Source organism: Channa argus, chromosome 1, assembly GCF_033026475.1.
Source record: "Channa argus isolate prfri chromosome 1, Channa argus male v1.0, whole genome shotgun sequence".
NCBI lineage: Eukaryota > Metazoa > Chordata > Actinopteri > Anabantiformes > Channidae > Channa > Channa argus.
Window position 1 is genome coordinate 28,773,840 of NC_090197.1, and position 144,179 is coordinate 28,918,018.

At 39.8% G+C, this 144,179-nt stretch overlaps 8 protein-coding genes and 1 long non-coding RNA gene across 14 annotated transcripts; 3 read left to right on the top strand and 6 right to left on the bottom strand.

Moving 5' to 3' along the window:
• Window positions 1-3,427: 3,427 nt before the first annotated feature.
• On the bottom strand, window positions 3,428-18,175 carry slc22a15 (solute carrier family 22 member 15). The gene is made up of 13 exons (XM_067512129.1): window positions 17,992-18,175; window positions 16,926-17,072; window positions 16,670-16,802; window positions 15,166-15,330; window positions 14,863-14,992; window positions 14,622-14,682; window positions 12,055-12,221; window positions 9,910-10,050; window positions 9,402-9,487; window positions 7,984-8,092; window positions 7,809-7,881; window positions 5,863-6,021; window positions 3,428-5,494 (listed from the first exon to the last, which is right to left on the bottom strand). Exons 1-13 carry the CDS (start codon window positions 18,073-18,075, stop codon window positions 5,450-5,452), a joined length of 1,500 nt encoding a protein of 499 aa, XP_067368230.1. The 5' UTR covers window positions 18,076-18,175; the 3' UTR covers window positions 3,428-5,449.
• A 4,378-nt stretch (window positions 18,176-22,553) lies between these two features.
• On the bottom strand, window positions 22,554-25,181 carry LOC137131207 (uncharacterized). The gene has a single exon (XM_067512141.1). The coding sequence runs from the start codon at window positions 24,451-24,453 to the stop codon at window positions 23,632-23,634; it is 822 nt and encodes a 273-aa protein (XP_067368242.1). The 5' UTR covers window positions 24,454-25,181; the 3' UTR covers window positions 22,554-23,631.
• A 3,933-nt stretch (window positions 25,182-29,114) lies between these two features.
• On the bottom strand, window positions 29,115-42,891 carry kif11 (kinesin family member 11). 4 transcript variants are annotated; one of them, XM_067512116.1, is made up of 27 exons: window positions 42,711-42,891; window positions 42,360-42,468; window positions 40,414-40,543; window positions 39,973-40,070; window positions 39,733-39,811; window positions 38,952-39,137; window positions 38,510-38,634; window positions 38,284-38,374; window positions 37,993-38,138; window positions 37,459-37,555; window positions 37,245-37,340; window positions 37,027-37,115; window positions 36,316-36,403; window positions 35,549-35,622; window positions 35,106-35,220; window positions 34,720-34,791; window positions 34,131-34,266; window positions 33,685-33,857; window positions 33,378-33,503; window positions 33,036-33,191; window positions 31,853-31,992; window positions 31,318-31,478; window positions 30,800-30,918; window positions 30,429-30,651; window positions 30,045-30,205; window positions 29,539-29,649; window positions 29,115-29,391 (listed from the first exon to the last, which is right to left on the bottom strand). In XM_067512116.1, exons 2-27 carry the CDS (start codon window positions 42,431-42,433, stop codon window positions 29,284-29,286), a joined length of 3,174 nt encoding a protein of 1,057 aa, XP_067368217.1. In that variant the 5' UTR covers window positions 42,434-42,468; window positions 42,711-42,891; the 3' UTR covers window positions 29,115-29,283. The 4 variants fall into 4 exon arrangements, with proteins under 4 accessions (XP_067368217.1, XP_067368207.1, XP_067368199.1 ...); XM_067512106.1 differs by having other exon boundaries at window positions 29,115-29,394; window positions 42,711-42,890; XM_067512098.1 differs by having other exon boundaries at window positions 30,036-30,205; window positions 42,711-42,890.
• Window positions 33,117-34,019, top strand: LOC137131211 (uncharacterized). The gene is made up of 2 exons (XR_010914970.1): window positions 33,117-33,253; window positions 33,659-34,019. It is a non-coding gene; the product is annotated as an uncharacterized lncRNA (long non-coding RNA).
• A 7,394-nt stretch (window positions 42,892-50,285) lies between the features above and the next one.
• LOC137131216 (early growth response protein 2b-like) lies at window positions 50,286-53,788 on the top strand. The gene is made up of 2 exons (XM_067512165.1): window positions 50,286-51,702; window positions 51,841-53,788. Exons 1-2 carry the CDS (start codon window positions 51,558-51,560, stop codon window positions 52,905-52,907), a joined length of 1,212 nt encoding a protein of 403 aa, XP_067368266.1. The 5' UTR covers window positions 50,286-51,557; the 3' UTR covers window positions 52,908-53,788.
• An 829-nt stretch (window positions 53,789-54,617) lies between these two features.
• On the bottom strand, window positions 54,618-57,628 carry adob (2-aminoethanethiol (cysteamine) dioxygenase b). The gene has a single exon (XM_067512177.1). It carries the CDS (start codon window positions 57,161-57,163, stop codon window positions 56,420-56,422), a length of 744 nt encoding a protein of 247 aa, XP_067368278.1. The 5' UTR covers window positions 57,164-57,628; the 3' UTR covers window positions 54,618-56,419.
• Window positions 57,629-67,599: 9,971 nt separating this feature from the next.
• Window positions 67,600-76,646, bottom strand: znf365 (zinc finger protein 365). 3 transcript variants are annotated; one of them, XM_067512200.1, is made up of 6 exons: window positions 76,461-76,646; window positions 73,864-74,510; window positions 73,364-73,673; window positions 72,795-72,966; window positions 72,532-72,578; window positions 67,600-71,260 (listed from the first exon to the last, which is right to left on the bottom strand). In XM_067512200.1, the coding sequence occupies exons 2-6, from the start codon at window positions 74,498-74,500 to the stop codon at window positions 71,035-71,037; spliced, it is 1,392 nt and encodes a 463-aa protein (XP_067368301.1). In that variant the 5' UTR covers window positions 74,501-74,510; window positions 76,461-76,646; the 3' UTR covers window positions 67,600-71,034. The 3 variants fall into 3 exon arrangements, with proteins under 3 accessions (XP_067368301.1, XP_067368292.1, XP_067368311.1); XM_067512191.1 differs by having other exon boundaries at window positions 76,447-76,643; XM_067512210.1 differs by lacking the exon at window positions 76,461-76,646 and adding an exon at window positions 74,969-76,432.
• Window positions 76,647-77,597: 951 nt separating this feature from the next.
• Window positions 77,598-86,074, bottom strand: sult6b1 (sulfotransferase family, cytosolic, 6b, member 1). The gene is made up of 7 exons (XM_067512225.1): window positions 85,714-86,074; window positions 83,098-83,210; window positions 82,309-82,398; window positions 81,783-81,909; window positions 80,868-80,962; window positions 80,525-80,681; window positions 77,598-80,016 (listed from the first exon to the last, which is right to left on the bottom strand). The coding sequence occupies exons 1-7, from the start codon at window positions 86,030-86,032 to the stop codon at window positions 79,889-79,891; spliced, it is 1,029 nt and encodes a 342-aa protein (XP_067368326.1). The 5' UTR covers window positions 86,033-86,074; the 3' UTR covers window positions 77,598-79,888.
• A 6,293-nt stretch (window positions 86,075-92,367) lies between these two features.
• On the top strand, window positions 92,368-138,928 carry slc30a6 (solute carrier family 30 member 6). Its single transcript, XM_067512239.1, has 15 exons — window positions 92,368-92,576; window positions 93,863-93,909; window positions 95,136-95,222; window positions 101,891-101,975; window positions 114,213-114,255; window positions 114,964-115,029; window positions 116,534-116,614; window positions 119,131-119,166; window positions 121,348-121,442; window positions 126,058-126,106; window positions 131,402-131,521; window positions 132,626-132,728; window positions 132,828-132,875; window positions 133,160-133,228; window positions 136,614-138,928. The coding sequence occupies exons 1-15, from the start codon at window positions 92,399-92,401 to the stop codon at window positions 137,229-137,231; spliced, it is 1,725 nt and encodes a 574-aa protein (XP_067368340.1). The 5' UTR covers window positions 92,368-92,398; the 3' UTR covers window positions 137,232-138,928.
• Window positions 138,929-144,179: the final 5,251 nt, after the last annotated feature.

Here is a 144,179-nt window from a genome sequence, read left to right on the forward strand (position 1 = left end):
AGGCAGAGAGAGAAGAGGAAAGCTAAGAATGTAGGACTGACAGTAGGGACTTTGAATGTTGGGACTATGACAGGGAAGGCTAGAGGGTTGATTGACATGATGCAGAGAAGGAAGGTGGACATACTGTGTGTCCAGGAGACCAGGTGGAAAGGTAGCAAGGCTAGAAGCTTAGGATCAGGGTTCAAGTTGTTCTACCATGGGACAGATAGGGAGAGAAATGGAGTAGGAGTTATCCTGAAAGAGGAGTTTGTGAGGAACGTTCTAGAGGTAATTAGAGTATCAGACAGGTTGATGAGTCTGAAGCTGGAAATTGAAGGGGTGATGCTCAATGTTGTGAGTGGTTATGCTCCACGGGTAGTATGTGAGTTAGAAGAGAAGGAGAAATTCTGGAGTGAGTTAGATGAAGTGATGCAGAGCATCCCCAGAGGTGAGAGAGTGGTGATTGGGGCAGATTTCAATGGACATGTAGGTGAAGGGAACAGAGGTGATGAGAATGTGATGGGGAGGTTTGATCTTCAGGACAGGAACGCAAAAGGACAGATGGTGGTGGACTTTGCAAAGAGGATGGAAATGGCTGTAGTAAACACTTTCTTCCAGAAGAGGCAGGAACATAGGGTGACGTACAAGAGTGGAGGTAGAAGCACTCAAGTAGACTACATCTTGTGTAGACGTTGTAATCTGAAAGAGCTCAGTGACTGTAAAGCATTGGTAGGGGAGAGTGTAGCCAGACAACACAGGATGGTGCTGTGTAAAATGACGCTGGTGGTCAGGAAAATGAAGATGACAAAGCCAGAGCAGAGGACAAAGTGGTGGAAGTTGAAAAAAGGAAGAATGTCGAGTAGTTTTCAGGGAGGAGCTGAGACAGACTCTGGTTGGTTTGGAGGTGCTTCCAGATGACTGGACTACTACAGCTAATTTGATCAGGGAGACAGGTAGGAGGGTACTCTTTGTGTCATCGGGAAAGAGGAAAGTGGACAAGGAGACTTGGTGGTGGAACGAGGAAGTTCAGGAGGGTATACAGGGAAAGAGGTTAGCTAGGAAGAAGTGGGACACTGAGAGGACTAAAGAGAGTAGACAGGAGTACAGGGAGATGCAGCGTAAGGTGAAGGTAGAGGTGGCAAAGGCCAAACAAAGAGCATATGAGGACTAGTATGCTAGGTTGGACACTAAAGAGTGAGAGGTGGATTTGTACAGGTTGGCCAGACAAAGAGATAGAGATGGGAAGGATGTGCAGCAGGTGATTAAAGATAAGGATGGAAATGTATTGACAGGTGCCAGGAGTGTGATGGGAAGATGGAAGGAGAACTTTGAAGAGTTGATGAATGAGGAAAATGAAAGGGAATGAAGAGTAGAAGAGGTGACTGGTGTGGAGCAGGAAGTAACAAAGATTAGTAAGAGTGAAGTGAGGAGGACGTTGAAGAGGATGAAGAGTGGAAAGGCAGTTAGTCCTGATGACATACCTGTGGAGGTATGGAAGTGTCTAGGAGAGGTGGCAGTAGAGCTTCTGACTAGTTTGTTTAACAAGATCTTGGAAAGCGAGAAGATGCCTGAGGACTGGAGGAGAAGTGTACTGGTGCCAATTATTAAGAACAAGGGAGATGTGCAGAGCTGTGGCAACTACAGAGGAATAAAGCTGATGAGCCAAACAATGAAGTTGTGGGAAAGAGTAGTGGAAGCTAGGCTAAGGGCAGAGGTGAGCATTTGTGAATAGCAATATGGTTTCATGCCTAGAAAAAGTACAACAGATGCACTTTGAACTCCTCTGTCAGGTGTGACAGAGGAGTTCAAGGTGGAGGTGGGTCTGCATCAAGGATCGGCTCTGAGCCGCTTCTTGTTTGCTCTGGTGATGGACAGGCTGACAGATGAGGTTAGACAGGAATCTCCATGGACTATGATGTCTGCAGATGACATTGTGATTTGTAGTGAGAGCAGGGAGCAGGTGGAGGAAAATCTAGAGAGGTGGAGTTCTGCTCTGGAAAACAAAGGAATGAAGCTTAGCCACAGAAAAACATAATACGTGTGTAAATGAGAGGCACCCAGGTGGAACGGTGAGGTTACAGGGAGCAGAGGTGAAGAAGGTGCAGGACTTTAAGTACTTAGGGTCAACGGTTCAGAGCAACGGAGAGTGTGGAAAAAAGGTGAAGAGGCGAGTGCAAGCAGGTTGGAACGGGTGGAGAAAAGTGTCAGGTGTACTGTGTGATAAAAGAGTATCAGCAAGAATGAAAGGAAAGGTTCAAGACGGTGGCAGAGCTGGAGGTAGCAGAGCTTAAGATGTTGAGGTTCTCTTTGGGAGTGACGAGGATGGACAGGATCAGTAATAAGTACATCAGAGGGACAGCTCATGTTAGATGTGTCGGAGATAAAGTCAGAGGCCAGATTGAGGTGGTTTGGACATGTTCAGAGGAGAAACTGTTAATATATCGGTAGAAGGATGCTGAGGTTGGAGCTGCCAGGCAGGAGGTCTAGAGGAAGACCAAAGAGGAGATTTATGGATGTAGTGACAGAGAACATGAAGTTAGTTGTTGTGAGAGAAGAGAATGCAGATGACAGGGTTAGATGGAGGCACATGATTCACTGTGGCGTCTCCTGAAAGGTAACAACTGAAAGAAAAGAAGAATTTGTATCAATCTTTAAACACTCTATACTCTCACTGTACATAATGTTCTGTTCTTCACATTGCAGAAAGAAAGGCTTTGCTTTCTATTTTGTTTTTTGCACCTGAGTTAATCCAAGTAAACACAGTGGATAGTCGTAACCCCACTGAGCACTAGTGCATGTGACTGCTTCTTTCAGGCAGAGAGGACAAAAAAAAATGTCATCAGTCCATCAATCATATGAATGTGTCAATCAGCAAGGACCAGCTCTGTCCCGGTTCTCAGTGCAGGAACACAAAGAATGGGCTTTGCTCTGCTTTGCATCTGCCCATTCCAGAGCACATGGCACAGAGAGAAGCCCCAACAGGGGCACCACATGGTTACCAGAGGCATCCCCTGATCTGCCTCAGCCTGGGCACTGTAACGTGACATTTTGTCTTTGTACAAAGAGGGTAAAATACTTTGTACTTGTACTTTGTACTGTGTTGTAGAATTTCAAAACAGAAATCGGCCATTAGATGTTCTGACGTTCCCTCTCCTGCTTTTCTGGTTTCCAAATTAAATATGCTGGTAAAGAAAAAGGATTTGATTTTTGTGCTGATTTGCAACTAAATACAGTGAAAGGAAACAACCCTCTTTTTTGTGCTCTGGATTTTAGCAGGTTTTCCGAACCTCTAAGACGCCTCATTGGGATACTTTATCTTTAATGCTTCATGGGATAAAACTGCAAACTCTCTGGAAAAAAGATTTCAGCTTCCACTTTGTGGGCTGTCACAAATTCAGAATATAACAATTTAAGGTTGGGAATGACTTGTATATAAAGCTACAGAAAGCACATTGTTATAGTATCATTTTATTCACAATACAAAAACATCCCAGGTGACATTTGTTATCAAATATATTAATGCGCATATCAAACAATTCATAACCAAACTTCTTTTACATCATTAGAGTTTGAGGCTACACGAGAAGGCACAGTAACAACTGTCAAGTGTGTCCCGCTTACAATAAATCAGGTGTTTCTGTGGTTAACCTCTCTGATGCATTCACTATGATTAATAAGTGATTGATGAAGATTGTTGCTTGCAGTTACTCTTACAGGTCCGTGATGTGTAGTAGCTACTACAGATTTTTTTTTTTTAATCTTGGATTTACAAGAAGCTCTTGCAAAACTGCTTCCTCTTTCTCATAAAAGAGGAAGCCACATATGGCTCAATCACTGCACATTTGTGGGAGACAATTCATTTTAAAACATTCCATAAGTGTGTGAAATGACAGAACTGTGTTGGTCCCACTGTTACCAGCTTCTCGATTGTCGATCTGGACACAGAAATGAGATATACACGGAAGATCAAATTTTCCAACAGGCTCTGAAAACAGTTGAGTGGGTATTTGATTAGCTCCTGGTTGACAGACTGTAGTGTAGTGTAACTTTGCATGATATTTACCTTAGTTTTTTACAAGATTTTTCTTACCGACGTCCTACAGAAACACTTCCCCTCCCACTGATCATCTGACTCCATCCTCCACACTTTCGAAAAACAACTCAAAACTCACCTGTTTAATAAAATTTACCATCCCCAGTAACCCCCTCCTTGTTTTCCTTATCGGTTTTTCAGTGTATATTGTGTGTAACTATTGTAAAGCGTCTTTGCATCCTGAAAAGCGCTTTATAAATTGGATGTATTATTCTATTGATACAATGCATTGTGAAATGGTTCCATCCTAATTTAATCCTAATAATTGTGAGAAATTAGCCTCCTGTTCAAAAAAATAACGGAAGTATAGAAGTATTTGATTTTTAGATTTTCATGTCAACTTCTCTGATTAACTACAGTTTTGCTTCAAGTCGTGGTAGCTAATTTACAGGATTGGTCCCGCGACCCATTATTTGAATTAGTCATTGCGAATTCAGGTTTGTAGCAAACGTTTCATAACTTTAATGTTTTTATATCAACTAATGTGAGTTTCAGCTCCATACAATTGAGCACCAGCATCAAACTTAGAACAAAAGAGATCACTGAAATCCTTAAAAAAAACAGTAAAACACACTAAAAACAGGACTAAGTGTCATCATAATTTGTTTGCACAATCCCTTTAACCATCCTCCTCCATTACATCAACTGTTTTTCCTCAATAACCCACAGACCAACGGTTCACACCAGAGGCCTCGGCCACAGTTGAGCTAAAACTAAAAATGAGTGAAATTCTGCTGCATGATCAGCAGGCTACGATGCACAGCATCTAGTTTCAGTGTCATAAACGAAAACATTGCATCGACACGACCACAACACGTTCTAAACTGTTTACAAAATGCCAAGTGCTGCTGATCCTGACAGATCCAAGCTGAGTGCTGCTGGTTTTACCCTTGGGCAGTTAGAGCACTGTGGGAGGGAGCTGAGGTATTTATCAAAGACAAGAGCACCGGGCTCAGCTGTATTTAAAGGAATACAAACATAATTACACATGGCATCTGAGGTGTGTATCCAGCTGCAATGTAGTCAAGTAGTTGTGTTCTGGTACATGTAGTTGTTCTGTTACACCTTTTTAAGCAAGGTCCAACTGGAATGTAAGTCGAGTCTTATGGGCGTCCGTTTCATGTGTTTCCTGATTGTTTACCTCCAAGCAAGGCACAATAAATAAAGGCAGACGATGGACTGTCTGGGCTCTGTTTGATCAAATACAGAAGGAACCTTTGAGTCAATCCATAACGCTCTGTGCTGGTCAGCTTCTTGGCCCCCGCCCGGTTTGGAATGTCATAGTTCGTTTCAGTTATGCAGCATTTCCCATAAGTGATGATGTGTGGACACACACTATGCTGAGCTGCTCCAGTGATGAAGACAAGGCTGCCGGCTTCATTTGTGGTTGGATTTCCATTTGTAACCTTCATATAAAAGAGCCTGCAGACAAAAAGAAACATAAGACAATTGTTTGGACTGTAGCCTGTAGCATTGTTGCCACACTGATCAGTCTGTGTCCTGAAGAGTTGGTTGTCCTGTTAATGGTTTGGTTTTGTTAGCCTAGTCTCCTCTTTCTGGTTAGAGTTTTCATTATTTGCCTATCTGAAGCAAAAAGTGCTGTATGAACACACCACAAAAACTACAGCCAACAGCCGAATCACCCTGAAGTCTCAGTAAACCGTTTCTTTGGCCGTTTCAGGGAAGATTTGTCTTTCACATGTTGTGACTCCTTCACCCCTCTGCTCTACCTTAAATTAACCTCTACAGTTTGCTTGTTACACATGCAGTATGTGCTGATGTTGTGTCACCTTGCTCTCCAGCACTCGGCTGTGGGTTGGGCTAACGAGCTCCTCCAGAGTTTCTACTGCAGGTTTGTTGAGGGTTTCGGGCAGCAGGAGGCCCAGACAGCCTGCAGACAGACCGCTCAGAGAGAACACCGTGAAGGGCATGGAGGTGTGGACAGCCCGCTGCACCAAAAACACAAAAGACACACTTTATACTGACAATATCTTAATAAATGACAGTATGTTATTTTTGGTAAAGCCACTAAAATGTAACACATTCACAAAACATAACAAAATTTAAAATAACCAATAACTTCATATGAGCTCCAGACTGATGGAAAAACATTCATTATGTTTCAGTAGATCCTGATTAAACCAATGAAGCACATGTCACCTTAAGAGCCTCTACCTGAGGATCTGAACTGCATTGGAATCGAAGCCCTCCCCGTCAGACTCCAAATAAAACAGTGTATTTCTAAAACAGTTTCTGCTTAGTTTAAATCGACATTGTCTGGAAGTCACAAATGTGTTGCTACATCTAGAGATGCTCCTGTTCAAACTTGTATGAGTCACATTAAAACACCACTAGGTGTCACAGTATATCAAGTCTGAAGTCCCAGGGGAGGAGAGTAAGATCAACTTTTTACTATGAAGTCATTTCATCTGCCAAAGGAAGTCACTGGGTTTAACTTAAAGCCTCAAAAACACATCATCTTAGTATTTTCACTTAACTGCAGATTTTTCAGTGTGGTCCAGAAACTAAAGTCCAAAACTATAATTCAGTCAAGAAATGAGTGCACAAAGGTCAAAGTGAGGAAGGGACTGAATCCTTTCCCTTCAGCACTTCTGACATTTGCAGGCACTCTGCCTCCTATTTTTTGTGGAGCATAAGCAGTTCCTCCACTACACTATGGTTTCTTCCATCTTTGTTTTGTTTCAGAATGCATGTTCATTAATACAAAGAAAGACGTTTTTTCTTACACTACTTATTATTTGATATCTAAGGGTAGAGGGAACATAATCTAATGATCTGTTATGGGTGGTGCCCCTAAGAAACATGTTTGTAATGTTCTCTCTCTCTCTCTCTCTGATGAGATTGAACTGGTCAGTGATATAACAAATATGGCTGACTAAACAATCCAATTCCATTACAACAGAGGTTTTAGTTACACCAACTTTAGTTTAGTTCAGTTTAAACAGACACTTTCTACCCTGTGCTGTTATCAACTGCTTCAACAACAAACACAGATATTTTATGGAAAAAAGCAACAAGACTCCTTGACATTAGTATTTCTTGCCTACATTTTCAATTTTACCTTCATGTTTTTTGCATTCTGGTCCATTTAATGATAAAAGACCAAACACGAACTGCTAAAGGCTGAGTAATGTGGGTGTGGTGCCAGTGGGCCAGTTACACCCCTGGATATCACTTTTACAGAAACATGTTTCACATTTTTCTTAAATGATGCATTAACTGCAGCTGGGGTTCATGAAACAGTACAGTACAGAACGCCCTGTTGCGTTTATATACAGACTGTGGAGGTTAGACAGAAGCAGTGTGTTTTGTGTTTTAACCAGTTTCAGAAAGAATAGCATTTTAAAACTGAATAGCATCCACAAAGATGCTTTAGAACAGCAAACATTCACTCATTTATAGTCAGTATAAATGCATTCAGTTTTACCGTGCCACTGCTGTAACAGAGGGGGGTGTAACGCAGCTCACATACTGTACACATTCTCCAGACATTACCCAGAAGATCTGCATGTGAGAACTCAAATGTCCAAGATGACCTGAGCATTATCTGGACTTTATCCTGACTGTCCCCTACTGTAAAGTCTGGACAAGGTCCAAGTGAGCCCGTGTGTGAAGAGAACGGTGAATCTCCTGGAGAATTTATACTAAGTGGGTGGGAAGGTCTTAATGTAACTTGACACTGCTTTTTATTAAAACACACAAACACAGCTCTTACCATGGAAGGAACAAACGGTGCAAGGATTCCTCCAACTCTGCAGGACATGGAACATACCCCCAAGCCAGCATTTCTGGAATCACAAATTAAAAAAACAAACAAAAAAATCATTATTTAACCTTTAGAACACGCAACACTGATAAATAAACCTTTACAAGGAATCATTCCAGCTGACCTGATAACTGTTGGATAGAGTTCAGATGTGTAAACGTAGGCGATGTTGAACGCTGCACTGACCATCAGTTTCCCCACAAGTGCCAGCAACGTAACACTGAGCAAAGTCCCTGCAAACACAAAAAACAGGGTTTAACTTTCACTGTTAGCTTAACATGGAAACAACAACGGGAGAGGCTGATGGGGGCATGGCAAAGTCATAATTCAGAGCTTGGCTGGTTTCAGATGTGGTTGGATCAGTCAAAACTGTGCAAGGCTTCATAAAAAAATAAAAAATTGGATGAGAGAAATAGGAAGTGGGGAGGACTCCCACATTTACAGTACTGGATATATAAAACAGCCTCAAAGTTCAAGTCAAGTCAAAACATAAGGAAGAGAAAACAGAAAACATTTTAATGTAAGTCAACCAAAGACAAAACTGATGTTTCCAGGGTTCAAAAAAATTATAAATAAATTTAAAAAAAGTGTTTTCACAGCCAAAACCCCCAAGAAGTTTCTTGGAATTCTTCCAACATTACATGTGAGCACAAACAATTCAGCTAAGTCTTCTTCAGTGTGCAGTTGGGTAGAGCGAAACACACTGTAATGAAGCAGGTAGAGGGAGGGCTTGGCAGAGCAGATTGATTTTGAGGCTCATATTTTCAATATCTTAAGTAACATGAAACAACACATGGAAAGACTTGTGCAGACATGAATTCATGGAGTTCATTTGTGTAGTTCAAAACCAATGAGTAAAATCCTACAATCAGGGAAGTACCTAAATCTGCCTCTCTGAAAATCCCACAACACCTTTCAGCACATTTACACATACAAATATGCAGAATTCTATTTGCTTATGCTTCTGTGAATGTGTGGTTTTGGTGTAGCGCTTCATATTAAGAGATGGTTCTAATGTTTTGGCCAGCCAATTTAATTTGAATGAGGGAGCTAAACTTTACAACCATTTCTTGTTACAATGCACTCCACCACCAACTATGACCTCAATACATAACAGAAAGTGGAATTATCATCTCACTGACAGTTTCAACCTAAAAACTGAGAAATTATAACCTTGCAAAAGTAGAATCATGCCAGAGCCCCTGTATTGCATCACATTAGACTGCACAGTTGTACCTAAAGTTAAAAACCAAAGAGAAAAGTGGAAAACAATCATCTGTCTTCAAAATGTATTTTCTAAGCTGAGGAGGAAGTAACATGGCCATTCTCCAACTGATCCTCACAATAATTCTGTGAGGATCATTGTGAAGCAAGTAAAAAGCAGCAAGCGGAAACTGTGATTATGCACTGAGAGAGAACACTTCTGCTTCCTTCCTGTACTCTTGGGTGTGAATGAAAAGTTCAGGGCTATTTGGACCGATGACCCACCCTGAAGAATAACACAGTTCTGCCCAGATGTATTTGCAGGTGTCAGTGTCTCACCTGTGTTTTCCGGGACAAGCATGGTGCAGAGACAGGCAGAGCCAGCCAGAAACAGGAAGCTGGCCATGCTTTTTCTCCTCCCAGCCCTGTACAAAGCATAACACAGAGCACAGGTCAGTTGTGGAAACTTTAACAAAGACTACTTGCAGTACTTCCTGCCTCAGGCAGGATTATGTAACATTTTATACAAAAAAAGAGGATGAGTCAAACAACACCAAGTCAAGCTTAACAGAGATCATCAAAACATCTACATTTCAATGAAATTAGCAGATTATAAAAAAACAGCAAGTTAATAATGAAATGACACGTTTTTTTTCCATTCATAAATGCATGTGATAATATTGCAGTGCTTCATGTTAAATCATTAACCCTTAGCTGAATTAAATCTTTGACTGAAAGATGACAAAACGAGACATCAGGTGACGGCATTTAAAACACTAACACCTCCATGCAGAAACACTGCGGCATGTGCTGGTAGGAGGTGTCAGCGTTTGGTTTGTGTTCTCACCAGTTTTTGTTAATGAAGTATAAGCACAGTGGGTAGGCAGGCAGTTCCACCAGGCCGTACATGGCTACGTTAACGTAACGGTTTCCAGACGTCTCACTGGCCCCAAGAGTCAGACCGTAGTAAACCAGACTGCATGCATACCTGCAACACACAGTTGTTTTTTGGTCAGCAGCCTTTCATAGTAGCCCCTATTTTTTTTTTTTACCAAAGTCACTTTGCCACCTTAAAGTGTAGAAACATCTAGAGTACAATCAGATGAAAATGATTTACTACTCATTAAGGAAGAAAGAACTAAGTTTTACGAGTGTCAATTAGTTTGCAATATAACACCTTCCTGAGGTGCCGACCACACTGTGTTTTGTGGTCGGCACCTCAGGAAGGCGTTTTATTGCATTTTATTTCATTTGGTCAGACCATCAGTTCACTTCAACTTTCTTTATTTAGCTTTTATTAGAATATACCAGAGCAAAAACACTTATAATGCAGTCTACTCCCGCATACAGGCTAATGGATGGTAGTTGCCCTTGGTTAATTATTACGCTTTAATAGTTAAGACACTTGTGGTACTGTAATATGTCATCCCCAGAATAATGTGGGAACCATAAATGTCTAAACCAATCAACAATCCAAGCAGTTATGCTCAACTACAGAAAACTAAAGATGATTCCACTTCTTGAACCAACAGCAGAAAGTACCTTGGAATTTACAGGGTTCATACACCTTTTTAAAGTCCTCATTTAAGCACTTCTCAAGCACTTTCAAGGTCAACTTTTAAGCTTTTCCAGCACTTTAGAGCTGTGGCAAATAAGATATTTGCACAAATACAGAAAATGATTTAAAATCATATTTAAAAAGATAGCATTATGCTATAAACTTAATATCCACAGAAATTAAGATGCACACTCACATAACAAATAATGTTCAATAAATTTGATACTGAAAAATGTACAAATAAGAAAATTTGTCTATGTGCAAATCAAAGCAAAACTTGATCTGACAAACAAAAGAGCATTAACAACACAAACTAGTGCGAAGTAAGGCAAAAAGTATCATTATACACAGATTAGGCATAAAATTATCACCCCCTGTACAACCTAATACAGCAGCTCTGCCATTTATTCAACATTTACAAGATTAGAATTTCTTATTTTTATGTTGAAACTGTTATAAAGGTGATAATACTACTATGTGTTTATTACTGAGGTCATAGCTGGTGGAAGGGTCATACTGGAGTACATTAAGACATGGTTCTAATTCTATTCTATAGCTAGTTATGATGTGGGATAACGTTCATTGAACTTTTCATCGCCACACTAACACACAGCCTCCCTCAACTATTTAGCTCGGGAATACGCTGGCTAGCGGTTTGCACACACACATTAACATGTACATGTAATGTTGGTCTAACATTGCTCGAAGATTGTATAGTGCAACACATCTTTCGTGTGACCTGAAAGCACAGACGCTCCAATGGTGAAAAGATGTAGGTCTTGTCTGCAGAGGGCTCTCCGTGGATTTGGTCCTCTTTTTATCCATCCTTTATATTTTTCTTTTTCGAGCCAATGTTCATTACAACAACAACCTCGCGATTGTCTTGGAGGTGGCGTAGGGTCACACATGAAAACAGGCTGGCCCAATCATCAAACGCAGACCCAGCTGTAACAGTTTTCATTTTAGACTAGTTTATTTCTCCACCTACTAAGTGAACTAACTGCTCAGTCACACTGCTATTTATTCTGAAAAGACCTACACTTACTATTTCAAGCATTTTGATGCACATATACAAAATCCCAGCACATTTCAGACATTGAACATTTTCAAGGATGTCAAGCACCTGTACAAACCCTGAATTTATTTTAGGTAGCAGAATAATTTTAAGTAACTCAAACTGAAAAAGAAGACGTGGTAGGTTAATGGTTGCAGAGGTAGTTTTAGTGTTAGATGCAATTCCATTTGCAGCTTCTGCAGTGTTGTAGAAAAAAAGCTACAAATGACAGCAGTAGCCATATAACAAAGCAGTAGTAGTGGTTTTGAGGTTACACTAGGGTGGCAGCAGCATCAAAACTAGGTACCCCGGGCAGTTTTGGAGGCTTTGAGACACAGTTGAATGCATGTTTTGTTCTTCTTCTGTGGTGAAATACTCACCAGATATACATGAGCACCATGGTTCTCAGACGGAGCACAGGATGGATCACCAGCTGCAGGACACCCGCGCCCCTGTTGTCATGGTTACTGGCTTTAGCGCTTCCAACTCCCTGCAACATCAGGTGGTTGGCAGCGTTGCCATTCCTCAGTGCCATGTAGCGCAGAACCTAAAAAAAAAAAACAGAAAACAGATTCGGTTACTAATGACATAAGGAAGTTTCCATCACTTAGTCTACTTGAACTTTAGTAACCTATGTAACAGTAAATCCACAAAATTTTAAGAATTACTGTACCACCTGATTCCAAGTTGCAACAATAATGTTTCACAAGGTATTTCAAATCCTGACCCTACAAACTTCTCTCTTTTCATGAGTTCATAACATTTTTAACTGAATGGAGGAAAAGTCCAAACTTAACTGCTCTAATTCCTCCTAGGGCAGGAGGAAGTGGAATTATTTTTTTTTTTTAATAAAAATTGTACAAAGTATAAATATAACTATGTATCACACTGTGCAGAAGCCAGTACATTTAGTCACAATGTACGGAACTGAGAAGATCTGAAAGTAATCTTTACTAAATCTGATAAAAACTGCAAAGCATGAGTCACAAACAACATGTAGGGTTCAATAGAAAATATTTAAGATTGTAACTGGAGCACTGCTTGCTGTGTGTTTCAAACCAGGAATCAATGACACAGCTCCTTCCGGCTGATCCCCTACTTCAGCTGAGCTGGCAACTGTGAAGCTAACGACCGCAAAAGATTGGATCACATCTTGATCAATTAGGCCTTAGTTTCAATCTTGGCAGAACAAAAAGTATATTTGTTGTTTCCACAGTGTTTTCATCAAGAGTGAAACAACAGAATTACTGAAGCAGGCTGTGAATCAGGGCCACAGATACTGAGATGCAGTGGTTAGCACTGTCACATCTGGGTGCCAACTGGTCCTGACATTGTCTGGAGTTTCCCAGCCAACATTGGGAGATAGTCCGTGCGAGATGTGTTCTCACTTGTGAAGAATTACTCTATGTAATTGGGCAAGGGGTGGTGCTTGGGCATTTCGAGCAGGGGAAATGACACAAAACAAAGCTTCGGGAGTGACAGCGTTTTGTTTTGTAATCTGGTCGTATACCACAGAATCTAGTGCTGTTCATTGTATTTCTTTGAAGAAGTTCAAAACTTTCATTGTCCTTCCAGTTCGACATTGTTGTTGTGTTCGTATGAATGAATGAGTTCTTCACCTTTGGGTGTTTGTATTTGCCCGTTTTCACGGCAGTCGCAGGAAATGGATGTCAACAACACATCCACTCGCTCATGGTGACTGCTCTGGAGTGTTACCTCCTCTATTCACAAATGATCTCTGTTGGAGATAATCTGGACTTTGCACTAGGGAGCTGGCTGGGTAAAAACTCGAGTAATGTCAGGGCCAACAGACTCGTTTGCATTCACACATACACCCACCGCAGAGAAAGTTTGGAAAATGTCTGAATTCTAGTGCATGTCTAAAAGGAGCTTTAGGTTAATTGGTGACTGTAAATAGCCCCTAGGTGTGAATGTGAGTGTAAATGGTTGTCTGTCTGTGTATGTCCCTCTGTGTTGGTCCTAACATAGAGTGGCAACCTGTCCAGGGAGGACCCTGCCTATGTCAGCTGGGATAGCCTCCAGCACCCCCTCAACCCTGAACAAGAAAAAGCAGTTACAAATAATATATGGATGGAATATTATCACAGATGGACAGTGAAGTAACTCCTGAAGTTTTAGAATTTTTTTATATATATTTTACATGGCTCTTTTTTCATTCAAGAACTCTAACCTTAACCCTGGCATCAAAAATGTTTTGCGGCTAGTTTGTTGGACTGCATTTGGTTAGTCAGAGATCAAAGATTTACAGTTTATTTAGTATTTAAAGCCCCTCTGGGGACAGCTTCTGTTGGTGCACCACCCTGTGTAACTGTGGGTTAGTGGCTGAGGCTGTGGATGTGGTTAATACTCTCAGTGCAGCTGAATCTGTAATCTGTTAAATCAATGGCATTGAGAATATGGGTACAGTAGCTGTACTATGACCACGCTTTACCCCTTGCATTACATAAGAAGGAAACATTATATATCAGATATTAGAAACACAAGATTACCAATACAGTAGCTTCATCACAACCCTCAGCCAACTCTCAACATCTACAGGAGCTTTCATTAGACCCATGATAAACTGATTTGTGGAAATTAAAATAACTACAGCACATCAATGAAAAAAAAGTGCAATGACAAAGTGAAAATCTACTTTAGAAAACCTAAACATCTGTACAAACGTATTCACACTCATTGCTGTGACTTCATATTGTCTAAACTGCAATTCTTTCAATTTCAAACTAAATTTACCACCTAGTAATAAGTGCAAAAAGTAAAAAGGAAAAAAAAGGTGTGAATGCTTTCCAAAGCATCTGTAAACTTACTTAAACTACACCTAAATAAGCAGCAATATTGGGATTCAGTTTACTATAAACCTCAGTACTGCAGCTTTGTTGCAGATATTAAATGTACCCAGACAAAGTATTTGTATTGATATACTTACCTCTTCAGCTCGCCCTGTCTGACCCTGAGAATACAGCCAACGAGGAGATTCTGGAAGAGTCCTGTAGGACAGAAAGGTAGTGGAGAGATATGCACGTGTGGGGTTTTTTCCTCTTAAATATTGTGGTTTGTAAAACTAGAAGACTAAACATTTGTTTCATCTGTTCCAAGTGTTCCAGAGACCACCGGTTTGTTTTCTCTGGATCCAGGCACAGATTAATTGTTTTGAGATCTGTACTCACACTGACAACAAAAAGAACAGAACACCTGACGAGTTGGCCGCTATGGCAAGACTCCTCCATGGCTGGATCAAGTAGCCCAGAGCTCCAAACAGGGCGATACCGACTGCAAAAGTCATACTGGTCAATGTCCCTGAAAAAGGAAAAAGCACCAGGTCTTTCAATTTCAGTAGCTATATTCAAAAAATATTCAGCTGATAAACAACTAAAATTGTTTGCCTCAGGATATCAGCACAAATCCACCAGCAGGTCAAAACCAAAACATCACATAAACTGATGTAATGAATGACTGTTTTGCTCACGTACCAGTCATGGCCCAGTAAGACTTGCCCACGTACTCCTGAGTGAGAACGAAGCAGACCAGGCCGATTCCCCCATTCATCAGCCCCACCAGGAGACGAGACACTGCAAATACCTCATAGCTGGGGGCCAAAGCAGTCACATAACCAAAGACTACCTCAAAAAAGAAACCTGGGTGGGAGAGAATGACGGAAGAGGGGAGAAACAGGAATTGTGTTCAAATGCGCCATGAAGATGAGCTTGACTGCTGAATTAATACAGCAGTTACAATTGTAACTCTGAAAAGGGTCTTAATTGGCATCCAAGTGTTTCTCTAACTAAAAAAACCTTTAAACACTGATGACATATCACATGCTGCAACAACAGATGCAACACATTACATTTCTTATTATACACTTACAAGTGAGGAGCAAAGCAGCAAAAAAGCTCAGTCAGGGGAGAAGACAAGCTGCAGCAGAGTTCTGCCTTTAACAGTTTGTTGAATATGGGGAGTAAGGCTGCAGAGGTAGCTCGTTCCATCATCATAGGACTGAATATCAAGTAATTCTTCTGACAAATATTGTGCTTTAAAGCTATACTAATGGCTATTTTTATTTAATAAAAGGGTTTAAGTGATTTTTATTGCAATGTGGGGCTCATACTGACAAATCCACCAACAGCCTTTAAGCCTCATCTGTCTCATTTCTGGAAATTGAGTCACGTCAGCTGGACCTCCTAGTTGTTAGTCTAAAGTGTTTCACTGTTCGTCCACAATTCATCAGCCCGAGAAAGATTCATCTTTGTTTCATAGTTTTCATCTTTGAACACAGCACTGGCAGCACCCAGCTTTTTAAACCAAATATTTTCTAATAAAGCCACTGTGCACAAGCTACCCAGCAGCAAACAGCACAGAAAAAGCTGTTTTCTGACAGGTTTACAGCAGCAAATTTTCTAATATTGTAATTTAACAATATCCTACAGAGTACAGACCTAATTCAGGTACACTTTTTTCACAAACTCAAAATGTCAATGTCACTGCAAGGGATTTTTAAGGGTTACTGTGGCATTAAAAACTGAGTCTATGGTAAAATTGGACACAGTTTGACTTGATTTTGCTTGGCTTAATAAGGTCTGGTCCAGATTTACTGCCATGGCTTTCAGATGTGTGTGTCAGTATGTCCAATACTGTTCTTGGCTAAATGATGTTTTATTGGTGCAAACGTAGGGTGTCTCTTTTCTTATTTGTGAAAATAAGTTTAGTATAGGTCTTTTGTCATCAGCTTGCCATGACAGAAATAATGTAAGTGATAGTGGAAACATAATTATGACACTGTTGAAGAGAGTGAATGTAGTGCAGATTGGTCACATCATGGCCAATATTTCCAAGATTTCTTCCAAAGTTCTTCCTTTTCATGCTTAAAATCAGGCCCCATCTCAAATTCCCTTTGTCTAGCATCAAAACTAGACAAACAACCTAATGATTACTTCAACAGGAAAAATCTATATAGGCCTAATCTGTGGTCTTCATCACCTGCCAAATACACAGGTCGTCTCCCAATCTTGTCAGAGAGCGGCCCGAAGACCACGTTCCCAACCAGAAGTCCAGCAAAGAAGAGTGATCCAGCCAGACTGACTTTATAGGCCTGCTGCTTGATGAGGAGCCACTGAGGAGAGAGAAACAGGCGAAAGTCACTTTGATTCTCTCTGAGCTCTATTTGAGTATATACACAAGTAATGCAAATGAGCACACAGGCTGAGTCCGAAGCCTTGGCTGGGGACTCGCTCACCTCCGTCACTATGGAGTCGGTGTCTTCTGTGAAGATGACGTGATGGAGGACTTCCTGCTGGCCGAACGCCGTGCCCTGCTGCTCTATCCGGTACTCTGGTGTGTGTCCAACCAGAACAATCAGCATGGACTGACAGGCCATGTACACCTGATACACACAGACCAACCTACATTACTGTCACCGCTACTGCAACTGTCAGTCTGATCATCTAAATATCTAAATGTTTTATTAAAGGATACTTTTTTCCCCCAAACCTGGCATCCAATTTTAGCAGAAAATCTGGTGAACTGTCAGTCTGATCATCTAAATATCTAAATGTTTCATTAAAGGATACTTTTTTCCCCCAAACCTGGCATCCAATTTTAGCAGAAAATCTGGTGTTTGTGTTCTGTACCTTGATACTAAAACTGATTACAAATTCAATTTTACAATTGGATTTTGTGCATTGTCTCCAATTTCTGTATGTTAAATAAATAAATAATATGTAGGATATAATAGCCCTGATTAAATTTGCAATTATCATATGACAAGCTAATCTATGCTTTAAGGATACATTTACTTACATCACCATTAAAAATTACAATAATCGAATCTCGTAAACGTTAAATGTCAAATCTCTTAATGTAAATATTCTAATCACCTAGACATTTGTTATCTACCATGGTAAAGCTTAACCCATGACGTTAACTATTTATGCGGAATATGTAAAAAGTATTAAGTTATGCTTTGCCTGGTTTTTAAGCTTGAGAACAAACAAGGAAATTATAGTCTCCGTTTTTGGAGGAGGTTCTGTGTAAATGGGCCACATCATTAAATGCACTTGCTGTGCTGGTTAAATGCAGAGATTGTGGCGACAGCTCAAATTTTCAAATGTCAAACTATCGATAGCAGCAGGGTGTGAAATCAGTAACATTTTGAGTCCAAGTCAGACTATGTAAGACCCCCCTTCAAATCCTGAAAGCCACGTAGCGCTGTGAAGCTGTGAGGAGCAGCCGTACTGCACAAACCTATTCGGGTCTTTTTATTTGTCACGTTGAATTAACCCCCCAGTTTCACGTGTACCAACCTGTGTCAGAACGAGAACACAAACCGCCCGCTTCTGGAAGGGACCAAACTCGCCGACTATTTCAAAAGCTTCTTCTAAATCCATTCCAGGATAAACACGCAGTTAGCATCGCTGCAGAAAACGGAAGCAACGTTTTCTGAATCCGGGCTCACTTCCGGCTTCCTTTGCAGCGTCCATTTTGTTTGGTTTATCACTTAATGGTAATAACGACATTTATTTTTAAAGCCATTGGACAAAAAAGAGCAAACAAACAATTTAAACGCTATTGAAAATACATTTTAATTAAGGAGAAAAGGGGCATGGATAAAGACATTCCAATTCATAATGGCAAATGGTCTAAACACACTGCAACAAGAAATGCAACACATTACATTTCTTACTTACAAGTGAGGAGTGAAGCAGCAAAAAAGCTCAGTCAGGAAGAAGACAAGCTGCAGCAGAATTCTGCCCTTAACAGTTTGTTGAATATGGGGAGTAATCACTTAATGTTATAACAGGTCTGCAGAAATAATTACAGAAATACACATATATATAAATATATATATAAATATATATATATATATATATATATATATATATATATATATATATATATATATATATATATATATATATATATATATATATATATATATATATATATATATATATATATATATAAATACACATATATATAAATATATACATACACATATATATATATATATATATATATATATATATACACACACACACATATATATATATATATATATATATATATATATATATACACACACACACACACACACACACACACACAGATATATCTATAGATATATATATATATATATATATATATATATATATATATGGCAGATTTATAAACCGGACAAAACTGGACACAGGAAATGGACGTTTGGAAATCACAAAGATGACTGAAGGTGACGCAGGGCTGTATATAGTGGAGATCAACAACAGGGTTCTGAGTTGTGGCTATGATGCTAAAGTGCCCAACTATAGTATAGTATAGTATAAATATAAATGTGTATCACACTGTGCAGAAGCCAGTACATTTAGTCACAATGTACGGAACTAAGAAGATCTGAAAGTAATCTTTACTAAATCTGATAAAAACTGCACAGCATGAGTCACAAACAACATGTAGGGTTCAATAGAAAATATCTAAGATTGTAACTGGAGCACTGCTTGCTGTGTGTTTCAAACCAGGAATCAATGACACAGCTCCTTGTGGCTGATCCCCTACTTCAGCTGAGCTGGCAACTGTGAAGCTAACGACCGCAAAAGATTGGATCAAATCTTGATCAATTAGGCCTTAGTTTCAATCTCGGCAGAACAAAAAGTAAATTTAAAAGTATATATGCACTAGGGAGCTGGCTGGGTAAAAACTCGAGTAATGTCAGGGCCAACAGACTCGTTTGCATTCACACATACACCCACTGCAGAGAAAGTTTGGAAAATGTCTGAATTCTAATGTCTAAAAGGAGCTTTAAGTTAATTGGTGACTGTAAATAGCCATAGGTGTGAATGTGAGTGTAAATGGTTGTCTGTCTGTGTATGTCCCTCTGTGTTGGTCCTAAGATAGACTGGCAACCTGTCCAGGGAGGACCCTGCCTATGTCAGCTGGGATAGCCTCCAGCACCCCCTCAACCCTGAACAAGAAAAAGCAGTTACAAATAATATATGGATGGAATATTATCACAGACGGACAGTGAAGTAACTCCCGAAGTCTTAGAATTTTTTAATATATATTTTACATGGCTCTTCTTTCTTTCATTCAAGAACTCTAACCTTAAGCCTGGCATCAAAAATGTTTTGCAGCTACTTTGTTGCACTGCGTTTGGTTAGTCAGAGATCAAAGATTTACAGTTTATTTAGTATTTAAAGCCCCTCTGGGGACAGCTTCTGTTGGTGCACCACCCTATGTAACTGTGCGTTAGAGGCTGAGGCTGTGGATGTGGTTAATACTCTCAATGCAGCTGAATCTGTAATCTGTTAAATCAATGGCATTGAGAATATGAGTACAGTAGCTGTACTGTGACCACGCTTTACCCCCTGCATTACATAAGAACGAAATATTATATATCAGATATTAGAAACACAAGATTACCAATACAGTAGCTTCATCACAACCCTCAGCCAACTCTCAACATCTACAGGAGCTTTCATTACACCCATGATAAACTGATTTGTGGAAATTAAAATAACTACAGCACATCAATGAAACAAAAATGCAATGACAAAGTGAAAATCTACTTTAGAAAACTTAAACATCTGTACAAATGTATTCACACCCATTGCTGTGACTTCATATTGTCTAAACTGCAATTCTTTCAATTTCAAACTAAATTTACCCCATAGTAATAAGTGCAAAAAGGAAAAAAAAGGTGTGAATGCTTTCCAAAGCAACTGTAAACTTACAACTACACTCAAATATGCAGCAATATTGGGATTCAGTTTACTATAAACCTCAGTACTGCAGCTTTGTTGCAGATATTAAATGTACCCAGACAAAGTATTTGTATTGATATACTTACCTCTTCAGCTCGCTCTGTCTGACCCAGAGAATACAGCCAACGAGGACATTCTGGAAGAGTCCTGTAGGACAGAAAGGTAGTGGAGAGATATGCACGTGTGGGGTTTTTTTCCTCTTAAATATTGTGGTTTGTAAAACTAGAAGACTAAACATTTGTTTCATCTGTTCCAAGTGTTCCAGAGACCACCGGTTTGTTTTCTCTGGATGCAGGCACAGATTAATTGTTTTGAGATCTGTACTCACACTGACAACAAAAAGAACAGAACACCTGACGAGTTGGCCGCTATGGCAAGACTCCTCCATGGCTGGATCAAGTAGCCCAGAGCTCCAAACAGGGCGATACCGACTGCAAAAGTCATACTGGTCAATGTCCCTGAAAAAGGAAAAAGCACCAGGTCTTTCCATTTCAGTAGCTATATTCAGAAAACATTCAGCTGATAAACAACTAAAATTGTTTGCCTCAGGATATCAGCACAAATCCACCAGCAGGTCAAAACCAAAACATCACATAAACTGATGTAATGAATGACTGTTTTGCTCACGTACCAGTCATGGCCCAGTAAGACTTGCCCACGTACTCCTGAGTGGGAACGAAGCAGACCAGGCCGATTCCCCCATTCATCAGCCCCACCAGGAGACAAGACACTGCAAATACTTCATAGCTGGGGGCCAAAGCGGTCACATAACCAAAGACCACCTCAAAAAAGAAACCTGGGTGGGAGAGAATGACGGAAGAGGGGAGAAACAGGAATTGTGTTCAAATGCGCCATGAAGATGAGCTTGACTGCTGAATTACTACAGCAGTTGCATTTTTAACTTTGAAAAGGGACTTAAGTGGCATCCAAGTGTTTCTCTAACTAAAAGAACGTTTAAACACTGATGACATATCACATGCTGCAACAACAGATGCAACACATTACATTTCTTATTATACACTTACAAGTGAGGAGCAAAGCAGCAAAAAAGCTCAGTCAGGGAGAAGACAAGCTGCAGCAGAGTTCTGCCTTTAACAGTTTGTTGAATATGGGGAGTAAGGCTGCAGAGGTAGCTCGTTCCATCATCATAGGACTGAATATCAAGTAATTCTTCTGACAAATATTGTGCTTTAAAGCTACACTAATGGCTATTTTTATTTAATAAAAGGGTTTAAGTGATTTTTAGTCCAATGTGGGGCTCATACTGACAAATCCACCAACAGCCTTTAAGCCTCCTCTGTCTCATTTCTGGAAGTTGAGTCATGTCAGCTGGACCTCCTAGTTGTTAGTCTAAAGTGTTTCACTGTTCGTCCACAATTCATCAGCCCGAGAAAGATTCACCTTTGTTTCATAGTTTTCACTTTTGAACACAGCACTGGCAGCACCCAGCTCTTTACACCGAATAATTTCTAATAAAGCCACTGTGCACAAGCTACCCAGCAGCAAACAGCACACAGACACTGTTAGGAAAAAGAAAAATGAAGAAAAAGCTGTTTTCTGACAGGTTTACAGCAGCAAATTTTCTAATATTGTAATTTAACAATATCCTACAGAGTACAGACCTAATTCAGGTACACTCTTTTTCACAAACTCAAAATGTCAATGTCACTGCAAGGGATTTTTAAGGGTTACTGTGGCATTAAAAACTGAGTCTATGGTAAAATTGGACACAGTTTGACTTGATTTTGCTTGGCTTAATAAGGTCTGGTCCAGATTTACTGCCATGGCTTTCAGATGTGTGTGTCAGTATGTCCAATACTGTTCTTGGCTAAATGATGTTTTATTGGTGCAAACGTATTATTTGTGAAAATATGTTTAGTATAGGTCTTCTGTCATCAACTTGCCATGACAGAAATAATGTAAGTGATAGTGGAAACATAATTATGACACTGTTGAAAAGTGACTGTAGTGCAGATTGGTCACGTTATGGCCAACATTTCCAAGATTTCCTCCAAAGTTCTTCCTTTTTGTTGGGTTCAAACAACTACAACACCGCTGATTACACCTGGAGACATAGTTTAATAGCAGTGAAATAACACACAAGAGTCGACTTTGCATTTTTACTTGATCAAGGGGAGCCCGGCGGGGTCTTATTTACACTCTGCCAGGCTCTTCCTTGTTCATACCATTTATTGGAAAAAGAGATCAAAGCAGACACGGGTGTGCCTTCATATGATTGGAGACTGTATGCAGATCCAATACTTCTCGTTTAGATTAAAATAACTTGTTGCTAAGCAAATAGAGTTCTAAGTAGAAAAACAACTCCTTATAAGTATAGAACAATATGAAATGCAATTCATCACATAATGATAATATAGAATTGGATTGTTTCCTTGAGCAATAAACTTAAGCAAACTTAGGCAACCATCAAAGCTATATGGTGTCACTTATGACATAATCACTACATAGATGCATCACAAACACACATTACATAAACAATTACATTACTAACACAGGCAAACATTACATTTAATATTGGAAACAATTACTAAATTACTTTGAACAAACCCTAACAGCCCTCCCTGCTCTTTTCAACCATCAGCTATGCCCCATCACACTCTGCACATCCCTTCGCATCTTTATGAAAGTACAATAAATAAAAACCTATTGATTTGGAGCATGTTTTTACTAAAGAATTGTTGCTAAATTGCAGGAAGGTCCAAGTTACAGCAGCCTATCCAAGTTTAAAAGCACTTTTACTTACAAGAACATATCTACACTGTGGTATTGAGTAAAACCAGCCTTCCTTCAACCACTGTAATATTATGAATTGAAATAATGTCATAATTAAGTTATTCTGCTGCTGGAGAGGATGAACATTTTCCATTGTTGATTATCTATTAAGTATTTTGTTCTAAATGATTCAAACCCACTGGAATTCTATATGCAAATGTTGCTACTTAAAATCACGTTAATAATTTAACTATATTATGACTTAATAATATTGCTTAACCACAACATTATTATTGTCAATAAAATAAAATAAAAATTAAATTCCACTGGGGAGACAACAGTGAACTTGGCAACAGTGGTAACAGCGATGTATACAGCCGAGTGCTAGAATGGGCGTGTTTCATGAGCATGTGCGGTCCAGATCTGATCCCGTCTCCATGGGAGAGTCATCCAGCTTTAGCTATTTGTGGCAGTGTTCACCGCTTCGGTTTTAAGAGATTCTCTTGCGGCACCTTCAGACTGCGGTGCCTCAAAATACGTTATGATTGCGTCTCGTTTATAAAACACGAAACCACCCGCAATCACAAGGACGAGAAGAGAAATAGTCACACCCGCTACCACCCCACCTACGGAATTGGCCTTTTCCTCTTTGAAGAGCGGATTCTTGAAGGGTACGCTTTCATCCTCACTGACTGGGTTCTTCATCCGGCAGCTGAAAGTTTTAACACTTCGAACTTCGCCAGCTTCGGCGGTAAATGACTTTTCAATGGACTCCTTCCAGAGTCCGTCTCCTACCTTCCAGCTGTAGGTGACCGGTCCAGCCCCAATGGTGTCTCCCTCACAGGTCAGATTGCAGCTTTCACTGTCAGAGTTACATGTCAATGTTCTTAAAACAACTTCAGGTTTGGGCACTTTGTTGACCAGTGTAGCATCGTAGCCACCACTCTGAACCCTGTTGTTGATCTCCACTATATACGGCCCTGCGTCACCTTCAGTCATCTTTGTGATTTCCAAATGTCCATTTGCTATGTCCAGTTTTGTCCGGTGTTCAAATCTGCCGTAGTACTTCAAGGGGACTATCTTATCCACCCATTCAGCAACCAGGTTACCGTTGTGTTTCCACAGGATGCTAGTAAGGCCTCCTTTAGTTCCTTCGGGAGGTGCCAACTCCAGGCTACCGCCAACAGCAAAGTAAGTCGGGATGTTTTCGGCCCGAGCTGAGCTGAACACCAACAAAAACAGTGCTGCCCTGAAGTAGAAAAGTGCTAGTGTCTCCATGCCCACAGATCGGTAAACACTTCCCAGAATATCGACAGTCACACGGTGCTTAGACCTCTCATACCCAACGACGTTTAGCTGTTAGCCTGCTCGCTTGTTAGCCGCCTAGCTTCCTGTCCACGCCCTGCTTCTTCCACCTTCAACGCGGCTGTGCTGAATATGGAGCGGACGCTGATAGAACAAGAACCAACCAGAGTTTAGCTGTTCTCACTAGCGCTAGGCTGAAAGTAGATTACTTCTAAACTACAACTCACGGACTCAAACACACCGACTCCCACAGCTAGCTTTAGCTCTGCTTGTATTGTCGGAGCTCGGAGGTAATGGTCGCTGGAGCCTGAGCGGTCACTAGTTGACGTTATTCGGTTAGAAAGGAAGCGAGGCTCAGCGAAACCGAAAGTAACCGTGAGGTACTTTACATAATCCCATCAGATCAAGCGCCTTTGTGCTAAAACAGATCGTCCATAATTAATGCAGGCTGGCTACGAAAACACGTGGTAAACAGGCCGGAAATCCACCAAAGTAACCGATGCTGTAATTAACTTCTGATAAATCCCACGATAGTGATGGGCGGATCGATACCAAAATATCGATATTTCGATCTTGACGGCCAATTTTTAAATATCGATTCTCAAGTTAAAATATCGATATTTTTTGTTTATTTATTCATATTTTCTCTGCAGTCATATCCGAATGTTTTCTGCTCCTTCTATTTGTATATTATTTGTGATGCACCGCATAGGAACTACTTTTCCTTTCGCCGATCCGCCCCATGATCCACAATCTTCAACTAAACTTCTTCGACACTTGCTCGGCCGGCTGGTGGCTCCGCCTCCAAACACAGGCAGCATTTCGGAGTGAAATGTATCATTTTTATTCGCGGACTATTTCGCTACGAACGTTCTGTTTCAAGAGAATTGTAGAAATAGGCAAAGTGTGTCTAATCCATAATTGGTTTTAAACAAAGTGAAGGAAATACAGATGGGTATATAAGACATACATGTAGATGTTTGCGAGTCATGGATATCAAGTGACATTAACTGTTCACCTGATAAAGAAAGTGTCATGCTGTTGTCATGGAGATAAGTCAGAACGTTAATACGTTTTATTTAAAATAATGAAAATGTTAAAAATGCCAATAGGTTGAACAATGATTTTGCTGTCGTTTTAATGTTTTTAATTATTCCCTGTAAGGGCTCACGTTTTATATATTTTACACTAAATACTTTTAGTGGTCGAAAAGATCTATAGTCCATAGATCCATATTCACGCCTGAAAAAAAATGCCTGATTTCACAACCAGAATCAGCTATTATTTATTTAGATATTTAGCTTTATTTATTTATTTAGTATTTTAACACCAAGAATTTTAATCATCGGTAGCTTTCAAGGACATGATTTAGGACTAAACAATACAGATCAGCCACATCATTAATGCCACATGGTGGTTTTTAATTTAAATAAATTATAAGCTTTTCAAAAATGTTTATGAACTAGTAAATGCTGATGTATCAATATGGCTTTATGTTTAAAGTGTTTAAAAACCGCACCACCTTTACATAACACTGATCTTTGACTATTTTTTATTAATTACCTCACAAGTACCTGCCTACATACATACATGAATAACTTCTGTACATAACTACATTACTTTTGTACTTTAAGTAAAATGTAGATAATCTGCTTAGTACTTTTACATTAGTAAAATATTTGAAGTGGTATTTGCAATGAAGAATTTTTTTGGCCAAAACTTACTTTTAATTGAGTACTGAGTTTGTGTACTTCTACCACCTCTGCACAGGGCTCAGGGTGACCATGCTGACCCTGGTGCTCCATAACATAATTGTTAATGTTGTGGCTGATTGTTGTAACAATGACAATTACAGACAAAAAGTAAGATTAGCACACACTAAAAATAATAATAATGATAATAATAATAGTAGCAACAACAATGATAAGAGTAGTAATACTACAGACATACAACATAACCAAGAAGATAAAGTGTATTTGCCAGTTCCAACAAAATTCCATATATGTTTTTAGTGCAGTGTGTGTGGGGGGAGCATAAGTATGTGCAGTGTTTACAGCATGGAGGAGCAAGTACGAGGTCAGCTGCTTATGAGCGTGAGGGTCTGAGAGAGCTGAGAAGCTGAAAAGAGGTTGTGTCCAGGATAATAGGAGTCGGGGGTGATTTTCTTTGCCTGCTCCCTGGCTCTTGATGTGTACATCAATTGACTTTTTTCAAAAAAAGGTGAACCTCTCTTTTAAGGAACACTTTAAAATCTTGGGTCCAGGCCAACCTGACTCTTCTAAGTTCACCCGCCAACAACTTAAGCTCACTTACAAGCTGGATCTCATTTGGTTAATCTGTGCACAAATAAACACTAAGGAAAACAAACTCTGAGGATAAAGGGACATTGAGGAACACGCTGACAGTTTTCAGTATCACATCTGAAAGACATGCCCGCACAGTCACAGCACTAGATGATCCACCAACCTTCCACAGAGCAGCACTCACAGCTACAGCTTTAAAGGGCGACTTCACCAATTTTCAGCTTGTTCTCTCTGGGTTTATTTTGGGGTGTAAATGTACATCAATGCTTCAAACTTCCCTTTGTCTTCCCTATATTAAAATGAAATGCTTCTAGATAAAAAAATGCCTCCAGATCACATCACTTGGAGCAACTTTTAGTTCAGATTATGTTGTCTTGTTGCTCACACTGTAGAGTTCCTCCAGATGACATCCTCTGAACTCCTAACGATGTAAAACCCTTCCGACTGATGTCATATGGAGTCGCCCTTTAAAAGTGATGCAGCTTACAGTGTCCCAGTCAGATCTAAAATCCTCTGTACAGTCAAAGTGCATGTAAAGCTTCAGAAAGGATCAGAAACACATGAGTCAGCTACCTTTAAATAGCACACATGTGGATATTAGGACAGATCCTGTTACTTTTCTTAATAAACGGTTCACCAAGTTTTACTTCCTCATTTTAAGCAAACAGAGCTCTCAGGCTAATAACACCAACAGCTTATCTTCTTTGTAAGTGAACAAACATATAAAACAAATGTAAATGTCAAATAATTTTCAAGCACAGTGATCTTTGATTGTTCTTCAGGAAAAGAGGAATGACAACATACAGAATGACTAATACACAATATATACGTGTATGTATGTATATATACGTGTATGTATGTATGTATGTATGTATGTGTATATATATATATATATATATATATATGTGTGTGTGTGTGTGTGTGTGTGTGTGTGTGTAAAGGTATATATATGTATATATATGCACACACACAGATCTGCCAGGTGGTTTTGCATCACTGTTTGCTGTGTACGAGCCTAATAAAGCACAGGCTGGTCAGACTCAAACATTAAAACTACCAGGCGGTATTATTGTTGTGGCTGCTGTCCCAGCAAATTTGACAACACCTCAAGCTTCCTGAAGAAGCTTCCACATCAAGGATGTCTTCAGGGATTTTATTTTCTTGCAAAAGAGAATTGCACCAACAGAGTTTCAAGTCTCTATCCAAGTTTCACAAACATCCTGCACAAGTACAATTAGTACATTGTATCGTTACAACTAGACAAAATATAAGCATTAAAATTATTCATACTTGATTTTCCATTGGACTGCTCACCTTGAAGAATGTAACATTTTTGCTGTCTTTGAAGATGAAGTTGTTTTCTTGTCTCCTTGTTTTCCTAGAGTGCAGCCTGTTGCTGGTCAAGGACAGTCTGGTCCACTGAGGCCTGGTTTACTTGCTGTTGGACAGACAGATCCTGCTGGTGCTGAAGACCTCAAACTTTGATAAAATAAAGCTGGGACACTGCATCAGTTTTTGAACTAATTAGTCTTGAATGTAAGATAATTACTTGCAACACAGTATTTTACAGCAGTTTTTAAGGTGTAAGTGTCCACCTCCTTTCAGTTACAGAAACATTGTTATTGCCAACTCTATGTGGAAAGAATTACTTTTTGATGAACTGTTGTTTCCAATACCCAACCGCAGGCCCAGTCACCGAAGAGGCGAAAAAAAGAATCATTCAATCAATTCTACCAGATTCCAGTTGATTTTACCTATTTCCTCATTAATTGGGTTCCTCATCCAGCAGGTGAAAGTTGTATCACTTTGTATTTCCCCATCAGTGGTGGGGTTTCTTCTTACTTTTACCAGCTGTAGGTGACGAGTTTTTCCATCATTAGGAGTTCAGATGATGTCATCTGGCTAGAGCTCCATAATGTGAGCGACAAATGTTAATTTAGGAAAGTTTAATGGCATTAATTTACATGTACTACATTGAGTTTTAGCTGAAGTTGTAAACAAGTTTATTTGCTAGACAAGTGGACCAATGGACCATTTTCCACTGGGGGCATACTGCACAGAGTAAACTCTTGTTGGGGGGGGGGGGTCATCACTAATCGAACTGTACACTGTGCTCAGTTTGTTCTCCACATGCATTTTAAGGGAGTCTGTTGACTCACCCTGCAAATCCTCTGCGCACTCAAAGCAGTCTTACTAAATAGAAAATGCATGAATGTTTTATTAATAGCCCAAGTGTGCGCACTGGCAGAAACATGTCACCAAGTTTTACTTCCTCAATTTCTCAGTAAAATCAAGCTCAACACTGACATTGAAGGACAAACTTAAAAAAAACACAAGTATAAATCTCTTTAATTACACAAGTACTTGGAAAACATCAAGAAATTGACTAAAAGTACTAAAACACAGTTCACAGAAAGCAAACATTCAGAAGACAAAATAAATGACTATATTATAAAAAGATCCACATCAATATTGTTTTAAATGACCGCTTTAAAAGGTTTTAGTTTTGACAGCGGAGTGGAAGTCTGGATCGCTGAGGTGTTGATGCTTCATTTTCTGAGGCTTTAGGCCTTGCGGGGATCTTTGTCTCCTTCTTTCCACCCTTCTTCTGCTGGAAGACAGAAATTACAATACATGTAAGTTGCAGGTATATTTAAAAACAGCAAACAAAAAACCCCACAAAGAATAATAATTGTAATCTCGTAAAGTTGGATTTAACTTTCTATGAACGGTCTTTCACATTTTTGCTGCTGACCTTGAAGAAGGGAACGCGTTTGCTTTCATTGAAGACAAGGTTCTCGTCGATGAAGGACGGCTCAGTGGCCACACTTTCATTACAGGTACTCAGCTCATCTTCCAGAGAGTCCTGGATAAATCCAACAGGAACAACACAAGACAAAACTGTCAACAAAACATGCTGAGAAAAAAAAAAAAAAAGAACAAAAAAACAGTGCAGTGTTAATTACATATAATGTGCAATTCAAGTTGATAAATAATAATAATAATAATAATAATAATAATAATAATAATAATAATAATAAGACCAGCATAGTCTACTTTGCATTCTTTCAGCTTTTTTTTTTTTTTTTTTTTTTTTACAAAGACAAATTAAATCTACATATAACCAAAACAAGCAGCAGAGATCAAGTTCTGCTGAGTACTTGTAAACTGGACTCAATACAAACAGCTAATTAAGTATTGTTGATTATAGCGAATTTGATTTATGTCCATCAATGTAAACAAGTAACATACGTTGTCCACCTGGCTTTCCTTGTCCTCCTCCTCCAGCTCCCCATCCTCCTCTTCCAAGGCAGCCTGCAGATCCTCCTGCTGTATCCTCAGGCTCTCCAGCAGCTCGCTGCGGGTCTTTGACTTCGTCAGCTGCCTTGGATACACAAATTCCCGACGCTGAGGGGTCGTGCCTGAAGGCAACAAGAGATCTGTTTTGTGCCTTAAAAACATGACTTGATACTTTTTGCTCCAAAAAAAAAAAAAAAAAAAACACATTTTGAAATGGATTTGAGAAAATAAAAAGAAATTCTCTTAACTCATAATACACACACAGATGGAGTAATAATAACTCAACATAATTATATAAAAAAAATCTATTGATACAGGAAAGGATGCAAAATTTTATTCATTTACCAGTGGGAACATCTTGCTGCAGCTCATCCTGCAGGAAGCTGTAGACCAGCTGTTGGCTTGTCTCCAAGTGTTCCTGAAGCTCAGCCTGCTGCTGGTCCAGGAGAGTCTGATCCACTGACGCCTTGTTCTGCACAGCAGCCAGAGCCTGTTTTACCTCCTTCTGTTGGCCAGAAAACTGCTCTTCAGCTGTCTGGAGCTGCTCTGTGCAGCATGTCTCCAAGCTCTGGAAGATGGACATAGATGGAGGATTAGTGTATGTTATTTTCTACATAATTATTCATGTAGATCATCTCAGTTGTGTCAGAGTTTCTAGGTTATTTTGACCTAATGGAGAATTATTAAAACTAAAAACTCAAAGAATATTTTTTAACCTGATGCAGTGTCTGTGCTTCTGTGGAAATTTTCTGTATGAGTGAGAGGCCTTCCTGGGCTTGAGCATCTGCATGCTCCCTGGCTCTGGAGCTCCACTGGAGGCCACGTTCCACCAGACCTGCAGCCAACAACAATATTGTCCTGTACATTTAATGGACGGTAAATGTAGATTTAAACTTCAATCTGATTTCCTTATATTAAAATGTATTCTGCCTGTTGCTAAAAAATTGTAGCTCAAATAATATTTGATGTCATGTTGAGGTGTTTGGGAAAAGCATGTTGAACATGAGTACAAACTCCATAGTTTGAGCAACAAGATAATCTGAACTGAAGCTTCCTCCGACTGCTGTCATCTAGAGGCATTTTAAACTAGAGGTAGAGAGAGGAAGTCAGAAGGAGGTTTTTTCGCATTCAGTTACATGCACTAGTCAAACTAGAGCCAAAAGAAGTAAGTTGAGTACCAGTGAAGGTGTCCTTTAAGCTTGAAATACTAAGAGAAATGATCAGTATGTTTTACCAGACACAGAGCTTTGGAGGTGGGAGGTGCAGCCTGTCATCTCTTCGAGTGTCTGCGAGCTCTCCTCTGCATTCAGACGCAACGAGGAGGCAAGGGACGAGCTGGTAGAGGAGAGGAGGTCTGCCTGGGTTGACAGCTGATGCTCTACTGTACTGCAACCACTGCACAGATAAAAAAAACAAAATGGTGACACTGTCAAACTACAGTGTTCAGGTCTCGGCCGATTATGCCAGAGTGCTGGACAGGAGGCTCCTACAGATTGTCGAACCTCAGATTTAGGAGGAGCAATATGGTGAAACACAGTTGGAGTAGTGACTCATTCCCAACCCAAATGAGGCCAACACCAAGTGTAGGAGTTTAGGTATCTTGGGGTCTTGTTCACGAATGGTAAAATGGATCGTGAGACTGACAGGTGGATTGGTACATCATCAGATGCAGAAGTTAGATTGATTGGTAAATTGAGAGCTTTGAGCGTTTGACCGAAAGAATACAATCCCGAGCACAAGCGGCGAAATGAGTTTGGTTTGTGACTCACCTGTTGATATTGTCATGGATGGTCTGTATGGGTTTCTGCAGAGTTTTAGAGGTCAAGCGTAGACTAGCGTAGTCCTTCTGGGACTCCATGACCAGCAGGTTGAACTGGTCCTGCAGACACTGGATGGTTCGCTTCATACCCTGACAATAACAGGCACATTAATGTCTGTGGCTGGTATAACTGGCTTCTCATAAGTGTTATTATATTTATAGACTTGGAAAATTTCTAAATATTGTAATATAAATATAATTATGATGTGTTTAATATACATCAAAGATATGAAGAATTGACTAATATCAACTAAATGTGGTGAATTATGAATCCGTGCATCACGGGCATCCATTATTTTGATTTAAAAAAAAAAAATTAATTGTGATGTCATCTGGAGCAGTTTTTTGCTAGAATTGGAGAAATATTTGAATACAGGGAAGTCAGAGGGAAGTTTAAAAGAGTTAATGTACATTTACACCCTAAACTAAAGCCACAGAAAGCAAGTTGAAATTTGGTGAAGTCGCCCTTTACATCGAAGCACAATGTCAGTATTTCACTGCTGTACCCTAACAGAGCTACACAGACTAAAGATTAAGACCTAATTGGACTTTGAAGTGATCTAGGAATCTACTGATAATATAATTATAAAATTAATAATATTTTACATATCTACATACATTTTATTTTATAATAATACTTTTATACTATTTAAACTAAAGCAAACTAAATTTTTTACTGTATTCTATATACAGACCATTTCCATAACAGTACGCCAACCAGAAGGTTTAAATAAAGGAAGAGTATTGGTGAAGACGCGTCAGCATAAATCGTGCGTATCAAACGATTTCTGTAAAATATCCTCCCCTACATTAGTCGAACCCTTGATGGGTTCCAGTACGTAGGAAGGAAGATAACTGAGTGTAGTGAGTCCACTGATGAGTGAGCCCCCTCAATATATAAATTATATATTGAAATATATATTATTGATGAATTCACATTTTTAGTAAATAATAATAATAATTTAAAAAAGGCGGTTACAGATTTTGATTAACTAATCAATAATAATAATAATAAAAATAACAACAACAACAACAACAACAAGTGCAGCTCTAATCTGGATCCAAATTATTCCTCCTGGGGACCAGAGGAAAAAGTAACTTCAGCAAATTAACAGCAGATGCCCGGTTCTTACGGTCTCGTGTCTCTCCTGAGCCTGTCTGATCTCATCCTCCAGCTTGTCGTGTTCAGCCTGCAGAGAGGTCAGGCCCTGCACAGTGGACACCCGCAGCCCTGCCAGCTCCTGCACCAAGCCGCTGAAAAACAGACCAAACTCCTTCATCGCTTCAACCTGAGAGAACAAGGCAGCTACAAGGTTAATAGGATTCAGCACGGGTGCAGACACCATCACATGTAAGAAACATAGTTCTGGGTTACGGTGGAGCAACAGCCATAGCACAAAAGGGAGATATTTAATTTCTAAACAAAACATTAACAGATGGAGGCTACTGTCTTCATCACATTTATTATAACTGACCTTGTGAGCCAGAGCTCGATGCGTCTCCACTGAGGCTTTCAGAGTCTCACTGAGCTCTTTAACAGCTGATAAACCCATTTGAGTCCGATTCACCAGGACTTCCTCCATGTCCTGTTGATGCTCTTCCTACATAGAGACAGAATACAAGCAGTCAAGACTGATCCATACAGTGTTTAAAAAGGTAACCCACCCTGACAAGAAGAAAACTGAGGAAAACTGATGTAGGCTTAAAATAAACACTGTCAACAGAAACACTCCTGTCTGTTTTATTGTCTTTTCAGCTGTGTGGATGCAGTCCTTTCCTCACCAGCAGCTGCAGAAGACTCTCCTTATCCTGCAGACACTGCACCTCCTGCTGCTGCACTCTCTCCTTACAGCGAGCCACGCCCTCAGCCACCAGCTGACCGACTCCCCCCACAAAGCACTCGACGGTGGTCAGAGCTCCTTTTAGAGCGGCTTCGTTTGTCACAAGCAAACCGTCTGCACAGGAAGAAGGAGCAAAGGTGGAGAAAAACATTTTAAAGTCCTATCAACATCCACTGTTGTGTCTGAAAGCCAAATAATTTCTGGACCAGGCTCTTTACATTTGTAATGATGGCAATAGATATTTGGTCATTGCATCTTTTTAGACCAGACTGCTTTTCAAGTTTCTGTGAATATTCATGGACTTTTCCTTAAACTGCTTCAATTGACTGACAATGTAATCGTCGGGATGTTGTTTGTCCAAAGACCAGTGCAGCTCTGTGCTCGTACCGATGGCCTGTGAGTAGCTGCTCAGCATGTCCTGATGTTTAGCTCCTTCCTCCTGAACACAGCGCTGCATAGTGCTGAACGCTCCCGCCATCCGCTGAGCAAAGCTCTGCTGGATCTGCCAGTTGTGCTGCTCCACCTGCAATTTTAATCAAGAGTGTGTTTGTTAGTCCTGACGAAACATCACGTTGCAAAACTTTGACGTGAAAATGTCCAGGTGGTAGGTCTGTTCCCATTTTGTCTTTGATATCTGAAAACAGTTTGTATATTTAATTCAATTAGTGCATTTTATTCATTTGTGTAATAATCAAAGTATTAGGAAAATAAAAAAAAAAAATGTGTCAGGCAAACCGTTGTCCAGGTCTACAAATATCTACACAACTTATGTCCATCAATAGGTCCAAAAAATATATATTGGTAAAACTATTTGCTTTAAAGTGACTACACGGATGCATTACAGCAGATCCCCAGCATCACATTACCACCTGGTCTACTTAGAGGCCAAACTCTTTGGGATTTCAAGACACTATTAATAATTTGAGGGGTTTCATTTCATGCCAACATCGAGCATTAGCTGTAAAAAAATACTGACCCGTTTCTTCCTCTCCAGCTTGTCGTGGAGACCTGAAACATCACTAGTGCTGGCATCCACAGTGTTCAGCAGCTGCACCAGGAAACAAAGACCAAAAGGTTCAAAGTAGCAGCAGCTGAGTGCAGAATCAGTCTCAAAACTTTTTTAGTTTTGCTGAGTGCAAAAAAGATTGTTGCACAGGAAGGTAAACACAAAGCAATGTGTAAAGTCATTAATACTCAGAAACATGATTACTATGGAAAAAAGGAAGGGGGAGAATCAAACTAGTCAATCCAAAAAATAAGTTAATGAAACATCACAACATAGAAGAACACCTGAAGGACACGTGAAAATGAAACAGTAAAGAGTCATGTGTATCGGGGATCATCAGCTAGGCGAGTCAGTACCTGTCCGGCAGTGTTGTAAAGGGTTTCCTGGACAGATGAGAGCTCAGAGCAGATAAACTCCTCCTGACTCAGCTTCACTTTAGTGTGCTGCAGGTCTCTGCTTGTCTCCTCCAGCCTGATTAAAAATAAATAAAGTAATTTTAAAACAGGGGTTTTCAAACAGTGGGCCATTAGAGCACTGCAGCTGGTCCCTGACCACATTTTTAATATTGTAGTTTCAATGGGGGAAATCACTTTTAAAACACACATCCATGTATTAACTATTGCTTGTAAATTATCAACTGTATGCAAATACACAACATTTTGAAAAGCTAAAGTGACTTCCAGGATTAAAATAGTTCCCATCCAGTCAGTCTTCGGCAGCCTATGGGCCATAATCATTTAATATAGCCATGATTTAGAGAAGTTTGCATTAGCATTGTTTTATGATAGCAATCCCTCACCTCTGCTGCTTCTCATCCAGGTCGATGGTGCACTGCTCCAGTTTGGTTTTACTGTCCACAAACAGCTCAGTCACCTGCACAGATGCAGGCAATGTGATGACAGCAGGTACAAACAGAAACACTAACAGCAGATACGATAATAACAATTTTACAATTTGCTGCACTGCTACAAATTTAGCAACTAAACATTTGCTCATATGTTCTCAATGTAAAAGTAAATAAAAACTTCTATGTTGTAATTAGTTGAATTGACACTTAATTCCTTTTACTCCTGATAAAGGGAGGTGTGCATATCCAGTTACACCATATAAATTAAATGATGCAGACAGTTTTTAACCCAGCTGTTCTGTACCTCTCAAACAGTCCAAAATATGCAACTAAAGATCCGGAAGCACTGAATCAATAGCAGCTTAGTTCATGATCACAATTTCAAATGTGACAGGGTAAAAATGGCAACATCTGCTGCTAAATAGTTGATATTACACGGGTTCGTGTAAAATCAATCAGAAACCACGATGAAAGACTTTATCATAAAGCAAATGTTGCCATTAGTGTCATTTTGTTCATTCAGACCTTTATTACAGAATCTGATGAGCAAATTAGAATCAAAAATATATTTGATATTCGAAACCAAAGCAACACGTTTGATACTGACTGGATGATCATGTTATTTTGTGTGTGTGGTGAAGCCAAGTTTAAAACAATTCTGAGACACTCGAGCTCTGAAAAACCGTTTGCTTCGATCACAACATCTCTGAAGCTCGTACCTTCTTGAGCTCCTCCTCCATGGCAGCAATCTTGTCGGTGTACTCTGCAATCTGCTCCTCGTGAGCAGTGATCTGACTCTTCATACCCCTGTAACACACACTTATATTTACCTATATACTTTTACAAGTCAGAGACAAAAATAAAAATTGCATAAATAAAGTGGAGAACACACACACACACACACAAAAATCTGGACTTAATTCAGGTACAATCCTATAGATCGGAAATATGATTCCTTAAAAAAAAAAAAAAAAAAAAAAAACAACCTGCTACAAATCTAAATCCTCTCTATGATGACTTTGGATTTTGATAGACATAATAGGTACTACATTTAGGGAGGGGAAAAACAAAAAAATTTTGCTGTGGATTTTACATTACAAATGAAATATGACAAATGAAAATGGAATTGAATTGTTAGAAAGATTATAAATAATTGAATTGTAGTGACATTTTAAGAGTTCCCTGTAATTCATTCAGTCTTGTAACCAATTTTAAATGCAGAAAAAACAGTCATTAAATCAATCAATCAATCATTATTCATTTTGTCAGTTTAAAGTTATTTTAGAGAAATTTCTTACGTTTTGGACTCAAAAGATTAGTTTTTCTTCCACGACTTGACCAGTCACCCCAACTTATTATCTATTATCTATAGCATTATTAAAGTAAAACCAGTGACATTTGTTTTCTCCTGCTCCCATCATGTGACCTACTCGTAGTTTTCTGAAGACAAATAAACTCCATTCTTGTCTCGAGTGGCAGCCAGGTCTCGCTTCAGCCGCTCGATCTCCTCTGTGTATTCCTAAACAGACACAAGCAAGGCACTAATTCATTAAATATGAAGACGTGTGTTGAATTTGAGCCTCTTTCCTTGGCGTCTGTGACCATTTTACAGTTACCCTGGAGGGGACTGAAAACAAAGCTGATCTACCTTGATGAGCGTCCTCTTTGTGAGTTTCTGGTTAACTTCAGGTTTGTTCATGATGTTCTTGGCCCTGCTGGCATATTCCAGAGTGCTCAAGGTCTCCTGCAAAAATTTTTAAAAATAATTTCCATCCCAGTCAGTCAATAAGGTTGTGATAAAAAGACTAAATTTCTCACTTTCCACGCAACACAAGCACATTTTCAGATTCAAAATAACGCACTTCCAGGTTGCTGGATGACGGAGACACTGTGGCAATGATGGAAGTTTTTGTTCGTCCTCCCAGGGAGTCCTGCAGGATTCTAGTAAGCTTTGATTCTCTGTGGGAGACGTAACAGGATTTTAATTAAACAGTACTCATCCTTATACATTGTAACAAAATAATGCCTTATACCTTACCTTCAATATAAATTGAAGGTACTTAGAAACTGGGTCATTACAATGTATCGCTTAAATTTATATTGTTTATTAAAATATTAGTGTTGTACTGGTATAGATGTAATGTAACCTCACAAGTGTTCAGTATTACTTTTCCTTTTATTTTTAAGACCTAACTTATGAACTACATAAGACAATTAAGGGGGCAATTTCTGGATGATGAACAAAATTAAACACAGATACATGCTGCATTGCTAAAGGCTTGTATAAAAGGTAACCGTTTTTTAAAATCCTATTCCTTATCTCTTTAATGGATAAGTATTTCACATTACAGAGCTTAATACAACTGTCCTTTATATTTGATGAAACGTGACGTTACCTATAGGGGACGTGAGGCCTCTTCTCCACCAGGGCAGTGATCACTCGGCCCAACGTCAACAGAGACTGGTTGATGTTTCCTGCCTCGCGAGCTCGCTTGTCCACTGCACCTGAACGCCCGATGTTCTCGCTGCCGGCAAGATCCACCTGGAGAAGAAGGTGGTTTACATTTATTCAGCACAACAGACAAACTTACAAATGTGTCAGGGTTTCGTTTTCTTCTTGTTAAATAGAAAAACAAAAAGTTGGTATATTGCCAAGTATTCCCATGGAAAACATTAGAGATTATTACCAGGTTGAGTTTGCCGATCTTCACCAGCTCCTCACCATCCAGAGTAATCTCTTTCATGTGAATAGTGACTGAGAACACTGAGTGTGAGCGACTGCATGGACACAAAACAGTGTACAAAACACAAGCATGTGTGAAACCACGAGAAGACAATGAACCAGTCTAAGTAGTAAATATTGATCAGCTGATTCTGTGACCATCTGGACATACAGTTTCTCTCCAAGTGTACCTGGAATAGGCGTTCATGAGCGTAGAGGCTGTTCTCCTCTTGGCTGCTCCCCTCTCCAGAATCTGATAAACTTCATCTTTGTTGTGAACAGTCACCTCCTCCAGACCCTTCACCACCACACCACGCTGCAATTCAGCCCAGTAGTCACGTGTGAGGAGACAATTTTACAACAGTGAGCTTTTATCTAGAATTTTATAAGCTGCATTAAACCTGATCAAGTTCAGATGTGCGCCAACATTCACAACACCCAACTGTGTGGCATAATGCAAATATATTTTTAATCACCTTCTTTCTAAAGCAAAGTTTTCAAGCTAATTTAGGACCAACAAACCTAAACAATTTTAAAAAATCCGAGGTACACACAACATAAGGAAGGTATAGCTGCAGAATACCTAAGATATGTGAAATCACAAGAGAGGTTGTGCTTATTTTTGATAGAAACCTTATTGCGCGGGTCATCGAACAGCTGCAGTCGCTCGTTGACGTCCTCGCTGGGGCTGAGCAGGTCAAACAGCTCCTCGTTGTAAATCTCCAGCAGGGAGACTTTGACAGAGAACTCAGTGCCATTCTCCGAAAGTTTCTCAAAGATCTGGTGCAGCGTTCTTGGGATGATGCCGGCTAGAGGATCCTAACAACACAGGTGAGGGTTGAAGAGTCGACTCTATTTAATTCCTCTACTCTACACAATTTACACAAACAGTTTGACTTTCATGTAGTCACTGTCCACCCCACCTTCATGTACCATATAAACATAGTTTGCCTTTTGTTGGGACTATGCAGTAAGAATAATCTATGTGATCAAACTGGACATAATATAGTTTGCAGGCTGTTCTTAGAGGTTTTTGCCGTGAGAAAAAGTCAAAGGGCTGTAAAAAGTTGCTATATAATATAACTGCTCAGGAGAACAGAGTTGAGTAATTTCTCTTGAAAACAAATTTTGATTCAGACTGCTGTAATTTCATGAAACTCAGGGGAACTTTGAAGTGCAGTTTTTAAACGGAACAAAGGCTTCAAACCATGGCCGTTATTTCATACAGTGTAGTTGCATTCAGGGTGTAAAAATTTTGAAACACTGTAGAAAGCAACCAACAGACTGTTCCTTATTCATAAACAGCACTCAACTTTCTATTTAAAAAAAAAAGAAAAAAAAAAAACCCAACAGGTTGAAAAATCCTGCATTATTCCTTTAAAACTCATTAAAAAAAAAAAAGATCTAAACATACCTCCTCCCATGTGAACTGCTCATCTGGACTCCTCTCTCCCTCCATGGTGAATGTCTTTCCTGTTCCTGTCTGACCGTAGCTGAACAAGAGTGCAGAGATGGGACAATCTCTCAGAACAGAGGACAGTGAATCCATTAATGTGATGTAACAACTTTATTGTAGTAACTTAATTTATTCTATCACCAAACAGTTCTGTACAAAAAAAACAAGACTATTTGTAAAACTCCACAATCCTCTTACGCAAAAACTGTGCAGTTGTATCCCATGATGACTTCATCGAGAATGGGGCAAACGACGCTCCTGTACACATCAATCTGTTTGGCAGCTGGACCAAACACCTGAGGAAAGAAAATAATTAAAAATTAAACTTAGATAACTGAGTCAGTTCTAGACTAAAATCCTCTGGATGTTAAACGTGCTGTCAACAGGTTTGCAACAATTAGCTTGGTGTACAAGTTTACTTCATTTATTTATTAATTTTAACTAGGATGTCCATGCTTTAGGTCAAGAAATGTTTAATTACCAAACAAGATGAAACATATCTTCACATTGTCCTGTCAAAGTATTTTTTACCTGAAGAACATCCTGGGGGCAGTTTGTAAACTATGAAATTCTTCCAACACCTCCTTAAAAAAAAAAAAAGAAAAAACAAAAGAAAGGTGCCCCGCTGGATGCACTCACCATGTCAAAAGTGTAGGTTTTTCGTGACGCCTTGTCGTTCACCCCTCCGGTCTTAATCATCACCTCCTTCCTGTTTTGATCACAGTCGACGACCCCATAGGACGACTTACGCTCCACAGTGTTAAAAGGCCTGAAATTAAGTCACAGTAGATGCACACTTTACCACCGAAAGTACTTGTAGGTCAAATAACTCAAAAGACATGTTCAATGTGACATCTTGAAATTTTCAGACAATAGGATAAAGCAAAACAATCCTCACAAGCCAAAGATTTTTTTCCCCATTAAAGCTGTTTGAGTTCAAAATAGCTGCTGGGTAATTTTGTGGTCATCCAGACTTCTTGTCCTTTCAGCTGTTCCCTTTCAGGAGTCGCCACAGCGAATCATGTACCTCCATTTAACCCTGTCCTCTGCTTTCCTCTGCAGTCCTCGGGCATTCTCTCACTCTCCAAGATCTTGTTAGACAAACTAGTCAGAAACTCTACTGCCACCTCTCCTACACACTTCCATACCTCCACAGCTATGCCATCAGGACTAACTGCTTTTCCACTCTTCATCCTCTTTAACGTCTTCCTCACTTCACTCTTACTAATGTTTGCTACTTCCTGCTCCAAACAAGTCACCTCTTCTACTCTTTGTTCCCTTTCATTTTCCTCATTCATCAACTCTTCAAAGTTCTCCTTCCATCTTCCCATCACACTCCTGGCACCTGTCAACACATTTCCATCCTTATCTTTAATCACCTGCTGCACATTTCCCCCCCCATCTCTCTCTTTGTCTGGCCACCCTGTACAAATCCACCTCTCCCTCTTTAGTGTCCAATCATACAAGTCCTCATATGTTCTTTGTTTGTCCTTTGCCACCTCTACCTTCACCTTACGCTGCATCTCCCTGTACTCCTTTCTACAGTCCTCTCAGTGTCCCACTTCTTCTTAGCCAACCTCTTCCTCTGTATACACTCCTGAACCTCCTCATTCCATCACCAAGTCTCCTTGTCCACTTTCCAAATGACACCCCGAGTACCCTCCTCCCTGATCACATTAGCAGTATTGGTCCAGTCATCTGGAAGCATCTCCAGACCACCCAGAGTTCTTCCCCGAAAACTACACAACACTCTTCCTTTTTTAACTTCCACCACTTCAAACTCTTCATCTTCCTCACCACCAGAGTCATCCAGTAATGTCTAATAATAGCCTAATCTAGTAAATTAGTTATTAGCCAGTAACTGCAGATCTAAATACATCTTTGAGGAGCAAGATACACTTTTGATTGAAGTGTTGTCTCTCAGTGTGCTTGGTTTTTCAAAGATTGTCAAGACTCTTTCAAAAATCAGATGCGTACTTACAGCACACTTTAGACACTAAAGGAGAAGGATGCTGTTTCAGTAACACATTTGTACTTTAGCACTATGATTTTACTTCGCTGAACAGAGCACCGACTGTTTTTGTCAAGCATTTCTGTCCAAACAGAAGATGTTGGTTATACACACGTTTTACATTTTAATTATAGATAATTTAAATACAAAACAATACAGTGCAATTTATATACATTTACATGACATTTTGCCTGTACTTCAAATAACAGTAAATACTAGTAATATATAATTCCTAACATGGATTCACGTTTACATTTTTATATAGTCCAGCACTGATTTTTTGCTAAAGTCAAACACTTATTTTATTAACAGACCTTAGCACGTACACAAAGGTTGAAAACAGGTTTATAAAAGCCATTAATCTTCACTGAAAGGAGCATTTAAACAGACAATAAAAAGGTTAAAGTTAAATTTGAGCTTTGGAAGCGCAGTGCATCTTGTCTCTTATAATAACACAATTTAACAGATGTAGACCATGCGTGAAGGTCACGTTATACGTAACAAAATATGAAATACCCACAGCAGCAAAGACGAACATAAGTGAAAGATGGTTGTTGTTTGTGTTTTTTCGTACCTGCATCTGACGACGACCTGGATGTTCCTTCCCTTTTCCTCCCGTTTAACTCCGCTCAGGTTGTTTGAAGCCATGGCTGCAGAGAAACGCTCTCCTTCGCACAGTAAGTCTGTGAATACGGGAACGTTAGGCTTCTTACTTTGAATGAACATGTAAATCCCCCAAAGGAAAAAAAATAGAAAATTAGAAACTAAACGGCTGGTTAACAGATGCTGTCAGATAAGTTGGACTGTACTGCGTTGGCATTTAAACAAAGAGCAGAGTGCGTCTAGTTTCCATGAACTAACATTGACAATAATTAGCATCACAGCTAGCTCTAGCCAAATTAGCGTTAGTCCAAACGTAACTTACCGAACGATGGTGCGCACGTATCCTCCTCTCCTTTAGCAGACTACCCGTTTATTATTTCCACAAAAAATACGAGTTCTAAAATATTAATTTAGTGTCTCCAGCCTCCTTTAACAGCACAGCCTCTTTCCAAAGACTTCTCTGGCGCTATAACATCCAACAAGAAACGTTTCAAATTGTACTTTTAAATTTCGCGGCACCAATGACAGGGGAGTAACTGCCAAACAGAGAACGCTATTGGTCAGAGGCGTGATGACATGTTACGGAGCATCACGGGAGGTTAAACTAATACGAACAGTAGTGTCTCCGTTAGGTGGCGACATTGTTCTGAAAATAGATGATTATTTTCTGAACAACCATTCAGAGAAAAGCACTCCATTACGTTTATTTGACGGCTTTAGTTATTTAGTCATGTTTAATACAAAATAAATTACCAGAAGTGCTTTCTGCTTGCATTTTACCTCAAAAATAAAATTATTATTTCTCCTTTTAAAAGTCTAATTTCTCTGGTGTTTAAGTCCATTTAATTGCTACAACTAAAGGGTGAATGTCTGAACATTTTAGATGTTTGCAGACGCCTTACATATGATGCATACGTGGAATAAATCTGAACCAGGGTTTTTCAACCATTCCCTTGCCGGGGTCCCTGAACATTAGTAGCTTCTGGCCGAAATAAAGAGAATGGAAATAAAATTAAGTAAAAAAAAACAAAAACATGCTGTCGCTGGCTCCTGATGCCTCATGCGAGCTGAATGTAATGGATTTGTTAATTAGCAAATCTTTATTTTGGGTTACATTAATAAGAACAAAATTTGGGTTGCTAGGTTGTGTTAGACTTCTCCCCAATAAAACACTTTGCCTTGATTTCTAATGGACTGTTTAACCAGGTGTCCTCCAACTGCTGCAGGACATCTGGACTAAAGTCAATTTAGAATGAGGTTATTATCATTTTCATTAACTGCTGCTAATTAAAAGGTGCCTTTTTTAAAGTAGTACCTTAATGTAATTTAAAAAAAACTTATAAAAAAATTATACACAGGGCAGTGCAGGAGTAAAGCAGGACAAGGGAGTTCTACAAAGCATCACATGGAGCAAAATGTGAACAACAAAACCCAGCATACAACATATAATCATGCAGTATAAGAGCAGAAAATACTGAATACGATTCAACCGACTACATTGCAGAATCAAAAGATTACATTCAGTCATGCACACAAATGTGGAGGGCATCCACATTTTTCATTTGATTTAGAATTTTCATTTCATATTCACATATGTCAAAGAGACACACACAGATTAACTTTTATACAGATGAACATACCGAAAGAGGAATTTCATACAAAAATACACAAGTATTTTTTGTGTTTCAAACCAATCCAAAGTTGATAAATAACAAAAACATGAATAATAACATATTTTATACATGAATGCACATTGTCTGTTTCAGAATTTATGAAGTGATCAGTGGTGAGCAGCAATCCATCAGCCGAGGACCGTCCACCCACTCAGGCCCCTGAGGGGAGTGGGGGGGATGCCCTTTTTGCTCTGGAAGCCACTTACACAAACACACACAGAGAAACACACAAGTATAGCTTCAAAAGATACACGAAACACAAAAAAGCTGGAAATATCTGAATATTTGATAACGTTATACTAGATTTGTTTGGGAACTATTGAAGTTGTTCACTTTGAACAAAAAGCCTGCAAGTAGGACCAGTGTATTATATAGTAAGATGCATTGTTATTCAAATTAAACTGTATTTGTCTTATTTCCACATCATAACAGCCCACCCTACACAATTAATAACGGTTTCTTAAGTGAGTTAGTCCAGAAACAGGTATTTATTTCCACTAGTCCATCAAACAGTTCCAGGGCAACACAGTGATTTATCTGGACTTATGGTTCTGTCCACCTAATAATTCTAAGTCCTGTGTCCCCTCTCTTTTAGGTTTGGTTTTGGTCTCCACCACCTTCTAAGGGAAATATCAGGTTCTTTATGTTTTTACACTTTCTTCCTGCTGTAGCTGAAAGCGACAACATGTATGAAACAAAAGAGTAAAAGTGCTTGTTAGGCAGTCTGGTCTGGACAGTCATGCAGCCCCTGTGGATTGCAAGTGCTGGGGTGCAGTCCTGTGTTCTGACAAACTGTACTGTAAACCACCAGATCCCACAGAGTCTGCATCGGTGTTCGGCTCTCAGCAGGTCTGGATAAACCATCTAGCTGTATTTCCAGCGGTAGTTCTCATTACCTGTCTACAGATGTGCTGCAGGACTCAGTTGTCCATCTTTATCACCTCTCAGGGTTTTATCATCTTATCACACATCTTTTCCTATCACCTCTATGCTGATGACACACAGCTTTGTCCCTTCCACCTGATGACTCCGCCGTCCTGGTTTGGCCTGTCTCTCTGACATTTCTGCTCGAATGAGAGAGAAACATCTTCAGCTCAATCTCCCCAAGACAGAAATTCTGGTTTTCCCAAACAGACTTCAAATAGAACACAGCATCAGCATCAACTTGGGGCAAAGTGCACATCCAGTATGTCGCAGTAATGCGTATCAAGTTCACATCTGTGACACTCAACTGCACCTTCTTACCCAAAGTCCCTCATCCAGCCACAATCCTTCAGCATAACTTTGAACAGCTCAGAAAACTGGAACCATTCTTGATTTGAGGGGACTCTTACTAACTTAGCAGCTTTTTGTCTGACTTTGACTTTTGCTTCTACTTTAATGGTCAAAGTGTTTGTCCATGTCATCATCGTCACCGGATTGCATCAAGCGCAGCTCCTGGAACCGACTGAGCCAAAAACCTCAAAGAAACATCTCTCTGTTACAATCTGCTGTCCAGCAAAAATTCCACTTCATTACCATAACAATTTTAACTGCGAGGGTGGAAGCAAAGTGAGGTGGGAACAATCGTATTGTTTCTCCCCCCTACGCTCTCTCTCTCTCCCTCTCTCTGTCTTTTTGTCATTGGCAGCCCACTCAGACCCCGGGTGATGCTGACCCTTTCCAGGGGCGAGCCAGAAATTCAGAGGAGCGCTAGGCTTGTGGTTGGAAGGAGAAACATTGGTCCACACTCACCTCAGGAAGCATTTCCACTCTTCTCTATCTTCACCCTCTTTTTCTGTTTCACCATCCGTCGTTCTGGAGAACGAGGACGAGGCCTGGTGGCGTCGTCTTGGCGGGACTCTGAAGGAGAAGAAGGCTTTCTCCTCACTGCAGGTTCAAAGTGAGTTTGATCATTCATTTGGTTGCAAATCCACTTTAGTTTAGTTTACGGTGCAAACTGTGTTGAGTTGCATCAAACATGAATGGAAGTTTGGAAGGTGTTTTTGTGTCTTCTGGTGATCAACTTTTACAAGTTTATTATTTTTCCTGTGAAAAACAGTGAATGAGAAGAGAATAATTTGTTTCTGATGTTCAGATGATGAAAGCTGTACAAACCTAAATATGTTTAAATACAACCCAGAAACTCATAAATGATAAACACTAAAAAAATTCAGGTCTTGAGATTCTCTTCCCGTGAAAGGGAAAAAACACAAGAAATGCAGCAAAAAGCACAGTTTCTGCAAAGAGGTTTTATTCAATAGAAACGAGCTTTCAAATTCAGACTTTCACAACAAGGTGTTTCCAGAGTTTCTGCAGCAACTTTAAAATGTCTAAAGTGTGAGGTTTGTGGGAGTTTGCAAAAGGCCTGTTAGCTGCTGACTTTATCATTTTCTAAGTCACACAGTAAATTCTGTTTACTGTGAAGCTGAAATCATGAAATCCATTGATGCATTAGTAGATCCACTGAGAACTCAGATTTCAAGAACAACTACTGAACATCCTCAACCTGATTCAGGCTTTTGAAATGAGAAAAATAAATTTTCTTAGCCAGTAAACTAACTCTTCATGGGACAAAATGAGAAATTTTAAGCTGTGGGAAAGTGTAATGAAAGGGTTTTTTGGCTTCTTTCTGTTGAGATGAACTAGTTATAATGTAAATAATTCTTCTACTTCAATTTAATTTAATCTGCCTATTTTTGACCCAGTTCAACGCTCAAATCAAAACTAGAATAACAGTAATATTTTGGAGCTGCAGTCTGATATTCCTTCATTGCTCCTATTTTACCACATTTCCTTTGTTTTTGCTCAATAATTATATAAAAGCCTTGGGAGTTTTTATCAGTTGATGTGAAGAAAACAGAAATACACAGACTCATATTGTGCTTTTGCAGCAGGATAAAGGGTTTGTTTTTGTTGTTTGCTGGACAAAGAGTCCGATTCACATTTTCTACCTCAACACAACACAACTTATTGCATCTGTTTCTCTGAATTCATAAAGGTGAAAAAGGTGGTTTGAAACTCGTCTCATTCTGAAAGTTAATAACCCTAATTTGAAATCAGCCGACAAGCTCGGAGAAAAACCCCAACACATTCTGGGTCCCCGAGATAATGTCAAAGCCATTGACGGTCATTGATATGCCTGTCTATTATCCACCACTCAGCAGTCAATACGTTTCCCATGAATATGCAATCTCTTCTATTGATGGATCGGCGAGTGGGTTCATCGCCTAAACCACCAAAGCACTGACTCATCTGCATGTGGATCAAGAGTTGTAATCCAATGAGAAATGAGAAACTGGAACACCTGAGCATTGGAGCATATCAGGATGATTTATGATGCTTTATTCGTTGTCCAAGCGCCAAACATCTGTTAGTGTAAACCAGGCCTAGAGTTTCCCTTCACCCTGTGGTTTAAAGTGAGTCAAGTCTTGTGATACTTTGTGCACTTCAGGGCCTCGGTGAATCATTTATCAAACCTTGGTTTCAACACAAATTTCTATCATGCTACAAGATGAAGCAGAAGAAGCATTCAAACCCAAAATGAGTCACGTTCCATTTAGGAACAGTTCTAACCAGAACAGCAGCAGACAATTCAGATAGAAACACAAAGTAAGACAAAGTGAGAACAGTCTAAGTGGCCAAAATAGCAGACAAGACTAAAGAAACGTGGATCAAATTAGTTTTAAATTTCATATTTTTTCTTAAAGTAATTAATTATCAAATAGAAAGTAAAATAATGCAGCAAAAGTGAGATAAAGAGCATCTGAATGTGCTTAGGAGCAAAGACAGATACTTAAAAGTGCTTTGATTGATTCCCAGGAAAGTGTGAAAAGTGCAGTTTGAGTGAAAAACCAGAAGATTGCATTCTTCAGATTTCAGTGAAGAAAAACAACCAAGTTGATTTCCTAGCTGCTGTGATTTAGATATTTTAAAACCAGAGATGTGAAAATGAGGGGTCAAAGGTCACAGATTTATCCCGAACAGCAGTTTGACTGCATGAAACCTACACATTGGAGAAAGAAAGCCACACAAAGCATCAGTTTGGTTGGTTTTTGATTATGTTTGGGTTCAAAAATGGAAAAAACGTGTGCGGCAGGGGGCGAGCAGACTGGCCGGCCAAACGCGAGCATCTTTGAGGACAAAGATCCATATTAACAAAAACCGCAGATGACAGATGATTAATCGGCGTGGTGGGGTCTGCTGAGCCGCCGGACCCCTGGCTGACACCCCGAGCCACCAAACACAAAACTAAACCCCCCAGAGCCTCGATGGCCTGGAGGAGCGTGGGCGAAGGGTGGAAGCAGGGCACCGTCCCCACGGAGCTGTGTGTATGTGTGTGTGTTTGTGTGTGTGTGACAGATTTTAACAGGGAAATTGTGTGTGTTGGTGTGCATGTTTGTTACATAGCCTCACGAAAAGCGTGAGTGTTTGTTTGTGTGAGTTATACTGACAGAAACTTAAAGTGTCAATTTGTGTGTGTGTGCGTGTGTGTGTGTGTGTGTGTGTGTGTGTGTGTGTGTGTGTGTGTGTGTGTGTGTGTGTGTGTGTGTGTGTGTGTGTGTGTGTTTGTGTGTGTGTGCACGCACCAGCCAAACCCCCATCTGCCAGAGGGTGGGCGGCTCGCCACACAACGACAATACACACCAACATTTTTGTAACTGTGGGCGTTCAAAAGGCTCGCAGAGCTGCAGTCCTCCTGCTCACTGTGCTCGTCTCCACAGCTCAGTGATTCGGCAGAAGGCTCCATCGTCAACCATCTAATAAGCACATTAGCAGATCAAACACACGCAGTTTAAATACATTTTAACTCCAAACATCCAGAAACACTGAGGGTTTTAACAGCCCGGCTGTCTTTCATGGTAAATAGCAAAAGAAACCTCAGAAATGTGACCTTTTTTTTGGCTTGAAGGCAAAACAAATCTACTAAATCCTTAGGGTTCACCCTCAGGGGATCATGAATATCTGCAGGAGATTTTATAGAAATGTGACCACTGAGCTCCACCAAACTAGCAGGAAAGTACATTTACTCACATTTTATCTTCATGATAAACTCCACTACAGTTCAGAGAGAAATGATGTTTGACGTTTCTTGCATTAGGAATATATAGTTGGTAATTAGCAACTATATTAGGGTAATCAGGTAATCCAGACATTAGTCAGGAGATTAAAGGATAATTAAAGTAATCCTTTGAATTAGTTGACTGAGTAAAAATCTGCAGACAACACAAACAAATCCTGCATCAGAGCAGGACATTTGAAATATTAGGTAACACGAGTACAAGTTTTTGCGAAAGTACAGACAAATTCTTCTTAATTGTGAAGTTTAGTCTGCACCAAACTGCTGGATGGATGGATTGTGGTTTGTCCCTGCAGCTCCAGTATCAGGGCCCCACAGTGAATTCCTGTTATGGGCAGATTATGAGAATATGAGTTTTACGCCATGTTTCTCTAATTTCCGGTTGTTCTGTGCCTCCTCGTGTTCCTTTAATGTCTGTTTTAGGTATTTGTGTGTCTCTGTTTGGTCAGTTGGAGTCCGGCTCTGGTGGTTTAAAGGCAGTTTAAAGTTGCCTGGTCTTGTTCATGGTGTTTTGATCTTTTGATCTTCCTGTGAGCGATGAAGCCCGATATTAACTCGATAGCCAAAGACTGAACATGTTTGTGAGATTTCTGACTTCCTCCATTTATTTATCAGGGATTTTAAAGGTTTAATTTGGGAAACTCATTTAACACGAAGATTTTTGAAGAACTAGACCTTTGGTACCGGAAAAGCCTGAGTTAGTTCAGATAAAAAAACACATTCTCTCTTTTTGACAGTTACCTTTAGGATCAGGATGCAGTAGCTCAAACTTTAAATTTTTCGGACACAGTCCACATTTACGCAAGAGGCCATTTAAGAAAATAAGCGCTTTATCGAGACTCCAGTTATTAGAAAATGGGTTCACAGTAAATCTAAGCAAAAATAATCTTTCAAAGCTACTGTATAATGTGTGCTACCTGTGGAACAAGTGAACGTCCACTCCACGTCCCAAAGCATGAAACCAAATAGGCATGGAGATAGTTAGTATCTGTTACTTCCTGTCAGCAACTGGTCTCTAGAAAACAAAGAGTACAGTCTCATTGATCTCTGGGTTTTGAGATGTGGACAGTTTTGGGTCCTGTACCACATACCATACAGGAGCAATGAGTGGCCTCTAAAACTGAAGAAGAAACAAGATGTGCGTGATAGGAATTTCATCTTTTTATTGACAAAATAGACACAGACTTTAGTATTTTGGTGACAGAGCTCCGTTAAAAGCCTCAAAAGGACAACAAACAGATGCAGAAAGACCCCAAAGACACCAACCCGACCAGATAATGAAAAGACAGACGCAAAGACTGTTTAAAAATGGCCCAAAACTGAGACAAGAATACAAGATAGAGCCACCACAGAGAGGACACAGAGGTTGGGTCACTTTAAGTCTGGGGGGGGGTCCTCTATAGGAGGAGATGAGGACCCCATTTTGACACAGCCATTCCAGTGGTGGTTAAATCAAACCTAAAACTGGACCAGATTTACACACGTGTCCTAAAACCCAATTAAAGGAATGAGACAAAGAATACAATAGAAATGTTTGTGGCAGTGGAACTGCACTAAATTAGAATAAAGTGTGGCAGGAGTTTCTAAAGGATGAGTGTCATTTGTGTTTTTGTAGGATAAATCCATGTATGAAAGTGTGTTTGTCTGTCAGATGGCAGCAGCTAGTCCCCTGAATCCTGACATATTTGCACTTTTGTATTTCTGTTAAAGCCTGCACAGCATGAGAGTCTCACGTGTTCATCACAGACCAAATTCTAAATGTATTTTTACATTTTCTTCTTGCACCAAGTGGCCACTGAAGGAAATGAATTGACTGACTCTCCTCTCAGTGATCAGCCCATCCATCCCAACAGGGGCCAACAAAAAGCAATCATCTGTTACTGACAAGCCGGGAGGGGAAACAAATGGGTCTGTGCAGAGAGTGTGTGGGCTCAGCTGGCACAAAGCCAACACCGTGGAACACACGGTTTACCCGGATACCAGCCATATAAGCAGACACCTCACCGGAGAGTCCATGTATGGAGAGTGTGGCACCGGAATTCCGAATGTAGGAGCTTTATTTTTTTTCTTTACGCAGCAGCTTAAATCACGTGCTGATGTTGATATAAAAAACTAAAATTTACATTCAAGAATCGATTCCCGACTTTTCTATGAAATTATTTAACGTTTCATCACAGCGCGCCTCACTAGTCCTATTTCTGGAGTTTCCTTTTTTGTTTCTTTTTTTCTGTCAAAACCCAAGTCCATATTTGGTAAATGACGTAACGGGACACCCAGAGATGCCCTTTATAACCATACTGCAGCATCCAGGAGGCGGAACAGACCTGGGTTAACAGAGGAAAGGAGGGAAAATATTCCTTTATTTAATGATTAAAAGTCTGTTGCGCAGCGAATCGGAGAAACTCTCGTAAAGCCGCCGCTTCATTTCAAATACAGGATGACTGCGAAAACTGTGGACGAGGTCTCTGCGTCTCTCAGCAGTATTGCAGATAGTACTCCTAAGGATGTGTACACAGAGGAGGGGGGGCTGTCCTCCCAAACACCGATTGTTTTTAAAGAAGAGGCCGATGAGAACGAAGGCGGTAAGAATGTGTGGTATTCCGCTGTGTGGAGGTCAAACATTCAGCGGGACGATTCTCAACCAGCAGATTAAACGGTTGACTTGATTCTTTCTTTTACCTGCTTTAATTTGTAACTTGGTTCTCTTTCCTACCTTTCAGGTGAGCTCCTGTTCGAGGAGAAGGGCGCACCTGAGCTGCCTCTTCAGGGATACTTGGCGCAGTACGTGGCAACTTTACGCACACAGCCCGTGGCGTTTGCCGGCAAGTTCTCGGTGAGCTCCAGGGGTCCAGGAGGACCGTGGACACCAGGGGACGTCATAAACGTGCTCAGCGCAGACATCGCCAGCCCGGGTCCGGCCGAGGTTTCTGGATCCACTTCACCGTCACCAGATATTTACGCAGGAGGAGGAGGCGACGCAGCGGACGAGGGGGACAGTGCCATGGCGCACGGGCAGCCAGATCTCAGCCACATGTACGCGCCCTCTCATTCCCATCCCCACCCTCACCCCGCGCCTTCTTACTCCTGCGGCGGGGACATTTACCAGGACCAGTCTACAGGGGGATACATGGCAACGTCCACCTGCGCCGTGTCCTACCATCCGCCCCCATCCTACAACTCAGCGCCCAAACCGCCTGTAGATGGCACTGCACTGCTCTCCATCATGCCTGAGTACGGAGGCTTCTACCAGCAGAGCTGCCAGAGAGACATCCAGGGGGCTTTCCCGGAGAGGAAACCCCTGCCTTACCCGCTGGACTCGCTTAGGGTGCCCCCGCCTCTCACACCTCTCAACACCATCAGGAACTTTACGCTCGGTGCGCCCTCTCCGGCTGCCGAAGGCCCCATGACCGCCGCTTTCCCCAACCACCAGAACCTCCCTCTCAGGCCAATCTTGAGACCCAGGAAGTATCCGAACCGGCCGAGTAAGACGCCCGTCCACCAAAGGCCGTACCCGTGCCCGGCGGAGAGCTGCGACCGCAGGTTCTCCCGGTCGGACGAGCTGAGCAGGCACTTGCGCATCCACACTGGCCACAAACCTTTCCAGTGCCGCATCTGCATGAGGAACTTCAGCCGCAGTGACCACCTCACCACCCACATCCGCACGCACACTGGGGAGAAACCCTTCTCCTGCGACCAGTGCGGGAGAAAGTTCGCCAGGAGCGACGAGAGGAGGCGGCATATGAAGATTCATCTCCGACAGAAGGAGAAAAAGTCTTCTGCGTCCTAATCATAACAGGAATCGGGCCTGGTGCATGTACAGGAGCAGAAAGCAACCAGGCCTAAACTTTATATCTCAGAAACAAAGGAAAGAACTCTGTTTGGAAGCTGCTCTGCGTGACCCCGCTTCATCATTTATCATATGAACACAAACCTGATTCCTTGTTCATCCGGTTCAGACTTATAAGAGACACCTGTAGACATTTTGGCGCTAGGTTCCGTCAAACTTAGAGGGAATTTGGTTCATATGACTGAAACCTCAACTGCAGTTTTTGACACTCTTTGCCCCACACACCCCAGCACGGTGCCCGCTGTCGTTACTTCACGCTCTCAGGGATCCAGTTAGAATTCAGGATGCGTGATGCTGATTCACTTCATCTACAGCTGGGGGCCCTCCGCTTAAACGAGCTGCAAAAAAGTTTAGCACAACTTCCACACTGGCAGGATTTAACAGTATCAGTTAAAATGTGTTTTAAACGTTCATCTCGAAAGGGTTTTGCAGAATTCAAGTCCCTAATTTAAAAGGTTATAATAAACATGAGCAGCGCGTCCACTATATAGTTTTTTTTTAAGATGCTACAGATGCAGCAGAATGAGGCTGCAAAATGACGACACAATGCACACAGCACATGGAACCTGAGTGGGGTTTGTTGAGACTGTAGCCTGATAATCTGCTGCTTTTCTTGCCTAAACACACATTTGAATGTTTTCAGGTGTAAGAACGCACCTGTCGCAAAGCCCCGCCTGGCATTTCTACCTGAACAGACAGAGACAGAATCGCTGGACGCATTAAACTCCTGTTTTTTGGATTTGATTATTCTTATGCAAATGAGTTTGAATTCTGCTGAACTGACTCTTCTTATGGATGCAAATAAAGGTTCACAAATTGTTGTTGCTTGTGGCTGCCTGTTACTGTGGGTGAAGGAGAGGAAGCAGCTTTTTCTTTTCTTCCATTCAAATATTTTAAACCTAACCTGGAGGTAAAGCTACAGTATTTTCTCAAACATGTTTTTAGTGTCAACGCCTCCTGTAACAGAGAAAAAAAGAAAAACTTGCAGGTCCAGATGCTTTAACAGATTGTTAAGCTGACAGTCCAAAGTCTTCTTTTCATGTGTTTATCATCTTTCTCTCTCCTATAACACTCAGAGATGTACCTGCAATGTATGGTTTACTGTGCAGGTGTCTAAGGCCTGGGAGAGGGAGGGGGGGGTCTTAAAAAAAAATCACACAAGAAGCGAGGCAGAATGACGCAAGAAGACTAAATATAAATGAACAAAGACACAACAATGAAACGAGGGTGCAAAAAGAGACACAGAGCAACTACAAAGAGTCTGTGGGCTGCTGCTCCTATGTAGGAAGGGTGGGGGGGCTTTGACACGTATGTGTCCAGGAACCCATTGTCTCAGAATTCAGCCGTGCTTCCTGCATTTTTAAATCTGACCCTAAGAAGCGTCTTTAAAAACAGTGAAAGGCCTCTTCACACCACAGCCGTGCCGCTCGGGGGGTGTGTGTCCTCCTCCAACCTCCAAACAAACAAACACTGATGCTCAGAGTTTGTCAGACGAAGGCAGGCAGCGCTCTCCATCACCCTGCTGAAGGAGCCCTGGGCGCTCAGAAATACGAGCTGCACATCAACATTTAACTTGGCAACCTCCTCCAAAACATGCTGGAGGAAGTTTCTTTTTTCTTTAGTAGGAAATGAAACACGGACACGTTAAGGCAAAATAAACAGCACATTTTATGTGAACACAATAAAACCATCACAGGCAACACGTCGATACAATTACTGTTCATTTGACACAACTCAATCATGAGAATCAGGCCTGAATCAAAGAGCTAAATAACAAAACCTGTGTAGTCCACGTCTGAGCCATAATTCATGATTTCTGTCATTCAGTTTATCCAAAATGTTTCATTTCACATTTCAATCTGGCCCATATTTACGTGCCTGACACTGCCACCAGTTTCAGAAGAAGCATCGTTCCCCTACACTCTTCTGAATGAAGCCTCCAACATGAACCATAACGTTACGTTACAGTTAAGTGCTAATTTATCACCACACATTCTCCAATCACTCCGACGTTTTGGACACTGCACCCTGGCTGATTAATGAAAACCTCTTCTTTTGTGTGTGGTAAAGATGGTCAAATGCTTTGAGCTAGAAGCTAAATTAGGTTCAGGTCTTGCGACAATTAATCAGTTGATGATCAGTCAGTGATATAAATCAAAGTCCTGAGGATGCACTTTACATTCTGTAAAGTCTAATCAGTCTAAATTACAATGCAAAAAACTCCACTTCTAAATATTTCTGCCTTTTTTAAAGACCTGAAGGGTCACATGGTTCTTTATCTGACTGCCATTAAAGTCTGAAAAAGGAAGATGATTAACACACAGCCCCTCAATGGTCCTGGACAACTTCCCCCCACAGACAACTCAGCTGTTTCCGTTTATAGTGTTGAATTCAAGGTACAGACAGAAGCCTGGAATTCCGAGTGCCTACATTATAAATGCTGCTGTGACGTGTGAGCACTGCAGCATGCATGCATCGCATCCTTCCTGCAACACCTAATTTGCTGGACAGATATGACGGCAAGTGTTGGTGTAAGTGCACATTTTCAATAAATAGCACGAGCTCTCTGCTGGCAGCAGGTTTCTGCTTCAGACTGAAAGGCCATGCAATACAGAAAGATGGCAAGTGGTGATATGGCGTCTTAAAGTCTGTTGGACATGAGACTTCCGACATCTTGCTCAAAATTTTCTATTTGAAAATGGAAGCTAACACAGTGATGCAGCAACAAAAATATCAGACTTCCTTTCTGTCCTTGAAGGCAGCACTAGCACCCTGCACATCATCAATTTGTCATTTGTTGGCTTCTTTCATGCAAAAATACCTAACTGCGTCTTTTGTTTGTTTGTTTGTTTGTAGCCGAATGCTCACAATTGTTGCTCAGATTTTGGTGTTTTTTCACTTTTTTAACCCTGTGAGGTGATGGCCGACTCCTCCAGGTTACTGGGCAACTAAATAATTCAACTTAATTCATTATTCGACACAGAAAGTCAGCGTTTTTAAAAGACATTCAACCGGTATCAAACCCGTGACTTTGAATCATTACTGCTGGTCTCTATTCGTTGGGCCTAACATATAAACCCTTCCGCCGAATGCTGACCCTGAGCTCTTCAGGAGATCTGCAACTTTTGTTACTTGGGATCCTACCATACAGAAAACCAGTGATAAGTTGATGAGGAAAAGTTGGTGCAATGACTCATTAATCTGCTGAAGCCGTTCTCCAAAGGAACAGGAGGTCACCTTTAATGCAAAGTTACATTCTTGGTCATAAAAAAGCCAGAGTTTACCCTCTAACCGACCTCTGACCTGTAGTGGACTCACATTCGCCTGACTAATGGATTTCACATTTAAAGTGACCCCTCGTTTGGCCAAGTTTGTCCAACACAGTCCAGATGCCGCAACCAGACCAGCACGAGAACAGGGGACACGTTGAGGCTGCAGGCCAGTCAGGTGGATCAGAGACAGACCTCCGGGCCCGGGTACGGTTCCCCTCCACACCAGAAATCCGAAGGCTGTGAAATCTCCATGAGCCAGACCTCCTTCTCCTTCTGCTCCGTCTGCTCCGGGTTTGCAACCTCAGAGTCCGGTAGAACCCGGTAATAGTGACAGTCTCTGCCGTCGTCCGGGTCGTACGGTGGAGCCAGGATGTCCATGAACGCCGTCGGGCCGTCCACGGCATCGATCTGGTGGAGGTTGTCCCGCTCAGGAGAGAGGACGCACGGCCCGCTCTCCTCCGTGTACTCCCCGTTCGAGCGGAGCGCATATCGGCGCAGAACACCGGCCTGGGCCGCCGCCGCCTGCGTGTTGCCCGTCGGCCGCTCCAGCCTGTCGAAGCAGCTGATCCTGACCTTGCCGTACAGGACTTTGAGTATGCCGTGCATCCCCGGGTGGTCGTGCAGCGGGATGGAGGCGCCACTTTTCAGCAGGAACACCCCCATGCTAAACTGGTCCGTTTCGCAGATGTGCATGTAGGTGACTGGGGGCCCGCCGTGGTGGGACGGGCGGTCGTCCGCTCTCCGCGGGACGAGCTTCAGATCCGCCGCTCGCACTTCCGTCATCAGGCCGTTCAGTTTGGCGTGGTTCTCCAGGAAGGACTTCCCGGGCTCCTCGCCGAGCCGAGGCGGACTCCTGAAGGTGACGAGAGCCTGTCGAGCGATTCTCTGAACGATGGAGGTCATGTTGCCTTCACCTGGCATCATCCCGGAGCGAGGAGCAGAGCTGCACGGGATCCACGGAGCGCTCGCTGGCAGTAGCTGCTTAGCTAGCGCCCAAAATCGTCTATTGTCGAGATGAGCCACTCCGCAAAGAATTTCAAGGGTTTTTGAGCCAGACGAACTCTATCATCACTAAAGTTTTTGTTATTTTCGTTTACAAAGAAAATCACTAACAATTTCAAGTAATCGGGATGATTCCATGTCCATAGGAAAGAAAGTGTCAAGAAAAGGGCTTAATAACAAAGCTTTGTGGGAAATATGCTTTCAACTTCTCTACAATCTACAAACTGAGATGTAAATGAGATGAAATGTTGAAAAGTCAATTGAATTACTACAAAAAGGTGCAAAAGGACCAAAGAGAGACACAAAGTCAACATAAAGAGACACAAAGCAACCACAAAGAGACACTGATTACAGACACACACACAAAAGAGATGTAATGTAACTGCAAAGCCCCCCCAAACTGTACTCAGAAGGATTAAAAACTACACATTGGACATGGACAAAGTACAGAAGACATAAACTTGTAGTTTTATAAGAAGTAAAACTAAAAGTCCTTTTTTGAAAGGGGGGGGGGGGACTTTGCTGACTTTACTGGCTGGAGTGAGACCTCACCTCTTTCTGTCCTCTTTGTTAGACTAGCAGCGCGTTCGTTGCCGCCGCGTAAAACGTCCCGTTTTCTGCTCCTGCTCCTTCACGTGCTCATTCATTTGCCCCCCCTTTTTTTTTTCTTATGAACACGTGATTATTCGTACGTGGAAAATTACACAGAAAAAAACGTGATCACGTGAATGTGTGGAGATGATTTTAAAATGGAATTAGACTCAGAAACACTCCGTATCTCCAGCGTCTCTGCCCCATTTTTGAAAAACTGTCAAACACGTCCGCACCAGACCCGCTTCCCAGTTTACACCTCGAGCATTGTGGGAGATGTAGTCAGATCGGACACCACGACGCTGTGTCCAATAACGCAGTGTTAAATTCAAATATTAACAAAAACTAATTTTTACTGATGCCACATGTCATCAGATATTGAAAATATTATAATTGTGAATTATTGTTGTATTTTCAAATACAATTCACTCCCCCAAAAAGAGGCAATACAATACCCAACATGCCACGGGATATTTACGTTTTAATGATCTTTGTCCCCCAGTTGTTACTCAAGTACAAACATACAATGTCTCAGCTGAACTGACACTAAAATGAAAACTAAATAAAAAGTAAAAACAGCCATGCTTAAGCAAAGATAGATGAAAAACTGTGTTGCCTCTGAACAGGCCTACTGGACAGGACCAGGAGGTCCCTCTGCCTCAAACCACAAAGCATGGACAGATTATAAGAAAATGTGCCCCCACTATATGTTTAGTTGTTTTTAGACTTTTTGGGTCATTTTGCATTTTTAGATTTTGATTGTTTCGGGTTGTTTATCATTTTTGAGCGTTTTTGAAATTTATGGGGTTTGGCGGGTATGGGGTTGCACATATGCTTCTGCTCATTTTGTGTGGCTTAATCGAGCACTTTGAAACAAAAAAACATTTTCAATAACTTCCGATGCTCTGGCTCTTGGTCTGTGCTGAGTGTGCCTGTTCAGTAATCCATTCATGAGAGAAAGCAGAACACCTGCAAACAGACAATATGTGTTTAAAAACAGAATTGACCAAAGACAGACAAAAGAAGACAAGAGATGCCCACCAACCACAAAGACAAAAAAAAGGCTCTTTCATAATGTGGATCTTGATTTGATGTATGACGAGTGTCGATGAAGAGAGAATGAACTGCTTAGGCTTTTGTGGTGAAAAATCAAAGATCAAAGTCACAGTCACAGAAACCTCGCATCTGTCCCATTCTTTTAATACCACAAAAACACCTTGAGAGAATTTCTTTAAGGGTGACCCAATATCCACTTGGTCGCAAGGATGAACTGATTAGTGGTCAAAGGTCAAAGTCACTGTGACCTCACATCCGTTCAATTCTCATCAACTCTATATCTCAGTAAAGCCTTCAGACAATTTTGTTTCATTTGGTGCAAATGTCCACTTGGATTCATGGATGAGTCTGGACAGACATGTGTTTGATCTGATGTGTTCATTCTAGTTTAATTCCTAATTTAGTATGTGGAAATGTTCAGAACACAGGTGGTGAAGTGAACGTGAGCTGATCCAGAATGCTCATCAGCCGAACCAAATGTGACGCTCTACTCTGACATTATAGCAAATTTATTTTAGCTGAGCAATGATGAATCAACTAGGAGAGTTTTACGTCCATCCAAGTGTCGAAATGATCCAACAGACAGAAAGAGATCATACTTTGGAAGAAAACTCTTCAGCTGCTCGAGGTTAGAAGGTCACATAGCAGCTTTTCCACCACACTCAACCAGCTGGAAGCACAGAAAAAGAGAACCAAACCGTCTGATTTTTGTTTCATCGTGGGTAAGAAACACACTTTGGACCAACAATGATTCATGGACTCTGAGCGTGACTCATTTGTTGTGGCATCCATGTTTGGCATTTCATTCTAAAGACGTAGGCAGTTAATTTGGACGTCTTTCTACTGGGAAACACCCACCCACACTTGTGCTCATGAAAAGGGCGCGATGACAGCCTGCTTTATGGAAATTAGGATTTGTTTGGAGGAATTTGTCAGCCTATTATCAGATTTATTTGTGTTCAGTGCTGAGATCAAAGCAGAGAGAAACAGGAAGCAGTGGGAGCAAGAGGACAGATGTGCCTGAGAGCCTGTTCGGGTGTGTGTGTGTAGCTGTTTTGTAGCTTTTGTCGTAGAGGTCGAATGACCTTTAAGCAGAGACACCATACGTCCACAGGTGCTCATCTCTAAGCTGAATGTTCCCGTGTCCTTTTCCCAAACGCAAATATTGAAGATGGAATCATCTTTCACAGCAAACACATGAAAAAGTGCCATTTGTTATTCATTTGTTTAATTGCTTTAGGACTTGGTTTTCCTGGTCCTGATTCTTTTGCCTAGTATTGTTGGACCTCTGCCCATCTAACTCATATCTAGCAGGATTTTGTTGCTTATACTTTATTTAAATTCTGTTACTTTTAATAAAAGTCAACACCCCTGCCTACATGTCTGTGTGCATTTGACTCCTTTCAGCCAAAACAAGCTTCTCTAAGTGCAACATCACTGTGACATAATTTTGTTGCACAGACATAACAAAGTTCTGTTAGGCCTCCAGAAGAATTAATGCACGTGTCTAAACTGAAGACTGTCTATGACTAATAAAACTGATTTTAATGAGTCACTAAACTTGAGAGCACAAATTACTTCATTGAGACTTTCCCCCTTCCCCACTGAGAAACTAAACGGATGCACATCCACTGTGGTCAGACCATTTGTCCTCCAGGTCGTCCTCATGTTGACTTTGCAATAAAAGTCTAAGTTCCACTGAGGCTGGTGAGCCTACAGTGAGTCCGCGAAAGTGTCAGATTGACGCCCACCTACTCCACATGCAACATGGGTCTGTTTTCACTTTCTACTAGCAGGAAGTGAAGATAGGCTGAAAATAGGCAGCGTGAATCGGACCTCAGACGCTGATGTCGAGCCAAACTGTGGAAGCCATCTCTTAGGTCATCGTCCAAATCAAATAAACAGGATGAATTATTATGCTGCAACAGGCAGTTGCTGTCCAGCCAAACTGCACATACACCATGTATATTTATACGACAACAGTAAACAGCAGAAGCTCTGTCTGTTGCTGGGTCCTGTGAGGTTTGCTGTCATCTTACTGTCACAGAGGGTTTACTGCGATGCACGATGTGATGTGGAAATATCCTGACTGAGTCAGTGATACCAACTGTGTTATAAAACATCTGCTTCATTGATCAAGTTGGAACACTTCAGTGCGAAACATCCAGCCACTAAGAGCTGAAGCTTCAAGCTACAAAAGGTTTTAGCAGAAACATGCTCCAAAACGTATCCTACTGTGGAGAAGTGCTGTGAAAGGCAGCACAGCAGAAATATTCACTTAAAAGGATTTTTGAAAGAGGCTTGGACGTTCTAATTTTAGTCTTTATGTGTCTCGTTGTGTTTCTTTTTCTGTCCTTTATGGTTATTTGCTACCTCTTTTGAATCATTTTGCATAATTTTGTCTCTTCATGGTCGTTTTGCAACTTTTTGTGCCAGTTTTTGTCTCTTTGTGATCACTTTGTGTCTCGTTGTGGTTCATTTCTGTCCTTTTGTAGGTTTTTGCTGTCTCATTAGGATCATTTTTTAGTCGTTTTGTGTCTCTTTTATGGCTGTTTTTGTGTGTCTTTGTCATGATTTTGTCTGTCTTTGTGATCATTTTGTGGTTGATTTGCATGTTTTTGTGGTTGTTTGTAGTGGTTTTGTTGCTTTGTGCTTCTCTGGGTTTTCATTTCTAGTGCATTTTGTCTCTTTTTAGACTTTTTATTTTTCTGTCAGTGACATGGTGCAGATGAAGCCCAGAGGGCCCCAGATTCACTAGGTATGTTCAGTAATCCATCAATGCCTCCAAACACAGAGGAAATGTGGACTTCAGATGCTGTTTGTTTGCAGATTGCAGTAACTTCACTAAAGTAACCTTTGTTCACAAGTATTTCAGATTCTGTCTGTTATTTAACCCTAATTTGAGGGAACCTTGATTCCTCTGGAAATTGCTTGTTTATAAATCGCTTTTATCCAAGCTCTTTACAATGTTGCTTCTCATTCACCCTTTCACACACCGATGGCGGTGGGAGCAACTTGGTTTTCAGTGTCTTGCCCAAGAATACTTTAATACGTGGCCAGAAGGGACTAAAATTTGAACTGTTGACCCCGTAGTCCGTAGATGACAGCCTTACCAACTGAGCTGCAGGAGATTTCTTCCATTCTACTTGTTCTTCACCTCACGCTGCAGTTTTGTGTCTCCTGATAGCCAGTGATCAGGAATCTGTGTTCATAAAAAAGCAAACATTGCTGATCTGGGGTTTGCGTGTCATTGTCCCTCGCACACTTCAAATTGAGTGGATCCATGTGTTTGGTGACAGAGGGCCTGGTCCACAGGGTATAGACAGGAAACTGGATCTGGAGGCCACAGAATCCTACAGGGAATCTTCACATGCAGCAACTGACATCATCCATAACCCTGAATTTTACTTTGGAAGTAGATAATAAAGTAGAGTTTGCCCCAGAAACTGCTGCACTTTTACCTAAACCAGCATCTGTGGCCTCACTGTGATTTTGATATACAATAGCACAATCATTTCTGTGTTATCCGTTAGAATTAGAAACCCAAAGACTGGCAAAAATGAAGCTTTCACACACTGCTCTTCTTGTGCAGCCTGCTGGCTGTATGTCTATGCTCACAGAACCTGTTGTCTGTGGCCCACGTGACCTGGATCAGTGTCCAGCCTGCAGGGTGACAACCTGTAGATGCTCAGGCTGATACGGCTGTGTGGTGGTTTCAACCACCACAAACCACCACATGCTCTGCAGAGACTGTCCGACGTCAAAGCGATGACAGCCGAGCGTCCGTGGTGATGTCAAAGTGACGTGGTCTCGTGTTTACTCTCTCCACGAAAGATCAACAGCAGCCTGCATGTATTTATTGACATGCTGTAATGCAGTTGGAAACCATAACATAACAAACCATCTAACACTGCACTGGCCTAGAGTTCAGCTCCCACATACTTTTTCTACACAGATGGTTTGATGAATTAGGTCAAAAAGCAGAAACAAAACAAAGCACAATACATATATATAATATAATAATAATATATAATACGTGTGTTTGAATTCCACATTTAAAATGTAAAAACACTGCAGCAAGTAAAAGCCGAGCACTAAACGGTGCACAAGTCTCAAAGTATGTGAAGAAAATGCACTTAGTCCATTTATTAGACAGAATGACCACTGATTGTGTTATTAGTTCATTCTCACTGTGCAACTAATTATGTTTGGGAAGAAGATTTAGCTGTTTTAATTAAAATATTGGGTAGCTTGTATATCCAGAAGTGAAGATGCAGCTACAGTATATCAAACCAGCAGATTTCATGAACTGCAGCCAACACCTACAAAAACATTAATATGCACCTCTGAAATGTAGCTAAAATACTTCAAAACTGAGTGAGCAACTTTCTAGAACAAGGTGAAGTTTTTCAGGAGTTCAGACACTGGAAACTAGAAACAACTGGATTGATGCATCAGGGGAAAAAAGCTTGTGTTCTTTGGACTGATGGTCACATAAAGCACGTGTAGGCTTCATGTTGTGCTCTGGGACACTGTGGGTGGACACATTTCAGTGTTTCTGACACGTTATGGAGTAATTGGACACAAAAACTAAGAGACAGGAGACAGCGTCAGATGTCACAGTTGATGCTGTTGTCTGGTCCAGATTTGTTCCATGTGTGCCTCATGTAAAATGCTCAGCTCTCGTTAAGTTTAATTCATGTACAGATTCAAGGAGAAAACCACTAAAAATCCTCAACATTAATTTTTTTCTATTCACAAATTGACCCTTTAATTAATACAGTAGCGATAAAATAAATCTAAACACAGCAGTTGATTTACCCTTTTAAAGGAGAAAATCTCCTAGCTCATTTTTTGCCATCAACTGCAAACAAACTTTCAAAGGTGAAAAATGTTTTTTGTAGCGATGAACAAAAATTAAGGACAAAGATCAGTATTACTATTGTGCAGAGGTAGTGGAGTAAAGATGAAACATAAATCATGGCCCTCCACATTGATTGGATGCCCCAGAAGCATCTGAAAGCAGCTGTGTTAGTCAGGACTGGAATAGAAACTGAGGCTCTTGTCACTTTAATATTTTTATGCGTTTTCCCACAGGAGTTTGGACTGAGAAATGGTCACGAATGCCTGCGAGGAAGAAGAAGAAGAAAACAGAGTTGTGTTTTCACACATGGTCAGATTAACCCACCAGGAGCTGCTGGCGCAGTAATAAAAAATGGCTTGGCCCTGCACCCATGATTTAGTTCCAATTTACTGGTTTCTACATACAGTACTTGGGATTTCAAAATAAACTTCATTTCTATTGCATTTGTAATAAAAAGCATGACTAAACTCTGTCAAACACCAGCCTGGATTAGCTTGTTCGTCTGTAGATCTCTGTTATCCAAAAACTATGTAAAACACATCAGCCAGACACACTGCTCCACTGGGTGTCATGTGTCTTCATTCCAAAACTGCTGGTGGAGTTGTTGCGTGATATTTGGCTGGAGATGCTTCGAATCTCCATAACTTTATTCAGCAATTCTGAAGTAGGCAAGAGTCAACTGTTCATGTTTGAGATCTCCAGAGGAATTACAGCAATTGAAGAGCAACTTCGTTTTAAAATATCTTCACCATGTGCTAAGGAATAAAGAAGTATGACAGATGTATTTCTAATAATTTTTAGACAACAGGTCTGTCTGTGTGCATTTAGATTTTGTTAATATGGTTGAACTTGTGGATTTTAAGCTACAGATTTAAACTTGGTGCATCAATTGTGCATTTTTTCCATTTCTATCCAATCTGAATGCTTTGTATGGGTAATGTGTTTGGTTTGTGTATCCCTTTACACACGAGAATGTTAGAAATATGAGAGTTTGTTTTATTTGGACTCGAACGCAAATGACGCAGCATTTGTCACCCTCGTGTGTGTGTGGTGTGTTTGTGTGTGCTGCTAAACCAGCATCATTTTAATCACCATTCTCATCATCATGACAAGTAAAAAACTAGCATTTTGTCACTGTTTTTCAAACCACTTGACTTAGAAACATGGTCTGTGCAGAACTAACATTAAAGTTTCTCTGTAAAGCATTCTGAAGTCCTCTCATTTCAGTCTCATTACTGCTCTCTCCTTCCAATAAGATTAGAGCTTTGCTTTTCAGCCATCGTTCTCTCATTGATTCCACCATCTGGGTTTAGAATAAAATAAACGTCTTTTACTTCCAACTCAGAACCAGTTTACTGGACAGAAGCAGAGAGATTCAGGACTGATTCAGGTTAGTGCTGTTCTGAATCCATACCCTATGTTTTGAGTGAGTGTGTACAACAGTAAATCACCACTGACAAAGTGACGAAGTTGTAAATTCCCTCGGTCTGCAGAAATTAAGCCCAAGACTTTTGCGGGTGCTACTGATGTCAACTATTTATTTATATTTATAACTGACTATTTATTTAATTATTTATAGTTTTAAGGAGGTAATAAGGTAAGAGCTGATGTTCCATTTTCGAAAGTGGTCAAATTTAATGTAAAGAGAAAAAACAAATAAGATTTTTAGATTCTGGTACCAAAGACCATGGTTTCCGGTAAAGAAAAAGTGACATCAAGTGGCCATTTGTGAGCAGTGCAGCAAAGCAATTTAAGCTCTGCACCACCACATTTGAAGATATGGGTAAAAGAGTTGTTGGTGTTACGCCTCACTGAGACAAGGCTCGGTTCTTCCTGAAAGATGATGAAATGATTTTATCACAGATCCCTGCATGTCTGTGGTTTGCCAAAGAATAAATCTGACCTGGAGTTTGTTAGAGAGCGAAGTGAGGAGGAAGAAGATACTCTGCTCAAATGTAACAAATAAAAGCATAAGAAAATTGAGATAAACAAAATCAACACCACTTAGGGCATAAAAGTATAGCAATAATCCTGGTGTCATGTTTATTCTTTGATGGTTATTACCACACAGACTGACAGTTTCAACATGAAAAGTATTCCAGTTCTTCACAGTATTGCATTTTGCACAGTGTTATACAGACTACAGAGTTTTTCAGTGAAGGCACAAAACTAGAGATCACTTCTGCAAATGAAATCCCTACAGACAAATATTATAAACTCCAGATATTAGAGTTGGCTGCAAGAAGTTTTACACAACATAAAATCTATCTTTCTACCAACTCACGGCGAGAAAGGTCGGTGTCATAATCAAACTAACATTAACTCCAGTTAAAATACATGTGTGGTTAGGCTTTTACCCACTTCTTAAGCCTGCTCTCTCTCAGTTTCAAAGCTCTTACGTGTTCACCCAAAACATTTCCAAACACAGAAAAAAATAACATTTATTTTCCAGACCTATCCAAACCCTGCTGATTGTCCATCATAGGAAACCCAACAGCTCGAAGCTTTGTTGGTTTAGTGCAACTTTCCTTCAAATACTATTCAATAAGTCCTCGCTCTATTACCAAAGTACATATAGTAGAACAACATAACAGTATTTTTTCAAAGTATTTTGCTTATTTTTGCTACATATGAAGCATGCTTTCACAGTAACACAATAGCTACATATGTAGTACAAGAAGCGCTGCCTCATGCATCTTTCACCACCTTTTAATGAATGAGCTGCAAAAACACACAACAGGAAGCAGCTTACCAGAGACATATCAGAAGCACTGCACACTCCTCCACACACACGTTTATAGTATTGTTGCTGTTTGAAAACGGCACAGTTCAAATTTCTTTTAGTTTTAGAGCCTTTACAAGTTGAAAATGTCACTAAGTTTAGTGCATTTTAACAGAAACTATAGCATTTATTACACTGTCCAGTTAAGGTGGAATTATTTTGCGAGTCTGCCTCCTCAGCATAAATGATATTAGTGCAACTGTTCTACTTCAATCGGTGAGTTCACATGTTTTTACTGTCCAGGATACAGTCGACTTTTTTAAGGGACCTTATTTCTTAGCCTTCATGTGAGCAAGAAACCTAATTTCCACAATCAGAGTAAGGGATTACAGAAACCTGATTCCCCTAGGCAGACTGTTTTTGGGAACACTGATTTATGTGCCATATATTATTGTGCACAATATCCTGTTTCCTTGATAAGACATATATGCCGAAGGAGAAACAGATGGTTTACCGGATCAAGTAAAATTCTTATTAACAAACCTAAGCAGTTATTTCTGGCTACACTGGTGCTGTACATCGTAGCAGCACTTCCCATTTCTCTTCCAACATGTGTCTTATCCCACAAACACTTATTTTGCAAAAAAATTAAAATCCTCGACCATAACCAATTGTTTATGAAAAGTGGGGTTTTCAATTCAAAGCAGTAACAACAGCAGGGCTCAAATCGTCAGTGCTTACTTTCACAAAGTGTTAAAGTATTCAAGAGTCTGATACCTCAGATCTCTAGATTACTTTTTGGGAATTTTTCCCAAATTGCTTCTTGCCACACAAAAACGTGATACAGATGAGAGGAGTGTGAATTTAAGTTTTCCTTCAGTGTTTTAGGCCCATGAGGCCATTAGGAAACAATGGCTGATTATTTGTTGGCCATAAAACTGCAATACTCAATGTCCAGTACAGTATATTCCATTTAACATGTACGATCAGGTATTAATAAAGTTGTTATGTTCCAATCCTGACGTGGTTTGTTAAGCTGAAGGAAGAATATACAGTGCGTCATCTAACTTACAATAAACTTCCATCAAATAATGACAGATCAGAAAGGATGCCTGCAAGCTTGAATCACTTATATTAGGACTTTATGACCTCATTAATGCCAATTGGAAATTTAAATGAAACCAGTAGAAAAGAAAATACTCATAGTGACCCACCAGAAGTCTTAGCAGAGCAATAATACACTATCGTGTATGTTTACTGTTATGAAAACATACATTGTGAGAGTTAAGAGTATTTAAAACAAATTCATACAGGCCTTAAAATACACTTTTAGGAATTTTCCAGGACCTGCAGACACCCTGTTGAAAAAACCCACATATATGTTCTGCCACATTAAAGTACTGTAGAACTACTACTTCTTCTTGATAATACATTATGTAATAGTTTTGTATACAAAATATCTATTAACACTGTCAATAAAACCAACAACAGCAAAGATACATTTTACACCAAATACCATCCTTTACATATACATTCTTATCATAAATGAGTGCAAAAATAACATGTAAACAGATCATAGAGCAATGCAGAGAGAGGAATGATTCTATTTAACAAGCTGTCATGAGTTGTTTTACTGCAAATGGACTGTATGCATTTATGGCACTGTAAGTTGCTTTGGATGAAAGCACTGACACAATGTCATTTGTGATCGGAGAATCTCTACCCGTTTCTATGAGAATGAGTGCGAGTTTAAGCCTAAGAGTTCAGGCCTTACAACAGGCAACCACTCAGAGTACATTCGTTATGTGTGGTGTCCTCCAGACCTGGGCCAAACTGCTCCCACATGTGTATGGCTTTTTATATCTGCTAGTAGTAGTAGTAGTAGTAGTAGTAGTAGTAGTATGTAGTGGAGGGTAAAATTCGAAAAGTCCCAAACCAGCATACTAGTTCATCTCCCAAGCTGCCTGCTTACTACTGAAGATGTCAATTAGCCACATACAGTGCTATTAACCCCTAAGCAGGGACAAAGCAAGGCCTTCCAGTCTTTGTGCTAAATTAGGCTAACATGTTATGAAGCTAATATTCCTCTTTCTGTTAGAATCTGGCTAAGACCAAAAAGAAGAATACCATACTGCTGTAAATGTTCCTGTGTTCCTTTAAATAAAGGCGGACTATGTTACAAAACTAGATGGGAGTAAATTTTTCGACCCTCCACTACATCTGATTGAATCCTGCCTTGGTAGACAGGTGAGTGCTAATGTACTACCTAGAGTGCCAAAAAAACAAAAAAATTATTAAGTATTTAATACACCATTTTCTCTGCATGCACAAGCCGATTCAAACTAAAGTCAATTACATGCAGAATAAATCTGACATCAGGTGTGACGTCAAACTCCTGTCTGTGCTTTACAAACCAAATCAGAGCTGCGAGGGCGACACATAACAACACCTCAGTTACAAACAAATGTTCCTCTGCTGATCAGCTTAATTTGCTTTTTGCAGTGTATACGTCACAGCTGTCAGCAATAAGATTTTCATGAACAGATTAGTTCATTCTTCATTGTGCGCTTGTGAGAATGTTATCAATGGTTCTGAAATATTTTATGAGAAAGTAGCATGAAGTTGGTTTATCATTACCAATCTATAAAATTTTCCATAATAAAACAATTTTTAACCACTGACCTGATCAGCGTTGGCTGTAAAATCAGCCACAGCATATTTTCAGTCAGTTACACTGCATAGTCTGCTTCTGTCTTAAACTCATTACACTTGAACAGCAATCACATAATATTTATTAATGAGTCACTTATTGACACATCTAGTTTTTTCATTTGAATTTTGATAGGTGATTTATCTTTAAGCTTTAATATTTAAGCTAAAGTACCCAGAATGATCTGATTGCTGCATCTTAAATGTGAGAATTTAATGCTTATTTTACTTCATTTGTAGCATGAATTTAGTGATTAGCTATTTAACATTTAGCACTAATCCAGTTAACTTTCAGGACAAATTTGAACTTTGCTGATCACAGGGCAAATTGAAAAATCACAGGCAACAGGCTGCTGTTTGGCTCAAAAAAAAAAAACACAGACAGGGATGAGAGGACCAGACTGATCCAGAGTTTGTGAGGGACCACGTTGGGATGTAAAGGTTCGGCCAGAGAAGAGGACATGTCATTATTCATCAGTAGGAACTATTTACTGTAATTGAAAATTCAACAACTTGTTTCCATGATCAGACCTCATCTGTAGGTAAATCTCAAATAAGTAGATGAACACAAAAAGCACATTTTCACCTGAAGTTTCAATAAAATTTCTCTACAGAGAAAACAATTCAGAATGTTACTATCACTAGAGACTCAAGATTTGCTTAATGTTATGATTTCTGCTGACAAATGAGAAGAAAAGGCTAAAAGTTGTAGCTCATTAACATATCTAAATGGTGAGATCCTGCTGAAAAAGCACCTAGTGTTTACTTCAGCATAACAATATATGGAAAAGTATGAAATAAGCATTAATATAGCATTGGCAATAAAAACTGGCACTATATACACTATTATGTAATGGAATACAGTGTGATACTGTAGTGATCACACACTAATATTTATTATTGCATTATGCTATTAAACCCTGTTACATAGTATTAGGACAAAATTCACTTTCAAAATAGATGGAAAAGTAAATTTTGCTCCACTTTTTATTTATTCTCTATCCTTCTTTCTTGTTTTCTGTGGTTTAGCTTATTTTGCAATAATTTTCAATTTGGATAAATCGGCTGCTTTTTTCAGTTTTAGGTTAATACTTGTCTCAGTTGGCAGTTTTACAGCCTGTAAACATTTCTCACAGACCAGGGTGACAGTTTAGAATTGCTGATTTTGGCTGTTTAACGATCTAAAATAAAGAAACTTTAATGCTGCTACTGTGTGATGCAGAAAATGATAGAATTTTCACTGGTGAGTAGCTGGAAAAGCAAATGTTTAACATTTTTGCTAAAAACATATGAATTATTTTGTAATCAAAACAGTTAAATTAATTTAGTAATTGACTTAAAAAACACCTTTACAGCTTCACTTAGGAAGAGTAATTATATTCAATATTACTATACAAACTACATAAACAACCGTCAAGAATCCCGCCATAACTATTATGTAAATATTTTTTGGGAAATGGTCTAATTTTAACTTAAATCAAATACTAATAAACGTTTCTATAATGTTTGCAGAATTGTCTACATACAGTATGCCAATGTGGAAATGCTTCCCTGTCAAAGTAAGATTTAAAAATAATAATAAATAATGTTGAATTATTTTTAAGGTCCATACCTACCTAAAAACATAAAAAAGTCACCCAGCTTTGTGAGCAAACTGTTTCTGGCCAAAACACATCTGATTTTGCGTTTATTTCAGCATTAATAACTTGACCAATTTTTTCTTTGCACCAAAAAAGCTTGATGTGAATGAGACTTTGCAGTACTTTTCCACAGGTTAACACACTGGAATAAGTCAAAGTGTAATAAAGTTTTACCCTCTGACACCCCCTTTCCCTGGTGTTTTCTATAGCTTTAGGCCTCGTACCCTGTGGACCGGCGGCGCTGGTGGTTCCAGATGTCGTCTCTGTGTTCGGGTCGGCAGAACAGCCTGGATGACTGGGCCAGTCGCTCCCGGTGCTCTCGCTCCCGGTCTCGTTCCCCGCCCTGTTTGGAGAATGAGGGCCGGCTGCTGAACTGGGAGGAGGAGTGGGTTCTATTATCGTAGAGACCGGATGAGGACAGTTGACCTCCTGCTGACCTGGAAATGACACATACAATAAATATGGAATTATTTACACAAGAAAAGGGAGACCACAGCGTGACAGGCTTTGAAAACAGGTGTCCTTGTTTGCACTATTTCTTTTCACAACAAGAGCCTGGAAAGTAACAACCATCGCAACTCTGTGTTAAAGATAAAAGTGGAACACATGATCTTTCACTGAAGCATCTACAACCAGGATTTTTCATATTATATATTAAAAGACAAAGTTAAAACTATTATAACTACTGTTAAATATGTTGTATATTAGTATAAAAACAGCTTGAGGCACTACTGTAATTTGCATGAAGCTATTGCAGAAAAAGGAGACAAATGAAGCTGCAAAAAATGGAAAATATATTTAATAACAATTAAATACGTGTGCATTGAAATTTAATTTTGTCTATTTATCAGTCGAAGAGAAGAGAGTTTGTTTCTTCTCCCTCCTCAGATTTGATGTTATCGCTGCCAGACAATAACTTTACCATTTTGGTTTGATGCTCTCATAGCAGCAGGGAGCAAAGGGATAAAAGTTCTTGTTCACATGAAGCTTAAACACTTTTAATTTTGATACTCCAAACATGGGTGGGTTGAGTTCAGTTTCAACATGAAAGAATATTTTTTAAATTGGGAGCACCATTGGAAGCCATGACAGAATCTCATCAAACAAAAGAGAAAACCGAATGCAGGAGATAACAGGTGATCCCACTGCACTGACTGAGTGAAAGGACAAAGTGTCACGTGTACAGGAATGAATTAAACATGACGACAACACAAATCTGACCGACAACACAGGAGTCCTTATGAATCATTTAGCAAAATCTCTTGTCAGAATCTTTTGGCTTTGATTCAGAGCCACAACAAATCGGAGCAGCAGTTAACCTAATTCCTGCTGAGCATTAAGCATTTATAATGCTGAATCTGATTAGTTCGTTAGGTGCTCCCTTTCTTTCATCCTTCAGTTTTGTTGTGTATTACCTGCCATCTTTAAAACTGTGGGGATTTATGTGTTCTGTGCCATATGTCCCAGTACAGTTGGTTAAAAGTCAGATCAATGTAAAAACACACTGGGAAATTAGATTTTCATTCCAGCAGAATATTATATAAAAAACTGTTATATGTACATTTCATGTCTAAGCATATAACTGACAAATTCACAGGATGTATTCATATGATTAATTAATAATGGTTCTATCTAATATAACATTATTAAACAATTGTTGTTTTTTTTTATTCTACTTATTCTTTATTCATGTGATGGAGGTTCTCACCTGCTCTTAGTGATTCTGTGAGGTCCATTATCAGTTGGCTGCTGGTGCTGCGGAGAACACAGAAAAAGTCAGAGTTTGACTACAGCACTCATAACTAGAGGTGCAACAGGTCACAAAAGTCACTTATCTTCAATTATGACATTAACAGTAATAATGGACTATATACAGCAGAAAATAGGTTTAGGTTAGGTTAATCTAGAGCAATATGTGTTTGTGATCATGAATGAATGACTACAGAACACCAAATGTGTGTGCTGTTGTACCTTGTAGTGGTTGCATTGTGGCGAACTGCGGTTAACCTGGTAATATTCCACCAGCCTCTCGGCTAGAGCAATGCGTCTCAGCAGGTTCTCGATGAAGTGCTGGATTCGAACTTTACCACAAGTCTCCTGTCGGGCTGCTGCTTCCAAAAACTTCTGGATGGTAATCACCTCCCTGAACAATAAACATTTGATTTACTTATATAAAGACTGTATTTAAGTACAACACAAATAAACATACTTTTCAGCCGGTTGAGAATGAGTCATGAAAAAACAAGGTCAATGCAAACATGGAGATCAGTAACTTCTTCAGCACGAATAACAGTACACTTCTAAATAAGTTGGTGAGATAAGGACAAGTCAGTTAAAAGGTGAGAATAGAGGACAAGTGAGGTCATATATTGGGCAATTAAGCCTGATACTTACAAACATGAATGTGAACCGTCAACTCAGAAAAAATAAATCGTTAAGCGGTAAAACCTGCGATATTAACGCAGATTTAGAGCCATCGTACAGGAAACTTTGTTTCACATACACAGTGATACCATCAGTCAAACCCGCTTCCTGTTTACCTCTCTCGTCGTTCCAGTTCATTCTCCGATGCGTTGAGCTGCTCCCTTAGTGCGGCGATCACCATGACGGCCACGTCCACCTGCCGGCTCAATGACCTCTCACGCTCTGCAACGTCCTGTCTCTCCTGGGCTAGATGCTGCGAGTGAGCACGCTCACAGAGGAGCTCTGTGTCAGTCTGGGCCAGCTCTGTGCTGACCTTTGCCAGCCGGCGCTGCATGGTGCTGTCGGCTGCTCGCAGGATGCTGGCCAGCCGCCGACGAACCGCAGCTGAGGCTGCTGCCGTCTCCAAACCAGAGTAAGGGTTCTGCTCTAGTGAGACAAGAGTTACAGGAGACTATGATTGTAATGTATGATAGTGTAATCGCCATTACTGATCACCGGACCATCTCCTGAACTGTGTTTCAGGTGTCCCAGTATACAATTCAACACGACAGTGAAAACCTACATCTTTAAATATGACCCTACTACAAAAATATACAGGAAGTGAACCTAAACGCACCAACCAGGTCCAGGTCTAGGTCAAGGTCTGGGTCTGTTGGGGGGCCAAGAGGAGATGGAGGAGGGAACATGATATGTTGGCGGCTTGTGTCTGACTTTTTTGTGGACATTTTTATATATTCCTTATGTCTACTTTCATCTCTTTCTTCAGCATCATCTTCCTCTTCATCCTCTTCTCCAACATCTTCATCGTCTGTTCCTGGTTCCTGTTCATCTTCCTCCTCCTCAGCCTGCGTCCCCACCCCAACACTCTGAGTACGTCTCCTCACAGAGCTGTAGGAGTGGAGGTATCCACTGTCCCTGCTGTCACTAAGGGAGCGTACATGAGGGGGCCGCCCCGTGCTTTGCTGGCCCCTGCGGGTTGGGAGACTCATGTCGTGCCAGGCGATCGCTGCTGTCAGTGGGTCTGGGAGTTTCCCAGTGATGCTAAAGCCGCTGGTTATCACGTCAGGTGAGTGGTATGAGTGGTGGTACTCCAGGTGGGCACGCAGGGATGCCAAGCTGCGAAAACGCTCCTGCTCGCCACAGCGAGGGCAGCGGAAGGGGAGGTCACATGAGTCAGTGACGGCACCACAAGCCTGGCCGTTCCTCTCTAAGAGGAAAGAACCAGAACCTCTGGAACACAACTTCTGCTGCATTGCTCTACACCTAAAGTATAAGTAAAGAAAGAAGAAAATAAAAAAATTAGTGCTGAATCTTTGTCAAAAGCATATATAAACACACACACACACACACACATATATATATATATATATATATATATATATATATATATATATTATATATGCGTACACACACACACATACATATATACATATACATATATACATATATATATATATATATACACATACACACACACACATATTTATATATACACACACACATAAATACATATACATATACTCTCTCTCTACTAGATACTAAACAACGTGTAAAACAAAAATAAAAACTGAATGCAATGATTTTGAAATATTTTATTCATAATAGAACCTAAAAAACATATCAGATGTTGATCATTTTAACTTTCATGGAAAATATTAGCTCATTTTGAATTTGATGGCAGAAACATGTCTCAGAAAAAGTTGGAACAGGGTGAAGTTTACCATTGTGTAGCTTCACCTCTTCTTTAAACAACTGTCTGTAAACATCTGGGAAGTGAGGAGACCAGTTGCTGGAGTTTAGCAGAGGAATGTTGTCCCATTCCTGTCTGATGCAGGATTCTAGCTGCTCAACAATCCTGGGCCTTTGTTGACAGATTTTTCGTTTTACGCACCAAATATTTTCTATTGGTAAAAGGTCTGGACTGTAGGCAGGCCAGTTCAGCACCTGGACTCCTGCGAAGCCATGCATGGATCTGGAAGCTCAGTAGTAGCTGGACTGCTTCACTTTCTGACCACTAGAAAGTAAAACTTCTACCTGTATTTATGTCTTTTCATTGCTTTATGTGACACTCAACTTTTACAATGTTAATGTATTTTAATGTTTTAATGCTCAAAGAATGTAGGATCATTTTATTTTTCAGAATTCTTTAGGATTATCAAAAACAGTATTTACGTAATTCAACCCGGACATGTCCATGTGTTTATGCGTCGCAAGTAAGATGACTATGTCTTGTGAGTCCACTGATAATCGAGCAAAAACAAAAAGAAAAAAATAACTGAGAAACCAGTTAAAAGGTAAAAGTCCAAAAGTGAGTGTAGAAGAATGATTTATAGTCTGTAAAACTTTGTTCAGTGAATCTCTCACTGTGTTTCATCTACATCTCCGCTGTCATTTTTCCAACAATAACTATTCTCAACAATTTCATTCGGTTTCTAATATTCAATTTTCCTTACATGGTCATATGGATTACAGAGAATTTTTACATGGTATAAAGTACCCTGTTTGCATTACTTAGGGTTTGTTTGCACCTTTTATGTGTCTGTATACAGGGGGCCCTTGTCTCATAATCTGTGCAAATTTGGAGTTATAAACAGTAGCTATTAGTTGGCAATTGATTTGCCCGTTTATTCTGCTAAATAGACACTAACTTCTAAAATATACAGTTTATCCTTGTCAAAAATCAGGGCTTAAGATGGAAATTTTACTCAAATATGTGCTCCTTTTTTTAAACATAATTTCTTATTGCACCACAGATGTATTCCCACATACAAATGTCTTATACATTCCCTAGAATTAAAGGAAAATGTGTCTGTATGACACCTCAGTGATTAACACTGAAAATGTGTAATTTCCTTGTAAAAGCCAAGAGGACAGATTGGATGGCAGCAGTCCCTGAGCAGGCAAACATGGGGTTTATCTCTCTCTCTCTCACTCACACAAACAAACACACACACGCACACACGCACACACACACACACACACACACACACAGAAACCTGTTAGTGTCCATGCAATTCTACGTTTAATTAACTGTGTAACAGGTTTATTTCTCCCCAGCCTTTAGCATCATTAGCCAACTGTACCGTTAGCTCTACCTGCTCTGCTCTGTGCGCAGCGTTGTTTAACAGCTGATGCTAACGCTAGCTTACCAAAAAGAAGCTGAATCATTATTGACCGAGAGTTAAAGAGCGGCTCTTACCGGGTGTAGTTTACCTGGAGACGGAACCTGAACGTCTAATCGTTAGTGTCTGAAGGGGTCATGTCGCAGACGGAGGTGCACAGCAGCCCGCATGATGTCATTCATTGAGCGGACCAGCGTCAGGTTAGCTAGGTAACAAAAAACACATCCGGTCGGCCCTTTCAAAATAATACCACGGACTATGTCAGCATGTGCTCAACGTCCGGTCTGGATTTTAGATTTTAGATTACTTTTTTTTATTGCAAATTCTTAATTCTTAGTGTGAGGCTGCTGCCCATTGTCACAGTTTAAAAGTTTCAAAAGTTTCTTCAATTTAGTATTTGTAATTGTCCAACATTTAACAACACAAGCTGCAATGTCAAACCAAAGAGTTAGTTGCACATTTGTGCAGCAGAACTTTTTGTTCCTTTCTAATCCATTAATCACATCATAGGTTTTTCTCGTGACCCCTTTTCAGCTGGGTACCCCTGCTGGTTGACAACAAACTACACCAGTTAAAAGACATTTAAAACCAGCTCCATGTGCAGCAGCTATAAGAGGACAGTGCTTCAACATTGCTGCATTGCTATAAGTATTATTATAGAAACAAATACTATTATTGGCTAATCATTCAGGGGACATTTTCTTTACAGTAGACTGAGAATTTAACATTGATGTTTTAATTTTGCTGAAAATATGGGCATGATTTTAAATTCAGGACTTGTATTTGATATGAAGTGTTTTGAATCTGTTGTTGTAGTCTATTGTAGCACCTTTAGGATATTTAAATAAAGCACTTAAAAACAGGAAACAATGGAAAACCATTAACAAATTAGTAGAGAAACAGGATGACAAATTATATGATGTACTTATACTATGGCCTTAACAGTCACCAGCCAATTGAATACCTCTGGACTGACATGTTAGACAGTGGTCTCACCAAATGGAAATATCTTATGGAAGACTGGTGTTCCATTGCTCTGGAGACTTATGCCAAGGAACACTGAAGTTTTTCTAGTGCAATGTGTTGGCCAGACCATTTATAAGACACCTTATGTTGTTTTTGCCACCCATGTTAAGCCTTTATTTCAAGCATGAATCCACCTCAAAAGATCCATATGCATGTTGTTATTGTGAGAGGCTGGTCTTTGAAACATTGAAGTCAAGCCAAATGATCTGCGAATTACTTTTATTTTTTACCACGATGCATCTTTTTTATATCCCATCACCGTTTTAACAACCAGAATGAAGTCTGAAAATTTGCAGAAGTACATTAGCATGTGTTTAGGTAGCTGCCACTAATAAGAGATTTAAACATTCATGTGGCCATGATAGAAAATCTGAAACTGTACAAGGTGACTGCTGAAAAATGCTGCATTCATACATTAATATGTTAGAATTTCTAACACAGAAGACTGAAAGTGTGATGAACTACTTAAATACAAACCTGTTAAATTCCATATATTCCTGTTAGCCTTTAACAACTGACTTTGTTAAAGTAACAAAATACTTAAACTAATAAAATGTTAATATGACTATTGAATTGTTCTGAAGGTGTTGAGGTGTATTACTGTTGTTTTTGATACGACCACTGGAGGGCACCAAAGTTTATGCAGACTGAGATGGTTGTTTCTGGCCTTTTTTAAAGGAATAGTTTGGGATTTTTCAGCCTGGTCTTAATAGGAACCTCAGTTGTAATCATGTAAAAGGAACAGGCTGTTGACCTTTTCTTGCTTTCTACAGTGTCTTCACCTGTGAACAATGTGTTCACCTGTAATGTGACTACAATGTATGAAATGACGACTCCCTCTTCCTGATACTTAAATAAAATTTCAGCAGTGTATGGGCCTGTTTTAATTGGAATCTATCAAACTTAAGTTAAAGAAGAATTAGTTTTTCTCTCCCCACTTGTCCCTTGACTCTCACTATGCAAGAACATAAGTTGTACAAAGGTTTTTTGTTATTCTAGTGATAAGTTGTGATTGGAGTCAACTTGTAAATTATGTGATAAAACTCACTCCCAGTCAGTGTTTGGATTATATTTACGCATGTGTGATCCAGACAACGTGAAATTGTTCCTGCCAAGATGGATCATGCTTGCATTTATCTGTGGTGTTCTGAACAAGTGATGGGTGATCTGCTGAAGGCAGCAGATAATGGACATAATTCACAGTTTGCAGACTGTTACATGCATGTAACAGTCAAAGACAATTTCTCCAAAGACGATGCTGTCAGTTAAAATCTTACGGCTGTGAGTGAAGACAAAACATGGTCTCTGTAGATTTTCCTTCAGATTTGTTAAACCAATGTTAGTTTGTGTCAGCTGGGTACAGATTACGGTAACCAAGGCAGCCTGGGAAACTGGTTATACCTTTGGGTTTTGTGTGCTGCTCCATAAACTGATCAGTTATAACATTATGACCACCTGTGCAATTTAATACAATCCAACAAAGCAGCTCTACCATGAATTCTACTTTTACAATATTATAATTTCTCAATTCTTAAGTTGAAACTGTCAGAAATGTGATAATTCTACTATGTGTTTATCATTGAGTTCCTGGAGGGTAGTGGAGACGTACTGGAGTAAGAAGAGTTGGTTCTAATATTTTGGCCACACTGTTTAAAATGAATGAGGGGGCCATATAATGCACTCCAGCACAATTCCACCACCCACTTTGATCTTAATAATACATAGTATAGTATCCACATGGGTTCTATACTTAATATTCTAAGTAAAGAACTCCTGGCAGAGCCACTGTATTGGTTTGTATGAAATTGCACAGGTGATCACAATGTTTTGCCTGATTAGTTTACATGCTAACATTTACAACTATTTGCTGGTGCTGTATTTTTTGTTCAAGTGGATTGTCCCTCTGTGCAGCTCAGGAGAACAGAAAAGAAGAAAGCTTTGTCTTGAAAACCCAGAATTGATGTAACACAGATGAATCTACATTTCTCATAGTCACGTTTAGGCCTCAAACATTTACACACAATGTGTAGAAGCAGGAAGCACTTTAAGCCAGCAACCTGTTCTATATAAATAAATAGCACTGAAGTTTCTGTTAAGACAGGTTGAAGAATCCTGAACTATTCCTTTAAGTCCTTCCTTTATTTGCTTTGGCAAAAAAAGGCCACAAAGAAACCTCTGCTCCCTGATAATAATTATCTATTTTTTTTAATCTCCAAATTCGGAAATGAAAAATCTTCCACATTGTTTTCCATAACGACCTGCACAGATTGGAATTGAACTATAATGCTCTGTTTCCCCTCTTTGCTTTGTCTCGTTGCTTATTTTCTTCTGCCTTGAACTTGTCACAGTAGGACCTTTTGCCTTGAACTGGGCCTCCCAGGCAGCGGTGACTCTTTCCAACAACCTCCATTTCTGATTTGTGTTGAATGTGGGTAATGGCTGATGTCCTGGTTGAGGGTTACAGTCATCTTCCTCTCCTGTTTCCTTTGCTTCTTACTGACAGTGCAGTTGGTAGTTGAGTTTTGCTCCCACTCTGGTTCCTGCCAGGCGTTTGTTAAAGACCTCATCCATCTCTTGGCTCTGTTCTGATGTAAAATGGTTTTTCCAGTCTCCGACTTCACCTGCTCAGAGACAAAATTATGAGAAACTGCATTCAGATTTTTTTATGAAAACAGCTTTTTTTCTTAGATGTACACTTATGCTTAAATTATCTTTGTACTTTAGGTACAAATTAGAGTAAACACCAAGGCCTTCAGTTCTATTTAAGTATTTTCTTACAAGATTTGCAAGATGGTGATGTATGCCACATTACTAGAGAATCTTTACAAATAAATACAATTGTGTGTGTTCCACATATATAGTATTGTATGTAATTGTATTTCTTTGCACAGTGAGTACTTTTAACTAATCAGAGAAGTTAATTTTAATGCCAATATTTTGTACTCCTGTTGCAGTAAAATCTTGAAAATAGTAAGAAAGTTACTAATGCTACTAATAGTTGAGTAAAATAGATTCTGTGAGGTCTGCAGTACACTTTAAACACTTTTCTTGTCCATCTGTGAAAATGAAATAAGGAGTTCATTGAAATAGATCCTGAGTAATCCCAGAAAGTACAAGACTCTGAGGCACCTTTTCTGAATATGGCATTTGCAACAGCGCCATGGGAGTTGGCGGAGTTCTCCTTCATGGCTTTGAAGGTGCTCCGTTCTGCAATCCCCTGGATCTGAGCCTCCGTCAGGTTGAAGCTGAAGAAGGCAGAGACCTGACGGATGCCCTCGCACAGGTCCTGCAGGACAGGGAACAGAATCAAAGCTGATTTCTGCAGCAAGTATCACATCTCTACAGGTTGATGTTAACTGGAAATGAGCCCATTAGAAAAAAATTTAATTCTAATAGATAATAAATGGATAATTGTGAGCAGAAAATGTATCTATAACATCACATAAAGTAATCCCTGTCAGGTGTGATCAACCTCTTTCAGGTCTTCATAGGTGACAACCATGACATTGGGGTCATCCATCCTCTTCTCCCAGGCCAAAGCATGGTCAAAGTATGATCCCCAACATACTGTACACACAATAACACACAGATCAGTGAGAAGGAATATTTACGGCAGTCGTTCCATTAAAAATGTCAGAATATGATCATTGCAACATGAATCATATGTGACCGAGTTCCTAAAACCTCCAACCAAGTCTCTTCTAACTTTTGTGCACATGGTGTTCAGTACAAGAAACAACACCCAATTAAATTATCCATGAATAAAAGCTGTACTAATTCATGACGAGGCAGCCTCACATCCAACTACAGTACAGTCTCCCTGATTAATATTATGATAGAAGGTTGAAAACTTTCCTGTATTTACATGAAATATTGTCTTTTCCAGGTTTTCAAGGGTTCGTTAAAGAGAATGAGAGAAGTTTTCTAAACTTCAATAAAATGTGCAGTGAATTTCTTTGTCACTATATTCAAATTCCAAATGGCTAATAAAGCTTTACAATATATATTTTGATGTTCTTTTGCAAATGGTCTGAGCACATGGGGTGGAAGTACTCACATTATTTACTGTAGTACAATTAAAACAACAATATTTTTTGTCTCCACAGTGGATCATTTTGTTCGCATGTTAATTTGGCACAGTTTTTACGCCGGATGCCATTTCTGCCCTTGCCCCTTTTCTTACATTATAACTACATACTCTAATATGTACTTATAAAATACAACATAACCATCAGGTTTCTGTGACACAAACAAGCAGACATTTGATTAAAGTGCAGCGTCTTCATCAAATATGATCCAATTAACAAATATCCAGTTTTATCTAGTGTGAACACACACCATCATTAGATATTGGCTCTGTGTTTTCCCCATGTTTGTTGTTGCTCACCGTCTCCACTCATGAACTCAGAGTAGAAGGAGTCCCAGGACTGAATACGTGGGAGGACCGGGTTGTTGTTGTGAAAATGATAGAAGGACACCAGAGTGTCTTTAGGATTCCTGAAGATCACCAGAATCTGATCAACACATAGAACAATAGATGAAATAGTATTCTACAAATGATCCCTTTAAATCAAAAGAAGAAAAGTCTCTAAAACATGACAGAAATAGTGAAAACTATTTTCCATGTGATGTGTTTAATGTCCAGTGAACTGCACTGTTAATGTGATTGTTAAGTGAGGCTTTTGGTCTTTTTTTGTCTTTCATTATGCAGAAGCTTCAAATTAAGTTCATAGTTCACAGATATTCTGAATATTTGGTTATAAAGATAAACATGGAATCATATTTGTTTTTCCAAAGGCATAATTTTTTTTTAAATTTTTTTAAGCTGTGACCTCTTGACCTCTGCTCACAAAAGGAGAAGATCAGTCTATGGTCTGATGTTAAAATGACCCTGCAGACGTTTTCTGACATACCTTTGTTTTCTTTTCAAGGAAAGTAGCAGGAATGTTGTCGGGGTGCATGTGAGTCCCCAGAAGCCTCGGGGAGGGAACCTGATCCAGGTTCTGAGGGAGAAGAAAGTTAAGAAAAGAATTTTAACGATTTTGTTGCAGAGAAAAATGCTTATGGACGTGCTGCATGTTCACAGTTATTACAGGTAACAATGCTTACCATTGCATGCAAACATATTGTGTTGGTGATTAACATGGTTTCAGACAAAAGGTTCTACCAGCACATCCAACACTTTTAGCTCAAAGCAAAGGTCCAGTGTTAATTAGATTCTCTCACAGTTGAGCATTTTTTCAGGGTTAAATGCTCCAAACTCTCTAAAGTTACAGTTTTCCTCAACTGCTCAGCCATAAGTCATAAGTAGAGTAATTGACAATATCATTATAGGATAGGAAACAGTGGATAACATCTTTAGATTCAGTTCCATCATTAGTAGCTGCAACATTAAAAGGACCAACACATTGATGCGTCAATTATTATGAAACTATAACATTATATTCATTGATGGAAAATGCTTCTGCATAAAAAAGTACTTTTTTTTAGCTAAAACCTCAATTTAAAATAAATTGTGACCTAAATGTAGCTAAAAAAAAAGAGTTCCAAAGAGCTGCTGAGTGGAAGATACTACAGGTTAAACAACATTTGATGGCAGTGACTCAGCCAAAATTGTTACAAACGCACAAACTCTGTTATCTGCACAAATTAGCCTTTCACCTACATGCCATCAGTTTCTGTACAAAACAAACACGCAGTACCTTTATGATGCCTGGACCCATAAACTCGATCAGTGGAGGCATCTTAGACTCAAATGTCACCCCTGTGGACACTTCAATAATCTTCTTCATGACCCCCACCATCCAGTTAAAACCTGCACGCACACACACACACACACACACACACACACACACACACACACACACACACACACACACACACACACACACACACACACACACACACACACACACACACACACACACACACACACACACACACACACACACACACACACACACACACACACACACACACACACACACACACACACACACACACACACACACACACACACACACGGTGTTTTTATAATTTTAATTGAAGCAGAGAGCTACTTTAGGCAGAGCTCAGAGTCTGAGATGTGAAATGGGGTTTGTTGAGCACTGTGATGTTTCCTTTTCCTGAAACAAGAATGTCAAGTATGTAAGTGATAATTCCATATTACAATAATGGACACAGATGATGATCTTGAGTCTTTATTATTTTCCCCTCTGGATTTGAGTATTTTATGGACTAGTTTCTAAATACAAGAAAATGAGCTTTTTCTGTTCAAATGACTTGTGCATGCAACTAAAGAACAAACCTGCCATGAAACCACTTTATTTTTTTAAAAATGTAATGTAGAAAATGTCTCAGACATAAATCCTCAGTAAAGAAAACCAAATCTATCCTCTTAAGCTGAACTGAGCCCCCTGAAAATTACACCTGGCTACTTCTTGGATTGGCATAGAATGTTTTTTGCAAACTTAAACTGTTGTCACATTCTCACAGTGCAACACATACATTAGATAGTACAGGGCAACAACCAGAAGCACATGGTTGTTGCCCTGTGTTAAGGTAAAGGTTGGTTTAATCCTCCTCTGTCTCATCTGCCAATCAGGAAGCCGTTATCTGCAGATTTCACTGCCTGCAACATCTATAGGAATGTGTCTTATCTCTGTGTGGACCAGCATCTAAATGCAATCATGCATGAAGACAATGGATGGGTGTACACATTTCTCCAAACGTGCTAAGTCATTCATCTGCGTGCTATTATGCACGCCCAGGGCGTAGCATACCAGCAGAGTAGCGTGCGAAAGGCACTCAAAGTAAAACACTTCCCCAAAAGAAAGCACACTACATTCCTCAAATACAGTACAGCCGGAGCAGGAATGTCAGGCTTTTCTTCCAGCTAAAACTATGCTTTAAGGAAAAGGGGGAACAAAAGCTGTTCTGCGGTGTGTCTATATATGAATAAACCGTCACCATATTCATTCACTTAGTAATGCAAATGTTTGCTCTGAATAACTAATAACTTTCTGCAAACATTCTGCACTTGAGGAGGCAGGTTTGAAAGCAAAAGGCTTAAATGACTTATGTCCAGAAAGTTTGAAAAGTGATTCTAACACTTTGCTTGTTAATGTATAATGTCAACTTTTTAAAACTACTATTACTGTGTGTTTAAGAAATACATTCTTCCTGAGAATCATATAATAAGATTAATATCACTGTCATGTTGGCATATCATAAAGGGTTAAAGGATGTTCAGAGCTACAGTTAAAAAAACCCTTGAAACATTGTTCAGCAGACTTATTGTGAAGAAACCCCATTGGCTCAGACTTCTGTTACTCCCAAAACATCAGATGCTGTGAAAAAGACCTAAAAAAGAATATCTAAGCAGACATGTTTACCATTCTTAGTTGAGCTTAATGTTTTAAACTGGGACGGACTGGTTTCCAGTAAAACAGAAGTAGTGAAAGGAGCTGCAAGGCTTGACATTATTCAATCCTCTGACAGGCCTAAAAGCTTTATTAGCTGACATTTCTAATAAAGTGTGAGACTGAGATAAAAGATAGTTACTACAACATGAATTATTATTTCCTGGACTGTTGTGATTGGCCGGCAGTGCTGGGTAACCTCTGCCCCTTCTTCATATTTTTTTATTGAACTTACAATACAGTAATGCAGTGATTAATATGTCTCAGCTGTTAACATAATATACTGAATGACCAGGTTTTCCATCAAATTGTGAAAGAGTTGTTTTCACACACAGAGTCCAGACCTTAAGCACAGCGAGAATCTCTGGGATGTGCTGGAGAAATTTTACACAATGGTCAGAGTCTCCCATGATCAATACAAGGTTTTGATGAAAAATAAATGTGATTCTGGAAGGAAATAAATGTTGTTATATTGCTTAAGCTCATAAAAATTATGCCACGGCGAATGTGTGTCATGATAAACCGGGGCTGGCAGTTCAACAGAATATTAGATTCTGTGACACTTTTTTTTGGCAGTAAATGTTTTAATTAATTGTATTATTGTAATAAATCACTGTTTTAATACAGACGTAAAACTTGGTTAAAAAAGATCCGTGTCGTCAACAACTGTGAAGTTGTTTGTTTTTAGGGGAACACTCTCACACAGTTACGCAACACTTTTAACTGTGTTCTGTCATTTTCCAAAAAAAAAAGTACACTTGACAGAGGCACCTCCCCTCCCAATTCCAAGTCCTGGGGCCCCTGTCTTGAGCCCAGAGGCCACAGCATGTTGAGAAAAGATTGCATTTACTCTGTGGCTGGATCAGCACTCTTTGTGTTATATAATTTATAACTTACCACATTTGGGATAAGCCACCAGCATGATGTCATCTTCTCTGGCTGTGATGTTGTCCAGGGCCTTTAAATGTTCCAAGGGAGACATAAGGATTGGATACAATACCCCATTGTGTCTGTATAACTTCTCCTTGTCACTCATCTCCTTTGCCCTCTGTATCTTGTCATTTAGCTGGGGTTGCAAGTTGCTAGTACTCATTGTGACCCAGCTCAGTGTTGCTGCACAGGGCCAGAAACGTCTTCCTTCAAAGTAGGTTAAAAGCAACGATTCAAAAGCTTCAGCTTTAGCAAACACACACAAATCAAAGATCCTAGTATGCATCCACTGCTGCTCTGCAACTGAGTGAGCAGCACTGAGAAAGAGTTAAAGAGAAGGAGGCATGTGAAAGAAGGGGGATGTGCATAGCATTGGGAAAAGGAGGAGGCGACAGCAGGCACCTCCTCCTGAACACACACACACAGTATTCAACTGTAATCATCTATAAGCACCTATCAGCGTCTATCAAAGACCAGTTCCCACGTCATGTACGTCTTTAAGTTTATTTTCATTGTGCATGTCCAGTTTGGTGTTAAAGGGAGGAGAAAGAACAAGAAATGTGAGTGACATTTTAAACAAGTGCTCTTAGTTTGCTCAAAAGGTTGTGTGACAGAAATGGACTTTTATTGTTCAGTTTCTTCAAAACAAATCTTTAAGATTTATACCCTTTATCCTCACTTCTGATTTTCTGCTTCACAGGCTGAGAAATCCTAAATGTTAGAAAGTCACCTAATGAACCGTCAGTGGGGGCAGAAAAGAACTGATGTGTCACTGAATGTTGTGAGATTGTCCCGATCGACACAACAAGAACAGAAAAAAAATCAGGCATGATAAGGAAACACTGAATGTAGTGATGGTGCTACTATCATAAAATAATGAGATATCATAAACAAAGCCAAGGCATCATACAGATGTGACTGTGAAGCTGTGTCAAAACCTGTGGTGTCTTGCAACCATTTCAAGACACCCTTTAGTGTTAACTTGTGTTGTACAGGATTTGACCTTCCCTGACTGATTCGATGGAGAGCTTTGCTCCTACATATTTCTCTACTGCTGCTAGAGCTGTTCTATGAGTGAGTTTTACACTGTCTCTGCGCAGTGAGGTAATTTATGCAGCATCTCTAAATTTATCTGTTAGAAAAAAACAAACATTATAGCTTTAACTAAACTAAATGCTGATGTTACATCTTGGCCATCCAGCCCAAAAATCCTCCTTGTAATGCATGTACACCACATAAATAGAGCAGTTCATTCACTAAAAAAATAAATCTGGACCTAATCCAAGTGGTTATGTAACCATGGAAGCAGGTACTCAGGGGGTTGTTCTAAGAATGGAAGGGGTGTTGTCTCCACACAGGAATGTTTAAGAAACATTTACTACTTCTAGTATAAAAACCACTGAGCAGCTGTGTTGTTTCTTGGTGCCGTTCCACCTTCAGAACAACAAAACTCAAACATTAAACCATATGAACACTGTGCTACGCTTACAGAAATCAAGGAGTGGATGTTCCAGATTTTCCCTCAGAAAGGTTGAAATACCATGTGCACATATCTTTGGGCTCAGGCACGCTGAAACAGAAAAGGGCAAATTGTCCACATGCAGCTATTACAGAATGCATTGTTAATGTAATTATTATTTAATCCTTGTTAGTGTATAAAACAGTCATGCAAAAAGTAAAGAGGAAACTTGCACACATCCTGAACCTTTGTTCATTGCGTAATAAAGCTAAAAACAAATGTGACTTTAAAATTGTTAAAGACTTTCGGCTTGTCCCTTTGGGAGTTGTCACAGCCGAATGTGTTCCACGTGTTAATTTGGCATGAGTTTTTATACTGGATGCCCTTGCTGGCGCAGCCCTACAATTTTATAAGGAACTGGGCGGGGCCACACCTGGTGGGGTGGGATTTAAACCAGTGGCCTTCTGCATCCCAACGCAATGCTCTACCTACCACTCGCAAGGTTTAGTACTAAGGTGGACCCAAGTAAAGAGACTGAGAGGGAGCGGACTAATAAACAAATTTATAGTAAACATCAATAATTAACAGAAATCACTTCTAATAGGAGGGTACAAAAAGAAAAACACGACAGGTAACAGAATACACTGAGCTACACGGAATCAATTAAAATTAACTCAGAACACAAACACAGAATGAATACTAAAAAATAATAAGGAAACAAATTCAACTTTATTTATATAGTGCCAATTCACAAAATGCAAACCCACTAAACCTAGACTACAACCAACGATACCGCACATCTTAAATGAACCCTCAGGAAACAAAGGAAACAGAATGAAAGACACACCAAACCTCAGACCAAAGTTGCAGGGAAACAGAGTCCAATCATAGGAGACAGGACTACACAGACACGGATCAGGGCATGTACACAGGGAGTGAAACGAGGGTCTGACAGGGAACTATGGGGAAGCTGGACCTAAATAGTATGGAGAACAGGTGTAACCAATAATGACTGATAACGAAAGGTAAACCTGGTGAAAAGGACCAGGACAGGAAGGCTGAAAAAAGGCTACAAAATACAAATTCAATTCAGGAAGTTGAGCTGAGGGCCACCAGGACCCTCTATGTTCATTTGAAGTGGTAATGTGTGATATTTGACAAAGGGACTTGACATTTAAAACACTTTCAGGATTCAACAAATTGTTACCAACAAGTCCAACTTTAATGCTCATAGAGGTTGTCTCTACCCTGTCATGACTGTTTCTTGTAAAAATTAGCCTGTGAAGGGAAAGGAGGAAATTGAAATCTTTTTTGGCACCAGGGACCAAAATGCTGCATACTGTTGTTCATAGTTGCTCCAAAATGGCATCTAGTGTCACACTGGTTTGGTTAGAATTAGGCACAAAGGGATCAGGGTTATAATGGACATGAACTCAAGAAGGCAGCACACTTACTACATTACTAACAAAAGCTTTTTAAATCGATAGACACTCCCACCCACCTCTCTTTCGATGCTGATTTGCTAGAATTATCCATTGCTCAGATCAGCTGTACCTTAGTGTAAAATGTATTTCACACTGTACTGCATTAAAATGTGATATATTTTTACTTGCAGCAGTGCACTTTAAAAAAATGTTTCCCTCCCTCCATCAATAGCAAATACCAGCAGAGGGTGTTTAAAAGCAGAAAAGTCAATGGTCAACTGCACTGGGTTAATGAACTGCACCAAGATACTTTGGCCTATTGGTGTAGTGATGTCAATGCCTCAGTCATTAGTACTCATTGACTACAGCTCCACCTTCAACATGGTCATCCCCCACAAACTCACCCACAAAAACTTGGTCTGCACCCCACCCTCTGTGCCTGGCTCCTAGACTTTCTGACTGGCAGTCCTCAGTCTGTCAGGATCGGTAATAGGACTTCAGCCAGTATCATCACAAACATTGGCACTCCACAGGGTTGTGTACTCAGCCCCATCCTCTATACCCTGTTCAACTACGACTGTGTCGCATCCCACAAGGACAACATCATCCTGAAGTTCGCAGACGACACCGCAATGATAGGACGCATCGCTGGCGGTGACAGGCAGCATACAGGAGTGAGGTGGCCAATCTGGTGTCATAGTGTGAAGACAACAACCTCACCCTCAACGCAGACAAGATGAAGGAGATGATTTTGGACGTGAAAAAGGAGAGGAGAACGCATCAGCCACTGTTCATCCGGGAGCTTGAAGTGGAGAGGGTGAGCAACTTTAAATACCTGGGTGTCCACATCAGTGAGGACCTCACTTGGACACCTCACATCATGCAGCTGGTCAAGAAGGCCCAGAAGGCTGTATTTTCTGAGGAGGCTGAGGAAGTTTGGCATGTCGCCTAAGATCCTCAGCAACTTGTACAGCTGCGTCATTGAGAGTGTCCTGACCAACTGCATCACTGTGTGGTACGGCAGCACTACTGTCATGGACTGCAACCGCCTGCAGAGAGTGGTGAAGACTGCGCAGAAGATCACCAGGACCACAGGAGTCCAAAGGAGAGCTGCTTCCATCCTCAAAGACCCCTCCCACCCCCAGCACGGACTGTTCACACTTCTGTACCTCAGGACGGAGGTACAGAAGTGTGAAATGCAGGACTTCAGAACTAAAGAACTCTTTGTTTCCCTCTGCCATCAGACTCCTAAACAGCTGATAGGAATTTTGCAATCATGGACATAACTGTTTACATGGGCATAACTGTTTAGATTGATTTACATTTTTGCTTTTGCACATTCATTATTTCAGAACTACACTACCTCACTGAGAACTGCACTACCTCCGTTTTTATTGCCTCTATTCAGAACTGCACTACCTCGCTTTTATTGCCTTTATTGCTCTTATTTTTTATTTTATTTTTTTTCTATTTTTATTTTACTTTACTGTATGACATTTATTGTGGACGGCAAAGTAAGAATTTAATTGTGCAGGGAAACATGCTTTCTGTCTGTGCACATGACAATAAACACTTTGAATCTTGATCATTAAATCTTTGATCCCTTTAATACTTACCTATTGTACATGAACCTGTAAATACTTTCCTACAAGTTTTCCCGACAGACTTGCCTCCTTTTTGTGAATTGCTGGCCTATTGGTGTAGTGGTTTCAATGCCTTGTTCGTTAGTACTGTACTTGATTGTTTTACAATGAGTAAATGGGTTTGTTGGCCCTGCAACAACCTATAACCTGATGATAAATAGTAAGACATTTCTATCTAGCTGTCTGAATAGACATACTTAGGTGTTGATAAAATGTTTAAGTGCTTTTTCTTCAGTTTACTGTACATAATGTATACATAATGTATATTGACGAGTTTTCACAACAAAGCAAAAAACTGTTGTTTCTCCTTAGACTTAACTCTGGTCTCCTGTGGAAAAACCTTCTGTTCTGCTGACCCCTCCATCCACCCCAGCCTACTGCCAACAAATTGTTCTTTGTTATTAGTACAACAGCAAACAAAGCAGGCAAGGATGAGGTACTGGCCAAGCAACAATTCTGAGTGTAAAGTACTTTTTTAACGTTGCTTTTGATCATATAATAGGTCTAAACCTAAAGTCCAAGTGCAAAAATTTACTTGGAGTATAAATATTACTGTAGGGATTGTAAAGAAGTATATTCAATACTCATTAATATACAACATTTGAACATCTATTGTATTTATCCAGCTGTTTTGCAGCTGATACTTCCTAATACAGATGTCAACTCCAGGGGTACAAGACGGGTTAACGTTCACCTTACACTATTTTGCTTAGTCACTGTTTAAAAATGTTCAGCAGCAGATCACAGGTGGCAGACTTAATGTCAGTTGAGTTTCTGAGTATCTTACACTTCAAGGATAGTGTTTAGTGAAGTAAAGGAAAACCATGTACAAAAGTGAGGCAGGCGAATGGTCATTGCCTGTAGTAAAAGGTTGTGTTTTACACTCCAGAGGAGAGACGAACAGTACAGATGAGGGTTTGTGAAGATCCATTTCTGAAAAACAAATTGTGTATCTATGTGGGAACAGGTTAGACAGGCGAACAAAGGATTGAGAGTCAAGCAGCAGAAACCTATAGTGATCAATCAGTCAGCGAGGGAGTGCTGGCTGAGCAGTTATTCACCTGTGAGCTGCAGTTGAGTGTAGGCTGAGAGGTGAGGTTCATGTGGTGAAGCAAGAGGAAGAGAATGAGGACCTCTGCTGATTGAATGCGGGGGACACATGTAAACCCACACCCTTCCCCCTAAAATTAACGGATGTACATTACTATTGTAACAATACTATGCTATACCACAATATTAAGAATTTATATACTATACTACTAAGGTAGACAGACCCCCACCCTCCCACCCGTTCCATCTAAGAGCGCTTTTTTCCCCAAATCAGTCCCACCATTATGTTAAACGCTCTTCATACTGTACTGCATAAATGGGAACTGCTTCCAAATGGTTAAGTAGTGTCATCGCCTCATTGGTTGCTACTTTACTTGATTGTTTTAAGTTTGCTCCACTCAAAAACAATGAGTAAGATGAGGGATTTTTTTCACCCTGCAGTTCTAACTTTAGGAAAATTAGTAGGAAGTTCATATTGTTAACAACTGAGTAAAGTTACGTAAAAAAAATCTAAGTTAGGATTACTATTGGATTTTACACTGAACTTGACAGTCAGGGGCCACAACCTCTGCACAAGGCTGTCAGGTGCAGACACTTGTGGGCACTTGTGAAACTTACAGTGAAATGTCTCTAATTACTCTGATATTCTTTCTGGTCATCTGTGCATATTTAATACAGTATTTTTAGTACAGTATTTTAAATTTGAATTGAAACACTCAAGTCGTAATCATTTGAGTTTGAACACGATCTGTAAACATGAATGTGACTCGGAGATGTCCATTTAGGAGGACTTTTTTCTGCATGAATAGTACATGATGCTGTAAACTTTAAGTGGGAAATGATGGTACATGATTTGAAAACATACATCTTTAACTACAGAACAGGTATATTTTAAAATGTGATATTTTTATTTTTCTAAAGTGATCCATTAACACAATTAACACATTAACACAATGTCCCCCCGGGATCAATAAAGTTGTTTGAATCTTGAATGTTGAACAGAAGAACTTGTTTCTGCACATGCGCCGAGCAGCCACGTAGAAGAGGCTCATGGGTACAGGAAATGCAAAATTGCAATGGACGGGATGATGTCCACGTCTTCGGGTTTGTCCTACCACAGCGCCGGGGATTTTTATTCCCGAAAGATTGGCCCAAAACCCGACGTGGTTCCTTCCGGGGTAACGGAGAGGAAGGTGGGACCGCTGGATAAACCTGACATGGTGTCAGTGGATGTGATTAACATCAGCGATCCAGGTTTGTTATGCTAAAGGGTAACAGCTAAGCGTATGAGCCGTTGGCCGTGCTAGTTTTGCTAACAGCTGTTTCCTAATTTGGCAGCGAACCTTAACTGATTTTTTTCACTTTTAGCAAACAATAACACATTGTAAATGAACTACATACGCTAGTCCAGTGCTCCACAGCTCAGTTTTGGTTATTAATGTGTTGTTTATGTTAAGCTGTACGTATCCGACTAATAACGGTAATGCTAATAGTGAACCTCCTGTAAGCAAAGTCACTTCCACAAATATAAATCAACCAAAACGATAAAGGGTTAACGTAAGGCAACAATTTAGCACCTTTGAAGTTCAAATTGGATTCCAGAGGTGGTTACTGTGTTGTAAAGTTACATTTATTGCTTTTTATTGGAATATTTGATCAAAAGTAAAGTCAATGCTGAGGTTAAAACTTCTTAAATAGTAGGCAACACATGAACTGGCCACATGAACTATACCAGTTAATTTTACTCTAAAATAAAATATAAATGAAATATTGATTTTGACATAACAATCTATTGGAGGTCCTTTTTCATTCTTCTGAATTCTTGTCATCAGTTTTCGATGTTATCATGTTTGTGTCTCAGTAAAATATCCGTGTCTCCAACATTTATCCCAGTGTTTATTTCTTATATCATACAGAAACCACAAGTAAACACAGTGGCAGAGCTTTTCTGAATTTAAGGAGTTTGTTTCCTACTGTTTTTTTTTTCTTAACACGTAGTGATTCTTTGTAAGACTGCCCTCAGAAATAAAAAATAGCTACACGTCTTTTACATTAAACTGTCTGTGGCATTATCCTCACTCTGCTGGATAATCTTGATCAGCCCTAGCCTTAAAGTCAACAAGACTTGGACACAAGTTTATATGAACAGCTCAGTAACCAAATGGTTTCTTATAATTAGCGGTTTATGTATTCTGAATAACAACAATTAACTTAACAAACACCCCATGGATTTAGTGAGTGAAGAGAGGACCGGGTACACACTTTCACACACATAATATATCTGGGTGGGCAGGTTCAAATTTGTTTGCTTCAAATTTCAAGCAGCAGGTCACATCAGCTGTCTGTAATGTTATTGCCATGATTTCAATTGATGACTGGACAAATGAAACACTTGTCAGTGTTTGTGTACACTGGTGGAGAAACAGGCTTCTTTGTAATAAATGGTCTTGCACTTATAAAGCACTTTTAACTGAACTCCAAGAGAGGAAGAAGTTGTTTTGTATCACATGTTGACAGTGAAAATCTGTTTTATTCCACAGATGTCCCCATGCACAGGAAAAAGCATGAGCATGACACATATGCCTTGGTAAGTGGCCTCGAGGGCTTTATTAGTTATAATGGCAGCTATATTATTGAGAGCAGCACAATTGTTGTAGAGGCAGAAAATTGGGATTAAGTAAAATGGTAACTGATGTTCCTTCCTTGCTTTATTGTGGGTTCAGTTGACAGTTCAAAAACTTCTGTTGTGATCTAAAGCTTTGATCATAACAAACCTCAGAATTCTTTTAATCGCAATGCTGTCGCAATAATGTCTTGCACATAATGTTTCTTTGGGTATACAGATATTATATTAGAAGGTCGGTTTTCTTAATTTTTAGATACAATTGTTTTTAAAAAATGTACCTGAAAATGTGTGTGTGTGTGTGTATGTGTATGTATGTATATGTGTGTGTGGCTGTGAAACACCACTGATTTCATTATTTAGCGAAAAGAAGATGTAAGGCTATTTCACAAAAACTCCGGACATTACACTGAGTTGTTTTACACATGTAACACACAGCAGGAGATTGTCCGAGCCTGAAGTGTTTCATGTGACTAACTCTACTTGAACTCAGTGTGGGGTCAGCGAGTATAGAGGGCCCAACATGATTTTAAAAAATTAGGATGCTGGGAACAGTGTTTTGTCATCAACATGGCCATTAGCTCATTTTAAATCCTCCCAACAATTCTAGATAGAGCAGCTTGCACCACGCATGGGCTCACACACATAAGCCAGACTTTGTACTTGGGGGCTTGCATGATAAAGTCTGATAATGTCTGAAATGTCTCATTTGGACATTTGTGTTCTCACATATAACACCTCCAGACAAAGTTAGAGGAATTTCAGGAATCCAATGCATATGTGAAAAACAATGTAGTTTAAAAATAAAATGTCCACAGCAAAAATAAGTTCATATGGCTTTCAAATTCAAAGAGTAAATCCTGGACACACTTTCTGCCTGTCATTGTTCTGAACCGAACATTTTTGTCTGTCAGATCTTTGACAAAATGTTATGCAGGTTCTTTGAGTTCAGAGTCTGTGTTATACACCGAAAACACCACAAGGTGGTAGTGTAGACCAAGCTTCATCTCTAAGTCTGCTTTACCATTAGAGTTGATGGACCTGCACGAATGTAAATGTATTATGGTTGCTGGCAGTATGTTTTACTGTTATATTCTTCATCAGCTAAAGTGTCACTATGTATTCCCATGTGTTATTTTATGTAATGTGTATCATGTAGTAATTAGTATCCATATTGTTTAAATTTGCAGGGAACCATTCATCCATTCAGGAAGACACACAGATCAATTTTTGGGAAACTCCTGCAAGAGTTCAGACTGGTCACCTCAGACAGACGGGTAAGTGTGTGTGATGACATGAAGAGTAAAGGTTTAATTTAGCACTTGTTTTTGTCTTGAAATCAGATGTCATATTTGTGCTTATCTCAGCTTTTTCGGTTGTGTGCTGGTATTTGATTATCAATCAACAAAATCCCCCTGCTCATTGCCATCCAGACCTCTCCTTGGTTTTTCACTGAGTAGTTAGTGTCTGGAGAATCCTCACTTTATAATCCCATTATGCTGTAAGCTGGTTTGATTCTGTGTCTCATACACAGAGTCCAACCAAAACACCTCTGGTAATCCTGTTTTCCTAGTAGGTCACCATGTTCTAGTGAAAGCAGCAGGGATGAGCCCTCGGAGGAAAATACCATTAGCTTCTTAGTTCATGTATATGTTTCTGTGTTATTCTAGCTGATTTATTGTTGAGTTTTTTTGTAATCGATTTTAATATCTATATGGAACCTTCAAGAGCCCTTTAAACCCGTTCTCCATAGTTTGTAGATTCATCTTCACAATGTTAGCTACGGTGATAAAATGTGCCAAACGTTGTTAAACTGTTCTTTCCTTTTTCATGCTGATGTGGGGGCAGTCATTTTTGTGATCGCAGGTGATTATTGTTTTATAACTTTTTAGGTGCAAATTCTAGAGGCTTGAGTCAGGTGGTGTTGTTTGGTTATGTCAAGGTTGTGATTATACAGGTGAATAGATAAATATAAATATATAGGTAAATCTAATGTATCCAGGTCATTTGTTGTAACAGCACCAAATAGAGAGTAGAGTTCATCATAAAGAAATGCAGAATATCATACTGATTAATTCTGAGTCAGTGCCACATCTGCAGCCCTCTGGTTGTTCACCAACCTCTCCATTTGGTAGGTGGTTAATTAGGCTTTCTATGTTAAACCAGGATTTTATGGTGATGAAAATGTACATGTGTTACTTCAGGCTGTGACAAACAAATATTGTACCTCAGCAACACTAAACCCACTGTGATGAAAAAAGAAACAACAACAGTTGTAATGTCTTGATTACCCACCTAAAGAAAAGATACAAAAACAAACATGTTTATTTCAAATTCTTGCAATAAAAATTGTCCACAACAGCGACAGATGTTGAGTCAAGACTAAAAGTGCTTCCAAACAGCCCTGGGATGTAAAAATTACAGACATAATAATAATAATAATAATAATAATAATAATAATAAACATAACAGGATCTCTGACATTAGGTGTGTGTGTGTGTGTGTGTGTTAATCCACTTTGACCACACACCGGCAGGGGGTCTTGCTTCCCCATAGAGCCTCGGATTGGATTACACTGTGTTGTACATGGCTTAGGGGCCAGACGTAGTTGAAACCTGTGAAAGTTGATGTGCTTCCTCAGTGCCTCCTCACCCTCGCATCATGTCTCCTGTTTTTGTGTTTTGGCCGAAAAAAAAACATTTCTTATTAGTGTCTGATATCAGGTTGGTTGAAATTGTTTGACATCTTTTGCCTTAAATCCAGGGCTTTTTAATAAAATCTGAATAATGAGTGCCTTCTCTCACATTTAAAGGCTTCTAGGACAGCATGTAAAGACATTAAGGGTCTATGTATGCCTTTAAAAAAATGATGACCACAACTTACCCAACCTCTTAAAAACTTGTGTGGGACTCTTCTACGGCTGTGTGATAAACCATTTTGGCATTGTCACTCGTCTTATTGTATTTTAGCTGGTCAGTGTTTCCCTTTTTTGATTCATACATTTATTAGCTTGGAATGAACTCTACAACTCCATGACCCGTATTCACACTGCAGTTTTCAGTACTGTCTCATTTTTAAATTGTGGAATTTGATCATTGAGAATTTCTGATAGGAAGACAAAGACAGAACGCAAAAGGAACTCTGCACACATTTGCTGCACTGACTTAAAAATTCTCCCAGTTCTATTTATGACTATGACTAATAACCAATAAAGAAACCAGGTATTGCAGATAATCAGGAAATGCGTTTACATGCATCTAGGTAATGTAGTTTGTATACATGTAGCAGATGAGTAGACAGATTTCTCCTTCAGCTCTTTTTTATTCTGGAAGCACAGCTCAAAGGCTGTATGGTTTACAGATGCTGAGAAAAAAGGCAAGAGCTCGCGGTCATTGTGTCTAATATTTTCTACCTTTCTATAACATTGTGTCAGCAGATGTTCTTATGGTTCAGCGTGAACATATAACCTGATGTCTTTTAAATGTTTTACACTGAAATGTGTCAGCTGGAAAGCTGAGGTGGAGAAAATTTGGTACTGTGGCTACTCTATAAAAGTGGGTGCCAAGTTAAAATCACTCCAAAGGCATGATGCAGAATGATTTTTGGCTGTCTAAAAGCTGAAACCCAGAAAAAGCTAGGCTAATCAGCAGGACAGTGACACTGAAAACTGAAGTATATGTACTACAGAATGGCTTCAGTGACAAAAAACCCACATTTTGGAGTGGCTCAGTCCGAGCCACTACAGCATCTGTAGTGGGTTGAGAGCCCTTCACAGCAGACTTCTTACAACAATGTCTGAGCTAAGGCAGGTTTGTGGGGAAGCAGATCACTTAATAAATAGCCAGTGTTTTCTTTGTTGTACATTACATGGTTATAGTGGTGGGCGCTGGTTTTCAAATAGCAGTAACAAAATTTCCTGATGGAACTGGAACATAGGGGTGAGGACATTCGTAGAGGAAAGACATGACTGCAGGAAAGGAAAGTGAGATGACCGGGCGTCATCTTGTTTCTGTCAGAAAACTCTCCCCACGTTAACAGTCTGCCGCTGCAGATTCATTATGTAAGTAGGTTTATTTTGAGAGGAGAACACAGCCACCCCGGAGGCACAGAGCCCTGGCGAGTCTGATGTGAGTAGTGAAAGAGCAGGAGAGGACATTTGTGTTTTCATCCCCACCTGAAGTGAGGTTTGGCAGATTGTCATGGCGGCACAACGCAGGTTAAAGCAAACCCATATGTATGTACTCCCATCTTCCTCTCCTCCTTGTTCCTCTTTTATATTTCACAGGCTAAATGAGTCATGCCTTTGCCATGATGACACACATTTGCCTGGCACTGTCAGATGATGTGGCAACTTGGTATGGCACTTTCTTGATGACGCAATCAGGCCTGGCGTCAGCAGGGGTCTGTATTTAATACAGTACCTGGTGACTGAGCTGCTGTAAGGGCAATGCAACTCTGTCAGTCCAATGCCACATATAACCTCAATATGCCTGCATGCTCTTATGCCTCCAGACAGTCTGAAAACACTGCTGATGAACAGACGGGGGCAGCAAAGCGTCAGGATTCAACCACAGTGCACTCTCCTCCAGGCGCTGTGTGTGTGTGAATGTGAAGGGGGGGGGGGGGGGGGGGGAATGTTTTGGGCTGAGTGCTGTCTCTCTGTTTGCACACACAGACACATGCAAACACACACACACCAACACACACACTCCGTGGGTCTCCCATGCCTGTCGCTAGCTAGTGCTGTCACCAGACGCCCCAGTGCTGTCATAACACAACACACCACAGTAATTGTAGATTTCACAGCACTCGGCGCTCCCTACCCCTGCATATGACTCCAACACGAAGTGACAGGCCAGGACACACTCACACACATACATTCCCTTGTTCCATTTCTTGTTTCTCTGCCTCTTGACGTACACAAACACACAGTCTCTCTCTCGCTCTCTCTCTTTTAAAGAGCGAGTTTAGAATCAGGGTTTTATTTAAATTTTTTTCTTCATTGAAAATTCTGCTGAATTTACTAACGGGCAAACTGTGTAAGGGTTCAGTGGAAAAAGAAAAAAATCAACTGCTCTTTGTTACACAGTAAGACTGACACAACCTGTGTTTTCTCTTGGTGTTTGTGTAGTGGTATCTTTCACAAAGTTAACCTTGATGTTTTGTCCCACAAAATGTCAGTTGAAGGCTTTCAGGGTCAACTTCACAACCAGAGACTGCAGTTCACACCCTGTCTCACATCAGTCAATCTTTGTTTCCTTTACCCATCACCACAACACATCACCTTCTGCTAACCTTCACCACATGGATTTATTCGCCTAAACGTAACACTGGTATGATATTCATAGAGGGTTCCTTTCTGCAGAGAGTAACATTAAACAAAAATAGGTTGTAGCACATGAAACATGTAGACATTCATGATTAACAAATAACTTCTTATACAGGTCAGCAGTCTAGTAAAACGTTGCCAAGATTGTAAGTTGTAAGTGCAATTTAAATGAGCCATATAAAGGCTACATAAATAAGACAGCCCAAAAAATACACTTAAAGCATTAAAGTTTCAGAGAGCGTGCACAGTAGATTAAGCCTTCAACATTCAAAATAGTTGATTAAAATTAAATTAAAATAGTAGAAATCCACATACACCTGAAGAATTTAGATGATCCTTAGTCACTGTGCTCACTGCATGGTGCATTAAAACATTGATTAATGAAGATGGGTTAATAGAGCTTGATGCAGCCTTTTTATTTATGCTCCCATTTCTAACTGATCCAGATAGAAATGGGAATTGCTAGAAATTCTCAGAAATAGGTTAAGATTATGTTTGACTTCACTGGGTTTCTGCTCATATTAAACTTTAATATAATTAACTTTAAACATGAGAATGGTTAACAGAAATATGCAGGATTTGAAGTTTTTTTTTCATAAAAAAATTCATAACTAAAGGGATTGCTCATTTTTAACTCCTTTAGTCATTACAGCATTTTAATGCTACAATATGCAACCTGAGCTTGTACTAGCAAGAGCCTCAAAATCAGTTCACACTGTCCAGCCATCCCTGTCCCTGCTCTGCTGTTCCCACCATGTCCTGACCAGTGCTTTAGGTAGTCATTAAAAATAATAAGATTCTTGCGAACTTGCTAAACAAACAGAAATAACAGAAATTGTCTGAGTGATGAGATGGGCGAGCCTCGATCAAAAACACTTAAAAGAGAAAGTATCTCCATTGCTAGCAGAGCTGTTCGGTGAGTCTGTCAAAGGAGGCGTCAATGTCACCTCTCCACATTATGTTTGGTGCTTCTTTGAAGAAAAAAAAAAACGTTAAATGCTATATTTTGTATTGTTCTAAAGTGAAGACGTAATTTTTTAATCATACGTTTGATTTTCTCCATGTCACTCATTATTACAGAGCATAGTTGGCATATAATTAAGTCCTTTTAATAGTTGCGTTTCAAAATTAGATCTATATTTTATCCATCTTCGGATTAAAACTTCCAGATATTCTAACTGGGGAGCTAAGCAGCTCTTATTTCCTGCTTTCACGTTCTCTGAATGTGACCTTCCCCTGAGCTGGTGTTTCTGTGATGAACTTATTTAGACTGTAGTGAACGTTTTAGGCCACACAGCCAAACCTCATTCAGCCACAGAATTCACCCAAATTCTCTGCAGTGCAGGTCAGCCGCAGGGCAGGAAATTCTCTGTGCGTCCGGCAGCCAAAATCCAGCAGCTCCCAGTCAGTTTGTAGGTTTGGATTTAGATTAGACAGCGGCTGGTGAGCTGCCAGTGCGTGTGCTTCAGGACCATGATTGACATTGGGGGAAGCCCTGTTCAAGAGGAGGACTACTCAGCCTGTGAATACAGCTGTGTGATGTCTTTTGGTGTTCTGCAGGAGCTTTATATCATCGTGGATATGACAGAAAGCCTGTATTACAATTTGAGTGTGTGGACTATGAACGAAGTCTAAAGAAAGATGCTGTTGAGTTGCATTATGCAAAGCACAAGATCAAGTATCCTAGGGCGTAGAGCTGCAATTAATGCTTTTTTAATTATAGAAGATTACTACATTTTGGCAAATTGTAGATACAGTTTGGCACATTTTAGACAAATATTGTAGTAGGTGTTGGGGCAGACTGGAGAAACCTTTAGTGTTTGCTAATTCTTCTCACGAAACCCCCCTTGGAGGTTGTTGTTTTGTCCCCCTTTTTTGTTGTTGTTTTTGGAGACACAAGTTTAGGATTGTGAACATTGTGGAGCGGTCTCGAAAGTGACGAGAGACTATCATTGTAAGTGTTAGATAAGGGGGTTGTACGCCGTCCCCTCTTTTGAGATAGGGTCCTTCCAGATTGAGATTATAATCAAATTTGAGGCTTGAGTATACAGTTTTCAACAGTTTACTCCTCCGTTACTTGACTGTACAACTATTTTCATTGATCAATCACTTCAGTTATTTTTCAAGCAAAAGGGGGATTATTCTGTGGTTCCAGCTACAGACGCAATGATGTCTGTTTTATATAATAGTAAATTGAATATTTCTGGACTTCATACTGTACAAAGTAAGGTATTTGAAGAGGAAATTTAATGCATGAAACGGTCTAACATGGTGAAGATTTAATTATTTTTGGTCAGTTTCTTAAGTGGTTAACAGGTTTATATAATGGCTGTAAAGGTCTACACTGTGTAAATTGAAATGGTTAAACAATAATAATAATATTGGGCTAGACTTTTCTATAGGTCCACAGGCACAGGCACAGATCTTATAACTGTTTTTCTGTATTGCTTTTTAACATTATTGGATGTTATAGATACAATGGGACATGATAATCAATATTTTGACACTTAGATTTATCTTTCATGCCTTCCAATATGACAGTTGCTCTTTGAGCCACACTGCTCCTTGTGATTTTGTTCTTTAACAGTTTTTTTATGTTTGCTTGTCTTTTTTTAGTCGTGGAGAATCCTGCTATTTGGGGCGCTCAACCTGCTGTGTACCGGCTGTCTCCTGATGTGGTGCAGCTCCACTAACAGCATGGGTGAGCACACACACACACACACAGTGAAAGAGCAAGATGCAGATAGACACATGCGACTTGACACACACAGAGAGACAGATCTACACAGACTGACAGAAACAAACACATATACCGCACAAACAAAGACAAAAACACATTTTGAGACTCAGACAGAGACATTAAAAAGAGGAGATGCCTTTCTACACAGAGTAAATACAGATTGACAGGTACATGCACGTAAGCACACGTGGAGGAACGAGCATGCGCCACAGAATTAACGACACACTGTTATCAAGTGTTTAGGAAGTCTGTTTGTAGTGTTGTTTCACCACAGTGGTGCAGACTGATCCATTTACTTGTGTGTGTGTGTGTGTGTGTGTGTGTGTGTGTGTGTGTGTGTGAGAAAGAGAGAGGCTGGGGGAGGGGGTAACCTCAGTCAAAATATGGCATTTTAAAGGGCATGTTGAAGAAACAGAGTCCTTACAGTGTCTGTTTTTACCCGCCGGTGCTACAACACAGAGAAAGCATCTGTCATATTGACAAGCATCAGTGTGCGTGTGCGTGTGTGTGTGTGCCAACAGATAACCTTTTGAAAGAGAGTGGTTAACGGACAACTGGTGTTTTGTTTTGCGGTAACATGGTGATGTTGTTAAGTGATCAAACCATACTTACTTATGTAAGTGTTGACTCTTTTTAAATGTAGTTGGTTCAGGAAGTCACACAGTAGAGTGTAGTGATGCAGTATAAATGCACCTGTATCTGGAAGGTCTAGTTACTGGTGAGCCAGTACCCTGGTTAAACCCTAAACCATTTTCAGCATTTTAAAGTGACTTAACCTCTCTGAGTACAGTTAAATCCATCATCAGCAAATTCATATACAACTATTGCTTGGGTTCAGCAGTCTGAGTTTTATGGGAGAATGACAAAAAGGATCATAGACATTTTTGGGATTGTAGAATGCACATATGGAAATTATGTGCAACTATACATGCATGCATACATCCATCCATACATACATACATACAGGAAGTACTAGGTATGAAAGACCAGGTGAGAACTTTGCATATTTAATGGTTCTAGAGTAAGTTAGCTCTGAAGGGCAAGTATCAAGCACTCGTTTTGCAGCTTTTCTGTATCTTTTTCCTGTGAACTAAGTGGTGAGAGTCCCACTTACAAATGAGGGGGGATACAGCTAAGCTGTCAGTGTTTACGACCGGCAAGGATCATGTCTGCCACCAACATTAAATGCTCTCAGGGATTCCATCACTCAGGAAAATGTTACCATCAAAAGAAAAACATGCAACCTCACCCCTGCTTATGTGCTCTGCCCACAAATACTGCAGCATAACACACACACCACACACACACCACTGTGGCATCCGATGTCATGCAGACAGGAAGCTCAGAACAGAAGTTATCGAACAAATGGGGGGAAAGCAACACCGCTGTCAATACTCAGCCTCAGTGAAGACAATGAGAAAAGACAGTGGCCACATTTCAATACTGTCAGTCAGATTCCACCTCATGGTTTGTCTTCTCCACTTAGGATCAGCAAACCCAGCTTTCACACTTTCAGACCAGTCTGAAAGTCCATCTGCTACCAGAGTATTTGCATTTTAAAAACTAAACTCCATCAGTAGCTCCACTACTGGTTACAATCTGGATTATTAAATTATCTCTGATTTTTATTTTCTGTCTTACCTGTTGGCATAGAGGCTTCACTTGATGTATCTGATTGGAGACAAAAAGTAAATGATAAATGGAAGTAGAATTAACCAGTGGAATGTTTTCAGAGGAAGTTAAAATTGAATTTTGATGATGACTTGGTTTAAGGTAAAGATTAGGTAAGGTTACAGTACGTCTAAGGTTCCATGAAAACTCAAAAATCGTTATTAGGTTTTTATACATGGAAACTGTTATAAAAACTAATGGCTTTAAAACATTTCTGTAAGCTGAAATAACATAAATTACCAACAGAAAATTAATGACTAAAATAAAATGAAACAGTCTGATAGAAAACTGAAATAAAATAAAGACAAAAAACTTTTAGCGTTCTCTATATTGCTCCACAATTTGTATCGCAATATCATGAACGATAGGCAGTTATTGTATGCAAAATACTATAAAAATAAATGAGAATTTTAGAAAAAGCATGTTACTATTGTCTGCGTTATTACTCTCTCTCCACAGTCAGTGGGCTAGAGTTAAATGCACATACTGTATACACACACCAAAGTCTGGTCCCCTTTTAACTAATGCACAAGCATGCACGCGCGCAGACACACACACACACACACAGACACACTCAGGAAATAAAATTAGCAAGAGTCAGTTTGGATAAGCTCCAGTCTGATTATCTCTCAGCAGCTTCATAGGTCAACTAGGGGTCAACCACCTCACAGCCCCAGCATGTATGGAGTCTATACTGCTATATTGTAAAATGAGACCTCAACACCATGTCAAAGGGTAAGTGTGTGTGGTAGTGTATGTCTGTTACGTCATTTGTGTCAAGCTCCAAGGGCCAGAGCACTGTTTATTTTTTATTTTTTTTTGCTTGTTTGTTTTTTCCATGCACATGTCCCTGCAGTAGAGCACAGACTTGTACAGTACATACAATATAAGACCAGCTGGTCTATAACATAAGCTTCTTCCTCCTCTTTACTAGTTTAATACTAGTTAATTACTAGTTTGAGTGTGAGTGTGTATGTGTGTAAGTCTGAGAGAGAGAAAGTGAGAGAGTGACAGTGTGGACAGACTTCTGTGGTTTATGCTTCATTTAAACTAGAGGCGGAAATGCACTGTAGGCATTTGGTGTACACATTTTCACCACGCATTAACAGTTCCAATTCACCGACATGCACTGGAAAAAAAAAAGTACTGAAGCCGAATTAAATAGGGAATTTTTTGCTAAATTTAATATCATAAATGAACGATTATGTGGAGTTAAAATTCTGTTATATATTGTTATTTTTATATTAGTATTCATTTGCATCAAACTGTTTTAACTGCTGGAGGATGTGGACACCATCTTGTGATCTGTATGCTCTGTGCACCTGTGCCTGCTACTGGTTACAATGTGTTACCTGCACATATAATGTTTGGCTAAAATTTTTTTTTAATTTTATGGAAATGGGAAGAGATGAAGAGAAAGGAAATTGACTAACTGGAGAAATTAAAATGAAATAAAGATGCATTGGTACTTAAATGCTTTAACAGATTTCCAGTGGCTCAATACAAGATCAGCTCATTCAAACACAGTCATATTTGCAAATGTAGGGCAGCTCCTTAATTGATCTACTGTAGCAGCAGCATTTATCCTTCTGTGACATCACATTTCAGAATCGCATCAGACTCCAACTCCCCAACAGAAAGGCAGAGGAAATCTCACAAGATGGCCCCCTTGTCCTCTAACAGTTAACACAGTGTGACATCTACTTCACATTCTCTATATCAGCAAAGTGTCTGTCAGTGTGCATATGTTTGCAAACAAGTTGACCATGAGTCCAGACTGTAAGCTGTGTGTTTGTGACTTTCTATGGCTGTGTTGTCAAAGGTTAGTTTTTCACTTGTTGTTCAGTTTAGATTGGTTTTAGGGTTTAAGTTAGAGCCTGGCCCCAACTGTGGTTCCCAAAAACACGGAGACAAGTCCCATGTTTGAGGCCTTAGAATACGGATTGTGGTTTGGCATAGATTGGGGGTCTAGGGAAAGCATTATTCAATGAGTGTCCTCACAACAATAAAGAGACCAACGTGTGTGTGTCTATGCATTTATCCCTGCAGCAGAAGGCAGTTATGAACATTATGTACATAAGGGTTTGCATGTGACAGTTGCTCCAGAACATGGTGTTAGATTTGCAGAGTGGTCAACAGGGGTGTACGTGTGGGTGTGTGTGGGAGGTGGGACAGGCGTCTATCTGGGTTATGATTCATTTAAACTAAGAGCACAAATGCACTTGAGCCATTGGATGTGCAGATTTTCCAACTGACCAACATGCACTGGAAAAATATGTGAAACTGTGGCAAATAATGGAACAGCCTAACAGTTATTTTATTCTAACCCAAATAAAAGTGTAACACCAATATTATATTATTCAGAACTGCGACCTGAAAGTGTGACAAAATATCACCCTTTGAACTACCCCACAACTCAGCAGAAGTGAAGCTGAGTGTTCAGCATGAAAGAAAGAAAAAAGCTATATTAAATGGTGCTGCTGACCAGGGACCAGAGCAGCAAAGTCGTTGCACTGTTGCTGAAACATAAGCTGATGATGATTCTACAGAACTGTGTGTGTGTGTGTGTGTGTGTGTGTGTGTGTGTGTGTTCGTGTTCGTGCAGTAAGTCTAGTCGTCTCATATCATATTATGCAGTGGATGACTGGATCAGCTTTCAGCTTTTTACAAAGTAAAGACATCAGCTTTTTGTCTCACCAGACAGATACAAACACACACACAAAGTACCAATTTGGGAATCTTTCTCTTTCTGTACATCCTTCTGTCTGTTTTCTTTTTTCCCCACCTCAACACACACCTCTTTGTCTCACTTAAACCTATCTATCTGAAACACACACCTCACCTCTGTCTTTCACATTCAATCTCTCACTGTCACTCAGTTCTGTCTGTCTCCTAACACTTGTTCACCTGACCCCACCTTCCTGTCTCCTCCTCTATCTGCTGCTAATGGATGGATGGATGGATGGACGGACTGCACATTTTCTCATGCCCAGACTGAAGCCATAAATTGCCTCTATTCTACACTTTCCGTAATTCTTGAACATGAATTTAAAAAATGATTTAAAATGATCCACAGATCCACTAAAAATGTTTTAAAATTATGTTTTTGTACTGTCATCCTGCAAATACAAACACCTAATGGCGAAGAACACTCATGCATACAAAGATGACAACAACAATGGCTAACCTGATAGGTACCAAAAATTTGTCTGTCAGCATAGGCAGACATTGAAAGGGTGTTAAATAAACATAATCTTAGAACGGCATGAGACTTGGTCACGTATGATCATACATTTAGTGTAAAGAAAACACTGCAATGTCTCTAACGTACTTTTTGTGTTAAAGAGCAACTCTAAATAAAGAATGTGTAGACCTGATTCTCCAGATATTCTCCCAAGTTCATAAGAGGCTTGACAAACTCAAAAGTGTGATGTGTGCAAAATGAAGCAGTGGACTTTATTCTGTGGCCCCTTGTAACCAGCTGCATGTTTAGATTTGACAAGCCTGAAAGATATTTTACAGTAATGTCAGTAAAAAAAAAAGTTCACCAGAAGCATTTTTTACTAGATTTTATAATAATGTAGAATTATCAGCCAGCTCTAGTGAAACTTTTTATGTGCCTGTGTGTAAATCCCTTTGAATAAGTGTGTTTATTCCCAGCGTGCATGTATCCAGCTGTTTTTCGGCCCAGAGCAGCACTGACAAACCAGGTCAAGTGTCTGTTCCACAGACGAATAAACACACATTGTCCTTCTCATGATCATCATAATCTCCTCCTCTCCTTTTGCTGTTCTTCTAAAGTTGTTCCTTATAACTTAACTGTATACAAGTCACCCTTTACTTAACATGTATATTGTGATAAGAGAAAGTGTGTGTGTGTGTGTGTGTGTGTGTGTGTGTGTGTGTGTGTGTGTGTGTGTGTGTGTGTTGGTGTGACAGCTGCAAGAGAGATCAGGACAAAAAGGATGACTTAAAAATCCACCATCACCAGTGGTGATTCTGATGGAGATACATCAGTAAATTAGCAGTTTTTAAGTTAAATAAGTTCTTTTTAATTGTGGTGTCAGGTTGTGCTTTGGTTCCGTGTTTGTGTGCATATCTATGAGTTTGTTTGTTTTTCTTACAGAGATGGTTGAGTGTGCATATGTGATATGAACTCTGTGTGAGTGTTGTCCCCAGGCCCCCAGTGTTCCTGTGTGTCAGAACACAGCTGGTGAAGCAGCCCCTCCCACGGGGCCTTCAGTACTTTGTGTGTGTGTGTGTGTGTGTGGGTGTGTGTGTGTGTGTGTGTGTGTGTGTGTGCTTGCGCAAATGAGCATCTTCCCCTTCTCCCCAAACAACCACAATATCTGCTTTGCTCTCAGTATGACTGGATGACCTAAACACACTGATGTCTGTAATTCTGCTGCCATGGGAATCACACCTTTAAAGGGAAAATCCACAGCAAAACCCTTTGCTGTGAGTTGTTTTCATTGTTTTTTTTCTTTAAAATTCTTAAAAAATTTGTGGAAAAAAAAACATTTTAATGGGAAACAAAACTTGAAATTATATGTTTTTAATTCTAACCAACAGTCCACAATGGTTATTCAATTTATTTTATACAATTTCATACAAATTAATGTATAATACTGTTGAGCACCATTAATAAAAGACCTTCACCACTTTGTAAATGGTTACTGTTATATGTATTTAAACAAATCCGTTTAGGTTTATGTATTCTTCATATAGTCGTAGCCTTACAACGTATTCCAAACGTTTCTATCTCACATTGACATTCGTTCTGACTTAGATAAGCACTAAAAATGCTTTGACTGAAATCTCTATATTCAAGACAATTTCGTGTTTCCCTGAACCTCAACAAAGGAGGCAGTGACAGCAAAATTAGTACTAAATAAAGTAACACCAGATTCACCCAGGTTAGAAAAAGGAAGTTAAACTTTATTAGTTTTTGAACAACAAAATTGAATTTTAATTTACATAAAGTCTGAAGCTATCATTTAACCTCAGCTCTCACCACTATTGGAGTGGAGATTTGGACAAAAATGTAAAAATAAATGCTTTTATTTCTATAGCTTGGACGGTTTTATCAGTTAGGACCAATTTTCTGCTCCGAAATTATTGAAAGTAGCAGTAGCACCCTTAACATACTGAGGCTTAGTTTCACAAGATCTGTTTTGTCTTAACAGATGATGTTACATTGATTATCATTACAGGGTCAGGGCACAGGGGGCCTGAAGCCTGGGTGGGTATCAATGTATTGGGTTTAACGTATCACTGCCAGATGTCTTTTAAATCCCATGTTGAAATACAAGTATCTTTGTTATCTCATAAATGGACACAGCCTTGCTTTGGTCTGGTTTCATATCGACAAAAGCTGCTTGTCAAACTAAGCATAACAAACTGTGTGGTTGCCATGGTCCCCTCTGTGGGTGTGTGTGAGAACCATTTGTAGACGTGTTTCTTTTTATGTATCTGTATTCTGTATATCTGTTCTGTATGTTTGTAGAAACCTTTTAGGTTGAGGTTTTTGGTTGTGTTGTGGATTCTATGAATCTCAGAATAACGAGAAGAGGCAACTTTTAATTAATTGACCACTAGAAACATCAGTTCTTCTGTTTGGATGATGGGGAGTGTGGTTTATGGCACATTGTAAGTGTTGATCTTTGAGGGAGGAGATTAGGAGGAGTTCTTATATTGTGAGTTGTGCTAACTCCATCCAATATCTGTAACTGGTGATCCTGTTCATGGTTACTGGGACTGAAGCCTCTCCCTGGTGGGGTACGGTCTGGACAGGTCTCCAGTCTGTGTCAGGGCCAACACAGAGAGACATATACACAGAGAGACAATCGTTCACACTCCTATCACAGCTATGGGCAACAGACAATAAATTAGAAAGCAACCACTACTCAAATATATCCACTAGTTTCTACTTGAATTTGTGTGAACCGCTTTGCAAAGCCATTTATTAACATGACCAGGCGAAACCTGATCAACAAACAGTGTTACACAAGCTGTGATAACATTTTGTGTGTATGTATTCGTGCGTGTGTGTTCGTGCATTTATGTGTGTGGTTGCTATGTGTTTACATGGTAATAATAATAAACAGTGTTGTGATCAGTCATTTCACGTAGCGAGTGTTTGTCAGGTGTGTGTGTGTGTGTGTTTGTGTTTGTGTGCGCGCACGTGCACGCGCATAGTTCTCAGGTCCACTCATGTTTCTCACTAAGTCCTCTGCAGCATCAGCTCTGGGCAGTTTTCCCAGCTTCTTCATCTTTCTCATCCTCCTCTTATATTATTCCATCTTCCAATGTCTCTCTGTGGTCTATCTCTTCCTCCTCTCTCCTGTCCCTGTCCAGTTTGCTTTCCTCCTCTCTAGGGATGGTCCACACCACAGCGGTCAAGGCGTTCGATACAAGCTTTTAGTTTACATCTGCAGCACACAAGAGCTGACCTCACACCGTGTGTGTGTGTATCTGTCTCCTGGGTCTCAGTTTACTGTTTACCGGAACCAGTCACACTAAGATGCTATTTGCTGTGGTTAGCACATCCAGTTCCTTGGTGTGTGTAGGTTTGTGTGTCCTGGTGAGTGTGCAGTCTTCTCTAAAAAAGAAAAAAATAACAATAAAGTAATTTGAGTTAGAAAATATTTACTCTTTAAACATATGTGAGTGGTACCTTTTTAATTTTAATCAGTTCACAAAGATTCCGTCCTCTCTTTAACATCTCTGTCCTCAGACAGACAGTAAGTGTGTCTGTCAACAGGACAGAAGAGAGCCAGAAAATGCTTTCTATAGCCTCTTGAATGCAAATGTGAGACGCTGCTGACATTTTCCAGACTTCATCCTTTGAGCCCCCAGTACAGTGTGTGTGTGTGTGTGTGTGTGTGTGTGTGTGTGTGTGTGTGTGTGTGTGTGTCTCGCTGCTCTGTCCTGAATTTTCTGAAAAATTTAAAGCAACCCATGTTCCATGTGTGAAATGCTTCTCCGGACAATGTCTGAGGCTGAATTTCATACGTGAAACAGGCCTATGTGAATTTGCCTTTAGCAAATAAAAGTTTCCTCAACTTAAGTCTGCTCATAGCCTGTGTGTATCTGTTTGTGTGTGTTTGGGCTGCTCCTCTGCAGACTACATTAAATATTCATCCTTCTCATATTTCTCCCCATTTATCTGCCCTTGCTTCCTTATTTCCTTCCTTCCTTCCTTCCATTAGACATCTGTATACACTCCTTTCCTCCAATCTCCTTCCTTCATGTTTAGTTCTGTCATTTGCCCTTTTTAAATGAATCAAAACTGGTGGGAACAGAAGAAGGAAGACAGTAAAAGATAACGGAATGGCAACATGACAAAGCTAGATTTTGTATAAGATGGACATCGTCCTGTCTCCTCTTTCCTCTCCTCCATCGATCATTTCTGAAAACAAACACAGGGATCTTAAACCTTCTTTCGGTTCTGGGTATTGACTCCAGGCCCTTTGGGGCCTGTGTGTGTATGTGCGTCTTCTTGTTTGACCATGTGTTGATATGTACATGTGTCTCATGTGTGAGTTTTATCAGGTTTCAATATACTTTGTGTGTTTGTAGTCCTGTGTGTATCACATTTTCCTGTGTTACAGATGAGTAATGTCCCGTCTGCTCTGTTTGGTGCTCTGCTATCAGATCCTCACGTCCTCTGGGTGTCAGTGTTTGTAAGCAGGAGATTTATAAAGGAACTAAATCGGGTTCTGTGTGTGTGGTTTGTGGTGTATATGTAAACCCATACGAGCACAGTGAAGGGACATTTCAGCCTCAGTATTGATTTGGTCCGGCCTGTTTCAGGGTCACTGTGATGTCAGCGTTTGTGTTATTATTGCGTTTATTGTCTGCTGCTTTTAATCCAACAAAGTTGAGATGACACCAAACCACATTGATCCCTGTATATAACAGCTGCTACATATTAGTATAACAACAGGGCACAGTGGGGAAAAAGTGCATTTTAAACATTATGGATAATATTTGGTATTACAATAATTCAACTAGTAATTGAATCAGTGAATTGGAGACTTTCTGTTGTCTTCTACATTTTAGTGGGGAAAAAGTTTACTTTACTGTCACTTTACTGCATTTAAGAAATAGAATTGTCAATTAGTTGATAATTATGAGATACTTTTGTTCTGATAATGCAAATACTGCTCAAATTACTACAATAGTGAGATGAGGTATCATTCCATGGCAACTGTCTAGGGCACCACTCATCAGCTATTTACAATGCATCCCTTCCAGGGTGTAGAAGAACACCATAGAACACATTAACTTATGTGACCCTGAAGACTTACATGAAGGTGTGGTGGTCCAACCCATGTGACAGTGAAGGGTTTTGTGACTTCATGTCTCCACAGAGCGTAAATATCTGGGAACAAGGCAGAGAAACCGTTCTGCAATGCTGTAGGAGATTTCTCTGTAAGCCGCTTTACACCATCCTGTAGTTGTGTCATCTGTTGTTATTCTTCTGTTGCTGTCGATTAGATACAGTATGTGGCTCACTAGCTGTGGCACCTAGACAATTGACTTTGCCACTCTTGAGCCCATCTACATAGCTTTGGTTGTTTGTGTTGCTAAATATCCTTTATTGAACGCCAGACCTATGGAAATGTGGGCATTAATTGAGATCGCTGAAAATAAGGCACGTTTTTTACAAATTTTGTAGTATTCAACTATAAAGAGAGCTGTCAAAGTAATTATGTTATCAACTTATGGTAAGAGGTAAATGCATCCTTTAATATTTTTGTTGACCTCAGTATTGCATGTTTGTTTACATTTTACCAAGTCTTACTGTTTTGGTCCTCCCGTCTTGTCTCTGTGTCGATGATCAGTCTAATAGTTCAGCGTTGGAAACCATATAACTTGGCAGGTTAGCTGTAGTTGGCTTGCTAATGTGCTTAAGTTAAAAAGAAGGCTAATAAATCTTTATTATGTTTTTTCTCTTTAATTTTTGTGTACCAGATGTTTGTGCAACAGATGGTAATCACCAAGCTAATCAATCATCTAACTGGATATTTCTCGGTACTCTGGATGTTCGTTGGGAAGGATAATACCTCTGGTCTTCTTATTTGCCTTTGTGTGCACATTTTACATTTAAGTAACACGGTGTAATGTATGCATCTGTCAAAAGCTGCTAGTCTGTTGTATCTTGTCAGAGATGGAAATGGTAAATAGTCTGTGCTTTTATATTAAAAAAAAAAACCTTTCTGCCTTATTGGACACAATGCTCTTTACACTGCTTACACTAATTCATCCAATCATAAGCAGACTAACACACTGAGTGGGGAGCTGCAATGCAGTTGGCTTGACCCATAGGAAGCAACTAATTTGGGTTCAATGTCTTGCTCAACAACATGTTGACATCTGACAGAAGAAGCTGGGAATCAAACTACCATCCCTGGGATTTGTTAACATTATTGTTAACAAAAATATTATATAAAGGTATTTCAAGTGAAATAAAGGGAGGACAAAAGTAAGATTAACCTAAAATGTAGTTTATTCTCTGGTTCCTACTTTGAGCCTCTTTCAGATGTTCTCCACCTTGCATCATGTTACTCTGTCACCAGTGGTAGAGATTGTCTCTCACTTATTCACTTTCGGCCTGTTCACCTGTCTGTCTTCATGTCCGTCATCCTGTCTATCTGTCTTGTCACTCCCCTCTTCGTCTCGGCCTGTCTATCTGCACTGATTTCTCAGTCCATCTATCTGTCTTTCTCTTAGCCTCTTTTTCTCTCTCCCTGGCTGTCAATCTGTCTCTCTCCCAGCTCGCCTGTCTCTCTGGGTCTTTGCCGCTGGGCTCTCTGTCAGGATTACATGGTGTCAGGTTGGCCAACATGGACGCCAGTGCTGGGGAAACAAAATGTTCCTCTCAACACAAAGCTCCTCTAATCCGCTCTCCTCATTCGCCCATAGCAGAGCCTAATTACAGAAAGCTGGTTGGCCAGCATTAAGACAAATGGGAAGAAAGACAGACAGACAGACAGGCAGACAGGTTATCAGTTAGTATTTAAAACAGCCTAGTTGAAATCTCTCTCTCTCTAGCTGGCAGGTGAAGTGATGGGTTAACTGATTAGTTTATTGGCTTGTTTTCTGATTAGCTATAGGCTAGCAAGCATGTTGATCTCTAGATGATTCACAGAGTGCAAAAAAATAAAGCCAGTACTGTGACCAGCAAAAACCCTTTGGCTAACTTACAATAAATTTCAGACGAGTGGCACCATTATTGTTGCACCACACGCCATACAGAGGTATATACCTATATTTCTGTATTAATTTATAGTATTACAGATCTTCACTAATGTAGATTGACACAAACTAACACTAACATAAATCCTCTGTTTTAACCGTTTAAAAGAAGTGGTGTCTCATGTTTGTGGTGCTGTTGAGTTGTACTGCCTTATGTTGACTGGGCTTTTTATATAATCGAAGTATAATTAACTACATGTCAAAATCATATGAGTATACTTTTAAATTTTGACAGTCTTTTGTTTCTCTGTTTTACCCTTTCAGCCTTAACTGCCTACACGTACCTCACCATCTTTGACCTTTTTAGGTGAGTGTTGTTGTTTTTTTCTCTTATCAGCTTTTTTCCCAAAATATTCTACATTTAAAGCTTTATGAAGATTAAAAAAAAAACTTAATTTAATCCACTCTATCCTTAAAAAACATTTAATGAAGTTTTTACATGGTCAGCATAGTTTTGACTATGCATCAGTGCATTAATGCATTAGATCTCATGATAATTGATTGTTTTACATTAATCTCTTCACTACTAATGTTAAATACTGCTTGTTTTATAATAACAGAGTATTTTAGAGAATTTTTCATTGTTTTTTGTTCATATTTCAGCTACTATAGGCCAAACTAAAACTTTCTCGATTTTCTGTAAGAAATAGCTGTTTTACTTATAAAAACATGTGACAACCCAGGTGTAGTTTATTTTTTATTTAGAGAAACAGAATCAAATATGAGATAATGCTGAATTTGCTGAGCTGAGCTGTGCTGTTGTGATGTGAGAAATTGTCACTCATGAAAAATGAATTCTGAGATTACAATGAATAAAAGATGGCTTAAAACATAAAGTGAACTTTAGCTGACCTATGCTGTTTCTGCTTCTTTGTTTCTCACTGACTCTCTTCTTGTGTGCCCCTTTCCTTTCTCTGTCTTTCTGTGTCTTCCGTCTTTCCATCAATCTCTTTATTTTTCTCTTTCCCTGCTATCACTCTTCCTTTCCTTCCTTTCACCTCCCTGTGACCCACAGTTTGATCACCTGTCTCATCAGTTCCTGGGTGACTATGAAGAAACCCAGTCAGGTCTACTCCTTTGGGTGAGTTCAGCACGATACATCATGATAGATTATGCTGTGAATTTGACCAGCCTCTGAGCTGACTAACTTCAATGCAAACCCATTCACAGCCCTAATCCAAAGCTCTGACTAGACTGCAAAAGGGAAAATAAATCTTATTTTACTATTGTCATTTGTACAATTTTATCCACAAAAAGATACTTTAAAGTGGACCTCCTCTGTCAGTTATTTAAGGATGCTTTCTCACTCAAAGATGTATGCACATCTTGATGACACCACTAAGAAACCCATTTACAAACCCCATTTGGACAATATTTGGGCTTATTTTGAATTTGTTGCCAACACTGTGCTTCCAAAAGCTTTTGTACTTTTTCCAATCAAAAATATGTTTCAAATAATTTGCAAATTGTTGTATTGTCTTTATTTACATTTACGCAGAGACTTACATATTTTAATAATGGTCTTTGTAATTGAAAGTAATCACCTTGTACTGAAAGTTGCATCGGAAAACATTTTTCTGTTATGTGTTATCCAGTCGGTTCACATTTACATCATATACTGTTCGTTTAATACATTCCAAACTGACATACATCAGTCTGAGACTTTAGTCAAAGCTCCATCTGTGTTTATTTATGTGCTTTCACTTACTGCCCACCCCCAAATACACATACGCACACACACAGTAAACACAGATGTAGCATTAACAGAAAAGCTTCTGTTACTATTGGTGGATCAGCTCATGAAGACATGACTATCATCCAACTCAATCACACAGCTAGTTCTGTGTGTGTGTGTGTGTGTGTGTGTGTGTGAGTGTGTGAGAGAGAGAGAGATGGAGAGAGACAACAGCAGAGTGAGGGCTACTTTAAGCAGAACAAGCTTTCTTTCAAGATTTTCTACATTTGACAAAGTGAGGATGGTCCTTCTCCAGTTGCATCCTGCAACCAACAATATGTTTTGTTGGTTGCATTCCAACATGATTACATTTTCTAAAATGCCAAAATACCTTTTTATGGATCACATCACAAGAGGTTTTTTAAATTGCAGCCTCATTAAACTTCTTTACGGTTGTGTTTAGACTGTCACAGCTCTTACACTTTTTCAAACTTTATGGACTGGTTAAATGAGAAGCGCAAAAGTAACTTTAGACACAGCAAACCACAATCTTTGCTAAGTTTAGAAAAATAGTGGTTTTCATAATCTTTAGTTAATTTTTATGATTCCGCAATTTGATAGCTGTGCACTTTGTACAGCTGCCATCATCTGATCCACCCAAGGATTGTTTCCTTCTAACTCTATTTAGAGTATTTGTGGTTGCAATCTAATTGCAGAGAACTGTAATTCTTCTTAGATGGTATCAGCCATTTATACTGCCAGGCTCTGCTTACTTAGTAGCATTGAGGTGGTCTCCAAAAAAGAACGCTGTGTCTCTTTTGAATATTTGTGTTCTTGTGTCAGGGATAAAAAGCTGATGTTTGGAGGTGGTTTGTCCCTCGAGGATGATGAGGTCTTTCTCTGTGTTCAGGTTTGAAAGACTGGAGGTTCTGGCTGTTTTTGCTTCCACTGTTCTGATCCAGCTGGGAGCCTTGTTCATCCTAAAGGAGAGGTTTGTATGTCTCCATGACACACATACAGACACACTCACTCATTCTCACACAATGCACGCAGACAGTTGATGAAGTAAAAAATATGTGCAATAAATTGTTTTGGCTTTGTCAGCATTCTAGCCACACTAACATCCCATGTCTGTGTTTGTGTCTGTCTTTGTTTTTTCCCTACATGTCTATGTCTCTGTCTTTCTTGATTAAAATTTCAATTATTTCCTTAGCATGACTCAGCACAACAACAGAATTGATATTTCACCAAATATTTCCAACTGTTTCTTTCTTTTGTCTTTGTTTTGTCCTCCATTATTAATTACACTACATTGTTTTGCTCCACACAGGGTGCATGCTTTCCTCCAGTCTTAGCTCCACTTTTGCATTAAACTACTTAGGAAATGCAATAATTGGACCCCATGACATTTAAGTGACATCCACACGCAGACTATGCCACAATAAACTTTTTAATTTATTAAAAACCAGATTATCCAATAACCGGTTCAGCTTTGTGTTTTTATTGTCTTGTAATAAAGTTTAACAGTGCTCAAATAATGTCTGCAAGACAAAAACTACAACTCTTGTGCAGTCATTTAGTAATCTGCCAGACCCCTTAAGACCATTTTTAAAAGTTTATAGTAATAATATAATACATGGTTAATAAAATACAAAAATTATTATTTGCTAAATTTACAAAATTATAAATGGAAAAACAGATAAAGTGGCTGCTCTGAGTTTAAAAAATCTCTTAAGACATGAACTTTTAAAGTCACAATGAAGGCAAATTTCATTTAAGATGCAGCAACGTGTGGTTGCACAAGTAACCACATACTTGTTTTGTCTGGTTCTATTGTGTTAAAATCTGTTGGCAACCTGTCTCACACAATCTGAAAACACTGAGGAGTTTGAAAGGGGTACTCTCTGAATTAACCTTAAACAGGAGGAAAGTGTGTGCAAGTTTTTAAGGCTGGGATTGGATCTGTCACTGTCTGGACCTGGGTCGTACACACACAAACACACACCTCCAGGCCCAGCGTGGGGTTGTCTTGCGGTCAGCTCTCAGGTATGGGAGGGGTGAATTACCAGATTAACAACACACATGCGCGCGTAGTCCATCTTATAACACTTTCATCTGCAGTCGTGTTTTTTTTTTTTTTTTTTTTTTACTCAAATTTATTTTGCTTTGGTCTATGGCAGCAGAAATATTGGTCTGAGATTGGCCTGCAGGCATCTGTCAAATTATAAAACATAAACCATATAAATCATCAAAAACCATAGGACCACTACTGCTGTTCCAAGCTCAGTCAGCGGTGAGGTGACTGCTGAAAATGACTTGATCAATGGGTTCAAATGACAACAAACAAACTTCAAAACATAGACAGTAGATGTCAGGGATTTATAGAAATTTGTCGCTTCTCCTTTTTAATTTAACATGATAGACAGAAATTGTTCAATAATGGCTATTTTCAAATTAGCTTAGTACAAAACAAATGTGCTGATGGCCTCCCTGAAAAAACTTCTCATAATGCACACAATAGTTCCCAAAGTCAGGGTGCAATATATGGGGGAAGCCAAACTGGCAAAAATGGAAAAGCTTGAAAATTGTTTTTACTATCACAATATGAATGTTGTTGGAAAAATCACTAGTACATCACTACATTGCTAGTAAACCTAATATCCTTTTACATATTGTGAACCCTGTAAAGAAAAGCAGCTGCGCAATGACAAAAAATATAACACTCCAGGCAATTGAATGTGGTTCTCTGGATACCTCCAAAACACAGGTGGCTTACACTCACACACTAATACGTCGATTGCAATCTACCAGTCGATCGCAAAGGTAGCATTGAATTAACAAAGTAGACATCCACCCGCCATCCATCCTCACTATGAAATTCGTCACTTGATTGACGTACAAATTGATTGCAAAATAGTAGCAAGCTAGCGAGATAGCCTCCAATTTATCTCTTTTAAACGAAAGGGTATAAAAATGAGTCGGGCAGCTGGACAAAGTAAGAAGTCAAAAACTTACACTTTCATACGGAGTGGGAGGTGGACTTTTTTTTTTCCACAATGTCATTTATTTTGGTCATTTTATAAGTAGCTCACAAGCCACAAAAGTGTGGGCACCCCTACTTTAGGATCATTGCCATTTACTGTTTTAAGCACTGAAAAAAATTTGAAACTAATATAAAGTCAATACTTATATAAGAGAGCGCATGCACATACGTGTGTGTGTGTTATGTTGGCAAATTGTACAGTGGGGTGCATGTCATGAATGGCTCAGTGGGGCAGCAGCACAGAGGGAGGAGGCAGATGAGACTTGTATCAGTGTTCTTTTGTTCATCTTTTTTTCCTGTATGTGTGTAGTGTTGATGTGCGTTACTGTGTATTAATCTATTTTCTGTTTTTGCATTTGTGTCAACAAATCTCCCTAGTGCACTCTCTCACTGACACACACACACACACACACAGAGTCCCAACTGGCCACTGTTGTTGACCGTGTTTGTGTCTGTTTTCTCAGTGTGGAGCGCTTTATGGAGCAGCCTGAGGTCCATACGTAAGTACTACCCCTCCATGAACAGGAACACACATTCCCTCTACGCATTTAAATCTAAACACACAACTTGATTTACTCCTGTTTCTCCCTCTGTGGAATCTCTCTCTCTCTCTTACTCTCTCTCTCACTCATACACTCACACTCATACGCTCACACACAGCCAGCTGTTGTTGGAACAGAACATCCCAAACATCTGGGTCAGATGCACAGACCAACAAACGGTGAATTAAGGAAACTGACAGTGACATGTCCGTTGTTCGTTTCACTCTGAGCAGGGCCTTCGTGTTTCCTCACCAGCAGGTTGTTGTTTGCAGACATTTTTTTCAGCATTTGTAAAGGTTAAATAATGTTGAATTGCTTTAGCCTGAATATCTGCACAGAAATCTTGACTAAAACATGTGATTGTGCTGACTCTGCACAATCACATTGATAAGCTGACAGAAAATGCGAAACTGCCTGCTATTGCAGACATTTTGTTCTGTCAGTATTTGTTATTGAACTCTTTCCTGGAAACCAAAACTCGAGCTACAACAGAAATAAATAAATGCACATCGGCTTTTTCAAATACTGCATTAATTGTTCATAATCAATGCAGTAGTTAGTCAGTTTGTCAGAAAGAGTGTCTGTTATTTTACAGTCACCTCCCTCTCTGTCTTTTCTCAACTCTCTCTCTCAGATCTTTTTCCTTGGTCACTAGTTTCCCCCTCCCTCTCACTCTTTCTCCCTCATCTCTCCATTATAAAACAGATTAGTACAGCGGCTTTTATAACCTAAAACACAGTGAGACTTAAACCTGTCTCCTGTGACGAGATTACCCCCCGTTCTCACCCCTCACTTTCTCTTCCTCCTCCTTTTACCCTTTGTCTCTCAATCTTCTTCCGAATCAATGTGACTGGACAGCACAAGAGGGCTGCTAACAGGAGGGACAGGTGTCTGCTGGTAGAGAGAGACACACACACACACACACACACACACACACACACACACACACACACACACACACACACACACACACACACACACACACACACACACACACACACACACACGAACTCTCTCTCTGTCTCTCTCTCTGTCTCTCTCTGTCTCTCTCTGTCTCTCTCTCTCTCTCTCTCTCTCTCTCTCTCTCTCTCTCTCTCTCTCTCTCTCTCTCTCTCTGTAATCTTTGCCTCCTGCTGATTGTTTTGACCAGTTTTTAGGCCCTTAAAAGGATTGCCCCACATCATTAGTGTATTGAAGGCTACTGTTTATGGGTAAAAGTGCGGAATTGTTTATTTGTATCTGTTAGGTTTATTTAAACAAATATTTATATAAATTACAATTATGACAAATGTTTTGTGGAACTATTTTAAAGACAAAAAAGTTTGGTGTCGACATGTACGCTATTATGTGTATTTATAGATCAGCGGCACACTGCACTGCTTGAAAGCGAAGCCACTGGCTCCAGCTGCACATGTGACTCCACCTGTACATTTAAAGCGCATGAACAAAGACAGATTATTTAACTATCTTCAAACACAGTTAAGCAAAAAAAAACTCCACAAGCCAATTCAAAAACTGGGTTCTTAAATATGGATTGTCTGCAGACGGCCAGTAAAAAAAGCAAGGAAAACTGAGTAATGCTTGATTGCCTCCTATTTAGTCCTATGATAGTTGCCTGTGGTAATATCACACATTGGTAGAAAACATGGCGACACTCTTAGGTGGTTGCAGCTAAATTTGAGAAGCCTAAATTAAACTTTTTTTTTTTTGGTTGCAGAACCTGATTACTGACAACGGATGAAATGAAAGATCTAGTTGTCCTAAGCATTCAACAGTGCTGAAAGTTAAAATGTTTTCCAGTTGCAGAATTAATTAATAATTTAGCAATTTAGTACTTTGTTTTGTACCTGCATTTTGCACTAAATCAGGTGTAATGCTTTGACCAAAGGGAATGAATCAACAAATAAAGCACCAAACTTAACTTCTAAAGTAAGCAGCAGTTAAGTTTGTAATTTCACTGGAAGCTAAAGTTCCTAAACTTTAGGAACTTTAGCTTCCAGTGAAATTACAATTCAGTAGAGATGACCTGGAGCAGATACATTGATGATTGTCTGCACTGTTTGAAAGTACTAGTAGAAAGTAAATTTACCTGTGTAAATAAAGAGGTATTTTCATAAACCATACACTGTTTCTCTGCAGTGGGCGTCTGTTGGTCGGGACGTTCGTGGCCCTGTTCTTCAACCTGCTGACTCTGCTGTCTGTCAGGAACAAACCGTTCTCCTACGTCTCAGAAGGTACAGTCAACAGCCCCTCTGTGTTTGTTTGTTTAGAGAGGGAAGATGGATTTAGTGATTTTCGTGTGTTTTGGGTTTCTCCTCTAGTAATCCTTGCCCTCACTGGGGAACAGGGACAATTTGGCTTTTGTTTTATTTTGGGGGATTACTGATGTGAAATTAAATGCTTGCTCACGGTTTTGTCAGTAGATAAATGATAAACAGCAGCAGTGAGATTAGAGGTTAGTCCTTTTCTAATTGCAGAAATGAATAAACCAAACTGCGTGTGTTCGTGAAATATGACAATATTGTGTTCAAATTATTTTCCGAAGATTATTTTTGTGGTGTTTTGGCACAGCCAGGGACATGAAACATGTCGTGTGACTTGACATGCCGCACTATATAGCACAAGATCACAAAAACCCATCTGAGAAATGAGTCCAGATCCCACTGCTTTATATGCCAACATCTAAAGATTCAACAGTCCCACTATGGGAAATGAACTCGATATCTTCTACAGATACAGAAATTTATATGCAAACACACAAACAGTGAAGACACACATTATAGGTCACACATGCACACACATGCAGGTCAGTGATGACCCTGGGACAAATTAACCTCACTGAGGCTAATTCAGACAGAGTGGAACACACATACACACAACCTTTATGGTACACACAAACTAAGTTACAGACACTGAGCTGCACCTGTATGCAGAATAATAGAAACACACAAATAAACATACACTTAGAAAAAGATGTGGGAAGGGAAGGTCGAAGTAAATAGGAAAAAGAAAGATAAAAGACAGGAAAAGAGGAAACCTTGTTTCCTTCCTCTCCTCACTTCCCTATTTCTTCTTTGTTTCTGCCTTTATGTCTAAAACAAGTACAGAAGGAGGACAGTTAAAAAGGAATGAGAATAGTGACAGCTAGTACTAGTCCTTTCCTCTGTTGTCTTCCCATTACTTCCTCGTTTTTTCCTTCCTCTCTAGCTTCCTCCCCTGCTTTTTTCCCGTCCTGTTTCCCCTTTTCTTGCTACCTCTCTTGCTCCCCTTTGTATACCTTGCTCTCTACAGCTTTCATTTTCCCTTCTCATCTCTTGTTCTCTTCTCGTGTCTTGTTCGTGTCTCTCCTCTTCTCCTCTCCTCTCCAACTATTCACTCTGTATGAGGTTCTCGTGTCTTGTTCGTGTCTCTCCTCTTCTCCTCTCCTCTCCAACTAATTCACTCTGTATGAGGTCAGTGTATGTGTATGTGTTGTCAGCTGCTTGCTCTTGCATTCAGAACAGTCCCAACATCACTTAACATCTGACATTTTGGGATGGGAGGGGGGATTGAAACTACACACAAACACACAACATCCCTCACTCATTACACACTCAAAACTCTCACACACACTCCTTCTCTCTGCTGGAGTGAGAATAAAAGTGCATTATGCAACCATGTTCTAGACAGTGGTAATGTAGTGTGCCAGGAGGCCATGCAGGCAGAGACACATGCTAACACACACACACACACACACACACACACACACTGCACTTCCTCCTCCTTGTACACCCGTATCATAAGTCACTTCATTAAAATGTTTATTTAGACTGACTCACCCTGCTACCAAAACAAAAACAATGTCCCTCCACACACACACACACACACACACACACACACACAGAGAGAGAGAGAGAGACTCAGGTCTGAGCAGAATGGGATGTGAAGAGCCTTTGACCCGCTGCTGAGCCTTCAAGCGTTGCCATGTCGTCACATATTAAAGGTGGGATAATGCAGCAGAGCAAGAGCGCTTATCTTTTTTTTTTTTTTTTTTTTTTTTTTAAGGTAGGTGATTCCCCCTCCTTCACACACACCCACAAGCTATTTTTATTCCTCGTCATGATGGAGGTGGAATAGCAAATCTATGAGTAAAGCTTCAGGTTGTTTGCCTGCAGATGATGTTTTGATGTATAGGAAAGTTAAATGAAACAGCTTTGTCTTAAAATGTAATACATCATTGAACCAGAGCCAGTCATCTGAAATGTTCTCAGTTGCCTAATTCTAGTTACACTATAGAAAGCTTGAATTTTAAAGTACTTGCCAGTACCTTGAGGCATGTTGAGAAAACACACAGACAAAGACGCACAAGTTTGGATGTAAGTATCCTTACGGCTACAGTAACTTTTTTGGAAATATGTCTTAGTAGAAATGTATTCCACCACCTCCTCCAGCACCTCCGTTGAAGTCAGACTCTCAGAACAAACAGGGTCAGCAGCGCTGAGGTATTCTCCTCTACAAGTTTTCAAGCCAGACTCACACTTCTAACTCATCAGAGAATTTTAACAAATTCTGCTTGATTAGTAGGTTTTCTACCTTGTAATTTAATAATGACTTAATGATTTTTTAATGGACTTAATGCATTGGAGGGCATGGGAGATCATAATGGAGCAGGGAGAGGAGTGTTGTGAGGAGCAGCGTGGCTTGATTTCGATTATCATTCTAGAGCTAGCTTAGGTTTTATATAGTATCTTTAACTAGGGCTTAAACTGTTTGGTTAATATCTCATCATTTTTACAAATTTAGATTTTTTTTTTTTTTTTTTTGATTGTTGGCCTAAAAATTTGAAGATGTCACATTACTCTTACATATTCCTGACTAATGCACTCATAATTTAGTTTAACAGTTTGATCTTAACAATTATTATCTTAACTGCAATTTTACTCGTAGTTTTGAAAAGTTGTGTAGAGGACAGAGCATGACTCGAAATGGCCAGTGGAACATGCAGCTCCAATTTAATCAAAAACAACATGCATGGAAATAGAATTTACTAAACTAGAAGGGCTCTGTGTCACTAGGGGGAGGGATGATTTTACGGCAAGCAGTTGTCAAGGCAGAGAGTTTCAGCCAGATTGCGATAGGTTTTCATTTGCTGCATTTTTGTATTGCATCACGTTTCCTTGATGTTTGAGGTATGTGCTGTCTTTCCAAGCCGTGAATACCAAGAATTATTCTGTAGACGTCCGAGAAAGGATTGTATCGATGCACAGATCTGGGGAAGGGTACAGAAACATTTCTGCAGCACTGAAAGTCCCAATGAGCACAGTGTTGGATGGGGTACAGGACAACTCTGTGAATGTCGTTGAGTGGCCCAACCAGAGCAAAGACTTGAACCGGATTAAACATCTCTGGAGAGATCTGAAAAGGCTGTTCACTGTCGCTCCCCATCCAACCTGATGGAGCTTGCAAAGAAGAATGGGAGAAACTGCCCAAAAATAGGTTTGTCAACCTTGTAGCATCATACTCTTCATCCGTAAATGAAAGAAGTTTAGTACCACCAGGACTCTTCCTAGAGTTGGCCAGCCAAACTGAGAGATCGAGAGAGAACGGCCTTAGTCAGGGAAGTGAACAAGAACCTGGCGGTCACTGTGAAAGAGCTCCAGCATTTCTCTGTGGAGAGAGGAGAACCTTCCAGAAGGACAAGCATCTCTGCAGCACTCCACCAATCGGGCCTGTATGATAGAGTGGCCAGATGGAAACTACTCCTCAATAAAAGGCACGTGACAGCCCACCTGAAGGACTCTCAGACCATGAAAAACAAAATTTTCTGGTTTAATGAAACAAAGATTGAACTCTTTAGCCTGAATGCCAAGTGTCATTTTTGGAGGAAACCAGGCACCGCTTAACACCTGGCCAATACTACAGTAAAGCATGGTGGTGGCAGCATCATGCTGTGGGGATATTGTTTAGCTGCAGGAATTGGGAGACTAATCAGGGTCGAGGGAAAGATGAATGCAGCAATTTACAGAGACAACCTTGATGAAACCTGTTCCAGAGTGCGCTGGACCTTGGACTAGGGCAACGGTTCAAGTTTTAACAGGACAACGACCCCTAAGCAAAAGACAACCAAGGAGTGGCTATGGGACAACTCTGTGAATGTCCTTGAGTGGCCGAGCCAGAGCCCAGACTTGAACCTGATTAAACATCTCTGGAGAGATCTGAAAATCGCTGTAGTTACTTGAATACTTGAGGCTGTAGTTGTTGCTAAAGGTGCTTCAACAGAGTATTAAGCAAATACAATAAATAATAATAAATTTGCAACAATTTCAAAACAAACTTCTTTCGTGTTGTCATTGTGGAGTACTGTTTGTAGAATTTTAAATAAAATAATGAATCCATTTTTAAATAAGGCTGTAACTAAACGTGGGAAAAGTTGAGAGCTGGGAATACTTTCTGGATGCACTGTATACCATGATATATATATGCTGCTGAAATGAAACCTTTGCCACAGACTGACCTCAAACTGACCCAAGTGGAGAAGCATGAGATGTGTTAGACTGTCTAAAACACAGTCTAGCTAGCTGATCTAATAGGCTGGTTTTCTGGTCCAACTACCTCTGTTTGACTGGTTGAAATCCCCCTCGCAGCTGAACAGAATAAAACTTCATCTTCTGAAAACAACAGTTGCAGTTACAGAAATTGTGTTTACATTGTTACCATCAGTCTGCTTTGCCACACTTTACATCCAAACCTGACCACCTCCAGGCTCTGTAGATGCCTGTCAAGACTGCAGATTATTTTTCTTAGAATATTTTAGGTATATCATTGGTAATGTTGTGGATAAACAGCATCTCTTTATCTCTCTGTCTCTAGCGGCCAGTAGCAGTTGGCTTCAGGAGCATGTGGCAGATCTAAGCCGAAGGTAAAACCTCCTATCTTCACTGCCTCCCTGTTTCTCAGTTCTCCTCTCATATTCTTCTGTCTCTCTCACTCCTTCATCAGCAGTTTGCAGGTAGGAACAGGAAGGATCCACTTACACTGACTCAACACACACATGTACACACTGCTGAGAGTGGTGACACTGCTCATCCTGTGTGTTACTGCTTACACTCTGATTAAATGGTCTGCATTGTATAGCACTTTTCTACCTGTTGGTACTCAAAGCGTTTTACACTGCTTCTCATTCATCCATTTGCATTTACAATCACACACATTCACACACTGGTGGCCAACAGTCACCGGGAGCAACTGAGCTGGGGTTCAGTGTCTTGCTCAAGGACACTTCAAAATGGGATAGAAGGAGCTGGGGATCAAACCAACAACTGGTTTGGTGGACGGCCTGTTTACCTTCTGTGCCACAGTCGCCTCGCCTGTCGAGGCTTGTGTCTGTATACACAGGCACATATGGCCTTACACTGAGGTCAAAGGTTACCCTCTGTCAGCATGGTGGATGTTGGAGCTTGAGGTGCTGCTGCAGGGAAACAGATTGGCTCATTGATTAAGCTTCTTAGCAACAGCTGTAAGATCAGTTTTCTTGCTGTTTCTCAAAGAGTACAGTGACCAGAGAACACACACATACACACCAAACCCACCTCCCTCTGGATGATCTAGGATCAAGGGTCAGAGGTCAGGTATCAGCATGAGCTCTTGGTAAAACCACGTTACTTATAGCTGTATCCATTTCTCTAACTCTCCTGTTGGAAACATCTGGGTTTCTAACAAGCTACAGGTTTTGAGACTTTGACATTTTGCTGAAAGTCTCCTTAAACAAACATTACGAGTCTTATAACTATTCCTTCTGAAGCATCACAGAGGTTGTTGGAAAGACAACAGGGTATCAGGGATTTGTGATATTTATAAAAATTACATTTTAGTGATTTAAATCCACAAGCCTTAAAGTTCCAATTATGTTTTAATGCTCCACAGAACAGAATCACAGCACTTCTGTGGCTATTATGCAACCATATTGAGCTGACTTTTCTTTTGGGGACATCTTGGAATTCTGGCACCAAAACCTTTAGAGTTGAAAATACGTCTTACTGTCCAAGCTGAAACTTCAGTGCCTGTTGCCACTAAGTCTTGTTGCAGGTCTTTTACAATAACTCACGGCTTTTTTCTCCACCTTGCTCCTCAGTCTGGTTGCAGCCTTTGATAGCTTAATTTTTCTGCCACGTCTTGGTGTAGCTACTGTTACGCTAACTGTAAACTTGTGAACTATGCTTCCAACAGAGTCTCCAAAAAGAGTTTAGGGCCCTCACTATGTTTTTATCTTTTTACTTATTTGTGAAAGGCAATGATCCTTTCTCTTAATTTCTTTTCACAATTCCTTTGACTTAGCCATATTTCTAGCTTGTAATCAAGCATGTTAAACACCGCCACACCTGCTGCAACTAATGAAGCCCTCTATTATTTATATCGGGTAATAAATAAAAGTGCAGTAGACATTAAAAGTGCCATTTTCTATAGACTCTGGATAACCAACCTGGAGCATTAACTTATCCATTTGAATGTAAAGTTGCCCAAACAACTAATTTTCATTGGGAATTAATTAATTTTGAGTGCAACTATACATGGTCGGCGACATTCCTTCTGTGGGCTTCTTTTTCTGTGTTTTTTTTTTTTTTTGTTTGTTTTTTTAACTCTTAATTGTTGTTGCTGCTGCTGCTGCTGTTGGGGACACTTGGCTACTACCTGCCTATATTTTTTATAATGTTTGCACTGACATTTGTTGTGATGAAGATCGCACCGTCTCCTCCCACATGAGAAGTAGATTAAGTATATGATATATACACATACACACACCACCAGCAGCTCACTTAGTGCAGGTTACTTAAGGCAACAGCCTGGAGTGTGCAGCACAACTGAGCTGTGATAGGCTGAGAGAGCAGAAACGAACAGGACGTCCCAGCCTAGTTTCCACTCTCTGAATACGTGTGTGTTTATGTGTGTGCAAGTGTGTTGACGCACATGTGCAAAAGCCTGTCTTTGTGTGTTTGTGTTACTGTCTGTGTGTAATACCCTGTCCCCACTTAACCTGAGCAGGGTCTTGGGGCCAACTGGGTTATATAAAGCCTGCTGCTCTGCCGGCCTCACCAGCCTGAGTTCTGTCTGTGTAAGTTGCCAGTGGGGAAAACGGAGACAGATATGGAGAAAGAGAGACCTTTTGCAGATCGGAATTGCTGCTAAATCCTTGTCATTACTGCTGGCACATTACTTGACTAGCAAAATAAATTAAAACAATCTCTGCATATGCTAATAATCTTATCTTTTTAATCAGAATTTTTGGCTTTTAGTATGAATTATTAATCTTTCATAAGAAGGTTTATACATAACAGTGTTAATGCAGGTGTAGGTGCATGCACAAAAACATTACAGTGACTTTTCCAAATCACTTCTGAATGTGAGATGGCTTATGTTGTGGTCTGATCTCAGTCAGGTGTTAATACCAAGCACATTTACATGTGGATACATTCTCAACCTGTCACTAACCTGCACATTTCTATAGTTACTTGGCTGGGATTTACTAGTTTCTTCCCCAACTGTACAGACTGTTGTCTTTTATCCACTTGTTTTTCATTGAGTGGCTTGCTCTGTCCTTAGCTCTTTGTGGCTTATCTTCAGTCATGATAAACGATCTTTCTTCCTGCAGTAAATTTGTATTGTGCTGTGATTATATTTCAATGAATTGTTTACGTCTTGCATGACATTCAGTGCAGTGTGAGCACTGGACTGCAATGTGTTGTAAATGCTGCTGATTAAAGTTAACTAAAGCAAACTTTAATATTAAGAATGCGTGACATTTTCTGTTCTGTTGATTATTCAGTCCAGTGTGGAGCCAACAAGCCAGAGTATCAAGTGTTTGTTTGCCTCCCTGCTCTAATCCCTCGCTCTCTGTCTGCAGTGTTTGTGGATTAACGAACACAGGTCACATGTCAAATTATATCAATGCATCAACAGGGATTATGGGTTTGCTGGGATTGTCAATCTCATCCTCCACTCTCTCTGTGTCATTTCTTCCCTTACATCTCCTGTTGCATCATGCCTTTTCCTTCCATTCCTCTGCCCTCTTTTAATTTCTCTTGTCACTGGACTGAACAAAGTTTGGTTGTTTGTGTTGTGTTTTGTTTTTTGTTGCTAAAGAATCTTAATTTAAGACGTTTTCAGAGTCAATTAAACAATAAAGCAACAATGGTCATCTTTTGTCTAGTAAATGCTTTGATTTTTTTTATGCTACATAGAAACGATAGTGGCATTTGAAAGGTATTAGTGATTTCTGGTGCTTGTCAGTGAGGACAATTAGGGACTTTTGTCATTGTGAATTGGGTTAAAGGCCTAAAAACAGACTCTTAGGGAACCTACAGTGTAAAAGTACATTAAACTTGTCCTTTATAGGCAGCTTCTGTTGTTGAGACAGTTTTACTCACAGTGGTGCTTGAAAATACTTGAAAAAGTACATTTATAGGTTTTTCTATTTCTGCATAAATACAGTTTGCTCAAAAACATAATGCAATTTTCACACCTCCTAAAAAAAGATAATGAGACAAACCAATGGAAAATGGCCAAACCTTAAATATTTGTGTGTGGTGTGAGTATGTGGACGGAACATTCAGAACTTTCTTAAGGCAGCCTTCTGGTTTTTCCACATGGTCCTGAACAAACTGTAGACCAGTAGCATTGTTCTTTTTGGAGAGTAGCAGTTTCCTCCTGCAGCTCTGCCATGTTCACCGTTGTTGTTCAATGTTCTCCTGATAGTGGACTCATGAACATTGATATCAGCCCACACCTTGATCCTGTTGTGATATTTGTTTGTTGACCAATCCTTGGAAGGGTAACAGTGGTCCTGAATGGTCTCCATTTGTGTGCAGTCTGTCTGACAGGCGACTGGTGGAGTCCAAGCTGTTTAGAAAGGTTATTGTAACCGTTTCCAGCCTATGTTGCCCAAACATGTGCTGTCTAAATCAGACCTTGATAATGGAGACCCACATTTCTCTTTTTCTATATAAGACAGGGCCTCTTCGAGTCACAGCTGATAAGAAATTATAGTAATTGTTTCATAAAAACACTGCATGCAAGACTGGATAATATTTCACTCTACATAAACGAACAAGTTTAATGTGTTATTTTTCAATGTAATTGGCTTCCTTTGATCTAGTTTTGGGACCTCAGTCATTTGTTAGATCATATTTATGCAGAAAAGGAGAAAACTCTACAGGGTTCACAAACTTCACAAGCACCACTCTATGTACTCTAGATACACACCAGTGTCTGTTTATTAGGTGCTTTTATCCAAAATGGATGGAAGCTAATATGACAGTTCTCACCTTAGATCCTTCTTCATGAATGCTATAGAGTTCAGGTTTTGTATTTTTAATATTGGCCACAAGTAACACAATGCAAAATATTGGAAATACCCCACACTATAATAGGACATTTCAACATATGCCCAACTTTTAAACCAACAGTGTCAGAAGTTCAGAAGTTTCAACATTATCACCTTTATGAAGTAGAATTTACTGCAGGACTGTTTGTTAGAATAATTGCCTTGTAAAGTGTTTTTTGCACTCACTCTCTCTCTCACACACTCACACACACACACACACACACACACACACACACCAAAAGTATACTGTTTATTTATATATATTTAGTTTTTTTTAAATAAAATTCTTGCCATCACAGTCAGGGTTTTCTATTGCAAGGGGTACCTTTCTTTCTGCACAAAATATTGTGCACATACTTCTGCCTTTCCTGTGTTTCTGTCACTCTACTCTTGGAATATGTTAAAGTCAGTCTGCTTCTTCATCAGCTACATTTTAAAATGTAATCCTTGGTTACCCTTATACTTTGATCCAGTTGTCTGTCAAAATATCCATCTACAAATCTATTATTCTAAAACATCTACAAATGTCCCAACGTTGTTTTTCTGTGTTTTATCTTTTATAACGTGCTATTATAATAAACGTGTTGCTCTCCATTGAATGAGTGTAAGACCATTCATCATTTTTCTTGAGATTATTTCATTAAGAGGTTTTTTGTTTGTTTGTTTTTTTGTTTTTTCCAACCTGAAGAATGTGTGGAGTTGCTTTTTGGGGAAAATCTGTAGACAACCTCATGCACTAATCTTTGTGTGTGTGTGTGTGTGTGTGTGTGTGTGTGTGTGTGTGTGTGTGTGTGTGTGTGTGTGTGTGTGTGTGTGTGTGTGTGTGTGTGTGTGCAGTTTGTGTGGTATTGTCCCAGGTCTCAGCAGTGTGCTGCTTCCTCGTATGAACCCGTTTGTCCTCATCAACATGGCAGGAGCTTTGTCGCTCTGCATCACCTACATGCTCATAGAAATCAAGTAAGAACTAATCTCTCTGTTGCTGTGAAATTCCTGAATTTACCAGCGTCAGTCGCCATTTACCCAACACACTAAAACTGGCTGCTTTCTTGAGTTTCCTGATGTCATCCTTGACTGCTGAATATTCTCTGTTTTAAAACCACCCTGATCTATGTCTGCAATGATTTGTCCTGGTGCAAGATGCTCCAGTTAGGAAACAACTACAGAGACAAGACATGAAATGAGTCTTGGGTATTTTAAATTATGCTAAAGTGCAGCAACTTCCTCTTGTTTTTTGAAACATTAAGATTTATGAGAGTTTCCCAAGAGTCCATTCGGTGCAACATTTACACGATTCTGCTAAGTCAGATTATGGAATAGAAAAAATGTTACCCTACCTATGTAAAGGACAGGCACATTTCTGTCTGCATTATCACACGTGTGTGAGATCCCATACAGTTTTCATGTTTTTGTTATGTTTCTTTTTTTTTACTCTTTAAGGAATTCTTTCCCCACTTGACATATGAGCTGAGAGTTGGGTCACTATAGAAACAGCTGCTAAAAACATCTTGAGGCCCGTTATCTAGCTGTTAAGAAGCTTTTAGTCAGATAAGCATCATCAGAGTTTTAGCTCATATGGTGGGAGAAATCCTTACTCCTCAAAAAAAAACGGAGACCTGTGTAGCTCGATGACAGCTGAGCAAGCTTTTAATCATGCTTGCTAATAAGCTTCCAGAGCCCAAAAATAATATAAATAAATATGAAAACTTTATTTGTTTAGTGCTTTTAATAAAAAAAAACCTTGTTTTTTAAATGGTTGAAACAGTATTGAAATAATTGTTTTTAGAGACAAAGAACAGCAAGCAATCTAATTAATAAATCAACCTCTTATCCAATGCCTGATTACTGTTGTCAGATTTAAAGTGAATACATGAAGAAGCTGCTTTTAGTGTTAACTGGAATACATTTTCAGAAAATCTGAGGTCTCTTAAAGTCTTTTAAATCAAGACTTCAAATTCTTGTTTTCCGCCAACTTTTAAAAAAATATTTGTTCCTAAATTCTTACATCTTAAGGATATATGTTTCTTGTGTTGCCCTTGATAATGTGTATTTTTGTGTATTCAGTAACTATAATGCGGTGGACACAGCCTCAGCCGTCGCCATCGCTCTCATGACTTTCGGCACTATGTATCCCATGAGCGTCTACAGTGGCAAAGTGCTTCTGCAGGTAAAACAAACATTACTCTGTCATTTGTTGCTACAGGTATTTCTGAAATGGCAGATGTAAAGTTTAAGGAACATTTAAAATGTTATTCCTTGTCCGCAGACCACCCCATCTCACATCATTGGCCAACTGGACAAACTACTGAGAGAGGTGAGTCTGGCACTCAAAACGAGTGCATAAAAAACACAGTGAGAAGAATTTAAACTGAGATGTGGGGATTCTTTTCAGCCTTCATAATCCACATCACTAACAATAATAACAAATAATACAAAAAAATAGAGAACATTAAAAAAACAGCAAAAGTTCAAATTGTTTGCCCAAATATAAGTCACTGTTGAGCCAGGTTTTTCGGGTTGAGGTTATAAACAATTGTCATAATAGTCATTAGAATATGTCCTTATTGGCTGATTGTTTAACTCTTTGTGTCCATTCAGGTGTCGACTTTAGACGGAGTCTTGGAAGTTCGCAACGAGCACTTCTGGACAGTGGGTTTTGGATCTCTGGTAAGTAAAAAGCCAAATACCCAGAAAAAAATTGTTAAATCTGTATCTGTTGGTTAACTAGTAAAACAAGATTAAAGAGAATAGAATACAATATGACTGACTTAAATTAATTATTGTTTAATTAGGATTTTATTTTGACCTGTTCATAGTGTGTTCAGGCTGGTGCCTCACGTTTACAAATAATTAAACTTGAGTAAGAAATGTGAAGTGGTACTTCTGCTTGCTGTGGAGTGTTTTTTTACTTTAGTGTTGAGTTTGTGTTTTACCTCAGTCTGCTTCATTAAATATTTAAAGCTCCTCATGTTGGTTGTAATAATTTGACCTGCTGCAAAAAAATGGACCTTGTGATCTCAATGTAAACTAGTTGAAGTACACCATAAAGCAATTATAAAGCCGTTAACTTAAACTAATTGGTAGATAATTAAGTTATATCCAACCCAATAACACCTATTTGACTTTAGCCTTTTTTGGTGGTAATTAAGGTTTTGTTTACAGGTGCTATAGTAACTCTAACATTCAGATTTACTGTTGATTCAACTCTCTCTCCTCTGTCCATGGTAAATGGTAAACCTCATGTTTCCCTTGTTTCTCTCTCTCTACCTCCATCCTTCCTCCATCCTACTGTTAGTTTTTGTTTATCTCCGTGTTTGTTTCTAGACCTCTCTTCCTCCCTCTCAGTTATTCGTCGGTTTAGAGCGACGATCTGCATGGATTTGTTCACTCAGACGAAAAGAGGGAACAAGTCATTCATGCGGAGATATTCCCCCTTCTCTCTCTCTCTCTCTCTCTCTCTCTCTCTCTCTCTCTCTCTATCTGTGTGTGTGTGTCTTTCTGTATTTCTCCAGTATTTGGAGGGAACACTATTGTTGCTGCTGTTGTCTGTGTTTCCACATTGTCGTAGCAACTACAAACAAGCCCAACTGGCTCTGAGGGCAGCTGAGGTCCTGGGAAATACACACACATACCCCCCCACCTTCTGTCTGTGTTTTTGAAGAAAAAAGCTGTGATCAGGATGGAATACAAATGAAACGTTATAGTGAATTTAGCTATAAACCTAGATTTAAAGTTCTGCATTAAGCTGCATTAATGCTGGAAGTTCTACTCGTATCTGAGTGGTTCACAGTCGCATTGTGTCACATAGTAAATTAAAGGATTTCACCTGATAATTAAGGTGAACACCATTCTGCTCTGCAAGACTAAACCCACTGATACCAGAGGCGTGATCCCTCTGCTACTATAGACAGACACAAAAAATGTAGGAGAGACGTGGGTATGACTGTGACATAAAGCAGTTTTCTCCCAGAGGTGAATCCTTATTGTTTCGAAGCATGTCCCTTATCCATTAGTCTGCCGTGTCCTCTGGTTCTATTTGGTTCATGTTTTTGTCACATGTTGTTTTCTTCTTGTATCATTAATTTACAGCATCAACAAACCCTGAGAACACAAGTCATCATTACATATGTAAATTATCAGTTGTGAGACCTGAATTAAAAGGTTATTGTTATTATGTTTTGTTTATTCAAGATTCAAAGAACTTTATTGATCCCATAGGGAAAAATGGAATTGTCTTGTTATGGCTGCTGTCTGCTGGAAAAGTAGAAGAGAAAGGAAAAGCACCTCAACCAAACCAAGCAGAAACCACACAGACAAAAAAAACAAATACAGCTAAAAATGTAAGATAGATGAGGTACATAAAAATGTACTTTAAAATAAGATTTATAAAGTAAATAATAGTTTGTTCGTGTAGACCTTTCAGACCTTTCCTGTAGGAATGCATAACACTGAAAGCAATGAGGAACATAGTTAGGCTGACATTTCTGACTTTAGCAAAACATCCATGAACTTTGCTTCTGTAACACTTCACAGGCAGTAATAGGACATTTACACATATACTTCTTAATTTACCTAACCTTGTGAGACACAGTGACGATAGGGAAAAAAAACAAAAGTAGAACAAATACAGACAAAACTCTTGTTGGCTCATACAAACACCACCTTTAACCTCCTACAAATACATCCTTGCTATAGATCAGCTTTTCTGGAGCCTATAAACTACAGTAGATGACATTAAACATATGAGGCAAATACATCAAAGATTAAAAAGCTGAAATATCTGTCATTTATTCATGTTCAAAAGGAAACTGGGCAGCACCAACCTGCAAATTGGGTTTAGCATCCAAATAAAATTCCACAATTCTTAAATCATGATTTTAGATCTTTCAGCAATAATATGAGTATTTCAGTGTGCAACCCATTTGCAGCTTTATATCGTGTTGAAAGTGTCTCATGTTATTCAAATGTGTCCTTATGTCTAATTTTTAATATTCACAGATGGCACTGTCATTGTTTTTTTTTATCGTGTGTGTCACCTCAATTTACCTGTAGGTGGAGCAGCATCCTCTCTGTACCACTGCACGATGCTTTCATTGTGTTTGTTTTTTATGTTTTATTTTTTGTGCTGCTTCTGTTCTGGTGTTGTTGTCGCTGATGTAGCTGCACTTACACAACTGTGGGTTGTTGGCCCACTGCTAACAGAGAATCTGTCCAAACTGATTTGACCCTCTGACTGCACTTCTGCCCCACGGGGAACTTGCTGACTGTGTGTGTGTGTGTGTGTGCACGCGTTAAGAGAAAGAAGCCTTAATATCCCTATGACTGTGTTAAAATTAAGCACAATATGAGGACCTCAGTTTAATGTCTTTAAAGTCTGAATGTTGAGAGCAGATGTTGAACAATAGTTCATGTCATAGTCGTGTTCATATTCATTTACATATGCAGCTGCTAAAAGTTTTTATAAGAGACAGGCTGATAAAAGCTGCATTGTGGCTGCAATAATTGAGAAAACCACTTACAAACTGATTCATGTAGAAAATGTGTAAATCTATTGAGTTCAGTTTAGAGAGTTATCATTTGGCGGCTGGCAGTTAGCAGTTGACAGTTATCATTTAGATGATCTCTACGAATATTTGAGTAGGGACTCTCTGAACTCTCCTAAAATAAGTTTATCTTTAGATGGCAGCTCTCCTCTTTGGCATGAAGAACTGAGCATCCATGATTTCCAAAAATAAATTAAGATTTTGAGTTGTCAGACATCTTCACCTCCATTAAGTCCATTTAAAACGAGCATGAGTTGAGTTTTACCATTTGTGGATGAATGTGAATCTCTACAGTACGGTACAGTTTTAAAAGGCATCACTAGACAGTTTTTCTAAAACAGCAGATTAATCATCTTAACCTTGATTTCGTAAAGCACTTTGCTTTGAAAGTTTCTGAACGTTAAACCATTTCTAACTAATTTACCTTCTGCCCACATTTCCTGATCTCCCTACCAATGTGCCCCCCTCCACGCCCCTCTTTGCCCCCTCTCTGTGCTGTACCATTTCAGGCGGGCTCCGCTCATGTTCGTATTCGCCGTGATGCTAACGAGCAGCTGGTTCTGGCTCACGTCTCCAACCGGCTGCTGCCTCTCGTCTCCACTCTGACCATCCAGATCTTCAAAGATGACTGGACGAGACCTCTCCTCACTGGGGCCCTCACCTCCTCCTCCTCTTCTTCTGTTCCCCTTTTGGGCCCTGCTGAAGGCTATGCTGCCCTCTCCTCTTCCTCCTCTCTGCCTCCTCTGCTCGTGTCCTCCGGAGCAGAGCTGGACCCTCTCACCTCCACCCCCTCCAAACCCAGCAGCCCTCCTCCAGAGTTCTCCTTTGATACACCCGGGAGGAACGTGCAGCCAGTGATCCTGCCCACTCCAGGACACCACACCCACAGACCCTACGGAGGCCTGGGACTCTCATATGGACAATCCCCGTACACAGGGATGCTAAGTCAGGGGCTGGTCCGGCCCAGCGGCAGCCTGGGACATGGTGTGCAGGGTCTGGGAGCCGGATATGGACTCAGGATGTCATTCCCTCAGAGTTACAGAACTCCCTTCAGCGGGTCAACCGCACCACCTCAGTTTGCAAACACCAACCCTTTGCCGTCACAGTACAGACAGTACCGGCCATGATGACGGAACAGCTCTGTTCATATATTTAAAACTCTGTGAGCTATTTCCTGTCCAAGCTGAACAGATGACACAGTGTTTATTCTGTCACCAGAACTGGTTGAGGTTTGAGGTTCTGGTATAAAATCTTGTGATCTCCTCTCTGGAAGACAGATGGCGAGTAGGATATATTTATATTACTAACGGGACCAAAACGTTGACTGTGGTTGGATGTTTGAGTCCATTTTTATTCAGGATCTTTGAAAACAGCATCTTTATGGTACTGTGAGGTTTGATGGTAAAAAAGCTGGATGTCAATACTAACTTGTTTTCATATTGTGTAACATCAAAAGGCTGTAAGGAATCTTCTCCGGAAAAAGAAATAAAATCTGGAAATTCATCAAATGATATTAAATAAGTAAATGACACCTTAATCCAAACTGAGCTACTCAGTCAACAACATTGGAGACGTGACAACACATCAACAGCTTTTTAATGGGGATGTTGGAAAAGAAATTGTATAGGGCCGCTTATAAAGCGCTTTTATCCAAAGCTCTTTACAATCGTCCCATTCACACACACACTCACACACCGATGGCGGTGGCTGCAATGCAAGGTGCTCACCTGACCCACCGGGAGCAACTTGGGGTTCAGTGTCTTGCATAAGGACACTTCAACATTTAGCCAGGACTGGGGATCGAACCACTGACCCTGTGGTCCTTGGCTGATGACCAACTGAGCTACGGCCACCTGAATTGTTTGAATTAAATACAGCATATCAAAAATACATTTACTGTATTTAGGTTGAAAGTTCAGCATCCAATAATCAGCTCAAAAGCATTGACACACCTCTTCAGAGTGTTTTTGCCACACAACCTCAATTAAAACATGGAATAATATGTTAAGCCAACCAGTTTTTGCTTTCCTTCTGCCCTCTGCTGTGTTTTCGTGCCTCATTTCCCTAAATGTAACACATTTATACATTTTATTTGATTAAAATTCAGTTCCAGAAAGCAACTTTTTAGCTTTTACTCATTGGTTTGTCAGAAGGAACAGTTTGTCTGCAGAACTGCTGCTACAATAGGATGCTCAGGCTGTGAGTATAACATGAACAGAACAAGTGTCTCACAGGGAACAACACATAATCATAGTATCTGAACCCAGTAAATAGTTTCTCTTCCACAACACATTTCCAGCTTTCACCAATAAGAAAATGAAATTGTAAAATCATCACATTTGTGAAACTGAAACCATCTGTTTTTGTCAGTTTTATTTAAAGGATAACTCTGCTCTCTGTCGAATTTATTAATCAAAGAGTAATTAGACACATCAGCAGCAGCAGCTCTGCAGAAATCATTTCCCTCTCATCTACCGTTTGGTTTGTTGTGTTTTCTTATCAGGAAGAACATTTCTATATGTAATTGGACCATTATATGTACTGGGATGTTGTTGGGTGATGGTTTTTTCTTTTTATTTCTAATTTATTTTTTAATCAGAACTCTTGCTTAATGTTACAGAACAATCACAGGTTTGTGGTGCTTTACTATGATGTAAAAAACAAACACACATTTCTACACCAGGACTGATACATAAAACGTGTAGAAGCTTTTCCATAACGGACAGACCTACGTTCAGTGACACTCAGCTATAATGACACATATTAATGTTTATTTAACAGCAACAACTGGGACTTGGTTATTAAAAACACCTCTGCAGCCTTTTCTGGTTGGTTGTTTTGTTTTTGTCTCAGCTGACACCTGCAGGATGAATGCTCAATTCGTAACATAGGCCCACGTTACAAAGGAACTGTTGTGGTTTTGTACTTTATGCAGTGTTTTTTCTCATGCCCAAACTCAAAAGGCTAAAATGCATCATGCAATCTTTTCCTGCTTAGTTGTCAGTATAGTGACCGGGTGATTGTGTTTTTAATGTTGTGAGTAGCTGATTTTCATTTGATACTACTTCAGGAAAAAGATTATGACCGGAAGCTCCTGACTGCTGACGGTGCTTTAAAGGACCGGATTTTGTTTTTATTTTTCTCAGTCAGAAATCAGACCTCCTGCTGCCTGCCAGGGAAGCTCCGATGAGTTTAGACTTTATGCAGCCTCACTTTCACAGTCTTTACAAAACAAGCTTCATATTTGTTTCTGTGTTTCCTAAGGAAAACCTTTAGGTCTCCATTTGCCTCTGTGTAATCCATGCGCTCTTTCAGGCGTCACTGTGGATCTGCATCAGTGGGTGATGAGGCGTTTTGTTCCCTGTTCCCTCACCCCACCTCAAGGCGTCTCGAGAAGCCACCTCCTCATCATGTCCTGATGTGAACTGGTGAAGTTCTGACCTCACTGCATCTGCTGTATAGATGATACTGCCATCTCCATTTACAGAGCAGGAAAAAGAGTAAGCACATCACCTCAGGTACTGTAAGAAATGGGTGAACACTGGGGGTCAAGAATCAAAAACTTCCCGAGAGTAGTCGCAACATAAGAGCTGTTTGGAAAGAATTACCTGGGCAAACAAGGGGATTTTTTGTGCTTGTTTTGTTAAAAGGAGCATATTCTAATTCTCCTTCAAATATGCACTTCAAACTGGGCTCGATAAATCTGTAGATATTTGCAGTGTGTGAGTTTCTGGAATGACTTGTGTAACAAATCAAAAAACAAAAAAAACATCCAAGCTTTATTAACTCACAAAACTAATAAGTCTTTGGGTCTTGCTAGTTACTTTTCACACTGAAATGGGCACAGCACAGAAAACCACAAAGTTTAACCTTGAAGCCCAAAAGCGAAGCTCATATTCCTCAGGCCTCGAAAAAAGCACACACACACTCTCCTTTTTCAACAGTACAGCAAATGTTACCTGTAGGTTAGTTACTGCAGGAGCAAAGTAAAAGCACAATCTTCACCTAAAATATTTGTACGAAACTTTTCCTTGTACTACATGTTCCTCATTCATCCTCCTTTTTTTCAGCATTGACAGTATGGTATTGACAGTAGTGAGAATACTCAGTGTTCTTCATGTTAAAACTCAATTAAATTATGATCTTTGATACATTGGCAACAGACATTTATCAGTTTCATTTTATTTGTAATCTAAAATATAATGTGTTACTACAGGTGCCAGAAAGGCCACGCAGTAACAATAACATTATTACTCTCAGAAGTGTGTACTGTAAATGATACATGTGCTCAATTAAATGATTTAAAAGTGTTAATACAGAGAAAACAGCTTCAGCAAAGATCAGAATAAGGAATCTGAGAGTGACTTGGCAAAGAGCACAGAGCCAGCAGTGCACTCTTCTTTGGGTTCTTTTTCAGTCTCACGCTGCCCTGCTTGCATAATGATGTATGACACACTTTAGCAACTTTGCAGCATCTGGTCATTATTTTGTCCCCTCCAATCATGTTACTCTTTTGGTGCTACAGTTCACCACCCTCGCATCCTCATCAGGCCTAAAACATATTCAAATGAATTAATCGAGTTGCAGTGTGTTAGCAGAACAACAGACTCCTGACCCCATTACTGAAGGACCTGCCTGGTCTCTTAAAACCAATAATACGCCCTAAATCCCCTAATTTTCCAGACCAGTACTCATTGATCACTGGGTGTGTTAAAAATCCAACATTGGTCAAATTTGGTTCAAGCTCCAAGTTTTCCCAGGATTTTGGTTAACGAAGTGGATGTTACTGCATGCTCCATCATAACCCAGTTGAACCAAAAGAAAGATGAAAGAAGCACAATGAATGCATTTTCTTACTCATGCAACATTTGAAACTTTGAGCTTTAAGCTTCATTATTGACCTTAGGTAAAAGAATTTAAAGAAACATTTTTACATAAGAATTTATTAATGGGAGACATTGTTAAGCTTCTGGAGAAGTCCACATTTAAAAAGGATTTAAACCAGCTAGTTTCTAGTGCTGGGAGGTTGTGTGCCTTGTTGCTAGCATGTACAGTGTTTCCAAACCCTTAATAATTGTCTGTATAATTGACCATTAAAATGATCAAGAATGCGATTAGAATTTCACTAAATATAAGGAACCCAATTGAACAAACTCTCCCACTTTGAATATTTGTCTGGCAAAAACCTGTGAACCAGTGTCTTCAGTAGCCTTTTTCCAGCAATAACTAACTAGTTTCCAGTAACTGGTTATCAGCCCTGTGCAGGAATCTGGTTAAGTTAAGTTTAAGTTAAGTTGTCGGGGTCCAGATGCTGACCCTGCCATCACCATGTTTCACACAGGAGATAACCCGTCCACAGAACTTTGATCTAGCAGCCTTCTGATTTATCCTCATGGTCCTGAACAACCTGTAGACAGGCAGCAGTGTTCTGTTTGTTCTTTTCCTCCTGCAGCTCTGCCACGTTCACCGTTGTTGTTCACTATTCTCCTAATGGTGGAGTCATGAACATTGCAAGAGAGGCCTTTGGTTTCCTAGATAGTACCCTGTTTTTCTTTACCCATGTCCATTCCACACCTTGATCGAGGTCTGATCTTTCTCGGTCGACCACTACAGTTGACTGGTGGAATCCAAACTCTTTAGAAATGCTTGTGTATCCCTTTTCCAGCCTGGTCAACAACTCTTCTTTTAAAGTTTTTAGAAATCTCCTTTGTTGAAACCATGACACACTTCTACAAACCTGTGTTGACAAGGCCGGGTGTCTCAGACTCACAGCTGATTGCCAACGCATTAATTCAAACATCTGACTCTGGAAGTTCACATCCCTTTGTTAAACACAGATATTTAATATTGATTTATTTAACACCATAAATAAATTAAGTGCAATTTCTAGGTGAAAAACTGACATTTTAGTTCACTGTATGCTGTTTTTCTTTTTCTTTCTTTTTTTCACAGTGCAACTTGACAGACAGCAGAAGCTGCTATTTTGACCTCAGACTTTCTGTTGACTTAACTAGTTTCTCTGATTGGCTGAACAAACCCTTGAATCACTAGTTAACAAGTCTCATCGCTCAAATTTCAGCCACCCACACATTTACTGTGAAACCTGCTCAAGTGTCTCGTCTGAAGAATTTCATTTCCTCTCCAGCAGAGGATAATCCACCCTTCGTTTGTGTTCTGTGGCTTTTGGAACAGATTTCCAACAATCAATCAAACAAGTACTTTGGCCTCTCAGCTTAATGGGGCTTCTGCTCCCTGAGCGTTGGATGTGCTCAACAACCCCTAAGCCTCTATTAAAAAAATAAATAAAATAAAAAAGGGTCCCATGGCGTTTTAAAGTTCAGGGCCACAGTTTATGTATTAATGTTGACTTCAAAGGCTTTTTAAAAAACAAATGGGGTAGTGCCTCAGTAATCTGCCGAAAATCCCTGGAACATAATGAGATCTGTGCAGTGTCTCGACTTTCTGGGTCAGGCTGACACAGTCACAAGGTCGTCATTGTCCGTGCGTTTGTGCTGCAGCAATGCATCAAGTCAAACCTCCAGACCACTTACACATGACCGGACGTGGGGGTGTAACAGGTGGCAGTTGGACTCGCTTGTAAAGGTGAAATGCTCTGTCTGATCTAACTCAATGTGCCATAAGGTCAAATATTTACAGAGAACATTCATCTTTTTACAAAAACGAAACCTCCCTGTGCGCAGCCTCAGTTTCCTCCTAGCATCACCGTTCAGCATCCGCCTCGTCTGCCTTCCTCCTCCCCCTCGCTCTCTCTGTTTTGACTTGACCTGTCAGCTGTCTGCAGACAATACACCAGGCCCAGCGATAAGCGGCTTCAAAAGGAGCAAGAGGTCTTTTAAGGGTTCCGTGGTCTGCGCAGCGGTCTCCTGGACTGGACTCTCACATGCAGCCAACTTGCAGCAAACTTTACTTTATGTAACTTAAATAATCTCTACTAATGCAACTGCAACATTAAAGTGATGCATCAATAACAATTTAAATTATCCTAAAAATTAGTCATTCTGAATAATAAGTACTTTTACTTTTGGTACTTAAAGTATGAATTTCTTCCACCACCAACATTGTTGTATCACAATACAACAATCGATAAAATATGAAAATATAAAATATGAAAAGATCACCCCACCCTGAGTACGAGCATTTTATTGATATGTTCAGTCTTTTTGCTGACTTGCTTTTAGTAAATCTGCAGCTCCTCTCGGCTTTATGGAGCTTTTCAGTCAGTTTTAGGACATTATTTGGTCTGAGCTCAACTAATGTTTGGGTTTAGTCTCAATCCTCTCCTAGCATCTCGTTGATGTAAATGATTCAATAATTGGACAATAACAGATCAATCTCCGAAATGATCACACAGACTTATTGAACTGAACAGTATCACCTTCAACAAGGATTAGACATAATGAGTATACAAATAGTGATACATGCATCTTTTTATAAGTGTGCATTAATGTGACTGCATTTTGGTCCTAGCTGCAGTGTCAGTGATGTCATAATGTTAATGATGTCAGAGGTCACCTGAGGCCACAGCGTCTGGCCTCGGCTGCGTTAACTGGAGCAGAAAACGGAGGGGGATGGGGTTTGTGACATCACTGACACCTGAATGACCCCGTGGACTGAGAAGTAACCAGGTCAATGATAATGTGTGTTTTACATTACGTCACCATCCATAGGAGGAAGATGTGTTAATTCCGTGTGTGTGTGTGTGTGTTGTGTAACGTTGGCAGTGAACACTGTGTTCAGACTGCAGGGATCACTGCATCTGTTTACAGCGACCTGCAGATTAAATCAGACCTCACACTTCAAATAGAGACTAATCCAACACACATATACACTCTGAGCCCTGCGGGAACATTAAAGTCAGCGACGTAATCCACTGCATTTAAATAGAAACACTTGGTTGAGTTGTTATGGTGTGCACACACACCTTTCATACTGCAGCCCTATATTTTAGCATACGTACATACCATACATACCCACTGATGACCACACAAATCAATTGCTGGCAACCTCTTCTAAATACAGGCATCTATTTGACAACACTCACACAGATTCTGAGG

Bases quoted from the DNA above. Each gene is read 5' to 3' on its own strand.
- sult6b1 (XM_067512225.1), bottom strand. From the start codon at position 86,032: ATGCATACTAGGATCTTTGATTTGTGTGTGTTTGCTAAAGCTGAAGCT. The intron at 83,211-85,713 runs GTAAGTTATAAA...GTGTGCGTGCAG, and splicing joins GGTGGCTTATCCCAAATGTG to GTTTTAACTGGATGGTGGGG. The intron at 80,963-81,782 runs GTGAGCAACAAC...TTGTGTGTACAG, and splicing joins TGAGTTCATGAGTGGAGACG to TATGTTGGGGATCATACTTT.
- kif11 (XM_067512090.1), bottom strand. From the start codon at position 42,433: ATGGCTTCAAACAACCTGAGCGGAGTTAAACGGGAGGAAAAGGGAAGG. The intron at 38,635-38,951 runs GTTTCTATCAAA...GCTGAATTGCAG, and splicing joins TCGATGACCCGCGCAATAAG to CGTGGTGTGGTGGTGAAGGG. The intron at 30,652-30,799 runs GTTAAAAAATAT...TCCATCTTCCAG, and splicing joins AAGCACAGACACTGCATCAG to AGCTTGGAGACATGCTGCAC.
- slc30a6 (XM_067512239.1), top strand. From the start codon at position 92,399: ATGGACGGGATGATGTCCACGTCTTCGGGTTTGTCCTACCACAGCGCC. The intron at 101,976-114,212 runs GTGAGCACACAC...TTACCCTTTCAG, and splicing joins CAGCTCCACTAACAGCATGG to CCTTAACTGCCTACACGTAC. The intron at 119,167-121,347 runs GTAAGTACTACC...GTTTCTCTGCAG, and splicing joins GAGCAGCCTGAGGTCCATAC to TGGGCGTCTGTTGGTCGGGA.
- LOC137131207 (XM_067512141.1), bottom strand. From the start codon at position 24,453: ATGGAGACACTAGCACTTTTCTACTTCAGGGCAGCACTGTTTTTGTTG.
- adob (XM_067512177.1), bottom strand. From the start codon at position 57,163: ATGATGCCAGGTGAAGGCAACATGACCTCCATCGTTCAGAGAATCGCT.
- slc22a15 (XM_067512129.1), bottom strand. From the start codon at position 18,075: ATGGATTTAGAAGAAGCTTTTGAAATAGTCGGCGAGTTTGGTCCCTTC. The intron at 17,073-17,991 runs GTTGGTACACGT...TGTGTGTATCAG, and splicing joins GTGTTCTCGTTCTGACACAG to GTGTACATGGCCTGTCAGTC. The intron at 12,222-14,621 runs GTAAGTATATCA...TTTTTTTTTTAG, and splicing joins AGACAGGGCGAGCTGAAGAG to GTTCTGCGCTACATGGCACT.
- LOC137131216 (XM_067512165.1), top strand. From the start codon at position 51,558: ATGACTGCGAAAACTGTGGACGAGGTCTCTGCGTCTCTCAGCAGTATT. The intron at 51,703-51,840 runs GTAAGAATGTGT...CCTACCTTTCAG, and splicing joins GGCCGATGAGAACGAAGGCG to GTGAGCTCCTGTTCGAGGAG.
- znf365 (XM_067512200.1), bottom strand. From the start codon at position 74,500: ATGCAGCAGAAGTTGTGTTCCAGAGGTTCTGGTTCTTTCCTCTTAGAG. The intron at 72,579-72,794 runs GTACAACAGCAC...TGTTCTCCGCAG, and splicing joins CACAATGCAACCACTACAAG to CACCAGCAGCCAACTGATAA. The intron at 71,261-72,531 runs GTGAGAACCTCC...TGTCATTTCCAG, and splicing joins CACAGAATCACTAAGAGCAG to GTCAGCAGGAGGTCAACTGT.